This window comes from Panthera uncia, assembly GCF_023721935.1.
Source record: "Panthera uncia isolate 11264 chromosome B3 unlocalized genomic scaffold, Puncia_PCG_1.0 HiC_scaffold_1, whole genome shotgun sequence".
In the NCBI taxonomy this organism is placed as follows: Eukaryota; Metazoa; Chordata; class Mammalia; order Carnivora; family Felidae; genus Panthera; species Panthera uncia.
In genome coordinates this window covers 44,863,514-45,007,692 of record NW_026057582.1, presented here as the reverse complement: position 1 = coordinate 45,007,692, position 144,179 = coordinate 44,863,514, and the positions used below count along the sequence as shown (strand labels likewise).

Here is a 144,179-nt window from a genome sequence, read left to right as displayed (position 1 = left end):
TTTCTTTCAGTTATGAATTGAAAACAAAGAAATTTTTTTAAATGTATCCAGGAGTTGTTCAGAATCCTCAAGGATGAGCTTGGAAATTACAAATACAACTTGTTAAGGTTAAACCTTGCACTAATGATATAAAATCACTTAGGATATTAGCTAATAATGTTTAGAGGCACTGCTATCAGCAAGTCATTTATAAACTAAGAAACTAGAAGATATTAAAATAAATTTTGATGAGGGAACATATTTTTGTGCTATCAATTTTTCTAACGTTTATTTATTCTGGAGAGAGTGGAAGTGGAGGAGGGGTAGATAGGGACGGAGAGAATCCCAAGCAGGCTCCACACTGTCAGTGCAAAGCCCAATGTGGGGCTCAGACTCACACACCATGAGATCATGACCTGAACTGAAACCAAGAGTCAGACGTTCAACCAACTGAGCTACCCACTGTGCCCCACTGTGCTGTTAATTTTAAAATAATGTTAAAACATTACTTATTTCACCTTCATCTTACTCTTTTACAATTCCTTTTGTTTTTATCTCTTTTATAATGTACATATAAAAATGTGGGAAAAACTTCTAATATGGGTGAATCAATAAAGCTCAGAAACCATTCCTATGGTTGCAAATCAGGAATATATACAAACATATTTCACAGAGTGCTCTGAAGTCTTAACCTGCAAACGTGATTGAATCTTTCTCTAAAATTGGGCCTTAGATATTTAAAAAAAGGATTCTGAGATAAGAATAAAATTTTGCAACCACTGCATCCACTATAGGCAGTCTTATACCTTAATCTATAATGGGTAGAAAAAAATCTGCCTATTTTAGAAATATGCTCCCAATCATTTTTTATTCACTGGAAACATAGAAATCCTGTTGTTAGAACTTTAAGTCAACATAATTGCCAAGATACGACCAGTTCCTCCATGGAAGCTCAGGAGTGAAAGGTTCAACGAGATACACAAGGAGAACAGTTAGGTTTATTGTCCATAAGTGGCTTTGAGTTCTGATAACAATACAATTGCATGTACAGAAATATAGCATACATTTTACTAAACAATTGTTTTGATGTTTAGTCATTTTTGAGAGGCAGAGACAGAGCACAGGTCAGGGAGGGGCAGAGAGAGAGGGAGACACAGAATCTGATGCAGGCTCCAGGCTCTGAGCTGTTAGCACAGAGCCCAATGTAGGGCTTAAACCCACACACCTTGAGACCATGACATGAGCCAAAGTGGGACCCTTAACTGACTAAGCCCCCAGGGGCCCTTAAGCCATATTTAACTTAACTAGTTAAATTAGCCCTCAGCTAGACATAGTTTTAAAGCCAAGATAAAGATTAATCATACTTTTAGTATTTAAATCTCTTCCTTGGAGATGCAGAGATAAATCATTTGGAAACAAAAAGAAAACGTCTTTTTAAAATCTGAATTCTTCAAAGGCAAGGGAATTAAAAGCAAAAATGAACTATTGGGACCTCATCAAGATAAAAAGCTTCTGCACTATGAAGGAAACAATCAACAAAACTAAAAGGCAACCAATGGAATGGGAAACGATATTTGCAAATGATATATTGGATAAAGGGCTAGTATCCAAAATCTATAAAGAACTCACCAAACTCCACACCCGAAAAACAAATAATCCAGTGAAGAAATGGGCAGAAGACATGAATAGACACTTCTCTAAAGAAGGCATCCAGATGGCCAACAGGCACATGAAAAGATGCTCAATGTCACTCCTCATCAGGGAAATACAAATCAAAACCACACGGAGATACCACCTCACCCGGTCAGAGTGGCTAAAATGAACAAATCAGGAGACTATAGATTCTGGAGAGGATGTAGAGAAACGGGAACCCTCTTGCACTGTTGGTGGGAATGCAAACTGGTGCAGCCGCTCTGGAAAACAGTGTGGAGGTTCCTCAAAAAATTAAAAATAGATCTACCCTATGACCCAGCAATGGCACTGCTAGGAATTTACCCAAGGGATACAGGAGTGCTGATGCATAGGGGCACTTTTACCCCAATGTTTATAGCAGCACTTTCAACAATAGCCAAGTTATGGAAAGAGCCTAAATGTCCACAAACTAAATGTCCATAAAGAAGATGTGGTTTATATATACAATGGAATACTACTTGGCAATGAGAAAGAATGAAATCTGGCCATTTGTAGCAGTGTGGATGGAACTGGAGAGTGTTATGCCTAGTGAAATAAGTCAGGCAGAGAAAGACAGATACCATATGTTTTCACTCATACGTAGATCCTGAGAAAATTAATAGAAGACCAGGGGGAGGGGAAGGAGGAAAAAAAAAAGTTACAGAGAGGGAAGGAGGCAAACCACAAGAGACTCTTAAATACTGAGAACAAACTGAGGGTTTATGGGGGGGAGGAGAGGGGAAAGTGGGTGATGGGCATTGAGGAGGGCACCTGCTGGGATGTGCACTGGGTGTTGTATGGAAGCCAATCTGACAATAAATTACATATAAAAAAATCTGAATTCGTTTCAGTTCTCTGTATGCTTGCAAATGTTCATAATGCGACGTTGAAAAATTGGCATTTTTCTGGCTTAAATGTGGAGACGTAAATTAATGTTTAAATGTGTAGAAATTCCTATCCCAGAAGAGTATAAATTAGAAATGCAGACATTAATAATTATCCTTTATACTTGCTCGTCTATCTGTATTATAGCCTTGTGCATGTGAAAACTATAGATGGGATTTTGATTAGCAATAACCGCGCCTCGGATAAACCTCATTGGCTACGATACTGCCACTGAGCAAAGCTTCTAGATGGGATTTTAAAAGGACAAAATACATCAAGTGTGATGTCCACTCGCTATATATTAATATACTCTGTATACTAAGTTGTAGAAATTGTGATGGAAAACATTATTAGATTTTAACTAAACCTAGGTAGAAACATAGAATTTGAGAAATGAAATTCATCCTGCCTCTCATTTTATAGAAGAGGGAACAGAGTCCCTGCAGAAACTAAATGCCCCCCAAGGGCTGCATGGCTTACGTGGAGAGCCCAATGCAGTGGGCTTTCTATCACCTCACACTGCTTGTCACAAGATACATCTATATCTACATATGCATCTATCTACATCTACCTATATCTATGTATCTATATCTATAATATACATAGATATTTTTTAATGGCATTAAAAACAAAATTAAATCAAATAGTAATTTTTTCACTGGCATGCCCTTTCTCTCTTTGTATTTCCTCTTCATAAGGGTCAGTGACCTCCACAGACGATAAATCAAGATGGTATTTTTTTCTCGTAGGAGACTGTGACAGTTCATGATGGTTGCCATCTTGACTGCTTGACGCCTAGAGCTTCTCATTTCAGGTGCATACTGATTGGCTACACTTGCTCTTCTCTTTGTCCTGGTTTTATACCTTCCCTCTGAGTCAAGTCTCCACTCGCACGATTCCCATTTATTAAGCACCTAAATGGCACCTGATGCTAAGGATTTACAGGGGAAATGGACCCCATCTCCACCGTGAAGGCTCTCCATCCGGTGCACAGGGAACCAAGTATTTACCTCCTCCCCTCACACTTTTGTTCCTGCTGTGCTGAGGATATCAAAATGCAGAGCAATGAATCCTCTGGGGTTGCACCTGAGACACATGAGCGTTCAGGTGAGGTTAATAATTCGGCATGCCTCCAGGTGATCTTCTTCACATAGTCTCTAGACATTACCTAGAGGAGCAGCCAAGTGCAAGAGAAAGGAAGAAAAAAGAAACTGATATCCCTGTTCAGCATTGCTTCTGTGGTGCTGAGAGCATCAGGCAAACTTTCTATGTGGAGAAGCCCGGAATTAGGGTATGGGTGGAGCCACACCTAACATCTGTATTATATCTGGCCTTTACTTTGATGGACATTTTCTCTCTAAGGGTATGTCATGACCTTGTGGTGTGTCTAATTCTGTGATGGATGACATTGTAACAGAGTTCTATTCTATAGTCTCTCCCCTTCTCTCATGTTAATTCCTGCCCTGTTACACAGAATTCGATGTCTCTAGAAGTTAAATATCTTGAGATTTTTGGCTTCTCTGGCATGAAGCCACCCAAAACTGGCCTAGATCTTTGATTTCTTATAGAAATCTAGCATATGCTTATGACAAGCTATTTGATTGGCTCAAACAAGTAAACATGAATATGATTGATCTACAGGCTCTATTTAGACATTCAGATGCTTGGTTTGACTGGTCTACTTAGATCATTTTTGGCCCCATGAAATGATAGACATTTTTTTTTTGCTTTTCACCGTATTAAAAATAAGTTATCTTCAGATGATTCATGATTTCCTTATTCCTCCCCATGCTTCCCACACTACCCTTTTGCTTCCCAGAGGTGTAATTGTTCTTTGGGCTGTGCCCAATCCCTTCAATAATGCAAGGCAGAAGATGTCTCACAGCAATCAAACTAATGAAATATAAAAGGTTATTAAGAGAAGAAAATTTCATAAATATCTATAGGGCAATGGGACCATGAGCAATAAGCTTCATGAGAATATAATAACATGTCTTTGTATCTTTCATGAGGCTCTCTGAGTGCTTTATGTACTAGTCAGTATTATTAGTCTACAGATGAAGACATTGACACATAGAGAGATGTGCATTCCCAAGGTCATACAGAGTCGAGGGCAGAGCAGCAAAAGGAAGAGTGAGTACACATCCTACAAAGCTCTATTTATACCAAGTGTGTTTTCAGAAGAGAGGAACAAAGCTCGTGAGTGAAAACAAAGCACCACGTATTTCTCTTATTCCAGACAAAGGTCTGAGAGAGGAGAGAATGGAGAAAGAGAGAAAGAAAGCAGGGTTTGAGTTTATATGATGGGAAAGAAAGATATTTGTCTGACATTTGGTTTTAAAACATTTTCGGCAATAACTGTGTAAATAATTACATGAACCAAAGTAAAAATTATGTAGTTTAAAATCAACTTACCTTTTTTTTCCCCCATTTAAATCCTGCACAAGCCTGCTGCCTCCACCAAAGCTACCAAAGCTACCAAAGCACCATAGTTCACTTTCCTTCATAGTTCCTGGCACATCATAATCTCTTAAAGAGCTACTGAATGAATAAACGACAAATAGATAAATAGAAAGATAGATAGATAGATAGATAGATAGAAAGGTATTGATCCCTATCTTATTAATTACCATCCCAATGATGAGAATGCCGGCTAAGAACAAGTAATTTGGACAAAGTCACACAAGCAGCTCACGGTAGAGCTGGGATTTCTAACTCTCCCTCTGTGTCCTCAAGTTAAAAGGCTTATCAGAGTATTTCAACCACATACAGTGCTCTTCTTAGAAAAGATCCAGCAAATATAATGTTCTCCGTTTTGTTATATTTTCAGCAATGTTCGAGAATCTCATGAACTTTCACTATCCCACATTGTCTAGGTCTACCTTAAATTCCTCACCAATGGTTTATGTCATTAGTTTAGCAATGGAATATCATTTCACTGTGACCTCTCTAGTGCTATTGTTTCATCAAGTGTATTTTGTAACTTCAATTTTAGGTTCTTTGTGAAGGCATAGGTCTTGTGTTATTTACATTTTTGCATGACCCTCAGCATCTCGTGCTGTGTTATTCACATAGTAGTAGATACTTAGGACTTTTAGCAAATAGATTAAAATGAAAGGACATCATTAGTGCCTCTCTGTGATTGGACATTAATATACACCACGGAGGTTTCTATCATTCTCACAGCCAACATCTTATCATTATAAGGCCCACTGAAGCAATAATCAATGATCCAGACCTAGTCCATGAGACAGGTCCAAAAAATAAAGAAATCTGACGTATCAAGATACAGTAGTCTCTGTACTTTGTTCCTTTGTCCTCAATAAATGATGACACTCACTTGGATTAAAGTGATATAACTCAAAATTCAATATTTTTTAGGTCCTGCTAGGTATGAGAAATATTGAAGCTTTTAGGACCACATTATATCCAAATGGGGATATTTTTACAGTTCTTAGATGTTCCATAAACCATGTGTGTGACCATTTCCCACATTTATAACATGATTAGTAGTTTCTACTCTCATCAAAGTGAAAGGAAAGCACTGGTTGTACCAGAGGGAGGGAGGGCCACATAGCCAATGGGTTCCAATGACCTAAGCACAAAGTATGATCTACAAAAAAATATCCAATGGCTGCACTAATCCAAAGAAGTTGGTAGGCCATGTTTGTTAAGAATGGAACTTTCTTGCACAGGTACTGACAGCTGGTAATGAGATACAGAAACTGTTACCACATCAGTAGCCCCAATTCTTCCTGGCCTGGAGCTTTCCCAAGATTTGTGCCCTCTGCTACCGTGTTTATGATACACAACACAGCATGGGCTGCTGAACGTGCCCATTTTTCAGTTCAAGGGGTGCTCAACCATTTCTTCCACATCTTTACTCATGAGAAGTGATTTTCCAAATTCGTAGATGCTGGAAATGACCCAAACATAGCTCACTAAACTAATTTCCCTCAGAATTTTTAACTGCATGTGCATTTGAGCATAAACACTATCCATATGTTTCTGATTCATTTACACTGAACTCATCAAAGGACTGTGTTGTAAGAGTTGTTTGATGTCCAAGAATACTTGAGGTTTTTTTTTTTTTTTAATGGAATTTTATACTTTCTTTCACCATTTTTCTTAGGAAGCCAAATGCTGTTGAGAGTAAACAAACTTGGACCCCCAAGGATCTGGGGTTTACCCTTATATACAAAACTCAGGAAGATGATTTGACAGCTTGGCAGGAAAGGCATCCCTAGCCTTGGGTATATGTTGGCACTATGCCCCAAAGGATAGGAAGGCCTTAGGGTGAGCAAGGAAACTTCTTTCAGGAGACCTTCTTTCATTTGGTGGTTTATTCGTTTCAATTCCAAAAATTCATCCCAAACTCTTGGACGCTACTTGAGGTCTCTCCCTTGCCAGTTTGAAGAGAAAACTTAAAATGTTGCTACTGTAATTGTCCTTTATTTTTTGGAAGGGAACTGCATGAGGCTTTTTAGGAGAATAGTATTTGTCCACCTGAGCGCATCGTGTCGTCCTACACTTATATGCTAAAAAGACAAGACAAGCATCTCTGGCTACAGCTGAGAACTAATTAAAGTTGCTCTTTTACAAACATTATGTGGCTCATTCCATTCTCCCTTGATTAAGAACAAAAGAGAAGGGAGTCATTTATTGCCATGAGTCACTTGAGGTACAATGGAAGGAATTCCAAGACGCTGCTGAGACAAAACAAAACTGACATTATGAAAGCCATGTCTACGCACTAATTTAAACTGTCAACTTACTACCAAGGAAGACTCCTAACAGACAGAGAATTAAAGCTTTAAAGACCTCATAAATCACTGAGGAGATTAGCACCAGCATGAATGAGTTAAAATACATTTCTGCCTTCAGAGTGTTAGACTGGTTCAAAGCAGTCCTCTAGGATTTGACGGGAAAATTAGTTGTAATAACTAGGAAGAGAAAAATTCTCAAATATAGCTTCTTGGGGATTTGAGAGTGCAAGCTTCACCCACCACAGTTATTTCAGGTACTTGAGTTAGTGAAATATAATATAGACGTTTTCAGGACCTAGTATATAGCACAATAAAAATGACTTGAAAACTGTTAGAATTCAAAAACATTATTTACAAATACCAAACATTTTTCCAACCCCCAAACCACTAAAAATAGCTAAAATGTCAACCTAAACGTATGACTCAGCAGCGGTTTTAACACCACTGCGTCCATCTCCTATTTCTTATTTGTGCCTCTCTCCAAGAATCCTGCTGCATATGTGTTATTCTCCGGCAAGACCCATCACTGTGGCCCCCATTAGGTGGAGTTTCCAAGCTCTGTTGCCAACACCAAGAATTCTTCAGAAAAAACTTCGTGGGGATTTCCATTAATTTTTATATTTTAATATTGCCTCCTGAGGGCTTTGGGGTTGACAATAAAGGCACTTCTTACTCCAGTGTGAGCATCTTCACCTGCTGATGAAAGTGGGTGAATAAGGGTCTCTTGTTCCCAGGTGGTCTGTACCCAGAAAGGCTAAGAGACTGCTACAAGAGAGAAACCATTGGGGGTTATGCAACTTTTCAAGAGAGAAGAGGCAGAGAAATGCGAACTCTGAGAGTTAAATCATGCTGTGCTAACTCTTCTCTCCACTCCCAAGGTCTCAACTAATCATTTCCCTATGGGTTCTTTCCCAGAGACCCCATAAAATAAAACTGTGTTTCCTAAGTCACTGGTGCACTCTAGATGATCTCTGTGACTTCGATCTTATCACATCTCTGCCTGTCCAGGAATGGCTTTCTGAAGTACATGTTGATCTGGTCTCTTCCTTCCCCAAGTCGGAAACTTTTGCATGCAGTAATTTTATTCCATTCCTTGATTTTTTTTTTCTTTTGGCTTAAGTCAAAGTGATACAGAAATCCACATGGAAAAGAGTGGAACATAATTGCTACAGTCTTCAGACTGAATCCACCCTTATCCAGGATACAGCTGCTATGTTCTCCTTTCTTCTCAGGCATTCTGCTTCTCTCCCTCTGCCTCCCTTCCCCACTAGTAGCAATTGTCAGAAGCAGTCAGAAATGGCTTAAGGGCTAATACAGAACACTAACCAAACATTTATGGAAACATCTTTAGGTGGCGCCAGTTGATTCAACCCCACGCATCCAGCTATAGGGCATTCACCCCCAAGTTTCAAATCATAAAACTTAGACCCCAGCTTGGACACAGGGCTCAGGACCCCGTTAAAGATGTGGATTGCTCCAGAAGCTTTTTGTCCAGGGTCATATCTATGTCAGTCTTCTGCCCAATGGGAATCTTAGTTTAACTTTGTAGTGGTGCTACAGAGGTTGAATTACAGTCATGTTACTCTAAATTCAGTTCTTTAATGCCAAAACTATTGCACTTTATTCCTTTTTGGAAAGGAGACAGGAAGCATGCAATGTAATCGAGACCCCTCCTCAGGCTCCCCTTCCAGATTCTAAAATAAAACTCAGATCAGAAACTGCAGAAGTGGTCTCAATAAAACTGTTGTAAAGGGCATCCTGCTTCTTTGAGGATAGGTTTGATAGCATACCCATAAAGCCCCACAGAGCCACAGACTCATCCTCAAACTACTCTTTGGCCAATTATAAGATGAAAGACACTCAGTTCCATCCCTAACTCCCAACAAGACCACCACTCTGTCTCATGCCTTCTGAACTTGCTCCAATTGGCAAGTGGTAATTTCCACACAACTTCCACATAAGAATCGTAAGGGGTGCCTTGTCTGGAGACTAGAATAGGATCTCAACAGTGCAACCTACCTGAGTATGACACCCTCAGAAAGGAACCGAATGATCAAGATCTGTTATCTGCTTCTGAATAACATTGTCTGCTTTTTACTGATCCCTGGATCTCAAAGCTGAAGCTGTGTGAAAACCCTACTAGCCCAGTTCAATTGACTTGCAGTGCTTTCCAGGCTCTTAATTCATCATGAACTCATAGATGTTTTCAGGCTCCTGTGGTTCTTTTAGAAAAGTATACCATGTATTAGGCAGAAACCCTGGCATCAGGAAGGGGCCAGCTTGCCAGCACTTGAAGTGCCGATGAATGATTTGATTTGGTTACACTATTTAAAGCTCTGAGTGTAGGGAACACCTTGCATAGCCAGAAACCATGCTTTCTGTTTATAGGTCAAATGACTAGCCACTTAGAGAATCATAAAGATCATATTTGGATTTGGCCATCTCTTGCTGACATTCCTCCTATGTTTGTAAACATTGCTGACTTTGACCCCAATCTCTCACAAATCCATGACCAACACCAAACAGCCACAGAGGAGCTGCAGAACATAATGTGATTCTGTAATGCAAAACAGGATGGCTTGCTAAATGTGCAGATCTGGAGAGAATTCCTGACATAATCCTTCTTACGTCTTTTATGATAATCATTTCCATCTTCAGAACACACGCAAGCAGTGCTCCTTGGATATTGCTTCTGGAGGCTGGACTGCAATCCCTTCTGCTGAGGGAACTTCATATGATAGGGCACTGGGACAATGAGTATGCAAACAGGACACAATATTTCCTGCAGAAGTAGAAACAAGCAAAGAAAGCCCAGAGACTGATTAGCTGGAAGATGCTTCTGCAGAAGGAAAATATAAGATAACAACCACTCTCCCCAAAACGTGTAAATCAGCTCCAGTCATAACTTGAACATGACTCATCCATGTATTCAGTTAGTGGACATTTATTGAGTGCCTACTATGAGCCATGAGTACACTGTTTGGGAAAGGACCATTTATGACCAAGAGACTATGAGGTGAAATTTATTAGCAATCTCATAATAGTCATACCAAACAAAGTCAGTCTCACCTCACAGAGCATAGAAATGGAGTCTTAACGGTAGGCCAGGAATATTTGTTTAAAATACAGTTACCACTTTCAAATAGGTAAAAACTATAAAACACTGGGTAGACTGAAAATGGGAGGAGCTTGCGTTGATTACGTAAACAAAGGGAAAAAAGTTGGATCTTGATTTCCACCCCGCCAGAACCTTGTAGAAATGCCATCTGGAATCAACTCTTCTCAACTTCAATTGTCAGGACACACGGATGGCTTTCCTCTAAGAAGTCAGCTTTGTAAAGCAAATGTGTGAAGATCCCTGTATCTTTCATTAAAAACCCCAGTCCAGGGGCGCCTGGGTGGCTCAGTAGGTTAAGCGGCCGACTTCGGCTCAGATCATCATCTCGCGGTCCGTGAGTTCGAGCCCCGCGTCGGGCTCTGTGCTGACAGCTCAGAGCCTGGAGCCTGTTTCAGATCCTGTGTCTCCCTCTCTCTGACCCTCCCCTGTTCATGCTCTGTCTCTCCCTCTCTGTCTCTCCCATTTTTATGTCTCAAAAATAAATAAAACGTTAAAAAAAAATTTTGTTAAACCCCAGTCCAGTGCAGTTGTGAGGAAGTCTAGTAAAGTGGGCACAAGGCCGTGGTCCTGAGTTATATTCCTTGTATGCTATATCTGGTGGACTTCAAGGAGAAATGACACCCTTGGATCATTTTTACAGGCTTGCAAAAATACTATGAGGAAAACAAAGAAGTATGGATCCGATCTGGGACAATTTTACACTCATGGGAACATTTCATTCATACAATTGTCACTAACTATACGTCAGGGATGAGGTAATCTCAAATCTCAAAGAACTTATAATCAGTCTAATAGATCACTATTTCATGAATTTGTTTCTGAGTCATAATAGCAGTAAATCTAGTCCAAACCAGTAGAGAAGAAGAAAAGGAGGGGCTTTGAACCTAAGGAAGAGTATAATAATAAGATGATAATAAATGCCCATATCGGCAGAACATCCAAGTGTATGCAGCATTTTTTGTTTGTGTTTTACCATACATAATCTCATTGTTCCTTTTTTTCTTACAATAGTCTTGTGAGCTATACATTATTAAATCTTTCTGGTAGATAGGAAGAGAGACTGATAGGGATCAAACCTTGCCTAAAACTCTACAGTTTCCACACTTAAAGTCAAACTTCTGATTGTAAGACCTGTGGTCCTTACCTTGTAACGCATTGTTTTTTGGAGACTTTTCAAAGTCACATATTTATATCCGTTCAGAGGAATATGACATGCAATGCAGAAAAAGATTTTTTCAAAATTTTTACATACATAGTTTTACATAGTTTTTACACAGACAAAATAATGCTGCTGCCACCACCATCGTCACCATCATATCTAATCCTGACTTGTTTAGGGATTTTATTTATTATTTTTTTTAATGTTTATTTATTTTTGACAGAGAGAGAGAGACAGAACATGAGCAGGGGAGGGGCAGAGAGAGTGGGAGACACAGAATCCGAAGCAGGCTCCAGGCTCTGAGCTGTCAGCACGGAGCCCGACGCGGGGCTCGAACTCACAGATGGTGACATCATGACCCGAGCCGAAGTCGGACGCTCAACCGGCTGAGCCACCCAGGTGCCCCTGTTTAGCGATTTTAAAACACACAGTGCAAATTGCCCAAGGACAGCAGTACAACACCTGCAAACAAGTTTTATGCCACTTTATTGTAAGATGTTTTCTCAGGAAGGGAATCTTACATGAATATATCTGAGTGACTGTGCAAACGGCACCAGGTTCATATAAAACCCCACTCCCGAAGAGTCCAAAAACCTAATACAATGCAAAACTAGACTACAGACGATCCTCCCAAATTTTTATCTGTATCTTTTTTCTCTCTGGAAATGTTAAAAATTACCCTAGAAAGTCCATACACTTTCCTTTTTATGTGGTAACTACAATGTCTCAGATGCTAGAAAGAACAAAAGTGATGTTGTTGTTGTCTTAGTATGGAAATGCAATTCTAAGACCTTCGCAATATGAAACCTATCAAACAATGAGTCAGCAGGCTTTGCAGATGATATCTTTCCATTTCCTTCACTGGTGATTGAGCCCATTATACACAAGGAGAAAACAAAGGCCCAAGTAAGATAATGGTTTTAGGTAAGAAATTTACCAGAAATGCTAGTTGAATAAAACCCTACAGAAAATATTCCATTATCAACGTATCTTTTAAGAAAACTGGATTCAGAAAGTAATAATGCTTAAAGGAAAAAAGGACATGCACTTGAAAGTAGACAGTAATTTGATTTTTTTCTGCGTCCATCAGAGGAAATCCTAAAATTAAGTGTGATCGTTTTGTGGAAAAGAAAAAGCTAAGCATGAGATGAACCTGAAATAAGAAAGCTCTTGGGATGAGAAGCTTCCTTGCCATTCTTACAAACAGTATGTCCCACATCTGCTAAAATAAATAATTAAAATTCAGTTCAACTTAACAAATTCGTAGTAAGTAGGCCATGCCCAAGGAATTGTGTTAGGTGCTAAGCAAGTGGAAGAAAGAATGCAAAGAAGTTTAAGATTTATTTATTCTCCTCAAGGAACTTATAATCTGTAAGAGTAGTGACTACCTTCCTTCTGCTTTTCTTCTGTCTTCCAGTGAAGAAATGTAATTACACATAATCAAACCAATTCTGATCAGTTCACAAACCGGAGGTGAAACTTATTGGGTAAAGTCTGAATAAATTGTGTGCTGAACTGGGCGTACTAGATTTTTCTCTAGTTCTCAGATCAAAATCTTTTACAGAGGTCAAAACTTTTTAAGTCTTCTACAATTCTGCTTCCCAATTTCCATCTTTAAGGTGAGACAAATAACGGATGCACATCCTTCCTCACATAAAGAAACAGCTAAAAATTTTAAGCTTCCTTTTCAAGTAGAAACTTTAATCAATCTAATGTAACTTAATCATCAATCAAATTTTAATTGCACACACACACAAAAGAAAGCAAGGAAGACAGATCTAGGCATTCATCAAGTTAATGGATTGCTAAGTACGTCTAGATGGCCTAATAATAACTGAATAGCTCTTCTCAGCTTGTAATTCAGCTATTCACGATTAAGCCCTATTATATGAAATTATGTCATCACATATACTCTATTCAGATTTAGAATTTGTTTTAAGATACTTAGAATTTCACTCTGGTTAAAGAAATGAAAAATACATAACCAAAGCCATCTACTTTTTGAGATGAAATGTGGAATTAAAATTTGAATAAAATCCAACTATAACAGCAATCTTGGATCAGAAGTTAAGTTGTAATGACTACTAAGATAAGAAAGGTTAAAAATGTTCTGCGACAACTTATACCCACTTACAGAATTACAGACATCATTTAGGAAAAATTTAGCATGAGGCAGTGCAGGGGAGGGCACCAAGTTGGAAGCTATAAGGAATGCCAAAGACTTAAAAAAGACTTCCTCTCGAGGAGTTTAACCACATATTTGAGAATGAAAGATACACAAATGAGCTGACCAAGGGCATCTGTGCAGAATGAAGGTGAGGTGGAGAGGGGAAAAGAGTCAAGGAAGAGATAATCAGGGGATTCTGTCTTCTCTCCTCCAAGAATGCCAATAAACCTCAAAAACTGGGGACCAGTAGTGGAAGTTTCCTGGGAATTTGAAAAGAAAAGTGTTCTGAATGTATACGTAGATATGAATTTTCTTTGTGGAATCCTGAAAAAAATTATCATAATAGCAAGTACTCAATAAATGGGTATTTATTACTGTTATTATTGTTATTAGAAATTATTAGGTTTATACATAGAAGTTATAGAGAGTAACTTCATAAAGCCCCACTAATCTTAATTTGAATGGGTAGTTGCTAAAGGTAGAGGTAAGTCATAGGTAGGGTGACCACATGCCCAAGTTGACTAACACTGTGTTCACACCCATTGTCCCACCTTCATTATAATTGAGCCTTTTTCCATTCTAAGTATCCTATTTGGGATGATAAATACCATGGTAACTTACTTCTAGGACAGATTAAGAAATCACCAGTTGGGGGGCGCCTGGGTGGCGCAGTCGGTTAAGCGTCCGACTTCAGCCAGGTCATGATCTCGCGGTCCGTGAGTTCGAGCCCGGCGTCAGGCTCTGGGCTGATGGCTCGGAGCCTGGAGCCTGTTTCCGATTCTGTGTCTCCCTCTCTCTCTGCCCCTCCCCCGTTCATGCTCTGTCTCTCTCTGTCCCAAAAATAAAAATTAAAAAAAAAAAAAAAAATTTAAAAAAAAAAAAAAAGAAATCACCAGTTGGAACCACTTTTATCACTACCAGTCAATAGTCTTCCCAAAGCAGCACCATGAGAGAAAGGTCCAAGGGCAAAAGCACACATTCTACAACAGAAACTCAGAAGCAGAGTCTCTCCTCCTAGGCTCAACTTCTCCCCAGTCCAAGAGTATCCAGAAGAAGGGAAACCCGTAGTTGAAATGCAGGACAGGCAAAGTTAGATATCAAGAGCTGACCCTTGGCACAGCAGGTTTCACCAAGTACAGAGAAGAAACCACACATCTTGGGTCAATCTATGCCTCTGACTTTCTTCTCACTCCTTTAAATCTATTGAATCACTGAACTGAGATATAAACTTACATTTAGCAGAACCTCAGCTTAAGATACAAGACAAAAACTCAAGAAGCACACCAATTATTGTGAGGGAATCAAGAAGACCTTACCAGTTGGAGCAAATTGCAACTTTGGATAGCATCTGGTCCTAGAAATATTAACCTCAAAACAATTAACAGTAATATAAAAATAAGATATTCTGGACTAAGATTTGAAAATATGTGCAAATAACTCAAGTCAGCTTTAAATAGAATCTGCTTTAGGGGCGCCTGGGTGGCTCAGTCGGTTGAGCAGCCGACTTCGGCTCAGGTCACGATCTCGCGGTCCGTGAATTCAAGCCCCGCGTCGGGCTCTGTGCTGACAGCTCAGAGCCTGGAGCCTGTTTCAGATTCTGTGTCTCCCTCTCTCTGACCCTCCCCTGTTCATGCTCTGTCTCTCTCGGTCTCAAAAATAAATAAACGTTAAAAAAAGTTTTTAAATAGAATCCACTTTAGACTCTCAAGGAAAGCCAGGAACCTATGAAATCTGCAAAATGAGAGATAAGAGGAGATGACAACAGACCGAAATGAAAAAAGAAGAGGGTTAGGAGGCATGGGAAAATATTTGGAAACCTGCATGAGACATGTAAGACTTTAAATAAACAAAAACAAATTTAGTATTAGCTTTAAAATGAACAGACGTGGCGAAAATCATAATTAACCCTGTAAAAAGTAAAATCTGTGATGGAGTAAAAAGTAAAACCTCGGTGGCTCAGTCAGTTAAGCGACCAAGTCTGGATTTCAGCTCAGGTCACAATCTCATGGTTTGAGATCCGGCTCTGCTTCCAGCTCTGCACTGACAGCACAGAGCCGAATTGGGATTTTTTTCTCTCCTCTTTCTCTGCTCCCACCCCCTCCTCTCTAAATAAATAAATAAATACAAGTTTCTTTAAAAAAAATCTGTGATGGAGAATGCAGGACTAAGAAGCTCTCTCTGAATGGAAAGAAGAGGACGAGTTGTTAAATCAACAAGAGTGAAGATTATGGACAGAAAACTGACAAAGGAGATCTAACCAGCGCATAACAAGACAAATGGAACAGATTGAATAGCCAAAAAAATAGAAAGAAGAGGGGTGCCTGGGTGGCTCAGTTGGTTAAACATCTGCCTTTGGCTCAGGTCACGATCTCACAGTTCGTGGGTTTGAGCCCCGCATCAGGCTCTCAGCTGTCAGCACAGAGATGCTTCAGATCCTCTATCCCCTTTTCTCTCTCCCCTTTCCCCACTCCTACTCTCTGTCTCTCTCAAAAAATAAACATTAAAAAAAAATTTTAATAAAAAAATATAAAAGAAGAAAATTTTACTAGATGAGAAAGGTCTAATTGCCCAAATTACCTTACCATGAATCAGAAAAATTTAATAAAAAGAAAACAAACCTAGACTTTGGTAAAAATTATGTATTTTAAGGAAAAATAAATAATCCTAACATCATAAATATAGAAAAAAAACTTATCTATAAAAAATTAGGCCTTTTTGTCGACATTAAATGCTACAAGACCATGCAATAGCAACATTTGAAATAAGGGTTCTAACTCAAGATTTACATATAGCAACATAAAGATATTTTCAGGTTTCTTTTCAGATATATACAAACTTATAATTATACCATTCACATGGTATATTTTTCTTTTGAATTTATACCAAAAAATAAACCAGAGCATCAGAAAATATAAAAATAAGTATCAAATTGACTTCTGGTGACATAGAAAAAGCATTTAGGTATGAAACTAATTTAAGTGATATATGTCCTACTAAAAGCAATATTTTAACAATAATTAACATGATCAAATGATTTCAGCCATAAATTTAATCAAACCAAGAGATGGGATAGAGGAGGTTTAAAACAAATAAAAGATATTTTCCCCATCATATGTGTATATATGATATATACATATAAACAATCTTGTGTGTCATTTGATTCTTGGTTGTTAAAGTTCAATTCTAGATGAATCAAAATAGGACATAGAACTTTAAATGATGAAAAATAAATAAAGTTGGTATGGAAAATACTGAAAACAAAGGAAAATCAAGGGACAGAAAAAAGAAGTAGAAAATAAGGTTATATAAATAAGAACAACGATAGTTATGACAATATGGTTAAACTCTCTTTTAGAAAAGTAACACCCAAAATGGGACAAAATGCCAACTCATAGTTTATAAAGTCTAAAGAGAAAAATACATAGCAGTTTGAGAAATCTGTAGTTAGATGAATAAAGATATACATAGCTACTGCAAACTAAAATATAACAGATCTCAGTATTTATATCAGATGAAATGCAATTCAAATCAAAACACTTTTAAGAGGGCAAATTAGATCATTTTATATTAACAAGGAGTACATTTCTCAATAAGGATATGTCATTAGTATTAATACGCTAAATAACACATAAGGAAAAAATAAGAATAGGGGTGCCTGGGTGGCTCAGTTGATTAAGCAGCTGACTTCGGCTCAGGTCATGATCTCGTGGTTCATGGGTCCGAGCCCCGCATCAGGCTCTGTGCTGACCGTTCAGAGCCTGAAGCCTGCTTCAGATTCTGTGTCTCCCTCTCTCTCTGCCCCTCCCCCAGTCAAGCTTTGTCTCTATTTCTCTCTCTTTCCCCCTCTCTCAAAAATAAACAATAAAATTTAAGAAAAAAAAGAAAAAAGAATAATACATGTCTGTCTAATGAACATACTTCTTGATGGATCAAATAGTCAAAAATGAATAAAAATGCAAACAATATGAATTATATAATTAAAAAGTTTTCAATAATAAATATTTACCAAGCTCAATATCCCATTAACAGAAAATACACTTCATTTTCATGTGTCTAGATAGCAAATTTACAAAAAAATCAACCTTAGATTATGTAAAAAGAAAACCTTAATTCCTAAAAGGAGAAATTATATATTATATTCTCTGACCACAGTGAAATGGAACCAAAATTATTAACAGTGCATAAACAAATAAAAATGCCCGAACTCTTATTTCTAACCTAATATTCTATACCAAGTTTAACTATAGATTGTGAATGAGCGCAAAATAAAGATATTTTCAGATGTATGAGAATACAAGGAAGATCTAAGGGGTTACCCAAGAACACTGTCCAGAAAACTGAGGGTTAATAATAAGAAAAGAAATAGCTTGAAATCCAAGGAGACCAATAAAGAGAAATCTTTATGATTTGCCAGACAATGGGCCTTGAAAGCAATTATTCTAAATTAGAACAGTTGTTTCCAAATAAGCAGGAAATTATAAACCCCAAATATTTTTAGTCAGCCTTGCTTAAAATTACCAGGAAAATCATATGTCATGAGGCAAAATGGTATTTATTTATTTATTTTTAATGTTTATTTATTTATTTTTAAGAGAGAGAATTTGAGCAGGGGAGGGGTACAGAGAGAGAGAAAGAGAGAGAGAGAGAGAGAGAGAGAGAGAATCCAAAGCAGGCTCCCCACTGTCAGCACAGAGCCCAGTGCGGGGCTCAGACTCAGGAACCCTTGAGATCATGACCTGAGCCAGAAATCTGACCTTCAGCTGACTTGAGCCACCCAGGCGCCCCGAGGCAAAATGGTATTTTAACTAGAACCATGAAGGCAAAAAAGATTGTTGACGCAACCCTTTGTGTTAAAGATGAAGGAGAAGTTTAAAAAACTGAGATAGAGGAACAAAGAGCCATAGCCAAATGGGTGAAGTTTCTGTATAATTTAATTTATGCTTATTTGTATCTTGTCATCAAGGAATTTAGTTTTTATCTAGTCTGTTTACCAGGCAGGAATAAGAATTTCCAATAATTTTCAAATAGTCCTCTCCCATGCCCTAACCTATGACCTTAGGACTGTGTATGTTTGTTATTGGAAACAGCACTTAGTAGAATATTTTGTCCTTAAAAATTGAATTTGCTCACCAATTTTGTGATAATTAATCCACCAACTGTGTCCTGATGGATCTTGTTATAATTCATCTAATTAGTATGTAAACTGCTGATTTGCTTGCACATTAGGAAACATGTTTTAAGATTTTCTTGGAAGACATTGTGCCAATAAAATAATTTTATAGCAAATTCATTTCAAAATTACAAAACAAAATCTTTCACAGTTCCAAACAATTTGTTGTTAAGAAGAAAGGAGAAATGGATTCCAAGCAAAAGACAGAATAACTAAGGACCTGGATAATATTAATGCACAGTGAAGAAAGCATATGGTTCTTCTCCCACAAGAAAAAAGAATGACAAGTAGAAATTCTAGGAAAAATACAACTATAAAAGAAATTCCTGGTCCAATTATGAAACAAACTAAATTTTTTGAACTAATTGTGAACATTCAGTGGAATGCAAAAAAAAAAAAAAAAAAAAAAAAAAAAGGCCAAACTTTGGACTTGGGTATTTACTATTTGGTGAGATGGACATAACTTTGGATCCATAGAGAGGGAAATAAAATACTAGCTCACTCTCTGGCTCCGGGGTAAACAACATTTATGTGGTCATAACATTATGTATAAACAATATAAATCTTAGGTTCAAATTATAGAATGACTTGATAAAGAATTGTTCCTGAAATGGAGTTACAGATCAAATTTTAAAATGTAAGTGGGGCACCTAGGTGGCTCTGTCGGTTAAGTGTCTGACTCTCAGTTTCGGCTCAGGTCATGATCTCATGGTTTCATGAGTTTGAGTCCCATGTCAGGCTCTGTGCTGACGTGCAAAGCCTGTTTGGGATTCTCCCTCTCTCCCTCTCTTTGGCCCTTCCCTGCTCACGCAGTCTCTCTCTCAAAATAAATAAGTACACTTAAAAAAATTTTTTTAAACAATTGATAAGTATGGGGAATGGAAAGAAGAGTAAGGGCTATTACTGTTCCAAAATAAAAGCCAAGAAGCATACATTTAATTATAATGTTTAAAGGTATAATGCAAACCGATAAAACAAAAGGAATTATCAAAAATGGACAAAAAGTCCTCAGTCTCTCTTATAAGTTCTCCAGTGTCATGACCAGGGACCCTCATTTTCTCTAAGGTAAAGCCAACTGGTTGATGACCATCCATAGCCACAGAGCTTCCAGTTGTACATGGATAACCAAGCATCACCAAAAATGTGAGGACAATCTGTTACATCAAGAAGAAAAATTAGGTGAGAACTCTGGAGAAATGGAGGTATATAGATAAGTTAGAGAAATCCAAGTTTAATTAGCATGCTTAGAGTAAAATTAAAAAGTATGCAAGTAACAACGATCAGAGAAAATTGAAGACCTTTTAAAGTTTAACAAGGTGAATGCTGAAATAAAATAATTTGAAATTTAAAGATAAAGTTGAATATTATCTCCAGAAAGCAGAACTAAAAGATAAAAGTGGAGGAAATGTAGGAGGAGTAGGGAGATAAGATAACATTGAAGTCCAATCCAGATATACAGAAAAACAATCCTGAAAAAAAGAACGAGGAACTCAAAGAAGAAGAATTTATAAAACGAATAATATTCCTTAATTTCTAAGAGTTAAAGGGTGTGTCGTCAAAGTAAGATGATTCGCCAAGTTCTAAGTAAGATAAAACAAGAAAGATCTACACCTAGGTTTATCACTGGGCATTTTCAAAATACCAAGGTTAAAGACAATATCCAGGAAACTTCCAGAGAGAAATGAAAAGATTATGAAAGAAACGAAATGTCTGATGCTAGGAAATTCTCCTTTGAGAAGCACAGGTCGTGACACTGGAAAAAATCCAGCAAAAAAATATAACCATCCCATAATATTGGCTCTGTGGTGAACAAAACTTATACACAAATGATGTATCTGAAGTTCTAGGTTTTCAGTAAGGCATAGAAGACAATTATGCTTACAAAGCTGAGTGTAATTATTAGTCTGAACAATTCCAAAGTACAGTAGAGAGAAGTTGGAGGTAGAATGTGGAAGGGTTTGTGGGGAGGGGAAAGGGATGGATGATAATATCCCATTCCTAAAAATGCGGGAGCCAAACATTACTGTCAATAATTGATGGAACAATGGGAATGCAAGCTGGTGCAGCCACTCTGGAAAATAGTATGGAGGTTCCTCAAAAACCTAAAAATAGAACTACCCTACAACCCAGCAAGTTTACACTACTAGGAATTTATCCAAGGGATACAGGTGTGCTGTTTCGAAGGGACACATGCACCACCATGTTTAGAGCAACACTATCAACAATAGCCAAAGTATGGAAAGAGCCCAAATGTCCATCGATGGATGAATGGATAAAGAAGGTGTGGTATATATATACAATGGAGTATTACTAGGCAATCAAAAAGGATGCAATCTTGCCATTTGCAACTATGTGGATGGAACTGGAGGGTATTATGCTAAGTGAAATTAGCCAGTCAGAGAAGGACAAAAATCATATGACTTCAGTCATATGAGGACTTTAAGAGACAGAACAGATGAACATAAGGGGAGGGAAACAAAAATAACACAAAAACAGGGAGGGGGACAAAACAGAAGAGACTCATAAATATGGAGAACAAACTGAGGGTTACTGGAGGGGTGGTGGGAGGGGGGATGGGCTAGATGGGTAAGGGGCACTAAGGAATCTACTCCCGAAATCATTGTTGCACTATATGCTAACTAATTTGGATGTAAATTTAAAAATAAATAAATAAATAAATAAATAAAATAGACATCCAAAAAAAATAAATAATTGATGGATCAAGAAACACAGACTGAAGTAAAGTAAAGGAATTAAAACTTGTGACATAAGTCTATTATCAAGAGAGAGAAGGGGAGGATAGGGTTAGTATAAAAGGACTAAATCCATATCTATCATAGCAGGGAGTCAACAGCGAACATCTCATGTTGATAAGTCAAGAAACAGACATATATTGTTTACAGGAACAGAGGTAACCATTAAGGAAATTAAAATAATTAAAATAGTTACTTCTCCAGAGCATGAAAAAAAACAGGGAACTGTGGCTTATGTAGACATTTTTTTAACCAACAGATAATATCCCATCTTGATATATTAAGGGAAGGCAGTATGATAATTATTTAGGTTTAGGGAAATACTTAAAAGACTAGGCTGAGTGCTTATTTGCCAGGTGTTAAGACAGGAAAGAACTACTGAAAGGTAATAAGCAGCACAATTCCTGGGTTTCACACAGAAATGAGAATAATTCCAGTTCTACATGCTAGAAAGGATAGACCTTGTAACACAGGGGCATCAGGGGGGACTCTCAGAAGGCATAATGGGGCTCAATGAGCCCTACATTAAAGGCTTCTCTGGACCCAACCTAATAAATCCTTAAGTCTCATAATAATCCAATTCCAAGTAATTTAGCTATGTGCATAAACAAAATTAAACACTGTTAAAGAAATATCACAAATTTCAGCAACCAATAATGAAAATCATTATGTTTGGCATCCACTCAAAAAATTATCATGCATGCAAAAAGTAAGTAAAATATGACTCATAACCAGGAGAAAAATCAATCGGAAAAGACCCAAAAAAGGACGGAAGTTTTGTAACTAAGCTATAGGGATTGAAGAGCTGCTCCATTTGTTCAAGAAGGTAGAGGGAAGTTTGACATGATGTGAATAAAAATGGGAAATATGGAAAAAAGTAAGATAGAACTTCTAGAGATATAAACTACAGTAATCAAGACATTGTGGTATTGGCATGAGAATAAGCATACAGATACGAAGCAGAAGAGGGCCCAGATATATAGATGCTCATGTACCACGTCAATGGATTTTCAACAAAGATTTTAGACTATACAATGGGCAAGGGAGAATCATTTCATAAACAGCACTGAAACAATTATATGTAAAAACAACTTTGATGTTTACCACCCACCACACACAAAAACTAACTTAAATACTTAAATACCAGAAGAAAAAAAAAAAAGAAAGAAAATATTTGTGATGTTACAACAGGCAAAGATTTTTTTTGATACAACAGAAAAAAACACAATCCATAAAAGAAAAAATCAGTAAATGGTAATCAACGAGAGATTTCTGTTCTTGGGGCACCTGGGTGGCTCAGCAGGTTAAGCAGATGGCTCTTGATTGAGATCTCACGATCTCACTGTTACTGAGATCAAGCCCCTAGTCGGGTTCTGCACTGGCAGCACGGAGCCTGCTTGGGATTCGCCCTCTCCCTCTCTCTCTGCCCCTCCCCTGCTCACACTCGCTGTCTCTCAAAATAAATAAATAAACATTAAAAAAAAAAAAAAGAAAGATTTTTGTTCTTTGAAAAACAATGTTAAGGAAATGAAAAGATAAACCATGGACTAAGAAAAGATATTGGCAAGGGGCACCTGCGTGGCTCAGTTGGTTAAGTGTCTGATTTCAGCCTAGGTCATGATCTCGTCGTTCCCAGGTTCTAGCCCTGCTCTGAGCCTGGAGCCTGTTTCAGACTCTGTGTCTCCCTCTCTGCCCCTCCCCCACTCGCGCTCTGTCTCTATCTCTCAATAATAAAATAAAGCATAAAAAAATTAAACAAAAAGAAAAGATATTGGCAAAACATATGTTAAAATGTATATCAGATTTATATCCAGAATATATGAATAACTCCTATGATTCAGTAATAAGAAAACAACCTAATAAAAACCTGATAAAAAATTTGAATAACACTTCCTTTAAGAGGACATAAGGGTGACAAATAGGCACATGAAAAGATGTTCAAAATCATCGGCCATTAATAAAATGCAAATTAAACCATCAGGTACTACCACACACATTAGAATGCATAAAATCAAAGTCTACCAGGCCAAGTGTTAGCAAAGATGTTGAACACCTGACCTTCTTATGTATTTCTGGCTGGAGTGTCAAATGTATAGCCACTTTGGAAAAACATTGGCAGTTTCTTTTAAAGTTCAACACTCATTTACCATACAACCCAGAAATCTAATGGTGGGTATCTACTCAAGAGAAATGAGAACATATCTGCAAAAGGATTTGTGCAAGAATATTCATGGGAGGCTTATTCATAATAGCCAAACACTAGAAACAGTGCAAATGTCCGTCTAGAAACAATGCAAATTGTCCATCAACCACTGAATGGATAAATAAACTGTTGCATATCTACATGTTGGGATATTACTCAGCAATAAAAATCAGTAACTACTGATACACACAGCAGCACGGATGAATCTTGAAATCCTTATGCAGGGCAAAAGAAACCAGACGCACAAGACTACATACTATATAGTTCCTTCCATGTGAAATTTTGGAACAGAACAAAGAAGAGTGATAGCAGATGGGTGGTTGCCAGCGAAGGGGGCGGAGGAGGGAAATGATTGCAAAAGCGCACAAGGGAACTTGAGAATCGATTCTACAGAATAAAAGTGAATGCCTCTGGAAGCAAGCCTGAGAGTCGGTCATAGAACAGAGATTTTTGTTTTTCGTTTTTTGTCTTTCTTTTTTAAGTTTATTTTGAGAGAGAGCGATACAGAGAGAAAGAGCCAGGGAGAGAGAGACAGAGACAGAGGGAGAGAGAGAATCCCAAGCAGGCTTTGCGCTATCAGCCCAGAGCCCCACTTGGGGCTTGAACTCACAAGCCACAAGATCATGACCTGAGTTGAAATCAAGAGTCAGACACTTAACTGAGCCATCGGGCAATGCTAGAACTTAGTTTTTTTTTTTTTTTTTTTTTTTTATCACATGAACTTCTATGCTTTTATTTCCATGGGCATGTACAACATTGGTTTAAAAAACTTTTAAGGGGAAAAAAGACTGAACTTTTACCTGATTTGAACCACATCTTAATGTGGTTAATATTATTTCTGTTTTATTTCAGGGATCAGTTAAATAAACTTAAGCTGTTACCCAAAAACCCCACAAGAACATAATGTGAGAGTCCCATTCATGTGTCCATGTACACGTGCACATGTACAACCTACCTGCAAAACTCTTTCTGAGTACCCTGAGGTAAGACTGGACAAATGTCGACATGTGAGGTTACAATAAAATCACAATTTAAAAAAAAAGCATTTATAATATAATCTTAAAGTTCTAGAAAAAATAAGTATACAGGAATAGTCAAGAAATGCCTTGGTAAATGGTTTCTGCCTCCCAGGGAAAGGAGGCTACATACTTTTAAAATTATTCAACTCTCTGTGATTTCATTTGCCCTCATTTGCTGGATTTGTGTCTGTGTTATAGCAATCCCTACCTAAGTGATCTTCGTTTACAATAGATTCCTAGGAGGCTATACTGACTTGATGCTGAGCAAGAGCCTTCCTATTTTGTACTCTCACTACAACACGCAATGTAGATAAACTGCATTTACTTGATGGACTTGGAGTTTAAGTATATCGTTTGTGAACTAGATGCCCTCAGAAGGTTGACTTATATATTCTGGAGGATAGAGGTTGTTTGAACAAACCTAGACGTGCAAATTTGTTTGTCAATATACCCCAAATCTCTTCCAAATAATAGGAGTTTAAGAGCTTATGAATCAACCTGAACAGCTTGCTGATGATCATTTGACAGACTGTGTGGGAAATTGAGTTTACTTCAAATTTATGAACTGATGGAGCTATTCCTTATAATGATTAACAATGAGTCATAGAAGAAACCAAGGGTCACTCTAGGCACATGTGCCTAATGTCAGGTGTGGAGAGAGTGAGAACAGTTGTAGAAGAAGGAAAGGTCTCATGACAGTCTGTTAGCTAATTTTCATTTTTAAAGTGAAGACACAGACTGGAAAAATTTTAGGGCAAACTTAGTACCTAAAACATCTCCAAAATGGGTGCTTTGTGAAAAGCCTGGGTCACAATCCCCAGAAGATTATTATTAATATAAGAAAGCAATAACTCAGAGGAAGCTGTAATAATATCACAATATGTTTACTTAATTTGGGGACTCAGGATAGAATATAAGTGCGGGGAGCATAGTGTGCACACATTGCTCTGATAATTGATGTTTTTACCTGAAAAACACATCATATACACATTCCAAGGCCCAGATGTGAAACACTTCGAAAAGTATATAAAAAGGAACTGAAGCAAATGTAACGGTAGAGGGTTAAATAGAAAAAAGACACAGGACCAGTCTTCCAAAAGTGATTTTGTAATATAGTCAATGTTAATCCCACTTAAAAAGAGTAATTAATAAAATGAATGATATTTAATGGGACTTTTGTCAACAACCATTTGCCCAACAAATATCAAATAAGCAGAGGCTATACTGAGCTCCTTTCAAAGGATTATTTTGTTCCAACATCACAACAATCCTATGAAAGAGGTATTGTTATTTTCCATGCTTTATGGGTAAGGAGACCAAACATAGAGCATAAAAACCTGTCCAAGTGCACCTAACCTAATCAGTAGTAGACTTGGGAATCAAACCAAAGTATCTTGGTACTAAGAGCGGAAGTGTTGACTGCGGAAGTGTTGACTGCTAAAAAAAAAAAAAAAAAAAAAAAAAAAAAAAAAAAAAAAAAAAAAAAATTGGTAAAAATCAGGTAAAATCCAGCTTGTTCAATGATTAAATATTTTAAAAATCTGAATAACTAGAGTACAAATTTTTTACGTTTAAAATTCTATTTTTTCAAACAAAAAATAAATTTTTGTTTCAAAATTTTCTATTAGTAGACCCACTGGGTTAATTCGGCCTGTAGCACGCCAGAAAATGACCTAATGTTGCTTCCCCTCATTCTTATAACGATACTTAAGAAATATCAGTCTGACCATAATTATTAAGTTACTATTTCTGCACTCCTCTATCTATAAATGCATAGTGTTTAGCCCTAAAATCAGACACAACGGACAACATACATACACATTAGAGTAGATAATAATCAGAAGAAGATGAATACATACGAAATTAGAAATTACATTGGGAATAATTGTCTTAGTGATTCTGCCTGAACAAGTGGCGAATATAGCTGGATACTAATAGACCTTTGTACAAAACAATTCTCAAAATGTGCTCCAAGAAAACCTGGGGATCCACAGTACCATTTCAGGAGGTCCTCAAGATCAAAACCATGTTCCTAATGGTTCTTTACTCTCATTCTGTCCTGAGTGTACACAGGCATTTTTGCACTATTATGTGCTTAGAATGTAAACTCCTAACTTTTGCAACTCCAGCAAAGTGGGAAATCTCAGGGAAAGACCATATAGCTAGGTGGCCTGGAACTATGGGACAGGCTTTCAAAGTTCATGAAAATGGTCTGTGGTAGTAAGCACTCTTGTCTTCTACACCAGTGGTTGTCCAATCTGAGTCTGCAGCAGAATTACCTGGGGAGGCTTGTTACAACACAGATTGCTGGGTCCCACCTCCAGACATCCTAATTCAGTGTTCTGAATTCTGAATCACTGTTCTCAGCTGTCGACCAGCCAAACTGACTTCTGTCCAACTGGCGAGGCTTCAGATGGTAAAACCAAGTGTGTGACCTATTCTAAACTTCTCAACTTCCTGTGGTTTGTCCTCATACATGGCTCTTCACAAACTCACTACTTGGGTCCACTGCTCTCAGATAAGTATTCGTGGAAAAACTTTAGAAACATTTGACATTAAAGGTTCTTTCTAGACGTTCACGCGTTGGTTATGTTACTTGATGTTGGAAGTTTTAGTCCTGAAATGGTTCATTGGAATTGGAAATTATGCAGGTGAAAACCCTTGGAGCATAAGCAAATACCTGGGAGCCACCTTCAATACTGTTGCAGTCAGTAAAAGAAGTTAAGTGTTTAAATAAAAATATTATCTGTAATTGCTAAGAATATGCCTTTCGTGATGCGCTGAGGTGCGCACTGCACCCAACAGAATTCCATGAGGCTGAGAAGTCTTTGAGGGCCTGTTGTCCTAACAGAACATTTGCCAGTATCCTGAGGGAATTAGGAAGTCCTCCTTGAGCTGCCCTCCAGACATGAGCACACACAAAGGAAGGCTTCATCTGAAATCCTAAGCAAATAAAAGTCAAGTGAGGAAAGTGGAACATTAAATTTTAGAATTGGCAGGTAGCAACATTTTGCAACCTTGAAGATATTATTTAACTAAGAGTTGGAGTTCAACAAAACTGCAATTTTGACAACGAAATGCCGCCTAAAGGTGAAGACTGTACCTGGAAAAAGATCTAAAGTGCAGTTCTTTAACTCAGGGTAATAAGCACGAAAGGCATATATGCCAAAGTCCCGGGGGCAGAGAATAATCTGCAGATCACAGAGAAAGGAGAGAATCAACCTTGGTAGGGGAACCCTGGAACACTCCTTTAGATGGGCTGCGGCTATAGAGTCATTTTCCTTGCTTCTCTCTTAGATATTTAGCATTTCCACCGAGAGGTTTTTCCCTCCCTAACCAATTTCAGACTTCTGTAAAGCTGTTAGCATTGATGTGCTGACATTTTATGTGCTCTCTTTATAGGTATCCTTACTCAGATATAGAATTCTCAATCGTTTCTAAGCAAGAACTTCACAAGGATTCCAAAGCCACTCGCGCCTTGTCCATTCAATTTATCCAAGTTGATTCAACAGGAGACTGTAAGGTGCCCATTCCGAGTAACATACTGTATTCAATACCTTGGGGGAAGAGAAAGATGCATCTGACATGGAGTCTGCCCCAAAGGGTCTCATATATGGTCTGGCTGAACAAATAAGTTGACTACATTTATTCTGATGAAATAGAGGTGACAGTGATGATCGTGGCAAGCAAGACAAATGTAAGGTACAAGGAGAGTGAAGTGAAGGAGTGAGGGTCAGGAAAGGTTTGGAGGAAGAAGGGCTTTTTAAACTGAGCTTTGAGGAACAGGCAGAATTTGGACATGCAGAGATAAGGGAGAGCAGTGTGTCAAACTTGTCCGGATGACAGTTTGTATGTGCAAAGCAAACCCAGCTTGGTACCCCAGAATCAACCCCTCTGTGAGTTAGGCCATCTCATTCACATCACACATCCCCCAAATAACAATTGATTTGGAGTTCCAGTAACATTCTCGTCCAGAAATATTTTTATAGAGTCTTTTTTTTTGTTCCCTGGATATTCAATTTCCTAGTGTGAAATCCAGTGCTCCATAGCACAAATTCATGTCTCTGCTTTGTCTAGATTAAATTTTTTAAAACAGCTGTGCTGAGATTTATGTTATTTGTATACAAATGATGCATTTGACATGGGAAAGACCTCTACAAATCTAGCTGCCTCTAGACTCTTTGGGGAAAATAACAGAGAAATCATCCCCAGTATAAATTTCATAGCCTCAGGTCTGCCCCAGCGATACATTTCCAGTTGAATGGTTTCATCACAGAGAAAAAACACTCGGATTAAAAACAAGAGAGACACAGATAAGAAGGAGGAGAAAGAAGAGGAAGCCAGAGGAAAAAAAAAAAAGCCCAAATGCAACAAAACGAAGGAGGAAGTTGTCCAGAAATGAGGAAAGCATAGCAGGGACAAGGGAAGAGATGGAAAGGGAAGACAGGATGGGGTGACAAGAAGACTTTGTAAAGCAATGCAAACCCTTTTGCCTGTCCTTACTGTGAAAAGTGTCATGGACCCTCCTAGGGAGGTTGCTCCCCATGGACACACCCATTATTAGGACTTCAAACCATCTGTCTGGCCCAGCCTTTGGCATTCCTGTCCTTGTGGGATAGAGGAAAGACAGACAGAATGCATGGGCTGGAGGAGGCGATGCATGCCAGGGAAGCCTGTGAGGATTGGAGGAAAGAGACCACGCTGGCCCCAATAGCCAGACACCTGTGTAAACTGCAGGAAGCTGAGAGGAGCCCAGCTGAGCTGATGGAGACACCACATGCAAGCGGCTGTAGGAGGCAAAGTCAAACAGAGACAAAGGCAGGCGCACACATGCATGTGTGCACAAGCACACACACACATACACACATGGGGAAATGAAGCAGACTGATCCAGGAAAGGGCAGAGAAACATTGAGAGGGAAAAAGAAATATTAAGACAAGGAAAATTACCACTGCCCCCCCCCAAAGTGCTAAAGGAATATGGTTATTTATTTTTTTTTCAACGTTTTTTATTTATTTTTGGGACAGAGAGAGACAGAGCATGAACGGAGGAGGGGCAGAGAGAGAGGGAGACACAGAATCGGAAACAGGCTCCAGGCTCTGAGCCATCAGCCCAGAGCCCGACGCGGGGCTGGAACTCACGGACCGTGAGATCGTGACCTGGCTGAAGTCGGACGCTTAACCGACTGCGCCACCCAGGCGCCCAGGAATATGGTTATTTCTAAATAAATGCCCTCATATTGCATTTTCATAGAAATTTATTTGCTACATCAAAAAGGCATAAACAGTGCCTTTCACTGGGTGAAGAGCACCCAATTAATTAAACTTAATAACTTGTCAAATATCTAGACAGGTGGAAGCTCACTTTAAAAAAAAACAAACCTGTAGCTGTTTTGTATAATGCATATGCCCACCCCAAACCTCCTGAATCAGAATTTCTGGGCACAAGGGCTGAATCATGGGGGACACTGATGCCCACTCCTACTAAAGAGCTTCTGAGACATTGGGAGTGCCTTGCATTTCCTTTAGAGGAACATAGAGCCTATCTCTGGGAAATGAAACTGTTTACCTGCTCTGATTTTTAAAAGAAACATGTCCAATGCACACCCAAACATAACAGAGGGAAACAGGGATAAAGATCTCGAAATTTGAATTCTTAGAAAAACGGTATACAACATAAACAAGTTAACACCAAGGACTTTCATAAACGCTCTGATCTAATATCCTTAAGGTGTAGTGATTCTCCACTTAAGCATGTTTTTGGTACATGAGCAAAGTGCAAGATAGTGTTTCCCAAAGTCTGCTCCATGGCATGCTAATCCCCCAGAAGGCTCTTTGAAGAAAAATGTTAAAGGAGATTGAAAACTGCTACAGATTTTCCCCAGCATCCCCACACGTATACCAACCACCATGATCCAATGAATATTAGTATTTATGACATTTAAAAAAATCTAATCTGTTTCAAAAATTGTTTTCCAAACTTATGTTAGCCAATTTTCAATACAATGCCTATGAGTGTCATAAGGAACTAGTACTATAAGAAATTCATTTTTAAAAAGTCTTGAAACATGGGGGAGCCTGGGTGGCTCATTTGGTTCAGCATCCAACTCAGCTCAGGTCATGATCTTATGGTTCATGAGTCTGAGCCCCGCATTGGGCTCTGCACTGACAGTGTAGAGCCTGCTTGGGATTTTCTCTCTCTCTCCCCCACTCTCTCTCTCTCTCTCCCTCTCTCTCTCTGCCCATTCCCCAGTCGCTCTCACTCTCTCAAAATAAACAAACTTTAAAAAAAAATAATAAAATAAATAGTAAAAAGCCTTGGAAACTTGTGTAAAGAAAGTAACTGGTCACCAATCACATCTTCACATTTGTTTTTTTTTAAAAGGCAAAGCCAGTGATTTGCCAAATTATAAAGCACAGCAACAACACAGGCCTATGTTAAAAACACATATACTGGCATTCAGTATTTTCCACACTGTACGTTCCTAAACTACCTGAGATGAAGATCAAATGACATTATTTTTGATTTGTTAAAAAAAGAAAGAAAAAGAAAGAAAGAAAGAAAGTTTTCTGAGGAATTTGAGCTAAACACAGCTCATGGGCATATCAGACAGGAAAATACTACTTTGGCTAATCTTCAGGAATATATTTAATGCTAAGGACATTGTGAAAGAAAGCCATTGGTAGGGGATTAACTTGGAGGAGCCTCTTGTCAGATGATCAGGATGCCCTCCTGCCCATTGGGTTGCAGTATAGAGTTGGATCAGGTTCTGTAAGGTCCCTGTCCCTTCACTTAGCAGTTTGTCCTGGTCCCTTACATGGAGCCAGCACACAAGGGGGATGACTGGAAGTAGATCAGATCAGCTGTTGGTGAAAACACTGGGTTGATTCATAACTGCCTAATTCACCAGCTCACACACATATGTTATATAAGCAAAGCTAACTTGATAGAAAGGCCTTCCAAGAGCCCCTGAAGGTGAGGCAAATCTGGCTTTAGAAAGGAACACAGGATGAGAGACAAATGTCTCATGAGGGGAATTGGGAAGATGGAGAGCTAACAAGGTAAGAAAATGCAAACTTTCATTTCTAGACTAAATGGACCAAGTGAAGGAAAACCTCACGAGTCATTCATGAGTGGCTTACATAATTGGCACTCTGAAATGAGCGAATAAAACAATTGTTCAAAAGTTGGCCTTTTCATCATGGAGGTGGCTTTTACACATGGTTTTGGAGCAAACGGTTGCTAGGAAATATGACAGAATGAGGAAACAGACTGTAAGTGATATTTGGGGTGTGTGCAAGATAGGGTGGGGTGGGCAAGATGATCTAACATACCTAAATTTCTTGTCCGTGGTTGATTTGGTTTTAAGTCTTTATTTTGAAATTTCCAAAGCATACCTTTCTAACTTGGTTTTAGAATATGAAACCCGATATGCATTCTTTTAAAACCTAGTGTCTGCACGATGGATGATGGTGGTGAGAGAGAACAATTCAGCAAGAAAACAATGAAAAATTCCATTATGTTGTTCATCAGGTCAAGATTTTGTTAATTGTGTCTCAGTTTTCTCCTTAATAGAAACAGGTGTGGTTTTACTCAAAGTAAAAATGCCAAATAATCTTCTAATGGTCACAAAGCTATGTACTGTTGTTTGTTGATTTCCATTGCTCTCTTTCTTTCCCCAAACCTCTCCCTTGTCCCACCCATGAATAGTTCAGCACAGTACTAAGCCAGCAGCTAGGGCAATGGGAACACAGGAGCTGGCTCCTCTGGGTGCTAAGGAAAAAATAACCACCACCACATCAGTAATGGAAACGGGGTGATGTTTTTCGAAGCAGTCTGTTTGTGAAACGTGCTACAGACATAGACCTACTTGTGGTTCTCCTGTGTGGCTTCGTTGAGGCTCAGAAGAGTCCTTGCTAAAAAGAAAAAAAGTCTCTGTTACCTTTGAATTGACTGGGTTACTCAAACTGATGGTCTAGGAGAGTGAAAATATCTATTGATCTGTGGATAAAGAAGTATGTATAGATTTATATAATGTTAGGGGAGAAATATATAAATGTATAAAGCAGATCGTAAAGAAATATGCATAGGCTAATCCCATTTTGTTAAAATAAGTAATATCTGTTTCCATGAAAAATGTATTGTAGGTAACAGCCTGCTAAAATGGTAGTCTCCACGTGTTAGTTTTAATAAGATAGACTCAGAATGAGTTATGACACAGGCCTCCAGAATTTCTGACTTTAGAAACGAAACAATCAAATACCAGTTCTACAATTCTAGGTCACTTGCCAAAGGACCTCTCACTCACACTGAGAACATGAAAGGGTAGGAAAGAGAAGGGGGTTTTCGGTAAGATGCTGGAGAGAGCTATTCTAGGCTCCAAATTCCATTCCCCTAAAGCAGGAGATAAGAAGTGCCACCCTTTTCACCTCTAGTCTTGTGACAATGGACTTCCATGGGATTACTCAGAGAGCTTAGAGTACATTCTTTGTCTTTAGGAAACACAGAGGGCTAGTAACTAACACACGTTGAGAGTGTTAAAACCGTGTGGCAATGGGGTAGAGATAGCTGCCTTGGAACTAGTCTATTGTCCAAGAGTTTGCTGGGGAAAAAGATGCATGAGTATTTCTCATGGACAAGAGGTGAACCACATGTAAGAGCAGGCTAACAAAGGCTGGTATTAGGTCCTTAAAGTTTTTTTTTTTTTTAATGTTTATTTTTGAGAGAGAGAGACAGAGCATGAGCGGGGCAGGGGCAGAGAGAGAGGGAGACAGAATCCAAAGCAGGCTCCAGTCTCTGAGCTGTCAGCACAGAGCCCGACACGGGGCTCAAACTCACCAACGTGATCATGACCTGAGCCAAAGTCGGACGCTTAACCGACTGAGCCACCCAGGCACCCCTTGGGTCCTTTAAAATAAAAGTAACCAGAGGAACAAAGGGACTGAGCACCAAGAAGCTGAAGACAGACACCTGGACTCCTAGAAGCTGTGGAAGTAGTTGCGAATAACCATCCCAGAAAGAATTGCATGTAGCCCTAAGTGGTGGGAATCTCTGAGGACTAGCAAAAAGGGTCAAAAAAAGAAAAAGTAGTAACCTTTAGCTAGGGCCTTTTTGAAAGTGAAAATGGGAGCTACTAATAGTTATTCTGGGACAATAAACATAAACCAGCATTATCCCAAGTAAACTGGAAAGAATGGTTATCCTGTGGGGTGCCTGGGTGGCTCAGTCAGCTGAGCATCTGACTCTTGATTTCAGCTCAGGTCATGATCCCAGGGTCATGGGATTGAGCTCCACATTGGGTTCCACACTGAGTGTGGACCTTGCTTGAAATTCTCTCTCTCTCTCTCTCTCTCTTTCTCTCCCTCTCTCCTCTACTCCTAATTTTTACTATCTGTCACGCAGACAGCCTCATGCTGATTATGACAGCACTCACTATTTAAGATTGTGCCCATATCCCCTTGGCTAGACCATGAAGGGGCAAGAAAAAGATAAGCTATGAAAAAGAAGAGAGAAAAGGACCATATCCCCTATTCCCAAGAGTTACTCAGTTGTCTATTATTTAGTTTTGAAACTTAAAGAGGTTTTAAGCTAGTCTTTGGCTGCTAATTTCTAATTCTACTGCAGTACATTTAAAGAATACTGTCCGCATATTGATTTATTGAAGGTTTTCAATGGTTTAATACTTTTGTAAGAGCTGTACATGTTTGAAGCCAAGTAGTATTCTCTGTTTGCTGGGGTAGAGTTCTGCATATATTACCAACTTAAACCTCATACCTTACATGAAAAATAACTCAAAATGGACCATAGATGGGCACCTGGGTGGCTCAGTTGATTGGGCATCCAACTTCAGCTCAGGTCATGATCCTGAGGTTCGTGAGTTCAAGTCCCCCATCAAGCTCTGTGCTGACAGCTCAGAGCCTGGAGCCTGCTTTGGATTCTGTGTCTTCTTTCGTCCTGCCCCTCCCCTGCTCATGCTCTGTCTCTCTCTGTCTCTCTCTCTCTCAAAAATAAATAAACATTAAAACATTTTTTAAATGGACCATAGATTTAAATAAAATCATAAAACTATAAAACTTTTCAAAGATAACATTGGAGATCATCCAGACCGAGGACTTAATGAAGAGTTCTTAGACAAATTACCAAAAACATGATCCATTAAAGAAAAAAAAAAATCAGTAAATTAAACTATATCAAAATTAAAGTCTTTTGTTCTGCAAAGACACTGTTTATCCCCCCCCCCCCCCCCCGGCCATTAAGAGGATAAAAAGACAAGTTGAAGTTTAGGAAAAAATATTTGCAAGTGACATTTTTGACAAAGGACTAGAACATATAAAGAACTCCCAAACTCAACAATGTCAAAACAAACAATCCAAATAGAAAATGGGCAAAGACACAAAGGGAGACATTTCACTGAAAAGGATATATGAATGGTGAATACACACATGAAAACATGTTACTACTGGCCCTTAGGGAAATGTAAATTAAGGCCATGATGAGTTATCACTACACATTTAAAATTAAAAATAATGACAATGACAAATGCTGGTGAGGATGTGGAGAAGGTGGGGGGGGGGTAGAAAAAAGGATGTGGAGAAGGTAGATTTCTCATACATTCCTGGTGGGAAAGAGTTTGAAAGTTTCTTTAAAAACTAAACATAGGGGCACCAGGGTGGCTCAGTTGGTTAAGCGACCGACTTCAGCTCAGGTCATGATCTCACAGTCTGTGAGTTCAAGCCCTGCATCAGTCTCTGTGCTGACAGCTCAGAGCCAGGAGTCTGCTTCGGATTCTGTGTCTCCCTCTCTCTCTGCCCCTCCACTGCTCACGCTCTGTGTCTCTCTGTCTCTCAACAATAAATAAACGTTAAAAAAAAAAAATTTAATATAAAAAAAAACTAAACATATGCTTACCATATAAGCTCAAAATTGTACTCCTGAGCATCTATTCTAGAGAAATAAAAACATCTCTGTACAAAAATGTATATATGACTGTTCACAGCATGTATATTTGTAATGGTCAAAATATCCTTCAATGGATGGATAGTTAAACTATATATATCAATACCATGGAATACTAGTTAGCAATAAAAAGAAGCAAACTCTTGATACATACAACTTAGATGGAGCTTACAGTCAGCATGCTGAGTGAAAAAAGATAATTTCAAATAATTAAATATTATATGATTCTATTTATATAACATTTAAAATGATAAAATTATAGAGGCGGAAAAAATTGGGGGTACCCAAGGTTAGGGACGGTAGAGAGAAAGGAGAAAAGTGGATCTCATGAGGAAGTCTTTATCATGATGTAATAGTTCTGTATCTTAATTGTGGTGGTGATTACACAAATCTACACATGTGATAAAATACCCAGAACTACACTCACACATATCGATGCTAAGTTCCTGGGGTTTATATTGTACTATATTTACATATATATCCTCATGAGGAGGATAAACTCTAAAATAACAAGTTGTAAATCACCAGATCTAAGAAGACTAAGGAATGACCAAACCGCTCTGTGACCCACTATTTTTAATAGTTGAAGGTAACAGAATATTGAGATTTGCCCAAGTTATGTATCCTAATAAGATTATTTCTGAAAAGCAAGTTCTTGGGGATAAAGGGGTTTCGGTACTTCCCCTGTTCACAAAAAGGTTAGTAATATTATTAAAAGTGACACTTCTGTATATTTTTGTACAACAGCTTTAGGACAGGCAGACTGTACCAGAAGTCTTTTTTAAGTTTGACAGACCCAGAGATTAATGATGAATTCAACTCTGCTTCTGCTTTGCTTGACTGCCAAGAGATTTCTGGGTGTCACACAGCAAACTTAGTGAGTCTGATTAAAGAAATATTTATACAATGAAACAATCAGTTGAGAAGAAGAACACATAATTACCACTGACAATGGAACAAACATGGTGAAAGCCATGAGTGATTTAGGAAGGAACCCCAAGCGTACGAGGCCGTGTTCTCACCCTTTATTATTATATTTTTTAACTTTTATTTTTTGGTTGGAAGACAGTAAATCTAGTCCCTGATATTCCACCTTGGCTGGAAGAAGATGTCCCCAGATTTTTGCTTTTAAACATACTAATTCATGCAACAGAGACTCCAGTAGCATTTCAGGAATTATGACATGAAATTCAGAAATATGCTACGAAAATTGGTCCTTAAGGTGGAAGATATTTTTGGTTAGTACTTAAGAGTCTTTCTTTATGATTAACTTCTATATCTTTGTTCTCGACATTTAAGCCTAAAGACCATCCTAAACATTTGAAGTTTTCCTTTATAATGAATTCCATGGGGAAAGGCAGGGCAGCATAAACAGAAGCAGTTCTTTGGGAGTGTGTGAACTGTAAATCAGGAACAGGCTTTAATCTATGACATAAAATTGATGTTCTCTATGTCAGTGTTTTAAAGTGGGGCACATTTATTCAACCAGAATGGCTTAATGGGTAGAAGACTGGGAGGAGTTTCTACTTGCCTAGAGCCTAATGCAGCATCTACCCCTAAACCAGCCTTGTGACCATGCAAGCCATATCACTCCTTTACACCTCAGAGCTGTTTTTGTTTTTCACTGCAAAATGATGTGGCTACATAACATTAATGATCCTCATAAAACCACCAAAGATTTATTCAAACCCCTAAAAAAAAATATGGCGGGGGGGTGGGGGCGATGGGAATAGAAATTTTAACGAAAGTGATGGAAGTTTAGATTTAGCCACAGTGGAGAAAGGGACAGTGAGCTGACCAAGGATGTGTGAAAGGATCGACCTGGGTTGCTTAGGAACCAGCTGAGAGCAGGATTCTTTGGTCTCTGTTTGCAGGAAAAGGTGGCTTTTTTTGCAATAGTTCTCAGCAAATATTTTTCTTATATGTCATGTCTACTACGTTTTAGTGACCAGAGAGCCAGTATTAGATAAATGAATGAAGAGATCATTAGATGAAGGTTGATAGCTTAGACTCATTCATTATCTCTAAAGCACATTTCAACCCAGATATTCTGTATCCTTCACAAGAAGGACAGTGGAAAGGCTTAAGGGAACAGAGATAAAGGAAAAATTAATTTACATCTGAAGAACCAAGGATGCAAGAAGTCAAGAACTGAGCTTTGATGTGTGCCCGCCATTTAATGTTCGTTCTAGTCTGATTCTGTGTATCACAATCAAGAATCAAAAAATAATCTCGGAAGCACAATAAGCAACTCTTGAAGAATAGCATGTTGTTATTGTGGGCTTTCTTGGGTGGTGTGGCTGGAGGTTTCACACCTTCTTCACAGGTAACTTTCTGAAACTCTTGTTTAGACAGGTCATTTTCTCTTCTAAATCTTTCACTGACAACTGCTATGACTATTCTAGGCCATCATCAGCACACTCCTCTGTCCAGGCCTTCCTTCACCAGCCCTGCACCAGGAAGAGAGGACCAACATGACCTCCACCTTGCCCTGAGGCTGTAAGCGTCCCTCTAGGACCCAAAGGGACCCAGGGACCCAAAGACCTTGCATGGCCTTCCCTTTCCCCCGTAGAGATTGCACACAGATCTCTGAGACACGGATTCATTTCTCCCTCTGACCACTTTTCTCCTGAAATACTCTTGAGAAGAATTTCTGGTGTAAAAACTCTCTATTGCATCATAGTACAAGCCCTTTGAAGAGTCAAATAAATGTAGTTACTTAAAACTAAAATACATGTCATATACAAAATATACACCATCTATTGATAATTTGGCAGAGGGGATGGTTGGATAGAGACCCTGTAATTTTCCCCTTCACTCTTGGCTATGAGCCCTGTTTCCACTGACTTAGTTCAGCTAATGAATTGTCTTGCTGTTGTGAATATGTTTTATATGTCCTGTACCACGTCATTCCGGACATGAAAATGCCACCCATTGTCTTTCTCCCAAAACATTTGTGTATATAGCAGACTTCTCGAAACATTTAAGAATAACAAGAAGGGGCCACATCATGAAACATTTAAGAATAACAAGGGGCCACATCACAGGTAATTCAACATGTAATACTCATCTTCATTGTTCTCAAAAGTCCCCTGGCTATTTCCTACAATCAGCAAAATCCCCTTAGAAGGCAGAAGGACCCCAGAGTGAAACAAGACAGAAGGGAAAAGATTTAAAAGGACCAAGAATGTAGAGTCAAGTTAGCCTGAAAGACCCTAATAGCAAAAAGCAAAATGGACATTCAAACTGTAGAGAGAAAAATATGATATTTGTTTGAACTATATATATATATATATATATATATATATATATATATAGATCGATCCATTGTTTTCAGTAGTAGAATTACAGTGTGAAATTTAAGGTCATTGGCTTTCACACTGCTTTGGCAAATATGATGCAAAACATGGAGAAATAGAAACTATTTGTCTCACAAATGTTCATAAAATCTGAAAGTACTTTAACTTTAGATATGAATACATATTGGTCTAGTTTCTACTAGTTTTCTTTTTCTTTTCCAATCTAAGTAAGTATTTATACACACATCACACACACATATGATATTGTTACATTATATAACAATTGTATCCATCACTTACTATTTCAAATAAGCCTCACTGTATCCATGGAGTTTAGGAAGAAACAAGAGCTGTGGTTCCTATTTTGGGATCAGGGAAACTGATGCACAGAAGGGTTAAATGCCTTCCTTCCCACAAGGTCACAGAGAGAATCTACACCAGGAGAGAGAGAAGGGGTCTTTCCTTCACTGCGTACAGTTTTATATGTTAACCATCATGCACATGCTAAGTCAATGGATGCTGGCACTTTACATAAATATATGATGATGCAGTGCTATATGTAATAAAAATCTGAAGCATGAAATGTGGAAGCAATTCAAGAAAACAGATCTCACATTTTTGCCTTTGTCAGAGTCAGAATCTGACATGCTCTGATTAAAATTCAACATCTGCAGGCATTTAAAATTAAAATATACAGGTATTCGTGTTTTCCTCCTTCCACGATGTTTTATTGCTGCTTTTTTCATCTTAAATATTAAAAACATTACATTATTTTATTTCAAATGTCGAACTTCATGTCTCAGTATATTACGCATTGCCCTTTCACCTCTGAGCTCTGGTTCAAATCCAGCTCTTAGCCGAGGAAATAAAAAACATCTGAAAATATTTAGTAGACTCATCTCAAGGCCTAATGGACTACAGTTTACATTACCTTGACAAACACAACAAACAAACAGATTGGCCACAAATTACAATGTGTAGGTGAAAACATTCAGGAAGGAACAGTATAGAGAGGCATCTCAGGCAGACCTGAAACCTGTGTCTTTATTCCACAGAGAATGTGAAACAAAGAAAATTCTGGGCTGCACCTGTCCCACCAAAAACAGGTGAATGAAGGATCCAGGTCGTAGAAATCTACCTCCACCATTTTGTGGTAGGGAAAACTGCCATTTGGAAGGAGACAGGCGACAGGAGGAATAAGAGAAAGCATCCCCCGAATAAATCGTCAGCCGCATCACATTACTCTTCTGTTCATGCAAACATTATTTATCCAGGCATACACTGAAACCCAAACACTTTGCTAGGTACTTTTTCACGGGTATTTCCAGCAAGTCAGGAAAATAATAAAGGTAACCCTGGCCTAGAGACAAATCAAAGAAAAATGCCTATTTATTCTCTTAAGGACCAACTTTGATGAACAAGTTCATATTTCATGATTTAAAAACAAGGAAGCAATAAGCCGCTTCGTGTGAAATCTGCTACCCTCTCCGGCAGTGGGCGACCAAGTGCCTTCAGGTGCAAGGGATCCCGAGGACGGGCCTCATATAGAAACATTCTGATTTTTTTAGTGTTCAATGCCATGTAGTTCAAGAACTACGTATGTGCAGGCCACCAGTGTCTCTGCTGTACAGCTCTTCTCCAGGCCCCACATTTCCTGACCGACGGGTTTGTGCCCCCTCCTCCGGCCCTACCTCCTCCCTCCCCCACCATCTCATCTTCTAGGAGGCACTAGACAGCGACAACTACAAGGGGAGCGAGCAAATCCAACCCCTAAGTCAGAAGTTCAGCATATAAAACTATGTTAGGAAATCTATTGAAATGCATATTCCCAGGCCCAATATCAGAGATTCCGATTCTGAAGGTTTGACATGGGACCTGGAAGTGTGCATTTTAAAGGCTGTGAGTTGATGCTGACGCAGGTGGTCCGGGGTTCACATTTGGGGGAAAACTGCCTGGGCCCCAGCGCGGACCTGACTCCTGTTCTCAGTGGCTTCATTCAGGTGAGGGCAAAAAAGACCAACAGAGTGGAAACATCCACACCCATCCTTGCTTCCTTTCCTCTGCCTTTAGGGCTGGCCGTCTAGAAAGGTTTCACTGAGGACAGAGGCTCTGATAGGGCTGAGGAGCAGCAAACCAGGCATTTCAGGTGACAGGGACAAGTAACTAGGTATATCCCACCCCGAGTCTCCCTGAGCCGGCAGTGCACACGCTCCCTGACTCCATTCTTAGCAGCACATTCCACCGTTTAATGCCCTCCGCTGGCAGAAAGCTCTTTCTCCCAGCTCACCTGCATTCTTGAGATTTGGAGCCATTTTTGCTTTTAATTCTCCACTCAACAGCAATAGACAACATCAGGCGCCAGCCTGGGATAGAACAGAACCATTTATACGGTGTTAGGTGACACACTAAGAAAGGCCATGGTCAGGGAAATACTGAATTCGAGGGTGCTCTGAATCTAGCTTCTGTAGTAATTCTTCAGTGGTTTGAATTCTGATTTATGATAACAGTTTGAAAGGTCTTCCGTAGATTCTTTCAGCTTCTCAGTGGTGCAACTTGGAAATAGTTTATTCTCTCATACTTTGTATGTGAAGTTTCTGCCAAACCTCAAATGACCTTTCTCTTTTCTTTTTTCCCCCCTGACAAATACCTAAAGACAGAGCTGCACTCAAACATTCAAATTTGGTAGCATTAACTCCAGTTACATAACAGACATCCCACTTAAAGAAGGAGACAAAAATCATAAAAACCTTCTGTTTCACTTAATTTAATATTTGACGAATCCCTCAAAGAACAACTAGGATATTCTTACCAAGTATTTTCAGTCGTGTCTTTACCCCATCTGTGCCTGGAGTTTGTACGAGAACATCTTAAGAGGTTAATAAATCCTCCTTTCCTGACACCCAGCTCCCAACAGGGACTGTGTTGGACAGATGGTATGAATCCCTGGGTGCTGATCTGATTCCAAGGCAGGTATCTCAGTGATGGGAGACGGTAGGGTTCATTTTGAATTGTCCTTTGCACTGTCTTCACCGTAAGATGCCTTTCAGTCAAGGCTGGTCAGATGAAAAAACAAATTGAGAGTTGCTGGAGGGGAGGTGGGTGGAGGGATGGACTAAACGGGTGATGGGCATTAAGGACGGCACTTGTTGAGATGAGCACTGGTGTCTGTAAGAGATGAGTCACTGGGTTCTACTCCTGAAGCCAAGACTACACTGTATGTTAACTCGCTTGAATTTAAATTTTAAAAAATGGGAAAAAAGTGAAGAAAAACCATACTCCTCTCCATTTGGGAATTTAATGAGATCAACTCAGGTGATGAACTCACTTCCAGCACATGTGATTGTGACTAGACGATCAAGTGACAGAGGACAAATTTCCATAGTGGGGACTGAAGTGGACGATGATGGTGGTGTTCTCCCCTGTTATCTTTTTTTTTTCCCCCGCGAGGCACTTCAATATCAGAAAATTGGTATTTTTCTTATGTTGGACATTGCTCTTTAGGCCTGTCATAACATACAGATGCATTTCACACTTCCTGTGAAGTGTTTTGTTATTAGAAATACCACAAAGTGGGGTCAAGAGTATGCTCTCTCAAAGAGTATTTTTCAAGAATAAGATAAAGGAAATTTCATTGGTAAAAGTTAACTCACGTTTGCTTGCTTAACCAACCAGCAATCATTTGTCAAGTCTCCATTATTTCCACACTACTGTACCCTATATTGATACAAGTATAACACTATAGGGGCACCTAGGTGGCTCAGTCAGTTAAGCGTCCGACTCTTGATTTTGGCTCAGGTCATGGTCTCACGGTCCGTGGGATCCAGCTCCGCATTGTCAGTGTGGTGCCTGCTTGGGATTCTCTCTCTCCCTCCCTCCCTGTCTCTCTCTCTCTCTCTCTCCCCCCCCTCTCTCTCTGCCCCTCCCTCCCCCTCAAAATAAATAAATACACTTAAAAAAATCTAGGTAAACACTCAAGACTTACTTCTGATGAGGAACAATCATAACTCCAACTTCCAACACTGTGTATGACTGGTCCATGACAGTCATTTCTTACATACACAATAAATGAAACTTAAATATGGAGATACAGATTGAAAATTCTATAGATCTGATAATAGATAGTGTGTGGCATTTCTCAACCTCATTCGACCGTGGAACCCCACTCTCAGGAAGTTCCTCGAGGAATCATGTTCCACAGAGCTCCACAGAACTCACTTTGGGAATTCTAACTCCAATACAGTTCAGTGGGAGAGGAGGAATTCCTACTGGGTATTGCAAGAAGCAAAGAATTAAACGGATGGAAATGAGGGAAGAAACTCCAGAAGAACAGAAGAATAGGGTAGAGAAAAGAACAAAAGAATAAGGTAGAGGTCAAAATTAACCTAGAACATGGGAAATCAAGGAAATTTACCTAAAACTGGTTATAACCGAAATCACTAGAGAGTTACCTGGTTTTGTAATATTCTGCCTGGCCAAATAACACCTGTTGCCACCAAAATAGACAATGAAACCCGAGGTAAACTTGTGGCAGTACAATAAGCACGTGGATTTATAATCTCCTGGAAAACTAACAATCAGTTAAACCGTATGTGGGGGCCACAGCACAGACCAAGCCATTAGGCCAAGCCTAATGGTTTCATATTAGAAGCTTCTGTAGAAGTTTAGGGGGACAGCGGTAAAGAAATAGAGGGAAAGATCAGGGAAAGTCTTATGTTTATCCTTTTTATTTTTTTTTCCAAAGTAAGAGATACCAACCATTACAACAATTGAGGTTCTAGATGTTTTTGTTCCTTCACTGATTTTTCTACATCTCAAAATAGTCTTTTAAGGGCACAATCCTTTCTCACATCTCTTTTACTTCCATTTTTTCCCCCCGGCTGCTTTTATTTCCAAAAGAACCTTCAGAAAAAATTTTGGTTTGCGACAGGATCTTGATAGTCAGCTTTTTTTGTTTAGTCCTGAATCGGCAGTCGATGAGTTGTGTACCCTGAGTGAATCACCTATGTTCTTTACTTCAGTTTCCTCTTTTGCATTAAAGGGAGTGAACTAAAAGACAGTCTTTAAAAAATCGACATGTCCTTCCTTCTAAGAGAGCTATTTTCGATATTAAGACAAGTCCCATCAAGTGAACGAATTCCATATCCAGCGGAAGCCCTCTCCCACGGTGACCATACCTGGTGGCGCTTCTGTGTTTATGCCCTCTCCACACGGCACCATCAGCGTACTCAGCCACTCCATATACTTATGACGTTTTCACAGGTCTGCCTCTTCTACCAGAATGTGAAATGCTTGATTTAAGGGGCCGGATGTTTCTCATGTTTGCTTACCTGATCTTATATCAGGAGACAACACCCCCAGGCAGGACTGTCTAATGGTTAAGAACATGGGTTCTGGTCCTGAGTGGGTTGGAATCTTGGTGCAGCCACCTCACAGGTTGTATGACCTTTGGAAAATTGCTTATGCTCTCTATGCCTCTGTATCTTCACCTATTAAAAAGAGGCGAAAAGCAATGGCTTTGACTTCATGATGGGATTAAATAAGCATAGAGTACTTAGAGCAATGATTAAAAATATGAGCTCATTTTCGGGACCCAGCATAATAAATATTCAGTCAATGTTTCAGTGAAAGAGTAAGTCTACCAACCTAGGAGGTTACCTGGGAATAGATTGATTATAAAAATATACACATAGAATTTGTGAGAAAGACAAAGTCGAATAGGATACAGTCCATGCCAGTTAGAAAATTACAGTCTAGAAGGGAAAGTAAGACATGCACGTGGGTCATTACAATACTAGATAGAATCTGGTAAATTCACTGTAACAAGAAACAAAGTGTAGCAGGAGTTCAGAGAAGAGAGATGATTTCCAACAGAGCGGATCAGTAACTGCTGCGTGGGTTGATACATCTTTCAACAGAAGAGAACTGTGTTTACACAGCATCTGTTGCATCATCTCCCCCAGGCTTCTTCCCCCTGGAGATTAGTAGATTAAAAAAAAAAATCCTTCTTTACAACACATAGAAATTGAGACTTAGACAGTCAAATTTGCATCTTGTCTGGGGCCAATGACTTAAATTCCAAGTTATGTTTTTGAACAACAAGGACGGGGGATGGGTATCCCCAAGGGGTTGTCTGCTGTTTTGTGCAACCAGAAAACTTTTGCTGCCAAGCACCAGAGGCATATGCATGAGCGTAACACCAGGAGAGCAGCCAAGGCCCCACTCGGGATGCTTTTATTGTTTGTCTAAAGTGGATGTTTTTCCAAGCAAACTGCATTGTGTTCCAAAAGGAGATCCATCATACTTGTCTTTGTGGTTACAGAGCAAGGAATCAAAATGATGGGGTGATGGGTGCCTGGGCCAAAGGAAAAGATACTGCAGATCGGAGGCCCCTCCCTTTGCCTGGTCATTTTCAAGAACAAGAAAATCTTTGGAATGAACATGTAGTGAATGACCTTGAAGGAACCTGTCCCCACCGTTTGATTCTTAGGGAGTTTGAGACACTTGGGAAATCCAGTGAAGCCACTGGGAACTTTCACCTAGACTACAAAGAGTAGAGAACCAGTTTACATTTGTCCAGTGATGTAAAGTTTTCTCAACTTCTGAAGAGTTAAGTCACAGTTTGTGAGTTTGGGAGATTCTAGGCTACATAGTGCAGATTTCCAACCTCACCAAATATATGCACTCTTAAATGCATCAAGGTTATTATGTATTTTCTAAAAGTTAAAACCATAAATTCCATGAGATTTGAGCCAAAATACATACCTATTCTTAAAATCTCATGGGTTTTGTGTGTGTTTGTGCGTGTGTGTGTGTGTGTGTGTGACTTTTCAAATAGCCCTACATTTAAAATCATGGTCCTGTGTTTCAATGTCTTAACACACTAGATGGTTTCAAATGATCACATCTGAATCAGGTGTGGAATTTCAAGACACTAGCTTAGCACCACTCCCTGAAGAACATATCTAGGGTCTTTGGTGCACACAAGAAAATTGTGTCTTACCACATTGGAGAGAATTTTGAGACGGTGCTTTAGGCCCGAGTGACAGTTCAAACATCTTTGGTAAGAGCTGTATGGAGCATATAAACAACCCAATGGAGTCCGTATAGGAGGAAGGAGTCTATAAATAAACCTTGCATGGATTCCTAAATCAGTGATCAGAAAGAAATAGGTTATTAGAATGTGAAGTCCAAGGATCTGCAGGCATAAGAGGGTGTGGTTCCTCCACCGTTCCTCCTTCACTGAATCCTCATCCTATCCCACCCCAAGCTCGATCAGATTTATCTCAGGCATTGTCTCCCCAAGCTTCTCTTACTACCATTTCAACAGATTCCTTGTCCCACCTCTTTCTTCATCTTCCATGCAGTTCTAGAAAGGATGATGCTTCTATCTCCAGAAATACTGACCTCTATGAATACTGTAGTTGTGAATCTCCTCCCTTCTCCCTCCTCCCTTCTGCCTCATAGTCCTCTATCCTTTCCCTTGTAGCAACTTTCCGGCTCCTTTTCCTTGGCTCTTGAACGTGTACTCGTGTCTATTTCTTAAAAGCAACTGTAACTTTATCACCATCTTTATCCTCATTTTCCTCATCTATCATTTATTGATGACCATGTGCCAAGCACTGTGCTAAGAACCTTAGGTCTTATTTTGGTTAATCCTCACAATAATACTTTCAGGTCAGTATTTCTGTGTCTGCAAACTAACCTTCAAAACTCAACTCCTGGGATGGGTAAGTCTAATTCTACCATTTGTTTACTTTGTCCCATGCTTTTTGATTACCACAATCTGGTTTCTGTTTTCGTATCACCCTTCTAAAACCATTCCCACAGATCAAATTGACCCCCTCCCCCAACACACCCTCTTATGCCTGCAGATCCTTGGACTTCACATTCTAATAACCTATTTCTTTCTGATCACTGATTTAGGAATCCATGCAAGGTTTATTTATAGACTCCTTCCTCCTATACGGACTCCATTGGGTTGTTTATATGCTCCATACAGCTCTTACCAAAGATGTTTGAACTGTCACTCAGGCCTAAAGCACCGTCTCAAAATTCTCTCCAATGTGGTAAGACACAATTTCCAAAGGTTATACACAAATATCTTTAAAGTTCCCATGTTGATATCCATGAATTTTAGGAAAACATGTAAGTTGTCCGTCAAATTCAAAATTCCATGGATATTGCAGTTTAGGAAATATTTAGGAGTAGACAATGATTGATTAAAAAAATATTAAGCATGTAAGAGTACAGATGGTACATAGATATGGAACAAATTGTGAAAGTAATGTTCAAATTATGAAAATGTTATAGAACACCTTATTCTGTTGTCAAAAAGGAAATGGCCCCCCAAATTCCTAATTACCTTCCCCTCTTTCTCTGTCTCTACATTCTTTTACCTTACCTGTTACATTCAGTGACATCGTCTAACTGCTCAGTCCTTGAAATAACCATACACCCCCCTATTTTCTTCATTCTTTCTATCCAGTCTATCTCCAAGGTTGCCAGATCTTCTGCAATTGTATTTTCAGTCCCATAGCTAAGACCCCAGGAAATAAATGATTCAAACAACTCCCTCACCTGTCGTCTAGCAAAAATTCTTCAAGAGCCATTTTAAATCAAATGCTTAGTAAAAGCAAAAATTTCTAACAGCATAGACAACTATTGTTCCATCCCCCATTTCCCGCGCCATGGAAATTGGGAGAAGGCCATTTACAGAAAGTCTTAGAAGCTAGAAAGGTAAGTTTGCAGAATAAGGCTGTCTCAAACTTCTAACATCAGAACAAGTCACACTGTCCCTTTTCCCCAAACGCATGCCCTCGGCTAGTTTGCCAGTGCCTTCCTCTGTCACACCTGATTCATACCTGTCTCCTGGGTGACCTTTCACTGCCACCTGCTCTTCCACCACCAGTTCTCTGAAGCTTAGCTTGGTACTTCCCCTTGCCGGTTCTTCAGTATCCAACCCTCTACCAAACTCGGTCATTGCATCCTGCGGAGCTCCTCTTCCACTGGCCGTCCACTCTTCTAAAGTTGTTTCCACTCTCTCAGGCTGATTTGTTCAGCAGAATCATTTCTCCCACGGTTTCCAGATGAAGCTGCTTCTACCTGAAGTCTGTTCTAGCTTTCTCCACCTCCCTCTATAGAGCCTCAGATCTGGTTTCGCCATCACTCGGCAAACCCTACTGAAGTATAGCCACTTATATAACATCTTCTCCACAAATTTCAGATTTCTACCAATGTCCCAATACGATCTCATCCTCCAAAGTGCTGCTGGCACCTGGATGTGTTTTCCTTTTCATCTTACTCAAGGCCACTGGCCTCAATGACTTTAACATCCAGCACCCTGGACCTTTCCCGTTCTCCTCAACCCTTCTGCCACAAGACATTGCTGACTCAAATCTCCTTAAATCTAAGTCTTCCTTTGTTTTCATGGCACTCATTATTCTGATTCTTCCTTTTTCACTCTGACTACTTCTTCTCTTTCTCTAGCTCCCCTTTTTCTCCATTCCCTAAATTAATGTGTTCTGCAAGATTCTGTTCTTGTTTCCTTTTTTTTTTTAATCTTCATGCTATAGAGATCTCTTCTACTCCAGTAAATCTAACCCTTAATTCTACACTGATAAATCAGTAATTCTGACACTTTTACAAAGCTTATTGGTCATTTTCATCTGCTTGGTGAGCAGTTCCATCTATATTTTTGGTATCTCAGTGTGTCAATTTCTCCTTCCTGCCCTGACTTCTCTATATTTCAGTTAGTGGTACAAACATTTTCCCATTCATATGCATTCAAATCCTAAGAATCATTACTGCATGCTGCTTTTCCCTCCCTGGCCAAATCTATCAATTCCTGTCAATTGTTTTCTTATTTTACCTTTCATCTGGTCTCTTTTCTTTTACTGTAAGGTGAATATCATTATTGCTAAGGATTGAAACTCAAGTTCAGTCTTCAGCCAGAATCTAAGCTTCTTCCTCTCATCAAATGGATTGCCTGAAAATAGACAACATTGTTACATAAAATAAGAACAATGTAAAATAATTAGAGATAAATGTACTTTTATAATTCTTTCCTCTTCTGTATGGGGCACCTGAGTAGCTCAGTCGGTTAAGCACCCGACTTCAGCTCAGGTCATGATCTCACAGTTCATGGGTTCAAGCCCCGCATCAGGCTCTGTGCTGATAGCTCAGAGCCTCAAGCCTGCTTCGGATTCTGTGTCTCCATCTCTCTCTGCCCCGTCCCTGCTTATACTCTGTCTCTCTCTGTCTCAAGAATAAGTAAAAACATTAAAAATTTTTTAAAAAATATTTCTTTCCTCTTCTATAAAAGCTCGTTTTACTTAACTGAGTTCTTATTTTAAAAAGTCACCCTCTCTATATGAGTTATAATATATCTCTATAATATAAATTATAGAAGCAACTCAGAATGAGGTTGGAGAACATCAACTTTGGAATAAATTGGGTTGCACTTCCCAGTTTCACACACCAGGGGTTAAACTTTGGCAAGTTGTCCAACTTCTCTGCGCCCTGCTTTCCTTATCTGTAATAGGTATGGTTACAGATGAGGAAAATCCAAATGCAGGGAACAGGAAGTTACTCCAACACACTAATAAGCAATATCAATGTACCTGTAGATGATATTTGGGGCTATTTATTCATTGTATAGAGCCAGGCATACATTTAAAATTTAGCAAACATTTATTGAGTGTATCCTAAGTGCCTGATGACTAATAAAATGATTAATAAATGTCTGACAACATTCTATGACTTGAACATCTAATCTCCAAAGTACTTACAAAGAAATGGATCTAATTCAAATTAACCTAGTCTTACAAGTATGTGAAAGTACAATCTAATGTCATAACATAAATATCACTCATAGTCTTGCCTTCTACCCCTTTCCTCAGGTAAAAATCTTGGGGGATAATCTTAGCCTGAATCTTTGACATCCTATCTCATCATCTCTTTCTGAGTTGGATGGCTATTCTGTACTCTCTAGTGGCCTTCTGGACTCCGTAAGCACTCAGCTTCAGGCGACATCACATTCTGGTACAGTAGCCATCCTTCTTCTTACTCATCATTATAAATTAATTTTCCCTGCTTTTCTGAGCTAATAACTTTTCCACTTCCTTCTCTGTTAGTTCAATGTGCCTGCCAATTACCAGTTCCAACTTATCAGTTTTCTTTCTTCTCTCCACAGCCTCTGCTTTATTTAACCAACTCCTTTATTTGTTCATTTGAACTTTCCCCTATCCATTCACAAATACCACCTCCTACATGGTCTACTCTACAGTAAATTACCCAATCTGACTTCTCAAATCAAAGACCTAAAATTCCTTTTCCTTCACAATCCAGGGCTAAACCAAAAAGAAGATACTGCTTTTCTCCCACTCCAATAACCTCCTCAGACATTTTTCCATCTGAAACCAGAAACACTTCACTCAAAAATTCATCTAAATATTGAATTTTGAGATTAGGAGTCTTAGCACTTTATGCTCACTCCATTACTTATTTCCTGCACTGTCCATCTGTCTGTTATGGAGTTGTCTGCGGAGACTATAATCTATCTTAAGTTGTGAACATCTATAGCATTGCTTCTTCATGACTGCCTCCTAGCTCTGTGAGGCATGAAATCATCCTCAGGGCGTAACATTTCCTTCTGCCAATTTCTGAGTAGGGATTTGGGTGTGGACATGGCAGTAGACATGGCAGGAAGAAGAGGGAAGAGATGGCACAAGGTAAGGCAATATCTGAATATACCTGAATATGTCTCATTATTAGGCAGCTTCTCCCCAAATATCATCTCTTAAAAAAATGAGTCACTTCACATGGAGTACTTGCCAAATATCTTATATCACGGAAATACTTTCTCAATTACTTTATTCTGAGCAGCAAATAACACCGGATGGAGATTTATGAGGCTGAAACAGCCTCAGTCGGTACTAGTTTGGGAAGCTTGTAGATGTTATCTGATATAAGCAGCTTTTTAAAAAGAAAAAAAAAAACACAGATTTAGTCACTATTCCTGGATACTTGACAATTTCACACGTTGGATACCATGTTAAAGAAACTTTGGTTTTCAAAAAATCCTAATACCAGGCAAATGGCTGGGATAAAATTTGCAGCACAGTATTACGCACTCAGATTCAAAAAATGAAATAGAAATGATGGCAACAGAGTCCAGAAAACTGTATTGGGCTATTCAAAAAAGAGCTCTAGTGATGATGAAAGACCTGCTGCGTTTCAGCTGTCTCCAAGATGCACGTGAAGAATCCAAATAAATATTATTATGTCAGATGTGAACTCAGAAAATGGGTTCTAAACGAATATATCATTATACATAAGATGTGATTGTAAGTAAATATGTGAGATTAAATGAGTGAATCAAATACTGTAAGTAAACATTTAATTCATCAATATCCATTACACTTGCCATAATTAAGCTAGACAAAAAGCTTTTGGGGGGGGATTATATAATAAGGGAACTGGTGTCTCACCAAATATTGAGGTTGGCCTTACATTTGGGCGTTCATGGGGTGCATGAGTGCCTATGATGTGAGTGGAGCTAGGTTTGGATGGACAGACAGCTGGTCAAGCAATTGGCTCAAGAATAATAAAAGAACAGTGATATATTTTCTCATTGTTTCATAGCAGGGGCACAAGTCTGTCCTGTGCTAAGAGAGACTGGGACAGTCTGGTCTGAAGGACAAGAACGAATTCACTTTAGCTCACTTTGTTCTGTCCCCAGAACTGCGAGTGCTCACTGAATATCATCCATTGATGGTTAGGATGTGCCATGAGGTTGTTTACTGCGGCATTTACACAACACGAAGGAATGGAATCTGCGGACAAAAAAGGTGGAGAAATGTTCAGCTTAATCGAATCATGTGTGATCCATATTTAACCCTATCTGTAAGTTCCTCCCGCTATTTGTTTAAACTGACTCCCGGGCTTTTCCCTAGCTAAAAGGCCTCCTTTTGTTGAGCGATTTCAACGTATAGTCACATTTTGAACTGTTGCCAGCTAAAATTCTTGCATTAGGCTCCACGGCTGTCTGTTCCACCAAGACAAATAAGAACTGGCCCAGCCCCTCATCTGAGTGCATTGTTCATGGTGCTGAGCAGTGATTTTCCATGTCTGCCTGTCTTTGCGCTCACCCCAGGAGGGAGGGTGAGCCTGGTTTATTGAGCTTCTCATTTCTCACAAAGCAGCAACATCTGGAGGGCTGAGCAGTTTGTTGGCAGGTCCAGCCCGAAGGAATTTCGGCCATGGTTCCGATTGGCTCTTATCAGTAGGTGTCACTAAAGACAGCTTCAGAGACAGAAAAATAAATAGGCCAATTAAGCAATGCCAAGAACAGACTATTTTATAGCCATTTCTGCTCTTTTTATTGTTATTCTAACAGCAGAAGTTTCAAGATTCAAATTATCCTCTGGCTTTTTCTTCCCCCACCCCTCCTGCAAATGACCACTTTTCCATTTTCCAAGTGCCTTCCTTTAGAGAGTGGGACATTTAATAAATTTATTTTGTGGTGCCTCCTGATGTAGTGAAAACAAAATGAAAACAGATGAAGGAGATTAACTCGAACACTGTATTGCAACGAAGCTACAGCTGGGTGTTCATCTGCACACAGGCTAATGAACACTTCACCAGCCCCTTTCTCTGTGCAACGTGAGACACTCAGCAAATGCAGAGAGCAAGACAACTCACCCACCCCAGCCATGCTCACGTGTCCCCAGAGGATGCACGCATGGAAACTCGGGTGTGAGACCACGCATTTGTGAGGCAGTCAACAGGGGAGCTCCCAGGCCTCTTCCTGGAAAGGGGCCAGACTTGTTCACGGTGGCCACCATGCACACGGACTTCACTTTTTGGTGACTGAGGCTTTCCCGCCAGCAGATATAGGCCCAGTGGGGAACTCCAAATTTAACCTCCAAGTCCAAGCAACATCATATACATGTAGGAGAATTTACTGATATTCCTCGTTAGCAGATACCTCATATAAATCCACCTGTAGTTATCTGAGAAAACCAAGTTGGGAACAATTCAAATAGATGGATTTTGTTAGCAAAACAGGCTGTGAACAAAACCGAGGCGTGGATTCCAGCGTCAGCACAGCACATTCGGTACTCAGGCAGTGTTGGTTGAATGAATGAGGTACCTGCTCGCTCAGAGTATCAGTAACCTGTTCTATGCAGATCATATGTATGGTCTCTGTCGTCTGCTTATGTATGCCAAATTTGCATGCATTTTGGTGGGTGCTTTCATTCTTTCTGGCTTTAGGAACCTTGCACCTACATTAGGTAAGTAGACCCTTAGGTCTGAAGACCAAACCAATGACTTTTAGTTCCAAATCTCTCACAGTTATAAATGTAAAGATAACTGATCATCATCATAATAATAATAATAGCAATAATAATAATAGCAGCTGTCACTTATTGAGTACTTATTCTGTGCCAACGTAAGTACTATACATTATTTCCTATGATCCCACCAGAACCCTATGAGATAAATGTGATTATTACCCCATTTTACATAAAAGGAAACTGGGACCTAACCTCATCAAGTTATTTGCTCCAGGGGACACAGTTAGAAAATTTTAATTGTTTAATATATGCTGGGCTAAAAGAAAAAAAAAAGAAAAAAGAAAGAAAAATATTGCTTGTTATATGGCTGGAGATTATTTCTATACACAGCACTGTCATTTAGTCTCCAAGCTCAACAATGAATGACTAGTGCACCTAATTTTCCCCATGAACATTCTTCCTTGGCATCTTTCTGCAATTTTGGACTCCCTAATCCAAGTTACATGATGTCATTTTCATTTATTGGGTATAATTACTAAATTATACAGGCCCTAAATCCACATTCTTGTATTCTCGCCCACCGCCCCCCCCCAAAAAAAAAGAAAAGAAAGAGAGAGAGAAATGTTCTGTGAAATGAAAATTACACATCAGAACTCAGAACCTACTGTCCCAGGAAGCTCTCAAACCACAGTGCCTCCACATAGAACTCACAGATACCTCTAAGATAAGAATGCAAAAAGCCAACCTTATACCCCTCTTTCAGATTAAAATTTCCAAATCTAAAATAACATATGTTCAGGCTAAAAAACTGACAGAGGTATTACTTCTACATTTTAACAGATTTTATTATTTATAAAGCATTGGAATACTTCGTTTTTTTTATGAGATTTTTTTCAGATATATTTCACTGTCTGCCAAGGCATAACGTGTCCACCATAGACATACATACTCCAATCACATTTCAGATAATATTGCTTATCTCTCATCCCAGCAGAGGAACATTCTTGTGGGATCTTATTTGTAACAAACTTATGCTCAGAAAACTAGCTCTGGAAGCTAATCCTCCCTAGCTTTCAGTCCCCTTGATGGCAAGTGAGAGAAGAACATTTAGGGGGTATTTGTCATCCTTTTTGTCAAGATCAGTAATGTGTTTTATCCAGATGAATCAAAATATAGGGAAGGGTTCAGTAAGAGCATACCATGTGGGTCACAATACAATTTAGAACCAGCTTTGCTAGGACACCTGATCCTAAAGGAATTTATAAAATCTCAATCTGCAAACACTGAAGGCCCATTATGAATAGGACACTGTCTTGTACTGCCCAAATAGATACACAGAAATAACACTATTCTTACCTTCATGATTGGCACACAATTAAAATAAAAGCTGGGATGGGTCTCATGAGAGATTTGTCTTTGAAGGAATAGAAGATGACCTCTGTTTGGGAGAATGAAGAAAAGGTTTTTGTTTTTTTTTTAATGATTATTTATTTATTTTGAGAGAGAGAGAGAGAGAGAGAGAGAGAGAGCTCAAGAAGGATGGGGAGGAAGGGAAGAGAGAGAGGGAGAGAGAGAATCCCAAACAGGCTCTGTGCTGTCCGTGCAGCCTGAATCAGGCCTTGATCTCAGGAACCATGAGATCATGGCCTGAACCGAAACCAAGAGTCAGATGCTTATCTGACTGAGCAACTCAAGTGCCCCAAGAAAAGCTTTTTTAAAGAAGCCTCTTTAAAGGCTTTGGGATGAGCCTTCATGGAGACATAGAATCCATTGTTGAAAAGTAAATACAAGGGAACAACATTGAGGAAGCGCCAAGCAGAAACTGCAGATTAGAGGAGGAAATGCAAAGGGTTTAATAAGAATGTGGCTGAAGATTAGGCTGAAAAAACCGACAAGCATCATTACGGTGAACCTTGAAGGCCGACTGAAAGATTTGTGCGTAAATCAAAAAGCAGAGGGGAGCTACTAAAGCCTGTGGGGTGGAGGTACAGTGAGATCAGCCCCAAACTTCTGGATGCTTCTGGCAGCAGTGTCTAACATGACATGCAGAGAAGGCAGAAGGGATGATGGGAGTGGACTCTTAGGGTGCTATAGCAGCACTACAGATAGTAGCATCTGAAAAAAATGAGAAACTTTTGTGAGCCCCAGCAGAAGGGAACAGAGAGGTAGGAAGGAAAGAAACAGGATTTGATTGGTGACAGAAAGATGGCAGTTCTGTTACCAGCAATAAGAATGTCAAGAGGAGAGATGGCTTTTTACATCAGTGGAAATCACAGTTTGATCTGGGACATAGTCACTTGCCATTGGCACATGCACAGGCATTTTGAATAGGTCTAGAATTTGGCCCTGGGTTGTGAATTGGGGATTCCCCACTCCAGTGATAGCAACAGAAGCCATGGGAGCTGGTCAGTCACCAAGCAACGGGGCATGGAGAAGTTTACCTTCTACCAGCAAGTAAGCAAGATACTGGAGGATAAGAGAGTGTGGATGAAAAATAATGTGTGTGCTTTTGAGCCACACAGACCTGGATTCAAACCCGAGTCCATCTCCTAATAACTCTGTGACCTTCAGACATCTGTTTTGAGAATTAAATGTGTATGTAAAGCAACCAACACAAATGCCTGCTACAAAGTTAAGTAGAGTAAAACCTTGGATTGCGAGTAACTTGTCCTGTGAGTGTTCCACAAGATGAGCAAACATTTCTAATACATTTTAACTTGGTAGAGCAATGTCTTACAAGTTGTACATGATGCTGAATGTCACATGATCACAACTGAGCCAATGGTTCTTCTCTCTCTCTCTCTCTTTCTCTCTCTCTCTCTCTCTGAGGGATTGTGGGTGATCATCTCCCAGATTTAGATGCTCAGTTTCAGACCATGGTATTTGGCAGAAATTAGTGATTTTTCAGAACGTTGGCACTAGTGTATTTTTTGTCACTTCCAAGCACCTATGGACAGTCCTTTGCTTTTCCATACAAGAGTAGGCTTAGGAATGCTTTGCTTCATTCTAAGTCAGGCTTCCTGCAAATAGAGACCCTTTCATCTGCTGCTTTATTGCCAGTTTCATTAAATACAGTATATGACAAGAATTTACTAATACTGTACTGCAGTCAACATCTGTATGAGTGTATACAATGGCCCCCATGCAGAAAAAGATTCCATTGAGCCAATAGATAGCAGTGATTCCATTAGTTATAGTGAAAGGCACTCTACACAATAACCCTCCTCTCTCTTGTCTCCCTCACACCAGCCATGAAGGTTTTCAAAGGTAAGTACAGGTTAATTTGTTTATTTGTCTTTATATTTTGTATTTTCTTTATTATTTTGTATTATATTACAGTACTGTAATCATTTTTATATGAATATTTTTGGGTTGTGGAACAAATCATCTGAGTTTCCATTTTTTCTTATGGGGAAATTTGTTTTTGATATACAAATGCTTTGGATTACAAGCATGTTTCCAGAACAAATTATGCTCACAAATCAAGGTTTTACTGTATTATGAATGTGAGTTAATTCTTTTTTGTTCAATGTTTATTTATTTGTTTTGAGAGAATAAGAGAGCATGAGCAAGGGAGAGGGCAGATGGGGAAAGAGACAGAGAGAGAGAGAGAGAGAGAGAGAGAGAGAGAGAATCCCAAGCAGGTTCCTTGCTGAGCATGGGGCCTGACATGGAACTGGATCCCATGACCCTGGGGTCATGACCTGGGCCGAAATCACGAGTGGAGTGCTCAATGGACTGAGCCACCCAGGTGTCCCTAGATGTGAGTTAATTCTTAAAACCATTTCTGGTACTATTACCCATTCCTTTTGATTATCTTTCTATTATATTTGAAAGTTCATATTTCCAGAAATTCAATTTCCAAAATGATAGGTAAATATACTTTAGTATCTACAGGAAGGAAATATCTCATTTTAAAAGAAAATGATAAAAATCAATGATTTTTCAGAAAGGCCTTTGATTTACAATCCACTATAATCATCTGAGAAGGCATAGACTCACACAGTTCACATGAGCAATGGTGGGGCTCAGGGTTCCACTTTCCAGTTGACCACCCTCTGTCATAATTCTCTATATTTCATAATAAAAATAAAACACATTCTTGAGCAGTCATACAAAAAGTATGAATCTACATGAAGCTGCAAAGTTGTACCAGTTACATCATCTGAACAACATGGATTATTACTGTCTATCCACCACAAATGTTACTGGTCCTAAGCAGGTGGGCAAGCTTCTTTAGCCACTGAGACTTCCATTAATGAGACCCAGTGGTTTGTATAAGGACTCATTAGTGTGTCAGAAGTCAAGACATTCTCAGACAAAAGAAAACCAAGAGAACCTGTCACTAGCACACCTAACCTAAACCCAAGGACTGAAGAAAGTTCTCTAAGAAGAAAGGAAATGATAAAAATAGGAACCTTGGAACATTAAGAGCGAAGAAAGAACACAGAAAGCAAATATATTCATAAATATAACAGACATCTTTTCCTCTTGAGCTTTTTAAATTATGTTTCATCATGAAAGCAAAAATTATAACACTGGCGGATGTGGTTTTAAATTAACAAAGAGGATGGGGCACCTGGCTGGCTCAGTCAGAAGAGCAGGCAACTCTTGACCTCAGGGTTGTAAGTTTGAGTCTCATGTTGGACATAGAGGTTACTTATAATATTTTTAAAAATAAAGTAAAATAAAATAACAAAAAGGAAATATGTAAGGCAGTTAGTTATATTGTAAATGGGGTAGGGTGAGCGATGAAATAGGAGGTGATGTGTCTACACTTTATTCAAACTTGTAAAATGTTGACAGCCATAGACTGTGATGATAAGTTATAGAAGATACACAGAGACAAGATACACATATCAAATTACGTATATAAAAAGCTACAGAAACTATAACTTTATAAACTCTAACTTTTAGGAAAAAATTTAAAGAAAAAAATCTTCAGAACATAGGGCTAACAAAAGAGCTCTTACATTTCCCACTAAAAGTCTTAGCTATGAAAGGAAAAATCAATCAATGGAACCTCATCGAAAAGAATAACGCTCTGCTTGACACCCTGTTAAGAGAATGAAAAGACAAGCTACAAACTGGGGAAAAAATATTTGCAAACCACGTATCCAACAAAGGATTTGTATCTAGAAACTGTAAAGAACTCTGAAAACTCAGCAGTTAAATCCGATGACAAAATGGGCCAAAAAAAGCACTAACAGACATTTCATTGAAGAGAATGCGCTCACAACAGATAAGCCCATGAAAGAGGTACAACTTCGTTAACCATTAGGGAAATGCAAGTTAAAACCACAATGAGGTATTACTTCACACCTATCAGAATGGCTAAGTAAGAGACAGTGAGAACACCAAATGCAGACAAACTGCATAACTTACAGGTTACTGCTGACGGGAATGGACAATGGTACATCCACTCTGGAAAACACGTTGGTAGTTTCTTTTTTCTTTCTTTCTTCTTCTTCTTCTTTTTTTTTTTTTTTTTTTTTTTTTGAATTCTTCTCCAGGCCTGCTTGGTCTTTTTACATACTCTATCTGGCCTCACGTTTTCAAGTCTTCTGTGTCTTTGATAATTTAAGACACACTTCCTCTAAGTCATTATCAGCCAATGCTTTTTCTTTTTCTTAATGTTTATTTATTTTTGAGACAGAGAGAGACAGAACATTAGCATGGGAGGGGCAGAGAGAGGGAGACACAGAATCTGAAGCAGGCTCCAGGCTCTGAGCGGTTAGCACAGAGCCCGATGCGGGGCTTGAACTCATGAACCTCGAGATCATGACATGAGCCAAAGTCGGACACTTGCTCAACTGAGCCACCCAGGAGCCCCAGCAGTTTCTTAAAAAACAAAACATCCAACTACCAGATGACTTGGCAATTGCATTCATAGGCATTTATCCCAGAGAAATGCAAACTTATGTTCACACAACAACCTATGTAGGAACGCTCATAGCAGCTTTAGCCACAATAGCCAAAAACTGGAAACGGCCCAGATGTCCTTCACTGGGTGAATGTTGAGACAAACTAGGGTACATCCATGCCATGGAATATCACTCAGCCATTAAAGGAACAGACATCTAATCCGTGAAAGGAGTTGGATCACCATTCAGAGAACAATGCTGAATGGGGGGGGGGGGAAGCTAACCCCAAAAGTTACATATTTTATGATTCTATCTACATAATATTTCCCAAAGGACAAAATTTTAAAAATCAGTTAGTGTTGCCAGTGGTGAAGGACAGACCTGAAGTGGGATATAAATAGTGGTTCGGAGCTCTAGAAAAGCAAAATGCAAGATTCTTATGGTGATGGAAATGGTTTGTATCTCGAATGTATTAATGTCAAAATCCTGACCATGATATCCTACTAGAGTTTCGCAAGATGTTTTCATTGGAGACACTGGGTAAAGTGTACAGGGCTTCTCGGTGCATTGTTTCTCCTGACTGCATATGAATCTACAATTATTTCTAAATAAAAAGGTTAATTTAAAAAAAAACTCATGTCAGTTCTTTCTTGCTCCTTATTCAGATGGCATTCAGTAAGGCATAAGGCATCAAGATGATATATTAACAGACTCCTTTGGAAGGGGGAGGGAAGGAGGGGAGAAGCAACAGAGAGAGGGACGTGAGGGAGGTTGGGACATGGGAGGGAGGGAGGTAGAAAAGAGAAGAAAGAGATATAGACCCCACAAACGCTCACCTGACCATTCTTTGGAATCATCTGGGAGAAATGGAGGTGGGAAGAACAGCTAGGAGGTTCCAATAGAAGGTGAAAGATGGCATCTTTGATTACAGAGAGAAAACTGCTTCCTTCTCAGTAAAGAGCATGAACTTACTCAATGTGAGTAAGAATTCCTCTTGGCATGAAGTCGCTGGAGTGTCCGAGAAAAATTGATGGCCCACAGGGCATAATTTTGCAAATTTTAAAGTTAAAAAGATATCTCTCTATCTGTTCCAGCACATGTGTGTCCTTGCAACATGATATTTATGATGTGAATTGGGCTGATTAAATCCATTTTAGGGTTCAGGGATTTGCACAACCTAAATATCCTGGTTCTCAGGGAATGAAGAGCTTCATATTTCCTTTGCAAATTTAGTCTCACTGACATCAATAGGAAGCTGTTAGTGATAAGGAGAACTTGGCACGGGGGTGGGGGTGGGGGGGCAGGGGGTGGGGATTTAGCTGTGCACAGTTGAATGTCAATCTGAGTAAGGGACTCCTCAGCCAAGATTTCATGGAAACTCTTTACGAGCCCCCACCTGGGACTTTCATACACAGATGGTATATATGAGAAAGTATGACATGAGAGGTTCTCGAGGTTAGTAAACACAGAAGTGATGGATGCTAGAGATAGGGTAAACCTCATCATGGAATCTGGAGGCAGGCAAATTCCTGCTAGAGACTGAAAAAGAAATGGTAAATGAACCAGGGAATTAGAGCTGATGCTGAAACGTAAGATCATTACAGATGCCAAGTGCAAACTCACATCTAAGCTTCACAGAGCAAAACATAAGAGGGGAAGTTACTATCCTCCTGCAAATTCAGCTCTGGTACCCCGATATCACATAATGCCAAGAACCTAGCACCCAAAAACCAAAAGCAATTTTAAAAGGAGACGAAGAAAGTTCTGTGCAGTATATTATCTTTACTCTGAGCAACTCCCATTGGACTAGATTTTGAATACTATACAACCTAGCAAATCTTCGGGTGAGAAGTCTCCAACGAAGCTGGACTTGTCAGGCTTACTTACCCTTTATTAATATCAGACTGGAAGTACAGTATCAGGCCAAGTAATGATGTAAAAGCCAGATAGAGGAATGTTGCTAATTGCCAAATTTGTTATGGAATTATCACATTTTCTGTTTCAGTGCTGAGCTCTGGGAGATTCGCTGAACGAAAGCCCCAACAAAACCACACATCACAAAGATTGAGGTAAATAAAATTCAGAAAACAAGCCTGCGCATTTGGGCTCTAGACCCTCCAAAATAGATATCTTTGAGGAGAACAATCAATACAAAGAGCCTTGCTGTTGGGCATAATAAATAACTAATTTCTGCGTATAAACTCAAAGGCATGGTGGATGTGGAGACGGCAAAAATCTGGTTCCCCGCTGAAGATTTGTACGAGTATTTTATTAAGATTCATTTCCATCATGACCTTCAACCTGTCACTGCTTCCTTTCTGCCTTTCATGTTCTCTCACCTTGATGCAAGTCAAAATACTGTCTTGCTATATTGCTGACGTTTTATTTTAGGTAACTGTATAGTTTAACTTTGCTCCCACCATTCCTAACATATGGAAGCAATTAATTCATTTTCTTTGCCATCATTAGGATAGGAATCCCAGATATTCCAAATGTAACTTCATCAGAGATTTCCCTTAACTAATTACATAATATCTAACCCATTTTCTTAAAAGTAAGACTTGCTGGTTAAGAGATAAAAAAACGGCATTGCTTATAATAAACTCTGCATGCTACACTGTAATTTAAACTGTACTGTTATGTACGGTGAAGGACTGAAAGTTTAGAGTTACTCCCCTTGGCAAACATTTTTTTTAAGGATTGCTTAAATAAGCAGTACAGAAACCAGATGTCATTTGGTAAGAGTATCTGAATGACCAAAAATTTGCTGTCTGGGTATTTTTTTTCCTTTATAAAAACAAGAAAAATTCTTTGGATTTATGTCATATTTAGCAGCTGTGAAACAGTGCAAACATCTGTTTGTACCTATGGGGAGCTGACCCGCGGGTTCCTCATCTCTTAATCACCAAGCATCAAGCCAGTCTCACATGCACTGTTTATTGTTTTCTTTGCCGTTGCCTCCCGCACTTCAAAGTTTTTAGACGCTCATGTTCTATTGGCAGAATGGAGGAACTAATCCATTCATTATAAGACCAGATGATTAGGATTTTTTGAGACATGATCACAGCACTCTCTCCACCCAGCCTGTGCCCAGAAACCCATCCACATTTGCCTCTAAATTCATTTTGGAGTGTCTACACTTCATCCAAATAATGCAAGATTTATGAGCCTCAAGCAAGATTATAGCAGCACATATACTAACACAAGGCCTGCCGTCACCATTTGAGGCCACACTCTTTAAAAAGTCATTTTAAAATAATTTGTTCCTTTTTAAACTATGCATACAGATATTACATTAGCTCTTATTTGGAGTTTTTCTATTAGGGTTTTGCTACAATTGTTTTTTTAAAGAGCAGTAACAACGACAACAACAAAAGCCTTACCACCCTTGCACACCCAGGGAATATCAGTTTCTAAAGGCCAACATTTTTACTGCACTTTATAAATAGGGAAAGTACGCTGAATTGGAATCGAAGCTTGCCAGGTCAAATCAGCTGCTTTATTTTTACATTCTTTTTTTATATATAAAGTCTGCCAAACAAAGCATTCCTATTGCAAAAAAAAAAAAAAAAAAAAAAAAGAATCAGCTTCATTTTTATATATTAAAAATTACTAATTAAAATAAAGTTTCATTACCATGACGTCCATTACAAAGAAGATACACCCTGTATAACGATGTTTCTTATGAGGATGACCCATCATAAAAACACTCTATTAATTAGAGCGATAATAAGTTCTTTGTAACAATTGATTCTTGATCAATGAATGCCTTTGGTGGCCCTAATTCATGTAACAGACATTCTGTACACTCTGTGCTATTTGCATTGTACTCTGGAAACAAAGAGAGGGCCATGTTATAGCTGTACTCTCACCATGTGGAAATTGTACTTGGCTGATTTCTCTATTTCAAACATTCCAACTGCCCCCACAGGGTGGGATGGGAGAAGGATGTACCCAACAAATTAAAGCCATAGGAATGTCCAGGAACTTGAAGAAATCTAAGGTAAAAACCACATGCACAACACCTCCCTTAATGTCCTGCTGGGTTCAAAGAACTTCTTGTAACTCGATGACATGCTAAAGAAAGACTAGACCTTGGATTTGTCTCATCTTTATAAGCAGTATGGGTGAATGTACATATTCTGAATCTGGGATCCATAAAACAGACCAATTCCCAAGGTACCAATAGGTGTTCCTGGGAAAGAAGGTTCCATGGTCAATTAAATTTGGGAAATACTTATAGAAGATCCCCTCTTTGGAACAAAGACAAGGCCTATTAACAAATTAAAGGCTCTGAGAACTACTGCAGTAAAGGCATCTTATATTGTTTTTTATTAGAAAAAAAACTTACAGATAAAAACATGAAGAATAATCACAAAAACCCAAGTACTTACCCAGCAGCTTAAGAAAGAAATGTTACAAATACAGCTGAAGCCTCTGTGTGCCCTTCCCCCATCACAGCCCTTCCATCTCTCAGAAATAACAAAACACTAAATGTAGATTGTGTCCATGCATTTATTAATATTTTTATTATCTTTACATATATTCGTAAACAATAAGTAATTCTGTTTTTTATGTGTTTAGATTTTCTAAAAATCATATAATACTCTAGGTATTATCCTGATAATTCTTTTGGAGAGGACTCAAGATCATATTTATGAGACCGTAATATACGTAGCTATAGTTCATTTATTTCACTGATAAATAATTTTCAGTATATGAATTTTAAAATATTATGAGGATGACTCATCATAAAAATGCTGAATATAAAAATGAAAAATGTATGAATATATCCCAGTTTATGTATCTATTGAACATTTTGATTTTTTTTTTTACAATTGCAAACAGCATTAGCGTTGGTATGTGAATAGAGAGAGTAACCAAACAGAACAGAATAGAGACCAGAAACAGATTCATACATGTGTGGATATTTCACACATGATGGAGGTGACCCTTGAAACTTGGTTATCAGATGGTACACTTATTTATCAAAGTGAAAAAAATTAGATTACATCTTTACCTCACACCATATAGCCAAATCATTTCCAGGTATATTATATGATCAGTTGAGACATAAATGTAAAAAATAAAACATCAAATTCCTGGTAGAAAATATATGAGAATACATTAAAGAATAATTCCAAAACCAAACCTCAAAAGCTTAAACAATGAAAAAATATTAATAACTTAGGCTATAGTTTAATTTAAAACTTATATTCATCAAGAAATACTATTTAGGGGCGCCTGGGTGGCTCAGTTGGTTAAGCGGCGGACTTCGGCTCAGGTCATGATCTCGCGGTCAGTGGGTTTGAGCCCCGTGTCGGGCTCTATACTGACAGCTCAGAGCCTGGAGCCTGTTTCAGATTCTGTGTCTCCCTCTCTCTGACCCTCCCCTGTTCATGCTCTGTCTCTCCCTGTCTCAAAAATAAATAAAACGTTAAAAAAAATTAAAAAAAAAAAAAGAAATACTATTTAAAAAAAGCAAAGGGGCACCTGGGTGGCTCAATTGGTTAAGCATCCGACTTCAGCTCAGGTCATGATCTCATGGTTTGTGGGTTCAAGCTCCATGTTGGGCTCTGTGCTGACACCTCAGAGCCTGGGGCCTGCTTCTGATTCTGTGTATCCCTCTCTCTCTGCTCCTCCCCCACTCATTCCCTCTCTCTCTCTCTCTCTCTCTCTCTCTCTCTCTCTCAAAAATAAATAAAGCTTTAAAAAAAATTTTTTTAAAAAGCAGAAAGACAAAGCCTAGAATAAGGAAAAAATATTAGTAAAACATAACTAGTAAAGGATTAGGATCCAAAATACATGAAAAAATACTCTAAATTTTATTTAAACCAGCACTTTCTCAAGATTTGATTCTAATTTAAAGAAATGCTTATTGACATCTCATGAAAAGAACCAGTGTCCATGGGTACAATTTGGGAAATTTTTATATCATGTCAAAACTCGGAAAAGACTTTAGCTTAGGTCTCTACCCAGATACCCACATTTATTCTTAGCAATGTGACACTAAAACAGTTTACTGCTCTGAACTTTGATGTTTAACCTATACGTGAAAATTGGCCCTATTCTTTTATCATTAAGCTAAATAGTATGAAAATCTGGAAACTGGACTAAGAGTTACAGCCTGAGTGATCTTGCACCTTGCAATGACCTCTTAGAAATCCTTTCACCTCACCAACAGTGGCAAGACATACTTTCAGAAGTTAGGTAGAAGAAAAGCAATTCTGACAAGTTCTGTCTGAAAGATTTTCTATTATTATATAAATGTCCTCTCATGGTACACGTTCTATCTCTCACTCCCAGTAACCATCGACATAAAGAGCAAAATACAAAGGGCAAACTATGCCCATGTCTTGACATCTACATGAAGGCTACATACAAATGGTCATAACAAAAAGTTCAAGAGAAATAAGCTGCATGAGAATTTGAAACACACATAAAAGAAGTAAAAATACATTTTTTACCAATATTTGCAACTCCAAAGTCGCAATCAACTCAGGAAAACCATTTCAAATGAGAGACTAATCTAATACAGTTCTATTTTTGAAGATTAACTCCAACATCCATGGAGATGCCATTCTTCACTGGGACTTACAGAGTTTTTCTTCTGTCCTGAGAGCAAGAAAGCTTATGTGGGAAACCATTTTTGTATACAACACAAGAGCAGAATCTTCCTTTGCATGTTAAATTCTTCTTTTTTTTTTTAAGTGGAAAGCTCTATTTCATAATAAGAAAGTAAAAAAAAAAGAAACTGCTTATAGTTCAGATGTTGAAGACAATTAAAAAATTACAGTAAGAAATAAGCTTAGGATAAGTAGTTGGCTTATGTAAGTCCTGTAAATTAACTTTTCAACTTTAATTTCCAGAAATATCACAGACTAGAAATCTGAAAAAATGTTTTTGTTTTTTAAAAAAATGGTAAATAAAATATATTAAACATTTTATTAGCAAAAAAGTAAGGAAGCTGCAAAGGTTAAATTGAAATAAGAAATCTCTGAGGTCACCTAGCACTAATAACTTTTATTCTAAGAATATCTGCTGAAACTTGACCTTCCATTTTGATGACTTTGGGGAGATAATTCTCCACAGGTCTCTTTTGTTTCTGCATGTCTTATAAGAAAGGCACTAGCTGCCCTTTGTTGTAAACTATCTTTTCAAGAATGTTTGTTTACTGAGCAGCCTTGGAAGACAGATACAATGTCTCCCTCTGGAGCATAAACCAGGCATGTTTTACTTCCTATTATAAAAGATTTAGGTTCCCTAAGCTCAAGATTGCTGATAATACAGTCCACTGGATGTATAGATGTCATCTGACACCTTTTCCTGTCACCTTGCAGAAAATGAGCCTTGGGGAACCAGTGCAAAATGTTGATACTCTAGCTACCTCTATTGAAAGAAAAATAAACTCTCCTTCACCTTTCATTCAAGAGTCTCAACTCTTGAACCAGAATCCAAGAAGCAATTGCTTGAAGGTAGGGTAAAAGCAGGATAAGAAAAAAAAAATCTCAGGCCCTTCACAGTTCTTGACAATGGCTACATGGGAATGGAACATGGAGCAAAAGCCTAGGGAGTGTTGAAGATGGAGAGGCTGAGACTCCAAAGGACTACAACCTTCTAGAAATAAGCTCATCATGTAGAAGATAACAAGGAAGAAGATAGCAAGGAAATTTGGTACTAGCTGAAAGGGACAAATCACCCAGGATAATTCATAACCATAAACTCTCCTCACCTGGGTTCCCAGACCAATTTTACCTACTTATGTAGTTCAAAATATTCTTAAATGAGGAATTTAATTTAGAGGTTACACATCAGCAAAAACACCTATGAAACTAACAGACACCATAAAAAATCAACATTAATCCAGACCTTAAAAAGTCCCAATGTTTCAAAAAACACAAAACACAGAAGGAAACAAAGTATCATGAGAAAGAATAAACAGGTACAACAGACAACAAAATCAGACCTACAGATTCTCACAAAATAGCAAATCAGTGTGTTCAATATGTTTAAAGAAATAAAAGAGAGGCATTAAGATGAGATGGAATGAAGAAAAATTTTTATTTTTTTGAAAACAAAAGAAGAATTTTTATTTTATTTTTTGTGAGGTGAGTCATATAACAGAAAAACTGTTATCTGAGCTCAGTAAAATGATCTCATTTAAAATTTACTTCTCTAGGAAGCAAAAGAACTGTGTTTGCCTCTTATCTACTCAGTCTTAGTATTTATTACTGGTGTTGCTACTGTTGGTTGTAGATCAATTTGAGCCTAATATCACTCTAAGTATGTCATGTGAATCATCTCTAATCCTAAAAACAACCCTGCAAGATATTGTCCACATTTTTAAAATATTAAAATAAGGCCTTACTCTTACATGCTCAAAGGTAGCATGCTCAAGATAAACCTTCTATGGCAGAACTTGCAGGACCAGAAGAGATGACTCCAGCACTGACACTCTGAATTTGAAGAAATAACTTTTAAAGTTTTAAGAGAGTTTGAAAAGGAAACAAATGGAACAAATAAAAATTAGAAAAACAGAAGTAAAAACTCTATTGAAAATTGAAACAGCATGTTACACAACACTGGACATAGCTACTAAATTGGAAGATAAATATAAAGAAATACAAAAATGAGAAACCAAGAGAAGGAAAATGTAAAAGAAAGTTTAAGGGAAAATGGAAAATAACATGAGAAAATCTAACGTGTCTCTTGTCTCCAGAAAATAACAGAGAGAACGGGGGAGAAACAGCTTAAAAGAAACAATAGCTGAGAATTTTCCAAAACTGTTGAACCTTATGAACTCTTAGACTCAGAAAGTCCAACAAATCGCAAGGAAGAAAAATAAAAAGAAGTATACTCCTAGACCCATGACAGTGATACTTAATACAAAAGATGAAAATTTTCTTCAAGTGAGCCAGAGAAAAAAGTTATGTTATCTAAAAATGAATAATAATTAGAGTGACAGCTCTTTCTTCTCAACAGCCACAAAGTCACCAAACAGTGGAATGATTTATCCAATGTACTAAAAGAAAATAACTCTCTAACAAGAATTCTATGCCTAATAAATTATCTTTTTAGAACAATGAAAAAAATAGTCTTCTCTCAGATTTACAAAAAAAAAACAAAAAAACAAAAAAACAAAAAAAAAACAGATTTGTTACCTTTTACCCTACAGACTTCACTAAAAAAATTCTACATTATATATCTTAGGCAGAAGAAAAATAATGGAAGATGCGGGATGCCATAGAATGTTGGAAAAAAGCTATTGTTACTAAGTGGGTAGATTTAAATCAGCAGTTCTTAACCAAAAGCAATTTTCCCCTGAGGGGACAGTTGACAATATTTGAAGATTTTCTTTGTCCATGACAACTAGGGGAGAGGTAATGCTCCCGGTACCTAGCATATAGACACCAAGCATGCTGATACATCCCACAATATACAAGACAGCTCCTCACAACAAAGATTGATCCAGCCCAAAATGTCAATGGAGCCAAGGTTGAGAAATACTGACCTGAATTAACACTGTGTAGAGTAGTAATAATAATTTGTCTTGTGGGGGGTTGGATCAAAAATAGACTACAGGGGCACCTGGGTAGCTCAGTCAGTTAAGCATCCAACTCTTGTTCTACGCTCAGGTCATGATCTCACAGTCCCTGGGATGGAGCCCCTTTTCAGGCTCTGTGCTGACGTGTGGAGCCTGCTTGGGGTTCTCTCTTTTTCCCTCTCTCTCTACCCCTCCCCTGCTCACGTTCTCGCTCTCTTTCTCTCTCTCTCACTCTCAAAATAAATAAACATTTAAAAAAATAAAATAGACTACAAAAATAGAGTATAAAGAGAGAGGATGGCGACTAAAATGTTCTATGGTCTTTGTGTCATTTGAGAGGAGTGATAAAAACTGAGTCACTGCAGGCTTTAATAAGTTAAGTGACTATTAAAATATTAAAGGTAACTACTAAATGTATCTATACACTTTAGAAGTATATTCTCTAAACTAGTAGAAGGATATGGAATGAGAATAAAGGGAAAAATAAAGAGGAAGCTTGAAAAGAGAAAAGAAATGTGGGAAGAAAAGGCGAGAAAAAAAAAGGAATATCGCAGAAATAAATACAAATGCATCAGCAATCAAAATAACTGTAAATACAGTAAAACACTTCAGTTCATAGTAAAACCTTGTCAGTCTAGATAAAATAAAAATTCCAGATAAGTACTGTTTATAAAAGATACTTGCAGGGGCACCTGGGTGGCTCAGTCTGTTAAGCATCTGACTTCGGCTCAGGTCATGATCTCACAGTTCATGAGTTTGAGCCCCAGGTCGGACTCTGTGCTGACAGCTCGGAGCCTGGAGCCTGCTTCCGATTCTGTGTCTCCCTCTCTCTCTGCCCCTCCCCCACTCATGCTCTGTCTCTCTCTGCCTCTCAAAAATAAAGAAACGTAATCAAAAAATTTAAAAAGAGATTTGAACTAGATAATATTTAAAGTTCTGGAAATCCCTAATACAAACAATAATCTTTTACTCTCCATTATTTATTATGCACATTTACTGTCACTACAATGGTAGACATGGAAGGCAGACATTTTATCTTATTTTTATTTATGATTTTTTTCAGTTTTATTCAGGTATAATGAACAAAGTTGTAAGATAACTTACAGTGTACAATGTGATGATCTGATATAAGCATACATTATTGAGAGACTAAGAGAAAAATTACCAGGTGTACTCACAACTGCAAAGAAAAGACCCCCCCCCCCCCCCCCCCCCCCCCCCCCCCCCCCCCCCGCCGTTCCCGGAACCAGCCAGGGCGTGCCCGGTTGTGGTCTGACCTAAAGGCGGGAACCAATCAAGTTCTGCTGAGTGGTTTGGAAAAAAAGGCGGGAACCAATCAAGTTCTGCTGAGTGTTCAAATTTAAATGTCAACCAATAACAGCTCTGTAACTGCAAAAAAATCCCTAACTTGTTTGTGCCTGTCTATAAAAGAAGCTGTAAGATCCTCGCTTGGGACCTCTTAGCGTCACCGGTAACGAGTGCGCGGACATCCGGGTTCGAACATGCAATAAACGACCCTTGCCGCTTGGCTTTGACTCTGGACTCTGGTGGTTTGTTTTCGGGGGGGTCTCTTGAATCGGGGCATATCATTATGAAACGATTCCCCCCCCCATCAAATGAAGCAACACATTCATCACCTCACATATTTACTTTTTCTTTTTTTGTAAGAACATTTAAGTTCTACTCTCTTAGCAAATTTTAATTATATAATACAGTGTTATCACTATAGTCACCGTGTTGTACTTCAGGCATTCTATTTTATAGTATTCTGTCTCTAACTCCTGGTGCAACCACTAAACTTTGGGTATCTCAACAATGATCTCTGATGAGGAATTTGATACCAAAGGACAAACCATTTATTTGATCAGATCCAAGCTTCAGAAAACACTTGAGATCCTACAAAGAAATTGAAGTAGAGACATAATCCACAAGCAGTTGCATTTTGAGGTAAATCCTGCCTGCAGATCTGTATGCTACACATTTGTTTTTAAAAGCTTGGCATCTGACTGTAACCTGAGGAATTTTGGTTAAACATTTCTTTATGCAAAACAAAGAATGTTGAGCAGTTAAATATTTTACCTCTGAGGCTAAAATTGGGTTATTTTTTTTCCTCCCTTCTGAATGTTTAAGGTGGAAAACCAAGTGTAAATTGTTCAAAAGATTTCCAGTCATTAAAATCTTATCATCTACGAATGAATAGTGGTAACCAACTCCTTTGAATGGTTAATTAACTCAACAAAGATGTATTACGCATCTTCTCTTATAACTGAATGAGTCAGCAGTCTTTGCTGAGCATCTAGGAGATGTGGAGAGAGCTCTGGTAAGACAGAGAAAACGGGAGAACAGTACCTTCTAAGCATCTCACAACCTGATTGAGGAAAAGTGAATATGTAAATTGAAAAGGACCAAATGGTAATTGACACAATGCAAAAGTAATCAGTCAATAAACATTTTTTTCAGCAGATACTCATATGAACAAGATTAATCCATGCACTCCCAACCTAAATTCAAGTGCTAACAGCTCAAAGGGGGATCAAATTAGCTTGGGTGCTCAAAGGGTTAAGGAATGGTTTTAAAAAGCAGGAAGCCAGGAGAGGGCAACCGTGCGCCTGACAGCAGGACACGTGCCGAAGCTTCAGGTAGCAATGCAGTTCCCTCCTTCTACCAGAGAAGGTGGGTGAGGTGAGACTCCACAGGAAGGGAACACAGTCATCTCTAAGTTCACCTGTAGATGTGGTTTGTGGACCACCTGTGGGAGAATCATCTGGAGATGGTGTTATAAATGCATATTTCTCCAATCTGCTACAGAATCAACACATCAGAACCTTTGAGAATGAGCTTCGGAAATCTGCACTTTGAATAAACTGCAGGTAATTCTCCCCACTGAAATTTCAGAACTGCTCACTAGATGAGAACAAGGGTGTCAGATTAGCCTGTCTCCACAGCTTTGTGATAAGTTGCCCCCTTCTACTGCTCAGCCTCTCTAAGCCTCATTTCCCCATTTGTCAAATGCAAACAATAAATACTATCCGCCTATAGTTTTGTCACGATCACATGATTCACCATCTAAGATGCTTAGGCAAACAGTGAGCACTCGATAAATGCAATATAAATTATAATAATCTCATGAAGAATTCACCAACTATAGTCAATGATAATATATTAAACACTTAAAAATTTGTTAAGAAGGTAAATCTTATGATAAGTGTTCTTTCCACAAGAAAAGATTCTAAAGAAAGGGAAAAAACTCACCAAATGTGAACATGTGGAGCAGACACAATGAGGGTATGAGACAGGAAAATTCTAAAAGGGCAAGGCCAGAGGTCTGAGCAGGAAGTTGGTCCATTGAGGACATGTTTCCAGTGATAACCTTTACTTTCTAACCACTGCCTACATGCCAGGCTACTTTCACATTGACTCAAAAGCTCCTTAGGATCACTTTATGAAGTATAAATTTAGTAGGGCTTTAGCTGAAGGTCAGGGAGGTTAAGTGTCCAGTGCAAAGTCACACAGCTAGTAAATCACATGACACACATTAGGCAACAAATTGTGTCACAGTCAAATACCCTAAATCTAACCTGAGAGGCACCCAGCATGACCTACATGGGACAGAGATGAGCCAGGTCAGTTTCAGGCATGCCCTGGAGTGGAGCCAAGTTCTGAGACCAAAGGGTACACACAGGTGTCAGGCTCAGGAATGTGGGGTCAGCAATAGAGTCCTACCACCTATTCTGCCAAGAACCTTCCTTATTGCCCTATGTTGTTATTAGTGACCATAAAGATAGAGAAACAGCAGATATTTATTTCCTGCCACATGTTTTAAAATGTGGAACTCTAAACCATTGTTCAATTACCCTGCAGTCAAGATTTGTTATCAGTATTAAATGAATTTTAAGTCTTGTATTCTACAGTATTCTTGATAGAGGTAGGTAAGGTTAAAAAATCTGAGTACAGAAACCAGAGCTCTAAAAGGATCACAGTTTGCCTGGGAAAACCACCACAATGGATACCTATTGTGTTTGGCCAGCATCTATTCCCCCTTCTGAACTAGCACCCTGATTTTCATTTTGGTACCACTCCTCCTCATTTAAGTCCTTGTGGTTCTGATTAAGTTGACCTCTACTCCCAGATTCCAGCAATGGACACATGACCCAGGCTTGCCCGATTAGCATATTCCATGCCTCTGGTGACTCATTGGCTCAGGAATGGCAAGCGATCTAATTAATCCAATCAAAAGTTGATGTCAGACTTTGAATTAGAATATCAGGAAAGAAAAGCTCTTCTACTGGGATTGGATTTGCCAGGAACTAGCTACATTTTCCAGGGCACACTTTATGGAGTACATTGGCTACATTATTTGCACTTCTGGATCCTGCCATGTGAAAATTTTCACTCCTAGCCTTTTCAGGTGTGCAAGCCAATGATTCTTTTTTTTTTTGTTTTTCCTAAACCTATTTAAATTAAGATTTTCTTTTTATCACTTAGGAAAAAATGCTAATTGAGAGCTACATGCATCTCAAAGACTTGTCACCAACAAGACTCTTGTCACCAACTCACACTTAACATGAACTGATTTTGTGGGCGGGGCACATGAATAGTAAGAGAATTGGGATGAGAGAAAAAAAGATTGGTCCTTAACCCATGGACAGGGCTAATGATACTAGGGCATGACCTGCAAAAATAATAATTTTTTAAAAAGTGAAGATAGAAATAATAAAGGTGAGACTCATGAGGAGAGAATCAAACTGGATCATGCACCCCTGCTTTCTGGGGAAAAAAAGGCAAAAACTTAAATATGAAAATAGACACTTAGCAAACATGTCCCTAATCTACAAAGGTGTAGGTGAGAGAGAGGTAGGAGGGGATGCATTTTTAAAAGAGGTAAGGAGACTAGAATAGAACCAGCAAATGACAAAGCATTTCAATGCAGGGCATACTGGGGACAATTTTCAGCAGAAGGAAGCATTACAGTCAAGAATTTTGACTCAAATTTTAACTTGGGCAGTTAATCCAGTCTGTTGTTTAGGGGACAAATTTAGAAAATATACCTGAAAATATCATTACTAGCAAACATCCTATTTTCACATACATTATAAGAAAGTTGGAAAAATAGCCAGCACACAATTCATAATGCTTGCATTCATTCATAATCAAGACTATCACCTGCCTGACAAAAGTGAAAGCAATTTAAGTATGTAATGCCTTTTTAATACAAAAAGAAACCTCAACCCCCTAAGTAATCTCAGGCAAAGAAATAGTCTCTGTCCCCATAGGTGGATTTTATAATCCCATCTGAATCAATAGCATCTGCTTTTAACTGACGTAATTAATAGATTATATAATTCCACGCATCTCTGCAGGTGCCACACGATCAAATAAAAACAGATTAAGTATGGGAAGAGAAGAAAGCCACTTATTTGGTTAATCCTTTCCAACCAGGAGTCTAATTCAAGGCCCACCTGTAGCTAGATGACATAGAATATCTTATTTAGATCTAAAGGACATGAACTTAATTACAACAGAAAATATTTTTTTTTAAGTTGAAATCAAAGAGACAATATAAATAAAGAGGCCCAGTAACTGGCATGAAAAAATGGAAGAACACATTAGCACGGTGGTGAAATTTTATTATACCTCATTCAAATCCTTAAACTTCAGGTATATTTGCGTTATAAACTTGGGAGTGACTTGAAGATTTAGCCAGAGTTAATGTATAATCATTCTAAGTGACTGTATTAACCACTGCAGTACTATTTTCTGCAAATTAAGAATTGAGCATCAGTGTGGGGATTCCTAATGTCATATATAGGGATAGACTACATGTATTTTCCTCTGTATTTTCCAGTATACTTTGTCTGTGCTTCTTAGAGCCCTGTACACATTACATTACGGTCAGTTGTTTCTATGACCCATGCTTCCCTGGACCATAAGCTTCCAGAACCAGGAAGCTTTCTTTCATTTTCTGTTCATTTTCTGTTTCATTTTCTTTTCATTTCTGTTCATTTTCTTTCACTTTGTTTCTAGTACAATGCTACACCAAAAGGAACTTTGGCAAACTAATGTCTTCCTTTTAATTTGTAATAAAGTTCGGTATTTTTTGCCAATGAGTTAAGCAAGAATTGTAAAACGAATGATGTTTTGATATACTAACCTCTGAAATATACCTGTGAGCCATTTTTAAATACAATATCCAAATCCAGGAGAAGGAGAGAGGAGGATTATCTTCACAAATGAATAAAACCATATTTACATAAAGAAGTCTTGATATTATATATGGATTTGTTCAGAAATTACAGTGTATCAATTTTTAAAATAATGTATACACTCTATTTTATATATGCTTTTTAAAAATGGTGAACAGTAATAGTAGTATTTTAATACAATATTATTATCATCATTATTATAGTAATTAGTACTATATAAATAGTAGGGTTTTTTAATTTAAAACATGGGGTTTTAGGGGTGCCTGGGTGACACAGTCAATTGAGAGTCCGACTCTTGATTTCAGCTCAGGTCATGATGTGAGAGTCATGGTTGAGCCCCACATCAGGGTCTGTACTGAGCATGGATGCTGCTTGGGATTCTCTCTCTCTCTCTCTCTCTCTCTCTCTCTCTCTCTCTCTCTCTTTCTCTGCCCTTCTCCCCTGTGTGCTCCCTATCTCTCTCTAAAATTAAAATTAAACTTAAAAAAATCAAAAAAAAAATTGTTAAGATGTTTTTAAATAAAGGATTGAAAAGCTGTTGTGATTTCAATACATCTAGTCCCAAGGAAATCCATGGAAGACCATGAGGACTCAAAACCAAGCACAGCATGCAGACGTTTATCCAATTGAGAACATAACCATCAAGGAGCAGCATCGCCCTTAAATCTGCTGGTGCAAAACAGATCAATAAAAGTGTTGGAAGGTCACTGATTGCAGCCTATGGGGCTAATAAAATCTGTATCTTCAATCCCAATCCCAACCCTATGTTTCAGGCTTTGTATCCAACCAGAGACTTCCCACTTGGAGGTTCCATAATATACTGACTTCACCCACCCTTCCACAGAGGAACAGACTCAGGACCCAGACAGCCTGAGTTTAAGTCAGCAAGCTGCTCAACCTCAGCTTTACCATCTGAACAAATGTGATTAATAAAAATCTCTACCTCACAGAATTGATGGGAGGGTTAAAAAGTGTCTAGAACATATGAAATGCTATGTAAGGGTCTAGTAACATATAAAATCATATGTGCAGCCTTTAGTAACTTGTTCCTACTCACCTCCCAGTGGCTCACCACCAGCCTCCTGATTTCTTTTATTTTCTTCCAAATCCCAAGGTCTTTCTTGCTTCAGAGCCTTCACCACCTTCTTGCTTTTCTGCCATTTCCTTCTGGTTTTATCCCCAGAGGCCACCAGAGACTTCCTAAAGTGATAATATTTTGTACAACATTCATGTTTTTTTCCAAAATGGTTCCATCTTGGTAGAGTTTAAGAGGATAATAGGGAGCTATCAACACGGCAGGTATTGCCCTTGAATATCATTAGTATAACACCATAAAAATTCTGGAGTCAAAGAGTTCATATTATCCTAGACCTTGGCTTCTCCATTCATTGGCCAAGATACCCTGTATCAGTCTCTTAATTCCCCATGCAGCATTGTACTCTTCAAAATTAGAATAAAGTTTATACCTACCTTCCAAAATTGTTACAAGGATTTCATGAAGTGATGAACGCGGAAGGGCTCTACCTCCCAAAAAGGTTTTACAACATGGTACTAGTATTATTTTTATTAGTTGCTATTATTTTATCCACAGAAGAAGGATCGAGTTCAAGTGTTATCACCTCACAGCTAAACATAAGTCTTCATCTTTTTTTTAAATTTGTAAAGATTTTTTTAAACTTTATTTATTTTGAGAGAGAGAGAGAAGGGCACCAAGGAAGGGCAGAGAGGGGGAAGAGAGAGAATCCCAAGCATGTTCTGTGCTGTCAGCACAGAGCCCAATGTGGGGCTCGATCCCACAAACCGTGAGATCGTGACCTGAGCCAAAATCCAGAGTCAGACACTTAACTGACTGAGCCACCCAGGTGCCCCAAGTCTTCATCTTGATAAATGCATTTCATTGTAATTTGTGGCAGCTGATTAGTTAGTTGCAGTCTTGTGTGAAACAATGAAAAAATTTTCCAGTGTAAAGACAGTTCCTAAGTGCTATGTTGTCATAGACCTGGACTCTGTCACACTAGACAGCTTAATAAAGGTAGTCACTTGGTAATACAATTGGAATGTGTTAGGTACGTTTTCTTTTTATAAAACTTTCCCCATACCTGACAGACCAAAAAACAAAACAAAACAAAACAAAAAGCAAAACAGTATCTCATGAAAAAAAAAAAAAAGAAGAAGAGGAAAAAAGCTAATATCTGAGGGCCTATTATGTGCCAGACATGAAGGAAAAGACTCAAGTTCAGCACAGCTCTCGTGGCCCAAGGACAGAGGCCAGCAGTGTGGCAGAACCCTCCCAAGGTCAAGGCAAAGTTACAGAAACTGTGGCCTATTCTAAAGGTTTTACATTTAATAAATCAATACCTTTAACTGGACTTTAACTGGAAAGAAAAAATCCAATGCACTATAATTGTACCAGCCATACAGAATTATTTCTTAAAACAGCAGTTCAAAGTGCACCCCAGAGCATGTGGCCTGATAATAGGTCAAACACATAAAAGGTGTGCAAAGAATAACTTCTACTTTTAGTTCTGCATGTCCTGGTGACTGTAGGTATAACCTCACTTGGAGACCAGTGCACCAGCCTCCCCCCGGGGATGGGCATCGTTCAAAGCAGGGTGTTTTGACCTAACACTCTGATGCGGCCATTTGATGTTAAACCACCTTGTCAACACGTGAAAGCACCATCTTTTCAAAAATATAAAAGAGATACTCCCTACCAGAACTGGAATCAGGTCTTACGAGGCCTAGGTCATATCCGAAGGGAAAAGAAGAAATTTGATATGAAAATAAGCATTTATTCAGAATGAAGGGGAAAAAAAAAAACCCAAAACAAATTACAAATTTTAATGAGCTGCAAAAAGCCCAGAAAAATAACAATTTTTTATTAACTACCTGGCAGACCTTCAAAGAACTTTTCCTATATTTTTTGACTATATTCTTCTTAATCATCCCTTCATATACCAATGATTTTGTGATATCAGTTCTTAGAGAGAAGAGGAAGATAATTCTATTTGCCATCTAGCAACATTGATCAAAATTGATTTTTAATTATTAATAGTTTTAGAAAAGCTGTTGATAGCTACTGATAGTTTAGCATCACAATTTGTTACTGGCAGATACACAACATTCTTAGGATTTTTGTCAAATTTTGGAAGACTTCTGTCAGGTTTCTTTCATATATGACCTGTAGGATTTCAGGGCCTTGAGTTTTCTTGTTCACCGACCAATCTTAAATACTCTGATTTTTTTGTTTGTTTTTTATTTATTTCTTTTAATTTTTAAATTTTATTTAAATCCAAGTTAATTAAAATATAGTGTAATAATGATTTCAGGGGTAGAATTTAGTGATTCATCACTTACATATAACACGCAGTGCTCATCCCAATGAGTGTCTTCCTTAATGCCCATCACCCATTTAACCCATCTCCCCCTCCAGCAATCCTCAGTTTGTTCTCTGTATTTAAGAGTCTCTTATGGTTTGCTTCCCTCTATGTTTTTAAAAATTTTTTTAATGTTTACTTATCTTTGAGAGAGAGAGAACGCGCACACAAGCGGGTTAAGGGCAGAGAGAGGGAGACACAGAATCTGAAGCAGGCTCCAGGGTCTGAAACGTCAGCACAGAGCCCGACACGGGGCTGGAACTCAAACCCATGAGATCATGACCTGAGCCAAAGCCGTATGCTTACCCAACTGGGCCACCCAGGCGCCCTCTCTGTTTTTATCTTATTTTTTCTTCCCTTCCCCTGAATACTCTTTGAACGAACACAATCTAATAACTAGTCCATGAACTTGTAATAATTATACATTGTAAGTTTTATGTTATCAACGTCGATGTCAGGATTTCATTTTAAATCCAGTAGAAATGCAAAACATCCATGTAATTCAGTGATATGTCTGGTTGCATAAAACACACAATGTCATAAAGGTAAAAAGTACTGCAAAGTCTGTAGCACTGCTATATATGTGTGGCCTACAAACACAGTATTTCTGATAAATTCCCTTTTGAAAGATTTCCAAAATATTTCTAAGTGTATCAACTACATTATCGAGTATATTCCTGGAAGCAAAGAACTTTCGTTTTAATGAGAACTTGAGGGGAATTGAAAGATTCTATTACAATTTTATCTGCCTGATTGGAAGAATTTTTCACAGATGGACATCTGGCTCCATAGAATTTGAACCATGTTTCTCCTCCAGCACCCACTGACTTTCAGTGGTAGGAGCTATAGCTCACTCCATGTTACCATGCAAGCTCTGGCCTTACACTTCCAGGTCATAATGTTGGTGAGTGATAGCAATGGATGGCAGGCGTGAGCCTAGAAGTCATTTCTATACCAAAACAGAAAGCTAAATAGTTGTATGTGCAAACAATGGCCTAAACGTCAAAGAATCCTAACTCCACTTTTCTGTAGCCTGTTCTCCAAAAAGTCTGGGGCAACCCCAATGGCACTCAACAAGAAGGGGGATGTGACAGGAAGAAGTGAGCCTGGAAAGCGAAAGCAGCCTTCATTAACGGAAGTTAAATTATTTTTCTTTTATACATTTTATAAAAGCAAGTGGGGGCACCTGGGTGGCTCAGTCAGTTAAGCGACCAACTCTTGATTTCGGCTCAGGTCATGATCTTACAGTTGGTGAGTTCAAGCCCCACATTGGGCTCTGTGTTGATGGTGTGGGGCCTGGTGGGGAATCTTTCTCTCTCCCTCTCTCTCTACCCCTTCAGAGCTCTCTATCTCTCCCTCTTTAAAAATAAATAAACATTTAAAAAAATAAAAATAAAAATAAATTAAAGCAAATGACTGCATCTACATATTACTAGGGCCCGGCCAGGGCTTTTGAAGGGACCCAAGCAAATGAGGGGCCTTGACATTATGCTTCAACATTTTGCAGTGGAGCTGCCTTGATCCCTAACTTTTACTCCGTCCCTCACCACAAACTTGATCATGTATTTCTGTATATTTGTATACAGAATATGCTGTTTTGTATGAATGAGCTTCAATTTTAAAATCAGAAAACACAGCACAAATTTTTAAAATCTGTTGGGGTTGATCAAGTTAGGCTCCAAGGCTAATGTGTTCCCCAACCTCCATTTTGAAGGACCTTAGTAATTAGTGAAATGCCTATATAGAATAGACCACTAAGAAAACTGTTAGAAATTTAACTGAGTGAGTGGGATGCTTGGGTGGCTCAGTCGGTTAAGCACCCTACTTTGACTCAGGTCATGATCTCATGGTTCATGAATTTGAGCCCCACATCAGGCTCTTTGCTGACAGCTCAGAGCCTGAAGCCTGCTTCAGATTCTGTGTCTCCCTCTCTCTCTGCCCCTCCCCTGCTTGCACTCTGTCTCTCTCTCAAAAGTAAATGAATAAACATTTTTAAAAAAATTAACTGACTTATGTGGATCCTGAGAAACTTAACAGGAACCTATGGGGGAGGGGAAGGAAAAAAAAAAAAGAGAGAGAGAGAGGTTAGAGTGGGAGAGAGCCAAAGAATAAGAGACTATTAAAAAATGAGAACAAACTGAGGGCTGATGGGGGGTGGGAGGGAGGGGAGGGTAGGTGATGGGTATTGAAGAAGGCATCTTTTGGGACAAACACTGGGTGTTGTATGGAAACCAATTTGACAATAAATTTCATATAAAAAATTAAAAAATTAACTGAGTGTTTTCTGTGAACTCTGACGAATATGAGATCCTATTATGCTACAAACATTCTCTTCGGATCCCCACTTTCACCTTGCCCAATAGATGATATGTACCCACCCAAATAGGGTTATAGAATCAAGAAGTCATCCTAAAGGTATTCATCCTATTGGTTTTCAAATGAAAAAATGGAATGAATACCTCAGTTAAGAGAGCACATCTATTTATTGATTAAAAGCAAATGATAATGACAACCGTAATTTCATAGATAAATCCATCCACAACACTGAGATACAGATGATGCATGTGAATTCTCAGAAAATAAGCAGCCTCCTAACTTAGGATGAGGGGAGCCCCTTTTTGAGGTTGGAAAACGTAGTAAGACTCTGTCTTCTCTTTCCATGTAGTTTGCCACCCATTTGGGACCATGTTTCCATACCATCCTTCTCCCAACTTTGACATTAACCCATCCTTGATTTCATCTCATCCTTAATCCTTACCCAGGAAGTACAGGTTGGAGATGAAGTGAAGTTCAAAGATGGGTAACTTTGATTCACATATTATTCATAATTGAAATAGATACACTTTAGGGTTTACTCTTTAGATTATGTCAAAATATTTCCATCTCAATATCACTGAATCAAATGGCTGGCTTCATCCAAACATCAAGAACGCTAGTGAGTTACATTATGAACCAAAAATCAGAGAGAATTATATACATGTTGGTAAAATTCCTAAAGAATAAGTTTATCCTATCCCCATATTGCACAATACTTCCAGGTGACACATTTCTCTAATTCTACCCCCTCTCCCATCATTCCTTGGCAATTTACTTTGTGGAAGTGTCTCAAAAGCTATTTTCAATAGAACTGAACTTTAAGGAGCTTAAAAAGCATACTCTCCCCTTTTATTCTGATGTCAGATTATAAAAATAAAGCAGCCCATCATAATTCTCCCATTCTGGAATTCTTTGGGACAGAAATTTTACTTTATGGGGGAAGAGAAGCCTAAAAATGCCAGAGGATCATCTCTTTGTGAAAGAATGCTAAGGAAATGGTGTTCCAAGGTGAGTGGCATTCACATATTCAACATACTTCCATTTGAGGACCCCTTTGCTGAGTCAGCACAGTGAAATTTAGTAAAATGGATCTATAAACTTTACATTTGATACCTTTTTCCTTAACCTGACCTTTACTTCAGGACATGTTCCCGAGACTAGGCATTCATTCATTCATTCATTCATTCATCTATCCATCCATCCATCCATTAAGGAATGATAACTTTCTGTGTGCCAGGGAATGAAGACACAGCATTAAATGAAAATGACATGGCTACTGCCCTCATGGAGCTAACAGTTGAGCAGGAAAGACAAGACAGTAAAGAAAACATTACTCAAATGATTAATTAATCATAGGATTTCCCTCTGTTGCCAGGAGTACTGGACTGACACTGTGAGTTAGGGAATAAAGATGTTTGCCAAAACCTCCAAATCCATACCTCTTCACCACAAACCCAAGGCAAGGGGTTCTTCTCTAGCCCCAAAATTGTAAGGAAGGAGGACCCTTATTGTAGGCTTAGATCTCTGAGCCCACCCCTGAAACACCTGATCATGTGCCTACCCTGTGTGCTGGTGGTCAAGAAGACATGTTATCAGGGTGCACTTGGGTAGCTCAGTCAGTAAGCATCCATCAGCTCAGGTCATGATCTCATGGTTCTTGAGTTCGAGCCCCACATCAGGCTCTCTGCTGTCAGTGCACAGCCCACTTCAGATCCTCTGTCCCCTTTCATTCTGCCCCTCCCCCACTTGTGTCCTCTCTCTCTCTCTCTCTCTCTTTCTCTCAAAAATAAATAAAAAAAGAAACTTAAAAGTTTTTTTAAAAAAGACATGTTATCAGAAGAGCAGAGATGGGTAAGTTTGTTGATCAGACCAAAACAAAAAGACTATAGTCCTATATCCCCATCTTTACAGGTCATAAGAACATGGAGCTTATTCTAAGAGCCAACAGAAAACCAGTGCAATGTTTTAAGCAGGCAATGAGTTACCCTGCTCACACTGTGAATAATGGTATAAACGGGGACAAGAATGAAGGCAAGGAGAACAGCTAGAAGGTTATTTCAGGCGAAAGAGGGTGATATCTTAGTTTAGGGTGGTGGCTGTGATGATGGAAAATGGTAGATAAAGTCAGAGCTGTTTATGTAGACAAAATAGCAGGTGACTTACCATGAAAGGATAAGGAAAAGAGAGGTCAAGATAATTCATAGACTTCCAACTTGAGCAACAGCTCAGTGATCCTTAACCTGGCTTATTCAGTAAAGTCACCTGAAGACCTTACCCCCAACAGTCCCATTTCATTGGTTAAGCACAGGTATATTTTCAACACTGCTCAGATGTTTCAAATATGAAGTCAGGTTAGAGAACCCCTGAACTAGGTGGACAAGAGTTCCCAAGTAGGAAACACCTGACAGGAAGGGAGTTTGTGGGCAAATTCCATGAGTTTCCATACTATGTGGGTTTTGTCAGAGGAGTCCAAGCAATATGTCAAGTTCAGAACTGGACATACATGTCTGGACGATACAGGAAAGATCTAAATTGGAGACAGGTGTGAACATGACTGACATTTACATTGCAATGGAAGTCATGGCAGAATATGCAATTACCTAGGGAGAGAGTATGGTGAGAACACAAGAGGACCCTGAAAAACCCCTTCATTAAAGATAGAAGATGACGCGTCAGCAACGGAGGCGAAGAAAGAGTGCTGGTAATTTAGAAGGAAACCAGGAAAAATGGAGTTTGCCAAAGTCAATGCAAGGCAATGTTTCCAGAAGACAGTGTCTAAGTGGCTTGAAAGCTGTGTTTAATTTTGGCAGGGCCTGGAGCTCCACCCTCCTTCCAACCGTCAAACCTCCACCTTGATTTTTGAGTCCTCCCCTTGGTAAGTCTCTATTTTGGCAAGATAGCTATTAGCAAGGAATTATTATTTAAAGGCCAAATTGTAGGAAACTTGAAAGCCTAGTGTTTCAGGATTTGGAAAATAAAGACAATCTCAGTTCAGATACTAAACATAAAAGATAACATTCCTTGTATACATGCTCTCCTGACTTCTAGCACTTAGACGTATATTACGTTCGCCTACGCGTGGGTTTAAATTTGGCAAGCACTGCAAGTCTTTTAGGGTTCGGTAGCATTCTTTCTGTTGCCAAGCCTACCCAGGACAAAACAAACAGAGTGATCTCTCAGGACTTGCCCCCTCTTCGAGCCTCAACCGTGACACGTACGGATTTTGTCACTATCATGAGGTCCTTACCATTTTATTTTATTTCTTTATGTGTGTCTCCTTCTGATTCCCCTGGGGGCCAGTAATGCTCTTATGTGAGCTTACATCCCCAGCAGCTATCACAATGCCTACCATTTGGTATGTACTGAATAAATGTTTGCTGAATGAATGGAAAGTTGCATAATATTTCTGTGAGTTCAGGAACAGCCAATCTGGAAATTCCATCTCTAAGTATTCTTTCATCATAGACTGTAAAATATTGTTTAAATAAAGGATGTGGTTTATCCATGTTTAAGTTTTAGGTCAATTTTCTATGGAGTTAGTAAAATCTCGTTCCAATACAAATTACTTAATCCCTTGGTGTCTTGGGTTTTCTGCCTATAAAATAAGAATGGCAATATTGATTTCCCTTGAAGCTGCAGTGAGCATTGTCTTAGAACTCTATTTGCCCAGAAGAGGTACTACTTGGGTTTGAAGACCAATTGATAATCATTTCTGGTTTTGCTCTGAGTATATGTTGTGGGTTCAAATGCTAGGGGGCAACAGGTAAATTCTCTGGTCTGTTCACAATAGCTTCTGGAGCGGTTGCTAAAGGCTGAGTCTTTCGACCAGTAAAGGATTTCCCATACTAGGAACTGGGTCTATCATGTCATTCTTTGCCATAGGGGGGATTTTTCTGGAGGGATCCAGCCCCTTCCAGGCTGGACACTGAGTAAATGAAGCATTGGTGGCCTTAGGGAAGAGCCAGACTAGCTGCAGCAAATGTAGTCAAAGCTGCCTTTAAGGTCATATCAGATTTGGATTACTTTGTTCAGAGCTAATCTCCTCCCTAGTTCAAGCCTGCTGTTCAGTTGATTTAAGGGTATCTTGGTGAAAAAAAATCTATCAGAGAAGAAAGAATTTACCTTAACCAAGGGTAATCTCTCTGACTGCAATTTAAATAATAAAACGCATTTTTATTTGTTAGAGGTCCACTTGACACATAATTCCCCACTGACTGAATGCCGATTATATGCCAGGTTTTTGAAATGCCTTACGGCCTTAAATGTTCATGTGGCTATTGTACTATTTCCATTTTATACATGCAGAAAATGAGGCAGAGACCAGATGAAACGCTAATCTCCCTGACTCAGAGCTCAGCCTCGTTCCTGCTATTCAGTATTGCCTCATAGACATTCATCTTCTTTCTATATGCTATTATGTTAAAGCTAAAGTTCACCCTCAATCAGTTGACTATTTGCAATCCCACCTTGAATGACATGCATATGGGCTTTCTTGTCATTTAAGATTATTTTGAGGCAAGAAAAAAAAAAGTGAAATGAAAGCAAGTATAATATTTAGTTATCTGACCTTGCTGAATAATCTTGACAGATTTTCACTGAAACCTAAATTTTCATTTTTGTCCAGGAATTTTTATTATTGTGTTCATTTCAGTACAGAAGTAACATTCACATCTGTGATCACTGTTGTTCATTTACTTTTCTTCATTTAATTTTAAAAAGTCCAACTGTCTTCTATAGCTTTTCAAATTCTTTTTCCCGTTTCTCACACCATATGCACATTTTCTCATGAAATTGCTCAGTAGTGTAACCCTTTGGGTTTAATGTGAATAGCCAGCACACTGACTATTTAGAGATGTACTCTCCTCAAGAGCTGATGCCAGCAGCCCCTTTCCTGATAACTACAAATAAGTCTGTGTATCGTATACCTGGGAGGATTTTTATAGATTCATCCACACGGATGGATTCACCCCTCATAGCTTCATGGGAACAAGATAAAAAGTAATAAAAATCATGTTGTGGTCCCTGGGGAAAGATAGTTCCATTTTCCCCAAGAGATACTAGGTTGACTGTACAGTCAACATAAGAAAACAGGTCAAATTAACCCTGTGAACTGAAGGTAGTAAATAGTTTTCCTCGAAGGTCAACTCCAAATGATTGGTAGTAGCTCCCTGAAATACCGGGTTAAGCAAGATCCTGAGGCTGTGTCCAGGTACAGAGTGCTGTAATCCGTCTGTGATGTCTTCCGTGGGCAGTGGAAAGCTGTGGCAAGGCTGTGTGCTGGCAGGATTTGCTGCCCTGGGAGAAAGCAATGGCCCAGGTAATGACTCAAATAAAAACTGAGCTCCAAACGAAGTGTATATCACTTTGCAATGGCAAGAGCTCCACTTCACAAATGACCCCAAAGAAAACTTATGAATGACGTACTTCCAGGTGTTTAAAGCCAAAACAAAACTGATGTGCAATGAAATAGAGAGAAGGGTGGAGGAGAGGATCTTGTTCAGGGAGGAGACAAACAGACTGTGTTCCTGTGATGTCTCTGTGCGTGCAGGGACAAGGGAACTATGCCCAGTTAGTAAGGAGGAACACCAGATCTGGCCAAACTTGCCCTGCTACAAACTTAGAGGAGAGCATAGCTGAGGAGGTGAGTGGGAAGCCTAAGTTAGTACATTCCAGTAGAGAAATACAGAGGGACCATGCTGATGGTGTTGACCTTCAAGCTGATCACACTAGCAAAATAGGTGTCTAAATGTCGGGGATTCCCATATGGAAAGCTTTTCTTCTGATGTCCTTGGGCAGGACTCCTGTCCAGACTTAGCATACAGTAAGATGCTTGTTATTGGTATTCCTTGTGGTGTGGACAGCTCCTCCTAATGCACTATGTCTATGCATAGTGGTTACATATGCATAATAGGTTACATTTCTCTGCCTTGAAACATTCATTACGTAGTGGGGAAAAACATGCGTTAAATTGCATGTATTAAATTGCATTAAATTTAAATTAAATTGTATTAAATTTAAATGTATTAAAGTGTAGCTTAATGCTGTGCCTGTTAACACAGGGACACTGATGAGGTACAATGGGAGGCAGGTAGCCACCTCTGTCTGCGGGGGTAGGGCAGGCTTCTCAGAGGAGACGTTAGGGCCAGTTTATTGGGCAGAAAACCACGAGGAGGTCCTTCTGGCCATAGAGAAAAGTATAGGCAGAGGTACAGAAGCTACAGCACAGTCAGCCAACTGCAGTTCGAGGGCCCTGGAACACACAGTGAAAGGAAGGAGTTGGTAGAAGGTCTAGATCATGAGGGGTCTGAAAGCCACTGAGAGTTTTTAGGCAGAGATGTGGCACGAACGTCTTTGTTGTTGGATGTTGTTGGCAGCACTGTTGGCACCAACTCAGGGCGGAGTTGGAAGGGAGAGAGAGGTGCTGGCTGGGAAATCACTGCAGCTGTCCAGGTTAAAAAAAAAAAAAACATGATGAATACAGGCAGGTTCAAGAAATACTTAGAATTAAAATCACCAGGACTTAAATACTGATGGGTGAGGGGAAAGGGGAAGAGAGGAAGAGTTCAAGGTAGCTCCCACGTTTCAGACTTGGGATGATCACAGGGTCATGACTAGGCCAGAGAAACAGGAGGAGCGGTGGGTTTTGGTTTCTCTGCATGGCTCCCACGATACCAGAGCTACATCAATAATGACCAGTCCAGGTCCGAGCTTTGAAGTCCGAGATTAGGATTCAATGACTTCTCTCCCATTCAATAGCCACATGACCTTGAACAAGTTAGTTTAGCCTCTCTGATTCTCAATTCTCTAATGGTAGAGGTGAGATAATAGCAGCATGCTATTAAGGCTGATGTTGAAGATTAAATTAGGCTATGTATATCGTACAGCTCCTGGTACACGGTAAGAAGCCAATAATGTTAGCTATATTTGATTCAGTGAATACATTGCTTTTTCCTTTTTACAAAGAAAGCAAAAGAATAACAATGTTTTTTATTCTTCTGGCCACATAACATTCACTTGCTGCCTTATTTCACTGGCTTGAACTGAATTTCTGCTAAGGCATTTATGGTATAACACATAAAACCTGCTCTTGAATGGCCCTCCAATCTGAGGACTTACCATTGGCTTCTTGACCAAAAAGTCTATACAGCCTCCTGGGAACCTGACTCCAGAAGCTCACATATAGGACAGGATTAGATTGTCCCCCTTGGATTGTGTGGGATCAATCCCAACCCAATTAGTACTATGACTTGCCTTCATGCTTCCCTTCACCCAGGGCTTGTACATTCTCCTTAACAATCACAAGAAATGGACAAAATTGTTTAGTCCATGAGGTAGATGGTGCTGTCCAGAGTGTCTAGCACAGGACTTGGCACATAGCCGGCGTTTAGTAAATTTTGGTTGAGTGAACACATTACATTCCTTATACTACACTGCAATGCCTAGCCTCAGGAAGAAACCCTTGCACCATTCTTGTCCCTAAACATTGCTTCTTTCTACCCAAGCCATGTGCCCTAAGCAGGAACATCTTTAGCATGAAATGTTCTTTATAGAACTTTCACAGTATGTAAATGGAGCATTTAATCTGTCAATCATACAGTGAAGACTATAAAATAAATATGGATTAAAAACCAATGTTGATATGGGTACATTTCTTCAAGTATACATTGATAAACTAAAATGTTTTTGCCATGTAGTGAATAAGTAGATTGGCCAAGTTTCCCTGAATGTGAATATGTCCACCCAGACAACTCAGGACAGTATGAATTAGTAGAACCTAACAGGTGCTTGTGTTTTTCAAACTCATTGAAAAGAGCCTAATTTAAAGATCTGTGATTTAATGAGCCTTTCAAAGCTGAAAATATATCCCACTGAGATTTAAAACAGAAAATAGATTTAAAATAGAAAAAAAAAATAAAACAAAGCTAGTTTTGTGTTTCACAGACACAGGAAGGTGCCAGAATTATTTACTGCTTTCTGGACTTTGCATTATGACCAAATTGATATTTTCCAGGTTTTTCATTAACTTAAAATGTTCTGAGGTAAACACATCATTTGCCATGATTAAATCCAAGGTGTTTCTGCAGCTTCCTCTGAACAGCTAAAAATTAGGCCAAGAGGTAAGAGTTCTGGTCGACCTCTTTGTGAAAGCAGCACTTGAGAAAATGCACAGATTTCACTCACCAGCTTCCCTGAGATTCTTAGAGCCACAGCAAGCAGAGGGTCTATAGGCAGAATCACATGGTAAAATCTTTCAGTCCAGAACTTTCTCACCTCCAAAACCAAAAATCATTCCACCTTGTTTTAAAAATTCTTGTAGATTTCCCAAAGTGTAAAAGAACATAGACTTGACCTGCCCACGCTCACACCTACTGCATCGGCCCTCTATAATAGGCTCTACAAGGGTAAAATCCTCTACTACTTCTCTGGATGGTTCTAGACAGAGCCAAGTTAATAGATACACAGTTGTCAGAAGTCACTAGGATTTTAAATTTCCTTCCCAACTTGAATTAGACCGATTAAATAAGCTTCTGTTAAAAGCTAGTCTGTTAAAACAGATGGAAGATTAAGGATGAACAGAAAAGCTAATTCAATATAGCCTTTTCTTCCCCCTCTCTGAATTCTACCTCTCAGTCTTGGAAACAGGAACCTCTCTAGGATGGGACTCCACTGGGTTCATAAAGTCCATCTGATGGACAAAGAGAGAATGTCATAAAACTGGTCCTCGCTTGCCACCAATGTTGGATACCCCATTGGTCACCCAGCAGAGCCCTGAGAAATGATCTGGGGAAGGTAGTAGAGAACATTCAACAGGAATGCCCAGAACAATTTTTCAAAAAACCTTTTTGTGGATCCTGGCTCTCTGATTCAGCATACAGCTAAATTTTGAATGCCCACTTCTTGACTCTTTCAAGATTGAGTCACAAGCAGAGGTAGAGCACAATTCCTTATCTTATATCCACATGCTCCACACCTCACATTCACCCAGGACAAGACGAGGCTTTCGCAATGCTTGTCCAGAATGGGACTCTGCTCTGACATTCTAAGACTCAGCATATAGTGACTGGTTAATGTTCACTAACATTATCTGGTTCCTAAACACAGATGAAACTTATGAATTCAATGAATAAAACAATAACATCAACAGAAGATACAACATAAGTGGAGAGGCATTCAGAGAAAGTCAGTATTTTAAGATCAGTTCCTCTTCTAATAGACCCCACAAGAATAACCACTGTAGGTCAATTTTAATCATTAAACAGTTCTTAAAATTGAATTGAAATTACTTTCCCTAGGATTTGCAACTCTGTCCCTAATTCTATTCTGTGGAAGCAATCATAGTGCCCTTTTCATATGTGAAGATTTTTTTAAAAGAAAGGTTTAATTCTTTGCTTGGCATCTGCAGCTGCTCCTTTCACAATAAAGCTTGAAATTTTAAATTAACGCATTTGGCATACAATCAATCGGTTAATCAAAAACCTTGAGCCCCTACCAAATGAGAGCTACCGCACTCAACCTTCGGAATAATCAGCAGTAATTTGTCAACATATTCCTAAGGGACTATTTTCCACTGGTTCTTTTGTTGTTTTGTAATGCCTCCTTTAAAGAGAAAATCAATTAAAAAATAAATAATGGTGTTGGGGGGGGAGACATCAGAATAATGTAGTGTGTGTTAGTTGTGAATGTAGTCTGGAGGAAGAGGGAGTACATACAAGGTAGGTAGTAATAATGTTCATTGGCTCATAGGAACTCCTGGTGCTTTATATTTATTATTTCATTTCGTTTTTATCACAGCTCTGTAAGGTGGGTTTTACTCTCAATTTACCAAAAAGGAAACTGAGATTTTAAGAGTTTATTTAGATTGCCTAAAATGATACACTTGCTGTGGCCGAGCCAGGATCCACGCCCAAATCTAATCCCAAAGTGTATCCTCCTTTAACTGTGTGATAACTCACTACTTGCAAAGAAATCAATACAAGAGCGTTACCACTTATCTTCAGATTTGATACCATATGCAGATGGCTAACAATATACCTCTCCTGCTGTTCGTTTTATATATAGACCAGCCAAAGAAAATACAATTTTTTTTTATCTCCTGAACACTCTTAAGTCATTGATTTTCAAAGTAATTGTGTATAATTTGCAGTGCCGTAAACCTGTTTGGTGTCTCCAAATTGCCAGGTCACTGAACTCTTATAGAATGACAATGATCAAAAAATTTAAGAGAGAACATGCCATAGAGAGGTTTGGGGAGAGAAAATCATTTGATCATCCATTTTTCAGGGTATTTTAAAGCTGTTAAAATCAATGAGTGTGGGCAGACTGAAACTAAGTTTGGAAGGGACCAAGTTTCCTCTGCACACCCCGTTAGACATGGCGGGACTCTCTCACGATGCAATTGCAAGTAAGGGCATCTGTGTGGCTCTCATCTGGGTCGTTCAGTTTAACTCTGGCCAGGCTTCTGCTTCGCCTTCCAGTTCCCTTGCTAGCTGGCCACCTCTCATCAGGAGATGGCTTAAGTCCAGTCACTATGCCACTCATTTTTCCGTCAGGTCCCTTTCTCCACATTCTAAAAACAATCACAGTGCTGGTGTTCAAGACCCTGCTTGCATTTTCCAGTGACGGGAGACAGATCCAGCTCAGCTCCTAAGCAAGGCACTTGAGTTTTAACAAAAGAATAGATGACAGGGTAATGTGGTTTCGCTCAGAGTACCATGCCATGTGTGACATTTGCCATGCAAAGCTGCACATTCCTCGTGGAGGGCAAGGTTGCTCACCATTGTCCTGACTCCAAAATTATTTCCGACACGAGTGCCTGTAATTAACCTCATTTATTGACTTTACACGTGGGAGGTGTGGAGGAAGGCACATGGTGCTCCTGACTGCGTCGTCGTCTATAGCAAACAGCCAAGACGCTTGCATATGCATGTTTCTCAACTTCCCTACCAAGGTTTTCCAAGTAGAGAATTTGAATGGCTCCTTTGTGTTAGAATCCTTTTTAAAGTCTTTAAAAGTTCAACGTGAAGTTAAAGGAAAAGAGTTCAACTTACAGATCCTTGCATCCGACCCTGCAGCACGTCTGCTGCAGACCTCTTGGCTCTTAGAGGTCATGTTATGAAGCGGCACGAGCAAAACCAAAAACGTCGCATAGGAGTGTTAAGTGGGAGGCATGACCCAGAATCCCTGCAAGTTCTGGTTCCTGAAAGCAGGCTATGAAATAGTATCGCCCCGCATCACCGGTCTCCAGCCCACCAGTGCCTGTCCCCCTTGCCCCCTCCCTCCACCCACCTCCCACAGAAATTGTTGCTCTAGGAGGCTTTTTGTTGAACTGGTCATTCTCAGGATCTGCGCATTCTTACTTCCTTGACTCAGTCTTAGCTCGGTACCCCAAAAGGCCCAATTCCTTTCTTGCCCACAGAACAGCTGTATCAGCTTGGTTTAAGGCAAAGGAAATGATATTTGGTGATGCTGGTGATGATAGGCAAAGGAAATGATATTGGTGATGGTAACAAAAGATGGCTCAGTGCATGCTGGGGATGGAAGCAAGAGGTTTAAGGTGTGGGTTCACGTCAAAACCTTAACACATTTCTGCTGCCATTCAGGACCCAAGCATAAAAAGAGCATGAGGATCATAGTGAAAAAGTTCTCAGTGATAATCTATTACATCTGATTTACAAATCATTTTCACATATAATGCATTAGCCAGCATACTTTTGGTTGTAACAGAAACCAGTGCAAGCTAAATAAAGCAAATAATAATAATAATAGTAATTGATTATGTGGATACCAGGGTTTCTCACTGACCTCAGGGCAGGAATGCCACTGGGCCTCAAGAACGAGGAAGTAGAATGCTCTAGTCCAGGAAACCCCCCAAATTCTCTATTTTATTTTCTTTTTTAAAAAATTTTGTAATGTTTATTTATTCTTGAAAGAGAGAGCACGAGTGGGGTAGGGGCAGAGAGAGAGGGAGACACAGAATCTGAAGCAGGCTCCAGGCTCTGAGTTGTCAGCACAGAGCCTATCGCAGGGCTTGAACCCACCAACCTTGAGATCATGACCTGAGCTGAAGTTGGATGCTTAACCAACTGAGCCACCCAGGAGCCCCACTCTCTTTTTTAATTTTTATTTTATTCTCTTTAACTGTAGACCTGCTTTCTCTCTGATCTAACTAAATGGTGGGAAAAAATGTCATCCGCCAAAACTTTCTGAGTTTGCTCCTTCTCTGTTTAAAAAGGGTGGCCAGATGAGACTGGAATTTCTTGGTCTTAATTCCCAGTGTTTACAGAGCCTCCTTGATCAAATTTCTAGGCACCCTTGTCAATCAGCTGAGGTAGGGAGGCTGTGTCACACTGCTCAAGAGCCCAGCGATTGTAACCATGCAGATGGGAGGGAGCTGGGAAGTGGAGGGGGGCAGTTACCTCAAAAGTAGGGGTCCAGGACAGGCCACCCAATGGATACTAATATGTACATTATTTATTCAATCCTCTGCCCTACCCACTTAAGTTTTCATTGCTATTATCATTCTCATTCTACGAATGAGGAAACTAAACTACAGAGAGATTATGTAGGTAGTAAAAGTAAAACTGAAAGTGAAATCAAGTTCTTCTCATTCTCTTCTTGGCCCTTATATGATAAATAGCCCTATTGAAGGGAAACTTAAAAAAAAAAAAAAAAAAAAAAGGTGCATGGTTGCCCCTCCTCTTCCTTCAGAAGATTTTAAATTTAACTAGAGACCCAAGACAGATGCTTATGAAAGTAGTTTAATAACACTTTAAGAGCAACATATGACATACAAAGCAACATGTAAATATTTCAAACTATTGAAAATAGCTAAACTTTGGATCCTTATTTGGAAGGAACTTAGCAAAGAGTGTGGGGAGGACATTTTAGACATAAGAAATGGAAGAAATCACACATTACCAGCAGCAATTCACATATTAGTACTGAAAATTCGACTCACTCATCACCCTACTATTTGCAGGAAGGCAAGATTTATGTTTTCAAAGAAATACAGGATGAAAAGTAGAGCCGCTGAGATTTCTAGATTTCCAAGCATTTGTTGAGCTCAGCCTCCAGTCTACCATTTTCCTCTATAAACACAGTCAACGTCCTACGACTATTCTGTTTTCCGAGGCGGTCACCATGAAAAGTGCTATTTTAAATCTCCAGTTCAATAGGATTGAAGCAGAAATCCTTCTCAGATCATCCTCTGAATAGGATTTCATTGATTTTCACGTCACTCCTCTTAAAGTTGAGAATTATTCCTGCGAAGAATTAGTTCTTCATGATTTTTTCTGATCTGTTTCTAATGTCATGTTCAGTACACAGACTTCAGAAATGACATCCAGATCCGAGCCAGATTAAGTGCCCAGTTATAACTGAGTTCAGCTGAGCAGTCAGAGGTTTGGTCTGTTACCTTACTGCATGTCGTGGTCCTATAGTCTCAATCAAAGCCCTTGAGATGGGCAGGTAGAGACTCCAGCTCCAGATTTAGACTTTCTATAAACTCATCTAGGGATTGAAGGAGGCTCTTTAACCTTCTGAGGCTTTTGGGGGCACTTGGGTGGCTCAGTTGGTTGAGCATCCACCTCTTGACTTTGGCTCAGGTCATGATCCCAGGGTTGTGGGATAAAGCCCGGTGTGGGGCTCTGCACTGAATGTGCAGCCTGCTTGAGATTCTCTCTCTCTCTCTCTCTCTCTCTCTCTCTCTCTCTTTCTCCCCCTCTGCCCCTATCTCCCACTCATGCTCTCTCTCTCTCTTAAAATAAAATAAAATAAAATGAAATAAAATAAAATAAAATACTTCTAAGGCTTTTGGCTTCTTCACTCAGTTATCAACAAATATTTTTTGATCTCCAATTACATGCCAGGGTGTGTTCTAGGCTCAGGAGGTACAGCAGAAACCAAGCAAAAAAAAAAAAAAAAAAAAAAAAAAATCCCCTGTCGAAATGGAGCTTATGGTCTATTGGCCACAAAACAGAAAATAAATGTAAGTAAATTATGTAAAATATTAGAGGGGTATATGAAAAAATTAAAGCAAAGGGGAATGGGAGTAAAAGGAGGTGGTTATAATTGAAAATAACATGGTAAGGGGGTGCCTAGATGGCTTAGTCGGTTAAGCACTTGACTCTTGATTTCGGCTCAGGTTGTGATCTCCGGGTCATGGGATCAGGCTCTGCATCAGGCTCTGTGCTGACAGTGAGAAGCCTGTTTGGAATTCTTTCTCTCCCTCCCTCTCTCTCTCTCTCAAAATAAATAAACGTAAAAAAAAAATTTAATTAATTAAAATAACATGGTAATGATAGGCCTCAATAACAAGTGGCCTGTGAAGGAAATCGGGATGTAGCCATGTAAATCTCTAGGGGAAGGGCAGAGAAACAGCCTATAAAGGTCCTGAGCTGGGAACATGCCTGGTACAATCGAAAAAAAGCAAAGAAGCTGCTGGAGAGAAAGGCAGAGAAGGAGAATAATAGGAAATGAAGTCGGAGGGCAGCAAGATGGTATAGAACCTCAGGAGGACTTTAGCTTTTACTCTAAGGGAAATGAAGTCCATTAAAGGGGTTAGAACAGTGTGAAATGATCTAAAGCTAGAGTCGAACAGGGTTACATTGGCTGATATATTGGGACTAGACTTCAAGGTAGCAAGAGCAGAGACAGGAAGATGAGTTAAGAATAGGATGACCATACCTCTCGTTTACCCAAAACAATCCTGGGCAATGTGTCTCAGTACAATTATTGATGCCCCTCCCTTCTGAGTCTTCAGAGTGACCCAGTTCAGATGATCAATTATATTATCACTCTAATTAAGAGGCCAGAATATTGCAAAATCCAGATGAGAGATAATGACGGTATGAGACTGATTCATAGTAATGAAGGAGAAGTGATCTGATTCCAAACATATTTTGAAGGTGGAGACCACAGAATTCCCTGATGGTTTCGATATGGACCATGAGAGAAAGAGAGGAGGCAAGAACTACTCTTGAAGATTTTGGGGATGGACCACCTGGAAGGACAGAACTGTGTTAAATAAAATAGAGCAGGCTTTCCAAGAGAAGGCCAGGAGTCCCATTTGGGACATGTTGTTTTGGGCCTATTAGATATCCAGGAAAGGTGTCAATTAGGCCGTTGGAAATACATCTGGAGTTCAGAAGAGAGGTCTCGGGTGAAGTTAAAAATTTGGGAATCAACAGCATACAGACAGAATTGAAAGCCACAAGATTGGAAATAACCATCAAAATGTAACTGCAAGAAAAGGAGAAGTCCAAGAACAGGGCCCTGAGAAACCCCAGTGGTAGAAAAAGAGGAGGACCCAGCAAAGGACATTGAAAAGTAGCCAGTGAAGTAGGAGGAAAATCAGGCATCTCTTCATCTTTACAATGAAATTGTTAGACTACACCAGTGGTATTTTTTAGCCATGAACAAGAGATACATCAGGGACAGCTATAGTAAAATGTGGACTGCAAGGAGAAGAGGGGGCAGATTTCAGCCTCCTCATCCCCACTTCAACCAGAGCTGCTCTGTTTTCTTGCTCCAAATGATGGGCTGCTGTGCATGATTTCATGTATTAAGAAGGTGGCAGAGGGGGGCACCCGGGTGGCTCAGTCGGTTAAGCATCCAACTCTTGATTTGGGCTCAGGTCATGATCATGAGGTTCCTGAGATCAAGCCCTGTGTTGGGCTCTGTGCTGACAGCATGGAGCCTGCTCGGGATTCTGTCTCTCTTTCTCTGCCCCTCCCCTTCTCACCTGTTCTCTCTCTCTCCTCTCTCTCAAAATAAATGAACTAAAAACATTAAAAATTTTAATTTTTTAAGTGGTAGGGGGTGGCAAGAGGTAGATTCCCACCACTTAAAAGAAAAAAGAAAAGAAAGAAAACCATTAGCCTGGATAATCTTTAAAGTCTACGATCCATTCTAGCTCTAAAATTTATTTAATTCTACTCGATCCTAGCAAGGAAATAATTTTCTAATGTCTAAAGCTACTTACCATAGTGACTTTATAGAGTCAAGGTAGAGATGGGCATTTGAATCGTTTCTCTTGCCTGAGATTACCCATTCATTATAGGAACTGGGTCCTACAAAAATAGGAAGAGAAAAATAACCATTGGCCTTGAGGAGTGAGAAGTCAATTGAGTTTTAAACACGAAGCCAGGAAATGTTTTATTAAATGGCTAAGGCACTTAGAGACTTAGACTAGAGAATAAGTCTGTTCTAAATCCCACTAACCTCATGAGTATTCCATTTATCTAAGAAAGCCACAGAAGCACATTCCAAGAAAGTTTCTTGCTGTACGACACAGACAGAGCGAAAGAAACACAGGCTTTTACCCACAAGTATTATTTTTTTTTAATTTTTTTTAATGTTTATTTATTTTTGACAGAGAAAGAGAGACAGAGCAGAGTGGGGGAGGGGCAGGGAGAGAGGGAGACACAGAATCTGAAACAGGCTCCAGGCTCCGAGCTATCAGCACAGAGCCCGATGCAGGGCTTAAACTCACAGACAGCGAGATCATGACCTGAGCTGAAGTCAGACGCTCAACCAACTGAGCCACCCAGGCATCCCCCGACAAGTATTATTAATAACAATAAATAATAGTTACTGTTCATCAAGCATTAAACATGGGCCAGGAGCTGTGTTAAACTGAGTATGCATTCACTCACCCCCCACAACAATCCCAAGGAAGGTGCTCTCAGATACTCAATTATTTGTTGAAAGAATATCATGACTGAGAGTAACAAGAGTTACCTTGCCCAAGGTTACCTAGGTGGATAAGTAGTGGGTCTGGGAATCAATTCTGGGCTCTCTGACTCTTAATCATGATACTTTCATTGATTCACTGAATCTTAGTAGTGGATGAGGTGGATGCTATGGTGCCCCACCCAGTGCCCTCCCTGTTCCCCGGGCTGCCAGGAGCGTAGGCTACTGATGGCTCACAGCTGAATTTCTCCTTGAACAAAGTCTCCTTGGACAGTCTCTCTGCCAAAGGGACCTGCCCCACCAAAGGTTACTCCCCTACAGGGGAGGCCTGTAACCAGGAACTGGTGGATGTAAGGACGCAAAGGCCCAGCCTCTTTGCCTCAGTTCAGGACTCCTGTGAAGGGCCATCCTGCTCTAGAGTTCCCAAATCAACTTCTCACTCTGCCCAGTGCTGCTTTCCTCATTTCCCCCTGGGACCAAGCCTCATCAAACTTCCCCCACACAAATTTCCATCTCGGAGTCTGTGTCCCAGGGACCCAGTGAAGACACTGACACCTGCCAAGATCTGCTTTGGCCACTAATTCTATTCTATTCATGTCATAACCAGCAAATGTTTACTGAGTTCCAGGATGATGTGAGACTTTTTCTTTTGAGTAGCGCCTGTTTATAGCATTTGTGCATTTTCTACAGAGTCGTCATTTTAAAATTCACAGGAGTCTTGGGCGCCTGGGTGGCTCAGTTGGTTAAGTGCCCGACTTCAGCTCAGGTCATGATCTCACGGTTCATGAGTTCAAGACCCATGTCGGGTTCTGGGCTGACAGCTCAGAGCCTGAAGCCTGCTTCAGACTCTACGTCTCCCTCCCTCTCAGCCCCTCTCCCACTGGCACTCTGTGTCTCTCTCTCTCTCTCTAGCTCTCAAAAAAAAAAGAAAACATTAAAATTCACAGGAGTTTTTCACACATTCTGGATGCTAATCTTGTGTACCAGTGGGATGGTACACATGTCTATTCCAGTCTGTGTCCTGTCTTTTACTTCTGTGGCATCTTTCTTCTTGCACTGCACAATGTATGACTCTTTCACAGATACTCCGTGCTTGTGCTTCATGTGTCTTGTCTACAAAACCTCCTCTAGGGGCGCCTGGGTGGCTCAGTCGGTTAAGCATCCGACTTTGGCTCAGGTCATGATCTCACAGTTCATGAGTTCAAGCCCCATGTCGGGCTCTGTGCTGACAGCTCAGAGCCTGGAGCCTGCTTCATGTTCTGTGTCTCCCTCTCTCTCTGCCCCTTCCCTGCTCATGCTCTGTCTCTCTCTGTCTCAAAAATAAATAAACATTAAAAACTTTTTTTTAATAAAAAAATTAAAAAATAAAAAAAACCCTCCTCTACTGAAAATCAGACAAATGCAAATGAAAACAATGATGAGATCCAATTTCACACTGACCCTATGCACAAAATTCTACAAGTCTGATGATCACAAGTGCAGGTGAGAGTGTGCAGGAGCAGGGACCCTCCTATCCTGCCAGCAGGAGCATAAACCGGTGCCAAGTGCAGAGTTCTTTAGCAAGCTGAAGACGGTCACACCGGGAAACCTGAAATTCCATGTTTATTTTTATTTTTTATTTCTTTCTGAAATTCCTCTTCTAAACCCTCGAGAAACCCCTGTACTTAGATATGATGAAGCACATGCAACAAGACACATACCAACTGTGTGTAAAGAGCCAAGGATTGGACACAGCATAAACATCCATCAAAGGGAAATGGAGAAATAAATTTGGAGTATTCACATAGCGGAATAACTTGGAGTCATTACATGAAACATATATGGATAAGGCTGCAAAACAATATGTAGAGCAAAGTCGTTGCTCAATTATTTATCACTTTCATATTAAGTTTACAAACCTGAAAAGTAGTAAGATATATTTTTGGAGACGTAAGTATGTAGTGTAAACATAGTATGATAATAATAATGGTTGTCTTGGAAGAGAAAGAGGAACAGAGGAGGATGGAATTGGGGTACCCTGAAGCCTTTACAATACCAGTGAAGCCTTATTTCTTAAACTTAAAAGAAGTCAGAAACAAATACGACATGATGTTAGGATTTGGTAAAACCAAATGGTAAGTACCTGCTGTTCATCATGTTATTCCCAATTCTCATCTGTTCTGAAGTATTATACAATAAAAAGTACAGTTGAAAAAGAAAAAGAAAAAAACATTCACTACAGTTGAGAACACAAGATAGGTTTCTCAGTATTATTTTAGGTCTTAATGGATCATAATGGCTTGATGAAAGACATAGAATACATACGACATGGAAACGAAATAATTAAATAACTGGTTGAGAAGTTTTTGCTAAATTTGATCAGGAAATGAGACTCCCTTCAGCACAGGAGTGATAGGAGCGCTTCCGATTTCCTCTGGGAAGACGAGCCTAGCCAGCTGGTGCAGGGGGTTAAAGTCAAGCAGGGGAAGGTGGGGCCTGAGAGGTCCTTCCCCACAAAAGGTCCTTCGGTGGGCAGCCAGAAACCCCCAGCAGTCAGCAGCCATGAGGAAGGAGGTGGGAGGTGAGCTAGAGGTTGGGTGCTGTGGTACCCCACCTCATATCCAGAGTTAACTAATTAATTTTGAATCTATTAGGTGACAGCAATAGAAGAGAGCAAGAAGCCAAAATTGGTTCTGAATACAAGTGACTGGCAAATTGTTGAGGCGGTGTGATTAGCCAGAGCAGAGATCTCAAAAATAGAAACTGGTCATGGGAGATTCTGATTTTCTTTCTGGTTTTAAACATTGCATTGGAGGTGCTGATGGGGCCTCCAGGGAGAGAAGACAAGAAGGCAGTTGAAGGTGGGAGTCTGGAATTTGGTGAAGAAAGGTTGAAAGGAAGGTTTGAGAAGCCAACTGCAGAGCAGGGAGAAGTGACAATGTAAGAATTCCATTAAGAACCTCAAAGAAGGTGAAAGAGTAGAGGAAAGAAACGTGGAGAGCACCAGCCACCTCTCAGGAGAATGAGTGAGGAACAAGGCCTTCATAGACCTGGAAGACACTGGAAACACTGGGCAGGAATTCTCTGCTTCTGGGGACCCAGATTATGGAGGGATTGGGCATAGGCTCTGGGTGGATACTGCCTAGCCCCCTAAGATGTCTTGCCCCACTGGTTAGGTGGAAAGCAGAGAAGGGTCTTAACAGCAGGGGTTAACCAGCTGTCCACCTCTAAGGGTAGTACTTACTGCTCCATGGCCAATGCCGGGCCAAATTTGTAGACTGCTCCTAAGTAACACCTCATATCATTCTCAACCTTTCCATTGCCACTTGGGTCCCCAGGAACATGGGGTGGAGCTCTGGTGAAAGAGTAGAAAAAGGGTAGAGATTCCAGGGCACCAGTAACTCATTAACTCTCTACACTTTTCTATCAGCAAAGGAGAATAAATATTTGTTGATCATTCACTCAGTAACAGTCTGGACTTAGAAGGCAAAGAGAGTCACCTCCTTCTGGGGCCTGTGCTAGGACCAGAGCCGGTGCCTGCCAGGTGCCTTACCTTTGGTGGGAAGTCCCAACCTATCCTAGGTCAGCAACTTCCTGAACTTCCTGAACATGAACCCGCAGCCCACACAACACAAGCCAGGGGTCTCCGTGCTGGCCAAGCTAACATGAGCAAAAAAAGCAACGGGAGCATTTTGCAAATTAAAAGCCTGAGATGAGTAATAACAGCAACGATTCTTATTATTAGCTGAATACGCTGTTTGGACTTTACCAAGAAAAATTACACCTCAAAGAAAAACAGAAAAGCACCTTCCATCCTATCACGTGACTTCCTAAAACATAAAACTGCTGACCTCAAATATATATATAAGAAAATAAAATGAAAATACACTAACTTCTTTCCAAGAGTTATTTGAGGTTCAAGGCACTAAAATCCAATTTTTCTGTGTTGATGAAATGGAATACTTTCTCCTATCATTCTTCCAGTTTGTACTTCAGTAGGAAGATACAGTATCTTAACATTTTGAAGCTATGAGAAAATGTGTTGGCAATGACTCTTCCGTGCAGATTATACCACAACATAAATCAGGGCTGATTAAACACACAAGAAACAGAGAAGGCGATACAAGTAATTTTACAATTTGCTATACACAGTAGTAAGAAAAACAGGAAGTAGGTGTTTATTAGCAGTTCCAAATATACCAGCCAAAATACAACTCCCCATGGAGTCAAAGTTATTCAAAATATAGCAAAGAACAGAATTCCTAAGATTATAAAAGGGTAATTAATCACAAGCAGTGTTCACAGACCAGTGATTTGGAAACTACCTTCTTATTGAAGATCTGGATCAAGAACAAACTTCAAAGCAAAATTAATTGATCTCAGATTCACTGCATCTGGTCAATAAACCCTCCCCAAAACTGTCACTTTAAGCCTACTCAAAAGTCTGTCTTCTTTTGTTTAACAATTCTATATACAATGCATTAAATAGTCATTTTTCACTTGGTTAGAATATTATTGCTTCCCCACGTAAGCTGCTTGTACTAAGAATGTCACCTCTTACTGACATTCTGTAAATTGCATTCAAAGTTCAGACGTGTTGTTTAGGCTTGTTTCATAGGAACACAGACTCCCCAGGAAACCAAATTCACAAACCAAAAGGACCCCCTTACTTGGACACCTAATGTGACCTTGTGGCTTTCAAAATCTTGTCTTTGAGTGAACTTTTTAAATCTATGTCCCAACGACTTCTAAATTAGGGCAAAGGACCCAATTTTAGTGATTATGATTCCAAAATGCATATTTAAAATCCATAAAATGTAAATATGCTTTAATTTTTGCAAGAGGGTTTTAATAAGGGTTTTAAATGTAAATTCTGATCTGATTTGGGAAACTAGATGATTACAAGTCTTAGGAACTTTGGAAACTTAGGAAATAATGGTTACTTTTGAGAATGATCATGAGCAAATCCTTTAACTATTCTATGACTCAGTTTCTCTCCTGTAAACCAAGGAAGTTTGACGCTTGGCTCAGCTACCTCAAAAACTCCTTTGTATGAACATTAATGACTTAAATATTTGTGAAGTGCTCTTAGGTCCTCTAATGGGAGTCACTTTGAACGTGCCAAGAATCAATAAATTAAAGGTTTGTCTCCATCATGGAAATATAAGAAATTAAGTAAGGGATCCCATGTGTATATTAAGTTGGAAAGGTCTACATACATCTTAGTCTAAGTGCTCTTATAAGTTTATAGACTTACCAAAGAGGAGAAGAAAGTAGAGTTCTATGAAAACAGTTATATTGACTGGGAAATTAGCAATAAGCTAATTAGAGACAAATTAACTATTGTGCTATCTGAAGCTTCTTCCCTGATTTTTAAAGTCCAGTCTCATAGAAAGCCAGCCTAACTTATTATCACTTGGGCTTCACTGCTTTTGTGGCTGGCCAGTCATTATCAGCATGAGGGGGAGAAAAAAGATAAGGGGAAAGAGTTGAAAGGAAAAAGAGGGAGAAATGAAGGAACGAAGCAAAGAACATATTGGCACGACCCTCCCTACTTGTCTCAGACGGTCAACAGGCAATGTTTCAGGACGACGATATTTTCACACACGTTTCCTTCTCCAGGGTAAAAAGAAGGGTAAACAGCTTCCCACGTGACTAAATTGTAGACAATGAAATATTACAGAAGCAAAGATTGCTACTCCCAGGCTTGGCTATAAAATAGGTCAATCATTTCTCTCATTGCTTATCCCAGGAGAAGAGCTCAAGGCCACCTTGGAGGACAGCAGAGGCCCTAAAGGGAAGGATCTGGATCCCAGAATCTATGCTTGGAAGAGAGTCCCAAAAAAACCACCCTCTGAGAACCCAGTAGACTTTGCCTATGTATAAAATAATCTTTTATTGTGGTAAGCCATTGAGGTTTGGAGGCTTATTTGTTATAGCATCAGGTAGCCTACCATATCTAATACAGACTAGTAAAGATAAATTCATTAAAATCCGTTCTCTTGGGTCAATCAATTCTAGGCTCTGAGGCATCTGGACAAACTGAGGTGGGGGTAGGGAAAGGGTTTTCTTGTTCCCTCTCTTTTTGCTGGCAGGTCAAGCTTCCTGCTAACCGGTTCAACCAGTGGTTGTAGCTAGAGCTATAGCCTCCTGCTGGAATTTCTGAAGTAAAGAAGGTCACAGACATTCTCTGCAGGTCACACCCTGGAAATTTGCTTTGTGCTGACTGTGGTAAAAAGTCCATTTTCTCAATCCAGTGAAGAAATGGGCAGAAAACATGAATAGACACTTCTCTAAAGAAGACATCCAGATGGCCAACAGACACATGAAAAGATGCTCAACATCGCTCCTTATCAGGGAAATACAAATCAAAACCACACTCAGATATCACCTCACACCAGTCAGAGTGGCCAAAATGAACAAATCAGGAGCCTACAGATGCTGGCGAGGATGTGGAGAAAAGGGAACCCTCTTGCACTGTTGGTGGGAATGCAAACTGGTACAGCTGCTCTGGAAAACAGTGTGGAGGTTCTTCAAAAAATTAAAAATAGACCTACCCTATGACCCAGCAATAGCACTGCTAGGAATTTATCCAAGGGATACAGGAGTACTGATGCATAGGGGCACTTGTACCCCAATGTTTATAGCAGCACTCTCAACAATGGCCAAATTATGGAAAGAACCTAAATGTCCATCAGCTGATGAATGGATAAAGAAATTGTGGTTTATATACATAATGGAGTACTACGTGGCAATGAGAAAGAATGGAATATGGCCCTTTGGAGCAACATGGGTGGAACTGGAGAGTGTGATGCTAAGTGAAATAAGCCATACAGAGAAAGACAGGTACCATATGGTTTCACTCTTATGTGGATCCTGAGAAACTTAACAGGAATCCATGGGGGAGGGGAAGGAAAAAAAAAAAAGAGGTTAGAGTGGAAGAGAGCCAAAGCATAAGAGACTCTTAAAAACTGAGAACAAACTGAGGGTTGATGGGTGGTGGGAGGGAGGGGAGGGTAGGTGATGGGCATTGAAGAGGGCATCTTTTGGGATGAGCACTGGGTGTTGTATGGAAACCAATTTGACAATAGATTTCATATATTAAAAAAAAAAAAAGTCCATTTTCTCTTGTTCCCAGAAGGATATGAGGCCTCAGTTCTCTATCCCTCCCCAAAACTTAGGATTAAATATATTTGGGTCAGGTACTGTTGTTCGTTGTGATCATTTGGAGAGCGGGGCCTAGGTGGTATCTCCATTGATCACCAGGTAGAAAGACCCACACAAAGGTTTTTTAAGCTCATTGTGTTGATTCAGATATATTAAGTGCAAGCAGTGGCCCTGAGGAGAGTTTTGGCACCTTGGAGCTAACAAAAGGACTCCAGGTACCTGCCCTGAGAAGACAGCAGAGGCCAAAGAGAGTCCTGACAAGTTTGCCTGGAACCTCACAGTCTCTAGCACATATTCTAAGTGATATAAACCAAAAGAGTTCATAAATATGGACTGAAAACAAATTTTTTCAAACTTACTGTTTTCATGGAGTTGTTTCTTCTGACAGGATCCCCTTTGTTTTTATCTCTGCTAGAACTATCAACTAGCAGACATGGACTGCAGCTGGCCAACAGATAGGTTTGTTTGGTCCTCACAGTGTTTTAAAAATAGTGATAGCAACATTTTTAAATCATATTTTTTTAAATAAGATTTCACGCAAAAATCTAGATTTCAGGCTCCTCTTGAAAAGTCAGAAGATTGAGCAACACTGGACCCATGTTCCTCCCATAGCAAGAATCCGTTAGAACTAAGCTGCTGGTACCATGGAGTGGGACCCGTGTTGCCTGTGTGGTCCCTGGCTTGCATACGGCTCACCACACTGGCCATTCTGCTCTTTGCAGTTCCCACCTGCCTTGTAAGGCACTTGACCTACTCTTCGGACAATATTTTTATTAATTTATGCAACACACTTTTTTCATGGCTTGCTATGTCCTGGGCACTGCTTGTAGATGCATCTGGAAGAACCAGGACATGAGCAGGAAAGGACATTCTGCCATCATATGTGGCCTCTCGCCTCCCTTCTGCTGGGTGCAGACCAAGGAAAGGGAGGAAAGCAGGAAGTCCCTCATCATGGCACTAGGTAACTAAGATAAATAGGCTTATCATCGCCAGTGGAGGAATCTTATCAAGGGAAGGAATACTGAACATGTGACCTGAACTTGCCTTGCAAGATGAATGGGACTTCCCTTCTGTGCTTTCTCTGTGGCTACCACAATTCCAAGTTACCTCAGCAGGTGGTTGTGTCAGGAGGAAACTCCCGGAAGAATAGCAAACATCTGCAGACTGACCCAAGCTTTGGCTCTCTTACTGATCCCCACTCCATAGTGTCCGTTGAACAAATAATGTGTGATAGGACTTCTAAAGGTGGATTCATACATCTGGGCTGACCTGTCTGCTACTGATTAACACAGGATGTCTTTTTGATTTGTTCTTGGTTTTTGCCTTATGCTTTATTTTCTTGAATTTTCTTCTCTTCCTCCTCTTTATTTTCTCCTCCTTCTCTTCCTCATTACTATTGTTAGGTGGTCTTCAGCTTTTGAATATAATATTTCGCTCAAAGCATGAGTAGAATATTTGTTCATTGATAACTGTTTCAATGTTAAACATAGGTACTCCAGGAAGGCAGGAGGCGTGTCTGTCTGACTCCAGGCTGACCCGTAACAGGTGCTAAATAGGTACCTGCTGTATAGATAAATAAAAAACATGAAGACCTTGTAGCACACTATCTTGAGAAGGGTACACTTCGCATCAATACTGGGGATGTGTAAGAACACTTCCTTTTCTCACCATAAATACTAAAATATACAAACATGGAAATTTCACCAATCCTAGGACACTTTCACAAAGCTCAACATTTATGGTCTCTGCCCCTACCATTACCAAAATGTCCGGATAAACTCACCTAGACTCTGTTGCTTTGTCTGAGCACTTACCAGGAGATAGAAATCACCTTGTGCAAGTGAGGACAGGCCTTCCCTCCCGACAACAACCTGGACGTCCAAAATCCTTTTCTTGTTAACTTCATCAAAGAAAAAAAGGAATTTGTAGGAGACTGGGTCTGTGTCTCTTACTCCCTTGGAGGAAATCGAACAATGTGCTCTCTCTACTCTCTCACTTCAAATTGTGTTTTTATTAAGTGCATACCTCCAAAGAAATATTAAGACTCTGTTGCCTTTATTTCAGTGGTTTACATAATGTCAGGCTAGAGGCAACTGAGAGGAACTTGACCTCAGGCATCATGTGACAGATACTGCTTTGGTTCAATTGTTGTCTGGGAGGGATTGGGGGTTGGGTGTGACATTATATTAGAGAAAACAATGGCCATTTGGTTTATATAGAGTCTTTCTTCCTGTGATTTCAAAGCAAATTTTAGGCCTAATATGCATGACATCAAAAAGGAACAAGCCAAGGATCTGGCAACTGCAGCTTGCAGGGTAACTCATTCATCCATCCTGCAAGCATGCACCATGCACCCACCACCTGGGTGGTGGTGGTGGTGGTCAGGACAGTCAGCCCCAGCCTTCTCAGAGCTTCCCGTTCTGGGTTCTTTCTGGTTATGTTAACTTCCCTTACGTTGGGATTTTTCCCCAAATATTATGCGTTGAGTACACATGAAACAGCCATTGACATTCTTCAGTCAAGCATTTCCGGCTTCCTCTTCAACGAGGTTTCTCAGAGAAGTCTGGGTCTCAATTCAATGAAGTCATAGTATTTTAGTCTTCTTTTTTTTCTTTTTAGTTAGTTTCCAAAAAAGGAAAAAAAATAAATAAAAGAAGCTTCCAGGAGCAAAGAGTTGATTCATCAATAATACTGGGGATGAGAGGTGTTCACTGAGAGAGGGGTTAAATATTTACAATGCCCTTTCCATCACAAGGCACCCAGCCAGGAACTGGGAGATTCATGCTTGGTAACACTGAAGCCCACTCTGAGTGGGACCTTCTGGAACTTCCCTGTGCCCAGAGTGATTACCTCACTTCCCTAGAATGTCTGTTCATTTTCTTTTCCCAGCATCCTTTGTATGTGAGCACCTTCCAGCCAAGTCAATTAAAAAAAAAAAAAAAAAAAAACTCATTTCCCATCTTTGAATGAATCCTGAGAACCATCCAATGCTAATGTTAAACACAGTGAAGCAGCAAATGTTTCAAGGGGGCAGATTGGGAAACAAGGAAGGAAGGGTTATCCATTAAGAGTGGATTCAGAAGTGGGAGGGACATGGCTATTTGAGATGAAGCTCATTTACACGAACAAAAACAAAAATCTGTTAAATGCATCTGGGAAGAAAATAAGATGCAAAAGGCAGAGAGCGACACACAGAACAACAAAAGGGGCCTTTGGGGAGTGTTTTAGCCTTTTCTGTTTGCTGGAAAGGGTGCAAAGATGTAAAAGTGTAGAACTCAAAGACCCCAAGAATTTGCTACCTTTAAGTTCAAGGGATCATGCAGCCAATTTTGCAAAGATTGTCTATGGACTTATGCCTGTACTCCACAGGGAACAAAAATTTTAATCCTGCTATACGAACAAATTATATATTCGTTCAGTATTTTCCTCCTTGGACGACGTGTGCACACCTCTCGTACTCTCAATTCCCCACCCCACCCCTCACCTCCATGTTTCTGTTTCTTTGGAATTCCACACCCAAATATTAAGAGTCTCATCTTAAATCTCAGGTAGGAGCCTCCCCTCTGGTCTCTAAGTGATCAGAGAGAGTAACCATTTGGGAGACTGTAATCACTTTTCAGTGTTTCTCCAAGTTTTTAACCTATTATATTTGGAAACCAGGTAAAAGAAAACCATTTCTGATAGCTCATGAGATCCACAGACTTTTTTTTTCTTCACTCCTAAAGATTTTTTTAACCTGTTTTACTCAAGGAAGAGTACTAAGAATCACAAAATCCCATCACTTCCTTAAATGCCAAAAATTCTTTTTCAATCCCCAGGCTTCATTGTGACATAACCTATGTAAAAGGCAGGCAAGCCCAAGACATTCCAGAGGGAAAGTTAGCCCTGCACTTTTAATTATCTTCCGGTATTTCCTCTTTTCCTTAAAAGGCTTAAATAAACTCACCGACGTTTAATATTTCTAGTCTTTCCCAAAATTATTGCTACAGCTTTTTTAAATTGGGTAAGACAATTTCTGTTCCCAGTTAACTAATGTTCTTCTCTGTGTCATCCAAATTCAACAAGGAATAAATAGCGTTGCTCTGAACAAAACCTTTTACAATGGATTGGATTTCATCTAAAAGCATGTAATTCTGCATAGCCAAAAGCAGTTTCTAATCTTTATATATAGGAACTTACAAGGCAAGGAATTCAAAGACATCGGATTAAGTGAAAAATGTGAACGAAGAGCTCCAAGCCTCTGCTCAGCTGACATAGAAAAGCCCTGTGATGTTTTCAGAGTTAATCATGGCTGTGGGTGGGAAAATTTGTGGAATATGCCTAAGAAGTCCTGGAGGTCATTATTTACTGAAATGCTACACTGAATGGTTATTTCTTTTTAAATACTAATAACCTAGAAAACCTGGTCTCATTCAGCAAGAGGGTCAGCACAGAGGCATCTGATTAGTGTCAAAAATGAGTGCCTCTCTTTAGTAAAGGAATTTCCTAAAGGAAACATAATTCACAATGACAAATGTCGGCATTTTTAGAATTACAAACATTACCTACAACTTGAATTCGGGTTATGAAACCACTGGACAAAGTTCAGTGCTTGCTTAGTAGCTAGTGGGTGAATCCCAGTTTAAAAAAATGTAAGTCTGTAGGTAAGTATGTCAATAAAGAGCAATATAATAAAGGCTCTGACGCTTGGAAGACTGACATACTAGTCCTAATAAGAAGGCTGCTTCCTGACCACAGTCTGTGGTTTGGTGTTGTCCACCATTATGTTTCTGAACTGGCTCCTTCACTAAAATTCTCAAGTTTAATGAAAACTGTTAGGAGAAATGTCTGTTAGAGAAACGTCTGATGTCAGCAAGTAAGATTTTTCCCATCCTAATTACTCATTTATTCAGCATGTGAAATCAATTTCTTGGCTGCTTTTATTTTGAGGAACATAAAAGTGTCAGTGTCCATCTCAAAATGATAGATTGGCCATTAATATAGGCATATGGCTGAATCCGGATTACTGCTTAACATTTGCTGCTGAAACAAAGATACAAAAGCCAAGAAAATATCCTTCAACTCCACACTTACATGTTTATAATTAACTTATTAGTAGGTCTTCTTGGAGAAAGAAACCCTTTGAAGTTCACCTCAAGCATCTTTAGAAGTATCTGAGTGTCAAAGCACTCTGTTTATGACATCCTCAATTTTAGCGGTATATTTTACACAAGTACCTCCAATGTAGAGGGTGTCTGTTAGCTTAAATACATTCTTCCGATACGGAGTACATTCCCTGAAACTGTAAATACAGTGAACTATATGATTCAGAAAATTGTATGTACCTTTTCTTTCCTTAAAGCAAGAAAAATTTAAGTCGGGAAATACAATATATTATTTGCAAACAAAATAGTTATGACTGCTATTTTTATTATGCACTTGGCATTTCTAATTATCATTTAGGCTAAAAAACACCTGACTATGATATATTTTGTGTTGGGTGTATTAATTATTCTTGTACTCACTGTAAAGCTTCAAAACTATTTTAATGTAATTTTTGAGCCAGAAAAGGAATTTGGAATCCAAAAGATGGCTTTAAATTTTTATGTCTGCAGCCATGCAAAGGAGAATATTTTCATTCATAAAACGCAAGAAACTATTGTAAATGAAATGAGAAACAGATACATACTGTACATCAAACTTGTTCTCACAGGTGTGCTTTCTTAACGTTAAAATACCCGTGTGAATTTTTAGTTTCCCATAATGTAATGGGAGACAATAAATTCTGAAGTTACTCCATTTGCCTTCAGAAGAAGTAACCTCTTGTCTATTTAGATTTTCTGAGTATACCCATGTCCTTCTGTGTGTCATACCAAAGCGAAGGTTTGTGTTGCAAGCCAGAGCTCACTGCAAGATCAAAGCTCTGGGCCACTCACAATAAAATAAGAGGGTAAAGCCCAAAGAATCAAAGAAACAAAGGAAACGTTTAGGAGATAAGGATCAGTCTCAGATATGACATTTCATCCAGATCAGATCCTGTGCAGAAGTTCAATTCAAAGTTCATAAGACAAAAATACAAAGCAATAAGCTTTAAGACTAGGTCGATTCTCTTCATCTGTGTGTCACTAGTTTTCTTACTATTTTTTAGAATCAGAGAATGTCCTTTGCTGGATAATTGAACTCATCTAATCTTTAAAAATTCTATGTGCATTTAAGGTTGTGTGTGGATAGGCAAGGTTATCTTTTCACTGTAGTACCTCCAACCTAAACTTTATATACAGGTATGATATAGCGTTCCTATGAAAGGTAAGAAGCAAGAATTTAATTAGAATACCATTCTCTGGAATTAACCTATTGGGTTAATACTAATGGAAGTCTTTACAAAATGTTTAAATACCATTTTTCAAGATAATGCAAAAATGACATATAGGTATTTAAATAAAATTCAAATTTTCATGGGAAATAAAAAACAGATAAATATGCTTGAGAGAGCCATTTCAAATACAGTATTATGTAAACTGATTAAATGGCTTACTGAATGTGCTACTCAAACACGATCCAAAGCATATGTCAGTTCTGTTATAGAAGCTCAACATGTTTTTAGAACATATAATTTTGATTATTTTAGTGTATACATGTAACAGTAGAAGTCATTTCACAAAATTTGGGAAGAGTTTTCTAAAGTATTTCATCTTTTTTTCAAGATTTAATATAGCTTTATGAAACAGATTACCTCAGTTATCATCTTATACAATCAAATCAATTTGCAAAGCCCAAAATGTTTCAAAAGATGCACTTGGATTCTTTTGAATGTATTTAAATAATGTTGAATTTCATAATTAAATTTCTTATTTAAAAATCTTGGGCTGATAATACAGTAACATTTATAAACATTCAGACACAATTGTATAGTGAAATATACAATGTCTAATGGTTACAGGTATGTAAATTGTTTTGCTACCTGGTATTAGTACAGGATTTCCATACCCACTGATGTTAAAAAAAAAAAAAAAAAATCAAGGAATTCTTACCTAAAATCAACATATATTGGTCCCAAAACCGTAGGCGTAAAATTACATGTTCAGCTTGTGGCCTTAGAAATTCTGATACACATTTTACAAATTCCTCTTTGGTAGCTCCGACATTTTATCAGTTTCAACATGAAATCTTTTCTGTAAAAAGTTTGCCTCTGAATCACCAACTGGCAACAGTCATCGCTATTGCTTCCTGAGTAGCCCAGACATGCGGTGCACTGTGATGAACACTTTGCACTGGTAAACTCTAGTCCAAACACAAACCTGAAGAGTGGTAGCATTGTACCCAGTCTACAGATGAGGTAAACGAAGCCCCTGAGAAGTTAGGGGATTTCTGAGAGTCACATACTGGTCACTGACAGAGCCCCAGCCTCTCTGATTCAAAAGTTGGTTCTACTTTTCTGTATCTTCATTACTCATTGGTAAAAGAGTCTGTGTCACTCTATGAGCATAAAGAATATAAGTGTTTCTCTCAAAATATTCTTGTTTCCTCTTAGATTAACAATAATTTTAAAAATAAAATAAAAAATAAAAAGAGCTATGGTGGAGACTGGCAGTAAAGATAAGGGCCCGTGTTCAAATTTATGTCCAAAACATTTAGTGTAACTATTTGCAAGGCTATTTTATATGTAATTAGAAGGTTAACTAAACTCTCAGGAAGCCCATAACTGTATTAAGATAACCTCTTACAAAGTCTCCCCAAGTAAAACAGGCACATACAGAAAGTTGCCAAAAAAAAAAAAAAAAAATACAAAAACCAAACAGAGTTCAAACACTTCATTTGATTAAAAGTTTTCTTAACTAACTGGAATGTTTCCTTCGATTTTCTCTTTGGATTCCGAAGCTATATTATGAAATTGCTTTTCAATTCCCCATACGGTGATTATTTAATCATGCCTTTACCAGCTGTGAACATAGCTTCTCTCCTGATAACAGTTTATTTTTAAAGGAAATTGTCTTTGAAGAAAATATTTTGATATTATGCAGCAAAATAAGAGTTCATTGGAAGAAATCAAAGGCGGGGGGGGGGGGGGGGGAGCCAAAACGAATATCACAGAAAGAATGAGTTCTAGTTGGTCTGTGGGGAAAAAAAGGGCCTAGTGGCTACATAAAGATAAAACAAAACCAGCCACTCACATAGGAGGAAACAATTGGCTTGTTCCACATAAACAAAACTGACTGGCAGCCCCTTTTTCCCGTGTTCTACCGGGTGTTTTGATTTCCTCTGGACACAGTCAAATATCTAGACTCTCAGTGTCTCTCTGTTTTTCAGGCGTTCTCTCTCGGACCCCAAACAGCACCTTGAGTATGTCAGGTAGTACACATAAACTTCAAAGCTTACATATTGCTCAAAAACCTTCGCTTGAGTCATGTAAATAAGGGAGGGGCCTCAACCTTGGAGGGATGCAGGCAGAGAGAAGGTATAGAGGGACCTCCTTGACAGCAAAAGTAGAGAGGAAAAAAAAAAAAAGAAATTACAATTTACTTCTGTTCCTAGGTACAGACTCACTAGAGCATGAAGGTAGGGAGACAAGGTCACTAACCAACGAGAGGATGAGATCCCAATGTCAGACCCCAGTACGGAGGAAAGGAACTTTTTGCGAAGACTACAATACAGGAGCTCAACCTCAGCACTGTTGATTGACATTTCGGACCAGATGAGGCTGTGTTGTGGAGGCTGTCCTGCACCTTATAGGGTATTCAGCAGGACCCTTGCCTGTACTCACCAGATGTCACTGGCACCCCCCACCCTCACCCCCCACTCCCACAGTCATGACAACTGAAACTCCAGATGGTGTCTCCAGACATGGTTAAATGTCACATCTGGGAGCCAATTCACCCCAGATAAGAACCACCACTGTAAAAGAAGGGAGGTTCAGAGCCAATCAGAAATCAGTCCACATCATTTCTGCAACACCCCACCCTGCCCCAGGAGACAGCCTCTTTTCTACTAAGCACCTATTTTGCACCTACTTTGTTTCAGTTTCTGAGCTGGATGTCAGGGATTCTGGGCTGGGAAAGACTGTATCCCTACCCTCGGAGAAGCTACAAATTAGAAGGGAACGTGGAAGAACTAGGAAATGCAACAGTCAATGCCAAAAAGGGTGGGACCGATGAAATCAAGGGGGAGTTGAAAAAAATTAACTACTGAACCCAAATGGATAGTGTCAAAGTGCTGAGCAGGGTCCAGGAGGCCCTCTCCTATTGCAGGCAGTAACCCTTTAATTGCTAGGTCACTAGGAGGTCCTGGGGGGGGGGGGCAGGCCCTGTGGAAGAATTTAATTATTTAGCAACCTGTCTGGTCATACTGGAGCACACAGCCTGGAGGTCCTACTGGGCTAGGACAGAGGCAAAACCAAGGTGAAAGCAGAAAGAATGGCTTGGTGACTAGAGATAATGCTTGGGCCGCATCTCAAAAGGTAAACACTTACCTGGTGGACACAAAGATGAAGGGGAGAGACACTTACAGAAGCATGGACCTAAGAATCACCATACAAAGCCGACAGAACTATGAGGCCTGATGTGGCAAGGGCGTCCACTGTAGGATATGGAACCAGCAGAGATAGGGTTGGAGAGGCAGACAAGGCAAGAACACCTCGAATGGGCTTTATCCTGTGGGTGCCGGAAGGCTGCTGAACCCTTTTAAGGAGTAACAAGACTATTATGGCAGGAGTTTGGCAAAGAGATTAAAGAAGTTTGAATCTTTAATGGTTTTGAATCTTCAATGGTTTAAATAAGAGCAGAGAAGGACGATCAATATGCAGCTCTAAAGGAAGTACAAAAAAGATATTAGAAGGTGAAATCAACAGGAATAATTGTTCCGTTTGATGTAGGAAGTAGGAGGCATCACTGTAGAAAGAGAACAAACCCTGTTAATACATAATTCCTTACACAAGTCCTCACTGTGCTACTTCTGAAAGCTATGGATTTATAACTGACAAATTGTGGCACCTAGGGAAAAAAAATAATCATAGCTATATCAAATGTGCTACGATTATAAATGTAGCAGTTCAAAATAGTGACTGTCATTATAAAACTTTTTTGGGGGGTGCGGAAGGAAAACCTTGTGGAACACATGCCTACTGATACTAAGGAAACTAAGTACCTAGAGGACATAGGGACCATTCCAACTTGAGCTGGTGTGGAGTACCCATGACCAGATTTTGCTTCATTTCTTCCATTTAACTTTTCATCACTATATCAACAATCTTCAAAAAAATGAGAGGGAGACCTTTCAAAGTCTTTGTTATAGTCAAATTTATCTAAAAGGCCTAACTTTTCATCGAGGGAACTGAAGACAAGCAAGGCTTCTTTCAGACACTTGAATTAAACTTTTCCCCCTTTTCTTTGCAAGTATCAATAGCTTAAGACAGAAACAGCATATGGGAAACCTAGAAAACCATTTACACTCAGCAGATATGTCCGGCTGAATTACTGGAGCCCACCTCAGCAGAGGTTAAACATTAACAGGTGCAAGGAGAGACTTGGTTAAAACACTGCTTCCTATGACTTCATCTCACAAAGAGTGAAGGTTCATGTATATTCTATATCCCCCTACCGTGCACCAATTCCTTTTCCCTCCCCTATTCATTTCAGCAGCTCTGTCTTCTCCACTCCCTTCCCCACCCCATTCCCCACCCTCACCCCGAGAGAAGAATACTCGGCTCTCTCCCTGTCAGCACGCCGCACTATCCACTATCCTCCGGGGTAAACTTAGGCTATTTTGCTCCCCGGTTGAGATGAGGATGTCATCATTGAGCATCTTAATCTAGAACTGGCAGGTGCATAATCCATCTGTACCTGTCACCCTTGTCTTGCCCTTGCAGATGTTGACAGGAAATTGTAGTAGTGCCTCCCTCCTCAAAACACAGCATTCTGGGTGAGCACATTGGTAGGGGTAGGCACTCAAGGTGAAACCTACTTACTGTCACTGTATGTGGGATCCTGGTCATGTGCTTCCCCTCCCATCTGTAGGTGTAGTTCTACCTTTACAGCTTCTTAAGCACTAGGGGTTCAGGATGTATTAGGCAGGTTTAGAAAAAAACAACAAACTTTCCTAAAACTCAACTACCAACTCACCAAACTAACTCCAAAATATGCCAGGCACCTACCTTTACAAACTGTTAGTTTGTCCTTCCTTTCCCCTTTTTCTCTTCCATCCCCCTCACCCCACCTTTACCTCCCCATCTTTCCCTCAGTAAGGGTGGTGGTTGTCAAACGTCCAAAAAAAAGAGACTTTGCTAAGAACCTAATGAACCTAGGAGGCGGTGGATGTTTTAAGAAACTTCCGGAACTAAGGTGAGGTCAGTGCTTCATCTCAGAATGACTTTTTAAGAGCCTGAGTGTACTTGCATCCATTTCAAGGAAATGCAAACCAAGCACTTCTTACCGGTTCTATGCAGCTCCATGCCCTTGGGTGTCCCCTGTGCTACCTGCTGGTGCCATGGACTCAAGGCCTCTGGGCTTGCCTCCTGGGCCATGATGGAAGGTACAAGAAGTAAGAGTGGGACCTGAAATATTCCCACCCAATATCCGGCTGCTGGCCCCTTTAGATTCTGCTTTATATGTGCTGTATAATGCAGTCTGCGAGGAAGTGGAAGAAATGAGGAAAGAAGGGGGAAAGGAGGGTGATAGGCAGAGTAGGAGAAACGGCTATGAAGGTGGAGGAGGAAGGAAGGGAGAGAAAAGGAATGCGGGTAAGAAAGAAAGGACATGAAGTGCTGTCCAGATTTTGTGACCCAATCCTCACAACACACCTGGGAAACATGCATAATAATTATTACGGTTGTACCATCCTTTCCTCTGTTGAGGGAACAGAGGCTAAGAAAGTTTAAGGGAACCTTAAACAAAGTTTAAGGAACTTGCTTAAGATCATAGCTAGCATATTAGGAAGCAAGGATTTGAACCCAGGTAGTATGACTCCCGAACCTGCTCTTCCTACAAAGAGTGAAGGAAGAAAAGACATTCGAGAGATGATAAAATGAACATTCTAAAGAAGTTTGAGCATCTTTGGAAGCCGGGAAACAGAGTTAGCACTATTAAAAAAATCAGAGGAAGGACTTTGGAGATCCTCTAGTCTAAATGGATTATTTTCAGAGGATGGAACTGATGCTTATAGAGGCTAAAATATTCCTCTGTAGTAAGAATAAGAGGGGAACCCCTTTTCCTCCCTACCCTAAGTACTGTCTTCATAAACAGACCTCTAAATAGTTGGGATGGGGGGGGACGGGATGGGGGAGTGGGCATCTGGGGAACAGAAAGAGGGCTGGGACTAGCTATTGCAGTCGTTGCCCTCGAAGAGTTAATTTCGAGTGTCAAGGTACCAGGAGCTTTCTCCTCTGCCTCCTGGGTGGGGGTCCAGGGAGGCCCTGGAGCGAATGCATGGGGTTCATTCAGTGACAGTGGATCAGCCAACATTGCCGGTCTGGCCACATGGACTGCTTGTGTTGGAGAGAGCGTGCCAGGACAGGCATTCCATACAAGCAGTCATAGCATTCTGCATTCTTGGAAGGGACCATCACTTAACAGGAACGTGGATGGCTTTGTTATGTCTTATCTCCTAATCTGCAGTTGGAGGTTTTCCTTCCTTCTGCAGGTGCTCTCATTTCCTTCATTATTTGTTTATTAGAAAATCTTGTGGCCTTCCAAAGTCATTCTTATGCTAAGGAAGGTCGAATGTGATAACATATTTGTGTTGGCCAAGAGTGAGGACATAGCAAATACCGAAAGTCACATAATCATGAGTATAACTGAAAGTGGTGCTTCACGGGTAAACAAAAGCTCCCTGCCCCCCACCGAAGGGGGCCCACAAAAGCTTCAAAAGCACAGAGAAAAGGCTGCTGCTACAAATCTGGTTGCTTGAACGCTGTGGAAATTGTGGCTGGAACTATTTTTAAGGTTTAATTCAGAGATGTTATTGGTCAGACAGCACTTCTCATGTGAAATGAATGCCTGAGAAGGTCCAGTCTGGACCAAGCTTTGGGCGTGGGAAAGGAGTTCTCCATTCATTGACATCCCCGAAGCCTAGAGGAAAAACAAAGCAACACTGAGTGGTGGGCCAGAGGAGAACCTACTTTATCCATAGCTCCAATAACTAAAGGAATGTAAAAGCAGATCAACAGAGACACCAAGCCATCATTTCTAGCCAGGCACTATTCAGATGACTTTCTTATTTCTCGTACATCTTCTAAACATCAAGTTGAGAGTATAAGTCCACATTTCTGTGCAATTATAAGGATCTTATACCCCTAGACTCCATGAACCTCAGTGTAAACATCGATTTTTATCATTGCTTTACCATGAAATTTTTTTAAAAATTGAAATAAATTATTGTCATATGAAAATATCTTTCTTGAAATTCTAACTTTTTATCTATGACCCCAGTACCTTAAGTGCCATTCAGATGAGTACTATTTTTTATAATCTGACTTACTGCTAAATATACTTAAGATAACAGCAAAGGTCACATAAAATATGCATTATTAATAAGCAAAAGGATGGTAAAGAAAGGTAAGGAAAAAGGGAAATAAGGAAGAGGGCATAAATTATAAGCAGAAAGATGTCCAGTGCACAAAGTATATACCGTGAAGTCCTACACACCTGCTAAGGGTCAGCCACAATTTATTTCAACACTTCCCAGCTGCCAGCAAGAACGGGAACGAGTACTCAGCTGGGAGTGTCCGTGCACTAAGAACAAAACAACTGTTTCAGAGAAGCAATGTTGTTTGCAGTAGTAAGACCGCAAGGAAACTCCTCTAGGGAAGTCTCAAAGAAGTAGTCCCCGTGTAGTGTAACAAGCACTGTCTTGAACTCATTTGTTCATCCATCAAATCTCTGTTGAGCTCCCACTAAGTGCCAGGCAGTGGGTGGGGAGCTGCGGATACAGAAGGGAGCAAACAGAATGGTCCTGCCCTCTCAGAAGTTAAAGTCTCCTGGAAAAGAAAGACATTTGACCAAGTCATCACAGAAATTAATACACATATCCAATTGTGACAAGGGGCCAAAAGGAAGGGGTGGTGAAGAGAATCGGACCTCACAGTGCTCTTAAGGTAAATCTAGCATGGGTATCATGGGCCTGTTGGGAGTCACCAATGTCTCACCCTCCACATTATTTTGAGAGAAAGACACAGAAAGTTTACATTCTGCAAGCCTCCAATTAAGTAGTGTCGATGAGAGGCTTTGAAAATTACAACACACTATTTAAATACAATAAAACCTTAGACTGCGAGTAACTTGTGCTGTGAGTATTCCACAAGACAAGCAAACCTTTCTAATAAATTTTAACTTGATAAGAGAGCTATGTCTTGCAATACAAGTAGTACATGACGCTGAACGTCACCTGATCACAACTGAGCCGATGGTTCTTGAAATTTGCTTTGATATACAAGCGGTTTGGATAACAAGCATGTTTCTGGAGCAAACTATGCTCGTAAAGCAAGGTTTTACTGTATAAGGTATCTGGTGTTGGTTTTTTTTTTTTTAATTTTTAAAATATTTGACTGGAATGTAATTTATATAACGTAATACTAGTATGTTTCAAGTAAAACTCTCAAGTAGCATTTGTGTGTGTGCGTGTTTATTTGAGTACAGTTGACACACAATGTTATATTACTTTCAGATGTACAACATAGTGATTTGAAAAGTCTACACGTTATGCCGTGCTCAACACAAGTGTAGCTACCATTTGTCACCATACAACACTGTTACAATGCTATTGACTATATTCCCTATGCTGTGCCTTTTATTACCATGAGTTATCCATCCATAACCCGAAGCCTGTACCTCCCACTCCCCTTTAAATATAAGATATTTGAATTAGGGGGAAAAGTGTTCTTTATAGCTAAAGAAAAAAGAAGTAGTCTGAATAAGTAGAATGTTATACAATTCTGATTAACTATAATTAATCAAAATACTTTAGCCATTATAATTTAGCAATTCAAAATAAGTAATATAACTGTATAAATGTTACCTAAGCAGTGCAAAGCAACCATCATTCAGCTTTTTAATTACTTTGACCACATATTTAAAAGTATGCCAATAAGGGCGCATGGGTGGCTCAGTCAGTTAAGTGTCCACCAGGTCACAATATCATGGTTCACGGGTTCGAGCCCCACATTGGGCTCCTGCTTACAGCTCAGAGCCTGGAGCCTGCTTTGGATTCTGTGTCTCCCTCTCTCTCTGACCCTCCCCAGCTTACACTCTGTCACTCTCTCTCTCTCTCTCTCAAAAATAAATAAACATTAAAAAAAATTTTAATAAAAATAAAAGTATGCCAGTAATATTTGCTACAATGTGATTACAAAATAAATTGGCTTCTAATTTTTAAATTGTATACTGATATATCAGTTTAATCTATTTCTATTTTGTTACACTAATGAATCCTACGTAATAAGAAATGGTTCATGCAATAGCAAAGAGCTCCAATTTATATGATTTTACCAAAAACATTATTTGAACAAAGTAAAAACTATTTTTTTCTCTATCCCATCTTCCACTTACAATGACTTTCCTTTTCTAAACGTATAAAGTGCCTGAAATTTACATAGTGCTTTACAGTTTTTGGAGTCTTTTCATAGATGCTACTGAATTTATGCCATTCTGCAAAGTAGGCTAACCAGAAAAGTGAGGCTCAGAAAGGTTAAGTGTCAAGGTCAAATAGCTGGTAAGGAGCAAAGAGAAGGTGGATGCAGCCACCTGAACTTCAAATGAGGATCCTTCCACTGTAACACTCTGTAAATGACCTACCAAACTACCTAGAAGGGATATTGTACACAAGACATGTACATTTGCTCCAATGACAGAAGTAAAGATGGAAGGACAGTCTCTCCTAAGTTCAGACCTCACTGACATGTATGTAGCCTGAAGTACTTGGATCAGAGTCCTTTCACAGAAAAGCAGGATTAGGGATTTTGTTTTGTGGATTATGTGCTTTCTGAAGTGCTTTGTGCCTCATCTCTTTGGCCATGGGAGCTTCACCAAAGTCTCACCCAGATCTTGCTCAACACTGGGAGACAGTAAGCACCAGTCATACAATCCGGGGCTCATCTTCCCAGGGATAATGCTTGCTTTTACCTCCACACCAGATAAAATAGACTCTCTGCATCCTGGCTTCCTTCTGTCTTTCCCTTTCCACTAAAAATCCTTGGGGATGCCTTCATGATGATCCACATGTATGTGGAGTTGGTCACAGAATGGAAAAAATGAAGAGAGACTTGGCACAGTGAAACTATTAGGCATGTATAAATCAGTCTCTGTTAGATAAGCAGTCTCTAGCCATTTTGTTGAGGTTTTCACATTTGTTTACTTTGTTGGTAAACACAAATAGAGACGAACAAAATCACAGAGAACCAAAAGTCTTGAATGAAAAGCCAAATAGTTCCAGTCCCCTCTGGTTGCATCTGTTCCTTCCTCTAGATATGCAGGAACGTCAGCAGACATTTCAAATCTGAAGGTGGACAGAAGTAAAGCTTCCACACTGACAGAGGGAGGACCAGGCAGGGCCTCACCTGCCCAGCAGAAGCAATACAGAGATGGCTTTCAGAGCTCCGCTATAGAAATGCTCAAAGTCACCCATTTCAGGGCTGGTTTTTATAGAAGTGACAAAGGGACAGGGTCTAGAGGGAAGATTCTATTTGTCACCAAAGATTTCCTTTTTAATGTTGTATGAGCCACTGAGCTAGATGCTGAAAGGAATCCTTAGAAACCAAAACCATAGTGTCTATCCTCACAGAAGGCAGGGTCTTGCCCTTTAACTACTGTCCTGAAATCTCAGAAGGGAAAGTCCAGAGGTCCTCTTGAGAACTCACCATTCTCAGAGGTGACCCTGCTTCTAGCTAGTCATAAGCAACAGGAATTGCAGCCGTGTGGCACAATCTCCTCCTCCCTTTCTATTTTTGCTTTTCTAGGGGATTCTGGGGTTACTCCTCATAGAATTTCTAGAGGAAAAGAGAGTTTCTACATCGGTACCTTCAGGGACGGAGGGGTGGCGGGGAGCCTTGTTATATTTCTTTCCCTTTAGCAGTGGTTAAGGGTATGGCTTGAGACTGAGTCACACCTGAGTTTGAATCCCTGCTCTGCTACTTTCTAGCTGTGTAAATTGGGACAAGCATCTCAACCTATCCAGGAATTCTCTGTAAAATGAAAGAACTAAAGTAGGGTCAGTGGTTGCAGAGAAGGCACGAGGTGATCCAAGTGAGCGCCCGGCAGGGTCTGACCAGAGAGGGTGAAGTCGTCAGCACTGTCACCCTCACCTGCCCCAGGCGGTCTCCACTAGCTCACCTTAAGCTGCCAAAAACACAAAGACAGCCTAGGGCCCTACTAACTATGCATTGACTCCTTCCTGTAAGCAACCTTTTCTCAAGCACCAGTCATGCACTTTTGGAAAAGGTCTGGGAAGTCAGTATCTTCCTTCAAAGAATCTCAATAGGCTACATATTCTCTAGTCTCTCTCTGCTACCTTTTTTCCAGCTGAAGACATGCGTTCTTCTGATCAGTGTTAAGAATGGTATTTTAGAATGCATTGTGATATCGGATTATAGACGAGAAGGCACCTCCACATCTGCTGTCTCGTGCGATTCTTAACAACGATCCTCCGAAGTAGGGCAGTCTCCCTAGGAGGTGCAGAGAGACTTCTGACTTGCCCAGAGTCACATGGCGGGGCAAATAGCAGACCAGGAATTGAACCCAGGTGACCCCAAACAGAGGTCTTCCATAACAGCCTGAGGGGTCAGAGATGGGCTTCTCGGGTTCTTCATCTGCAGGAGGGCCCGCTGCACACAAATGCTCAAGTAAACCCCTGGGTCCCTCACGAATCCATTAGAATGCAGGTGTTGTAGGCCCTGCTTACAAAACAGACCTATTCCTCTTGAGTGAGGGAGTAAGGCATCTCAGCAGAAATACATTTCACTGTCCCCTCCAACCCAGGCCCCATCCACATGGAATGCCGGGAAGAGCTAAATAAACAGATTTAACTGACTTGCATGTTTTCCTTGCCAAACATTATAAAATGAAGTAATGGGCAACCTGCATTAATTCTGCTGGATTCTCAGACTTTCCTTTCTCCCCCTGAGGAATGGAAAATTATTTGAACGAGATGGGAAACCAGCTTTTCCTCTCTCTCTTTCAAAACTTCTCAAAACACATTACTATGCAACTGGAAGCCATTCAGTTCTACTAAGTCATTAAGTTAAATCATCTGCACACATTTTCTCAGAAGGATGAGTTTGCATGGTGGACTGATTTCATAGAACAGTTGCATGTAAACATCTCCAGGGAAAACCAGATGTTGGTGACGCACCAGTACCTAGTTAGTCCTCCAAAGAGTATGGCACTGGTTCTGGACATCATCTTTCCAGGAATCCTGCATCCCAGGGTGGAACTTCACTCCAGAAACCAGCTGGTGGGCAGTTTTGTTCCCCCTCCCCTCACTAATGCTCTTTGCTCACAGCTCTGTAGCACTTAGGGCAAAGAAGGCAGCCAGGCCACCCAGTGTTGCCCAGCTAAGATCTCTGGAAATCCCAGGCCTGAAATTCCACAGAACCACAAGGCCCCTAAAGGGATGGGAGAATAAAACCCCTGGACCCACTGGTTATTCCTATACATCACTCAGGGAGGTGGGCCCCAAGAACAGAGGGTCCACTGGGAACAAAGGCCTAGTAATTACGGGTCCCTGAAGGCACAGGCCTGGAGAGCCTTCAAAACAAAGGGAAGAAGGGAAGGGAGGGAGATGTGGCTAAAATGACCCCGGCCAAGAACTCAATAATGAAGTTACTAAATTACTTATTACGTGTTTTACTGTAGTAAAGGCTTTATGTATAGATCACAATAAACATACAACACAAAGGAGGGGCGAACTGTAAGGACTTAGTCTAATTAGTGAAAAGAACATTAAGCAGCTGACCTTGTAAATACTTGCTTTAAAATCTAAAACTTAAAAAACATGTTACAAATGTCTTCCAGGGTCTGCCCAGCTAGAACAATAGGCCACCAATATAGCATTCCTTTACCACTGTTTGCAATTGAGTAGGGGAGCACAGCATGTCCAACAGGGGATGGCCTCAGTCTGGAAGCAATAAGCAATGTGTTAAGGTTTAAAGGTACGTTAAAAACTCAGATGCCCTGGGAACCAAAACAGGGTCCCAGAAAATTGAGTGATGTCAAGATTTTTCAGTGGCGGCAATTTCCACCCTTACATTAAAGACATGGTAACACCATGTTTTAAAGGCTGGATATCCATGGTTATGCGTAAAAAAGGAACCAATAAAGTTAACAAATCTATAGGTCTAGTGCTGTGGGTGAAACAGAAGTAGAAGCCACCAGCTCTCCCCTGAAAGAGCTTCCAATAATACTAAAGCAAACCTAGGAAAATAACGTACTGCCTCTGGTGATGGTACCTCCCCACCCCCAACTCCCCAGTTCTCAGTTCCTGACCTGTGTGTGTGAAGAACACCAAAAGCCTTCCTCTCTCTAACTGTAATTGACAGCAATAACTTCTGCTTGGTGAGGCAATATGCTTTCTCCATCCTTCTCACTGATTGGACAAAGAAGCCCAAAAGTATCTAAAGCAGCAAGGATGCTCTTCCTTATAAAAAACTAAAGTTTTCAGACATTTCTCAACAGAAGACTCAGCCCAGTATGCTTGGCCACACACAGTATGATTTCAGATCCTTGTAACTTGCCGAGATGTGGAGATTCAGATGAATGGAGCTACACAGGAAAGGAAGGTATTTGTATCTGCAAAATTTAAGGTGGGGGGGAGAGTGTGTACCCAGAGAAAGTTATAATTTTAACTCAAGGTCAAAGCCCCTGACAACTAAAATAATAATTGCTTACCTTTATTGCAAAGTCCAGAGTCCATTACAAGATTTCAAAGAGACAAAGAGGAAGAAGAGGAGGAAGGGAGGATTGTTGAGTTTGACTTTGTGCCAAGCCATGTTTTATATGTTTGGCCATTATGAAGGCAAATAGTTAAACTTTATAACTATCTTATCTTCATTGTACAGACGAGGACACCGAGATTTAGAAAATGGAGCTAACTTGCCGTATAAAAGTCACACTAGGATGTACCTTCCTTTCCCTTTAAGTGGGGCTTGCTCACTTTCCCTCAGCCCTGTTATCTGGCAACTTCCTCCACCACCCACTGGTACTGCCATAAATTGCCCTTCCTCAGAGGGTACACATTCTCTTCCACCTGTCTGCAGATATCCATACCAATGCCTCCCTCCCTAAGTTGTTCTCCTCACTTCTTAAATAGCAATCATTCCATTCTCTCCCTCACCACCCCTCAGGCCCTTGCCCTCTGGTGTGCCATGCACCACAACCCCAAGCTAGGCTTTTTCCCAGGTGACATCTTCAGCCCTCCTCTCTCTCTATTTTAGTCTTGTTGCCAAGCCTTGGTTGAGACACAAATGAGAAGGGCCAAGACCAGGGGATGGGCTAGCTGCTAGGAATGCCTGGGCAAGACATCAGAGCGTGGTTCCATGAGGCCAAAGAGAAGCCAGGGGGCATGGCCGGAGGAGCCCAGTAAACCTCAGAGAGAATTCACAAACATCACTGCTGCCCCGTTCTTCCTAAGTGGGCTGCAGAAAACAGCTGAGAAAACTTGTTTTTTAAAGGAAGGAAGAGGAAGAGGAAAGGAAAACAAAGGAAAAAAAGAAAAGAAGGAAGGAATGAAGGACAGAAGGATAGGAGATAAAAAAAGAGGGAGGGAAAGTTTTCCAGGACCAACCGCTGGACATTAATCACCAGGTTTGAGGTAAGGCCTGGGAATCTGAACTGCTACCAGCTAAGTTCGCAACCCAACACAAATGGACCCATTGCATGGTGTTCCAGAAGCCTCAGACAAATCCGAGATCAAAGCTCAAGGAAATTACCAAGGAGACAAAGCGTGAGAACCACAACAGGCCTGTGGTCTTTCGGGACACTGATTTCTTAGTCCACTCCTTCTAAAGGCCCAAGGGCCCCCCGGGTCCTTCCATTACTCGATTCGCAATCCCACCCACCTTGACAGTTGTCAGTTTGGGTAGCGCAGAAGCTCCGAGAGGAGGCTGCGGTAGGAGGCTGCCTCTCGTGAGGACAAGGATGTCACAACACTTTTCCAAGCTTCAGGCCAACGCCCCTCCCAAGCCACCAGATGTTGCAATTGGACTTATGCCTGCAGGCATCCAGCACGGCTCAAACGGGGTTCTCAGCCTCCCCATTCATCTTGTGGGGCAGAGGAAGATGGAACATGGGATCCTGTTGGCAGTGGCCGGGAGGGTTTGCAGAGCAGACAGATGCTAACCTTCCTAGGTGGGGTTCAAGTGGTTCGTAGTAAAAGGCGAGTGAGCAGACAAAAGCACTCTGTACTCTCCCTTCAGCATGATTTCTTTAAGGCAGGTTTTCTGCTTGCATATTCCCCAGTTCTTTGTCCTAACTAGGAAGTGTCTGAGCCCCATCTTTGAGAGTAACCTTACATCAGTTCTGGTCCTCACTGAGTGAAGCAAAACACCACAGTCTGTGTGGGGCATGTGAATTGTGCATTTGGGTGTTTCTCCTGGCCTGGGTCACCACGGATGTGCTGGAGTTCTTGGGAAGGTTTTGTCATTCTCCCAACAGCTAAGGTTCATTATCAAATAAATCCAGTTCATTACATCAGCCAGGCACGAAACACCTGGGGAAAGTGCTACTATGTACGTGCGGCAATTATCCGGCATTTTCTGGGGCTCTTCAGCCCTCTGTTGGCCTCTCTACTTTTGTTCCACGTCAGGTGAAGCCTAATATCAGACATCTGGAGCAAGTTTAAAATGTAGGGAGGCACCTTCAGTGACACAAAATAACTATACTTTATTTCTTGCTAACTTAGGTAGCAGAGGGACTCAGGTCACAAGTCCAACTTCTGGAACTCCTGAACTTGCCAATTCAAGTTCTCTAAGTGGGCTCAGGGCTCAGTGAGGCTGTCCTCACCTTTACTGATCTACTCCTCAGGTTCTGCTCCAGTATGGATCTTCAAGTCGCCCCATGCTAAACCCTGGGAGACGGATAATTGTCCTTTCTGCTCTGGGACTGCCTCTGGGGCCAAAGCCCTGGCATAGACAGTGTGCGAGGACCCCTTCTTAAGCACCCACCAGGACCTCACCCCCCATTGTGTCTCCAATCCTTCCTTCCTCACTGTTAGATGAAGTCATATTTCCTTTAGAGCTGGAAACCAGCCATCATTTCCAATTCTGTGGCTCGTAGTATACGCTCTGTGTTCTCAGTCCACAGGGCTTCTGATGCTAAAAGCAGAATGTTTAGAATTCAAAATCCTTATTTTCTCTTCTAAGGCCCCAGTTCTGAATTTAAAGCTGTACAGCTTGGGTATGAAATATCGAACTGATTTTTTTCCCCAGCAGCCAGTTATTGAGGGCCTGCTCTATTCCATTCACAGGATTAGACACGCACACACGAATCAAACAGATCCCTGACTCTCTGCTCAGTGTGTGGTCCGTGGATCAGCAACATGGGCATCATCTGGGAAGTAGCCAGAGATAGAGCATCTCTCAGATCTCACCCCAAACTTACTGCATTTTAGCAAGATGCCAAGCAGATTCATGTGCACGTGGACATTTGAGGAGCACCGGCCTCTTGTCCACAGTATATACCTGTAGTTGACAAATGTGAAAAAGAAGTACCGAAATAAGTAAGAACTCCACCTGGAAGCACCAGGTTCTGACTAGAAACCAAGACTTCCCCAGCACACCTCTCCCTGTACCATGCCTTGCTGCATTATTCTCCAGAGGGTCTACACATTTCAGGGTCAGGTCCCAGACCCCCATTCTTGCTCCCTCCCTGCCCAGTCCTATTAAACACAGGGCTGTGTGCAGAACAGAGAGCTCTGGAAGGCTTTGTTGGCGCCAGCTGAGACCCGATGTAGCATCTGTAAAGGAAGTGCTTTCCAAAGCCTATTTTAAATGTGTTTATTTATTTCTAATCCATAAACATTTTTGAGTGCTCACCACATGCAAAGCCCTAGGCTGGATGAATCAGGGAACACAGAATGGAATAAAACAACCTCGGGACATACCCTAAGCTTGCAATCTGGGTTGGGAAACAGATACTATTAATGTATAATTTGGGGTGGCTTTACTGAAGATTATATTGGCTTTTATTTACATTACTATGGAGTAAACACTTACAACATTTATCCCTAAAGGTACTAGTAGGTCGATCAGTCAGTCACACTGGACTGTCAATACAAATATTGAGAATCAGTTTTGAGGTTAAACCAAGCAGTATAACATTTAGAAAGGATTCACCATGATCAAAATATTTGTTAGGAATAGTTCAGTAAGTCGATGCATTCTGAATGGAAGGAAGACTATTTATTACTAAAGCTAGTGGGTTCTGGTATTGTTTTTGTTGTTCTTGGGGTTGGAAATGGGATATTCTGGCTAATTTAATATTCTGATAAACTGAAAGTTACTGTATAGGAAGTGTGAAAACAAAGTCAATGAGATTGAGTCCACAAAGAAAATGAAATCTAGGTTCAGAACATTTTATTCATAGTTTATATATCATATTAAGAAGCAAAAATCCATAATCCTAAACCTATCTTGACTATCATTCTCTTGTAATACATTTCTTAAAGCATTTTGACATATTATAATATTTCAGGATCTTTTTAAAAATATTAAACAAAGCTAAAATGATATTTTAAAAAAATGTTTTTAATGTTTATTTTTGAGAGGGGGAGGGGCAGAGAGAGAAAGAGACACAGAATCTGAAGCAGGCCCCAGGCTCCAAGTTGTCAGCACAGAGCCTGATGCGGGGTTTGAACTCACAAACTATGAGCTCATGACCTAAGCCAAAGTTGGATTCTTAACCAACTGAGCCACCCAGGCGCCCGTAAAATGATCTTATTTTTTATTTATTATTTTTTTTAACGTTTATTTATTTTTTGAGAGACAGAGAGAGAGACAGAGCATGAGTAGGGGAGGGGCAGAGAGAGAGAGAGAGAGAGAGAGAGAGTCACAGAATCTGAAGCAGGCTCCAGGCTCTGAGCTGTCAGCACAGAGCCCAATATGGGGCTCAGACTCACAAACTGTGAGATCATGACCTAAGCCAAAGTTGGATTCTTAACCAACTGAGCCACCCAGGCATCCCTAAAATGATCTTGTTTTTTAAATGATTTATCTTTCTCATTATTTGGAGTTTAGAAACTGAGAGCTTACTATATTTAAATGCAACTTACCAATAAGAAACCAATATTCTGGTTACCAATAATTATACAAGTGCCAGAAAACAAACTATATTCCAAATGAAGAATTATTCATCCTCTTTAATTTACAAGGAAATAAACTTTTCAAAAACAAACAGGAATAAAATCAGTGATTAACTTTTGCAGTTAAATTGCATCCAGAAAATGGGAGAAATTATTTTCAAGACTATAATAGAAACAAGCAGTAAGTCCAGAGTTAGAAATCTCTATGCAAAGAAAAAATCCCCAATCCTAAATTATTAGCAAAAATTCCAAAGAAACAACACTAATTATCTAGAGATTACTGAATGCAAATCATCAGTGGCAGGAATACACCAAAGAGAAAGGTAGGGAAATTTGTTATTAACTATTTAAGGGAACTGATCTCAAATCCATAGCAATAAAAATAAATTTTCCATACATATATGCCTATTTCCTTAAAGTTGGAAAAATGATGTTAAATTGGGGAGGGGGAGAGAAAAATCTTTAAGATCAAAATGAGAAAATTTTAAATTAAATAAAGATTGTGGACTTGAATGTTGCTAAAACAATAGATTTTAAATGTTCTCACCACAAAAAAGACACGGTAAACAGTTGCTACATGGCTAAATGGAAGCAGTGGCATATAAGGCTGTAATCATTTTGCAACTTATAAATGTATCAAATCATCAGGTTGTATACCTTAAACTAGCACAATTCTATGCATCCATTATATCTCAATAAAGTTGGAAGGGAAAAGATAAAGCTCACAGCAGTCCTCCAAAAGTCCTGCCCTCAAGAAGGCTATATTTTTAAATATGTTTTTTAGTAAATGAGTTTATCACCTTACAATTTTTTTAATGTTGATTACACACACACACACACGCACACACACACACACCAATTCCCACAAGTTGGATCAACTTTCTGATGCAATTGCCTACAATTGACTATTTGATTCATAAATACAAAATGTGATAGCTTTCCTGATAACACAAAAGTAGCAAAAATCCTGTTTTATACGATTTTTTTAAGTTTCTCTCTTCATTTAACTTTTTAAAATATAATAATATTAATTTTATATTTTTCAAAAATTTTTTTTATTTTTTTTACATTTATTTATTTTTGAGAAACAGAGTGAGACAAAGCGTGAGCGCGGAGGGGCAGAGAGAGAAGGAGACACAGAATCCGAAGCAGGCTCCAGGCTCTAAGCTGCCAGCACAGAGCGGATGTGGGGCTCCAACCCAAGAACTGTGAGATCATGACCTCAGCTGAAGTCCGACGCTCAACCGACTGAGCCACCCAGGCTCCCCTAATTTTATATTTTTAGTGAGGAGCATGGATTCACACTTAGGAGGTTGAAGAATACTTTTGAAACCCTTAACACAAAATGATAAAGGGGATTTTGTTATAAACTGAAATCAGCAAAGATTGTGATAGGCATATTGCTTTCCCACAATGAACCTCAGAGAGGGGGAAAAAGGTAAAATTTTGAAAACTCAGGAATATCTCAATTATGGTGACAGGATCAGAGAAAAGTGACCTTTCTAACTGCCCCTGCCCACAACCATACATCAACCACGATGTTCTGCCAACCCAGAAGGGGAGGTGAAACCAGGAACATGTAGCTCTGACCAAGACTTATTTTCACCCAAAGAGGAGGGGTATTTTTCTGATTGGCCCGCCCAGAGGGAGTGGCTCTTGCTGATTGGCCCGCACAGACCAATGGGTCCCCATAACCTTGGACAAGTGCTTACTCTCCCTAGACTTGATGGGCTTTTTGTCTCCACTGCATCTCCTCTTTCCCCCTGCATTTCACCCCCCTCCCCCCCACCCCTGCTTTATAAAATGAACTCTCTGTAGCCTGTTATCGCCAAGATTTGTTCTTGCCCCAAATTCTATGACCCTATGGTCTTGTCTCTTTGTGTAATCTTTCCCTTGCTTATCTGATTCATCGCAGAGGATGGTTCATATGAAAATACTGGCAGTGTAATGCTGACTCTGCATTTTCAGCCTCATAAGAAATGACTAGGTGTTAAGTGTCTTATTAGCATGTTTCTCTCCCCACTGAAATTGTAAGCTCCTTTATACTTAGCAAAGCGTCAGTCATACCATCGGTTTTAAATAAATATTCAATTGTTCGGATGAGAGAAATATCTTGAATCAGTGAGTATCTTGCCTGTTACTCAGACTTCTTTCTACATGTCTATCTTAAAAATATAGAGTAGTGCCACCCATAGAAATATAACGTGAGCCAAGTTATATAATTTCAAAACTCTAGTAGCTATGTTAATAAAAGCAAAAAGATACAGCTGAATTAATTTTCTTATGTAACCCAATGTGTCCAAAATATTATTTCAACATGTAATCACTATAAATGTTATTCATAAAATAGTTTGCATTTTTTTACATTAAATCTTTAAAATCGAGAGTGTATTGAACAATCGAGTGTACATTTCAGTATGGACTAGCCATATTTTAAGTGCCCAAGAGCCCCAAATAACTAGTGGCTACTATACTAGACAGCACAGATCCAGGGTATAAGATTAGTAAGATGTATAAAGAAAGACGCATGTTCTCTTGCAATTTCACAAATACTCTCTAAAAACTCACACACACACACACACACACACACACACACACCTCATTTTAAAAGTCAAGTTTAGTGTTTACAGAGAAAGGTTGAATGCCCGGGGCCATGTAGCTCTAACCTATAAAGAACTCTGCAGAAGTTGTAACCAGTGCCCTGTTGTTGTTTACTGTCTGTGTGCAAAGTGCATCCGTGCGTGTGGTGTCTGTGATGCTAAGACTGTGTCCCAACTGGGATAGACAGCTTCTTAGGGCGCCATCCCATAAAGCCTAATCATCAATATGGGCTATTATTTTCAAGGTAACTACCCAAAGCCCCACATATTGGTGATGGCATTTATAGAGGCCGGCTAATTTTCTGAGAGGTAATTTTGACATCTGGTAACTGAGAAGTTTTGAGGCTCTCATAATACAAAATCAGTTTTTAAATCTTCTCCATTGTCATCGAACACGACCTCCTTATCCACAGAGTATAAATTGTGTGTTGTTCTCATGACCCTCTTGCGGTTCAAACATGCCTTCACTGTTCTTTTCAACTTAACTCTACCCCCATAAAAATCTGCAGTGGAGAGGCAGACGTGGCCTTCCCAGAACTCTATACTTCCCAAGCTAATGTTCTTCATTCTGTGCCCTCAAATAGCCTATGGGTCAGCTTCACAGTGACTTTTACAGTGAGTCTGCCCTCTCTTCTCCCCTGGTCTCACTTTTCTCCCACCATTCTTTTTGGAATCCAACCTCCTGAGGGCTGTTAGTAAAATATGGACATAGTTCTGGAAACCGACAAGCCATTGGGAGTGTGGGACCGTGATGGAAACAATCTGAAAGCGAGGGGCAAAGTGGGAACAACTCCCAGCACTTTGCACTATAGAGAGGTCAAAATGTGGGCTACAAATCAAATTTGTCCTTGGCTGGATCCACAATTATAAGATACCTGAGCCCAAGGGCTTTAGAGCATCTGTCTGCCATTTGAGCCCAGAACAAGCTGCTTGGATATTGAGACTGGTCCTCCAATTAGCAACAATTGAGCCGGGATGAGAGCTGTGCTATCCTTTTTCCTTTCCTCAATTTTGTTATTCTAGCCGCTGTCATCGCCATTCACATCCACTCACAGACTGTACATAGTAAAGGAGCTCCATTCAAGTGTTGTATCCAATCTACTTTGCAGCCCAGCTAATGTGAATTTATGGAAACCAATGGTAAATACAAATGTGCTGCGTTCCCCCTCGCCATGGGATGTTAGTGGATATTTACATTTAGAAGTTTAACACATCCTGGCCTTCATCCAATATTCTCTAACATTCTCTAAACAGCCCCGGTTTACTAAAACCTATGGTTAGCATGTCTAAAGAGAGGACCAAAGCAGGACGTTAGGAAGCAGTTATAAATATAAACCACCTTTGAAGATTTACACAGGGCTTTTGTTAGTAAATTTAGAGAGTTGTGTATGCTAGAGCTCGAGTTTTGCCTATATGCTTAGAAACTAACAGAAGCATGCAGGGAAATCATCTGTTTTGTTGGCTTCCACCTCCACCCCTACCCTTTCCAACTTTTGAATTAAGAAAGAAAGGCGGCCAACCAAGAACCAAATGCAGTTATAACGGAATGAGTTTTCAGTATTACCTATCAGTAAAATACACACAGAAAGCAAAAAAAAAAAAAAAAAAATTACATTAAAATCCCTGGGTTTATCAGTTCGTATTTTACATTTTTCCCCCAAGGAGCTTAAATCATTAAACTGAGTAACAGCACTTGAGCCATCAATACTTAAGGTATATGAAATACTTCCTCTTCCAGGTTGTTTGCCTACTCCAGGACCTTTGCTTTTCTGTATAAATTTTAGAATTTATATGTCAGTTTTTATCCCCCAAAAATCCAGTTAGAATTGTGATCGGGCTCACACTGACTCTAGAGACCAATCTGCAGAGGACTGACAATGAAAAAATATTGGATTTTTAACCCACGGGCATATAAATATATATATTCTACATTTATCTGAGGCTTCGTTAATTTTATTTCCGCAGTGGTTTATAGTTTGCGGGGTAGAAGTCTTCTGTGTCTTTTGTGAAATTTATCCCTAAGTATTTTATGCTTTTAGAAGTTATCACATCATCACATCATCAAATGTGATGTGGAATTTTTTTTTATTTCCACTCTTCAAATATTTTTTATTTCCACTCATCAAATGTGATGTGGAATTTTTTTTATTTCACTCTTCAAATATTTGCCTGAGAAAGATAAATCCATACCCTGAACCCTCTTCCAATCCTCGAGCTAGGCACCTTTTCCACGATGACCTCCTCGCCCTCCTGGTTGCTTCAGGACCTCTCGCTGCCTAGATTCTCTGCCCTTACTTCTCTACTCCATCTCTAGCTAAGTCTCTCCTGGGTACGTTTTGCTAATCCAATGTCCTTCCTCCAGTTTGCTGCCAGCTGCTTGAGTTTTTGTCTTGTTTTGTTTTTGTTTGGTGGGAGGGCATACACAGGAATCCTTGAGTCAGATGAAAAAGATTCAAAAAGTACTGCTGTAAGAAAACAGACAGAGTGCTCGTGTAAACATAGTCCACTGCCTTCAACGGATGCATGCTGGGAATGTATCATCAAATTAGCAAATGTCCTCTCTTGGGCGTATGCACACTGCGGAAAGAGTCCATTCCCTGTGGCATGTCTCCCCTTAATTGTCCCTTTGCTGCCTCTATTTTCTGGCGAAGTGATGATGTGATAATGCATTTGTGTATGAATCACTAACCAGGTAGAACAGAGCAAAACATGAAAGGTAAACAAATCCCTCAGGGTCTGGAGTTGACATTTCAAAAATCAAAACAAGGCTGATTAACTTCTTCCTAGCAGCTAAGTTTCTCCAGGGTCGAAGTGATGATCCACAGGAGAACTGAGGCAGAGCCCCTTTGTTAGTGGTAGTGCATTTTCAATGGCATTTATTAATATAACCTCTGCTTAGCTCACTGAGCATTGGTGAAGAAAAGACCCCCCTACCCGCTCCCCATCCCAATCTACACACACACACACACACACACACACACACACACACAAACTGGACAGGACAGGCAGCTTTCTGGGCTCCCGATCTTTACCAAAGAGACTGCCGTGTCTGGAGCAGTTGCTTGAAGTTTTTAATCCTTTGAGAGCACCCTACTGCCTTCTCAATACTCAGCCACCTTTACTGCTAGTTCTCACTGATGTCACAGAGACTCCTTGTCTGGGAACTGTTTCATTCCCCAACTTAATGTTTGACATTTGTAGTTAATGCTTACTTCTGCCATCATCTTCATGGCCCACAGAAGTGAAATTATCCCACAATGAGAAGAGTTAGCGTTTGTGGGGCACTCACAATGTGCCAGGCACTCCTCAAATGGTTTTAATAAAACCAATTCCGTCCTCACAGCAACACCACGAGATAGATACCATTAGAGTCCCCATTTGATAGATATGAAAAATCAAGGCACAGAACAGTTAAGGTCCCACAGCTGGAAAGTGGCACCACAGAGATTCAAATCGAAGTAATTTGGCCCCAGAGTGCTCACTCCTAACCACAACACATACTGTCTCTTCCTATGTACAAAAAAGATACTACAAAGTTAATCCAAATAACATTCTTTTACAATCTTCACTCTTGACAATTTCTATTCATAAGCAATATTTGCCCAGATATTTGGTGCCAGCTGTAGAAATCATTACAAATACCTTGGCTGTGCGGGGTTTTTTCAATAATTTTTTTTATGTTTATTTTTGAGAGAGAGATACAGAGCATGAGCAGGGGAGGGGCAGAGAGAGAGATGGAGACACAGAATCTGAAACAGGCTCCAGGCTCTGAGCTGTCAGCACAGAGGGCTCCAACTCGGGAACGGCGAGATCATGACGTGAGCCGAAGTCAGACGCTTAACCAACTGAGCCACCCAGACACCCCATATGCAGGATTTTGAGTGACGGCTGATTCCCAGACCTCTCTGTGGAATACCAAAGCCCCAAACGGGAGAGAGAAAACAGGAAACAAGAGAAGGAGGGGACAGGAAGAGAACAAAAGACATGCACTCAGAAACAGAGACCGAGACGGAGAGTAATGACCCAGAGACACCGAGAGGATTGCGAGAAATGGATCAGCCAGAGGCCAGAGAGAACAGCAGCTAGAACAATCAAGGAGATGCCCAAAGGAAACTTGATAAACCTTGGGAAAAGTTTAGCATACACACAATTGCCGTGGAGCAGGGAGACCTAAAAGAATGTGCTATTTGGGCTTGAGGTAAAAGGGGGAACTAGGAAGGAACTCTAAATACAAGAGAGGGCCAGGAAGGAAGCTAGCTTTGAGGACAAATGTAAGTGTGCTAGTTCTTAGAGATGTGTCTAAGCAAGGTACCTCCCGTGTTGGAAATCAAGCTCCTGGAGATATACCTGCCTATGTGCAGGCATTCACGTGAATGCCCTGGCAGGTGCCTACGCAGGTAGTAACCAGCTTTACATTAAAGGCATCAACCAAGTGGCAGCTCACAAGCTTCTCAAAGGGGAGAAGACTGCTTCGCTCATCTTTGCAAGGTCTCCAGGCATTGGGTTGTGGTGGCAAAAGTGAAACAGATGTCCGTTGTTTTTATTAACAACATTAATAAACGTGTAAGTATGTATGCTTTTCAAAGTTAAGATAAAAAGTACAGGTTTAAAGAAAGACAGAAACAAATTTAAGTGATTTGGAACAATGTGTAGACATTATATAGAAAGAAAAGATTGGCGTGAAATAGATAAAACTGTGATTGCCAAAAGGTGGGTTGGACCACGGTATATTTTTCACACATTCTACTTTTTTGTCTTTTCCAAATATTCCACAATGAGCATATATTAACTTTTCTCTTATTTTTGTTTTGAAAGTTATTTTTTATTGAAGAAACATTAAAGGTACCTATGAAAAAGAAAAATTGAAATTATGCTATGTCCTACCACTGAAGAGATACTTTTTTAAGCTATTGTATATATTTTTACAGACTAATATTTCTTACTCTTTTTATTTGTACATGATAAAGTTCCCTCTCTGTTGATGTCAGTTCTTTGAGTTTTGACAAACACCATCAACACAGTGAAGATACAGAAAAGTCTCATTACCCCCCAAATTCTCCCCTCCTGCTCCTTTGTTCAATCTTTCCCTCCACCCTCAACCTCTGTCAATCACTGGTCTCTTTTGTTTCTATAATTTTGCCTTTTCCAGAATGTCATATAAATGGAACTACCTGGTATGTAGGCTTCTGAGTCAGTCACCTTTCACTAAGCCTAATGCATTTATGTTTTTGCATGTATCATCCATTTGTCATTTTCATTGCTGAGTAGTAGTCCATTGTATGGATATACCACAGTTTATCTATCTACCAGCATTAACTTTTAGGTTAAAATGTCCATTAGGACATTTGGATTGTTTCCAGGTTTGGGTGAGTATGGATAAAGCAGTGATGAACATTTGCGTGCACTTTTCATTTTTCTCAGGGGTTGCTAACTCATAGGGTAAATATACATTTGACTTTGTAAGAGACTGCTAAACATTTTTTAGCGGGGCTGTGCCAATTTGCCTTTCCACCAACAATGTATGAGTTTCAGTGGCTACACATCCTTGTGAGCATTTGGTATTAATGGCGGTGGGGTTTTTTGTTTTATTTTAGTTGTTCTAATACCTGTGAAATGATATCCTATTGTTCTAATTTGTATTTCTCTAGTAACAAAAGATGTTCACTACATTCTCATGTGCTTATTTGCCATCTGACTTTCTTCTTTGGTGAAGTGTCTGCTCAAATCCTTTGCCCATTTTCTTATTAGATTCTTATATACTTACAACTGAGTATTAGAAGTTATTTACACAAGCAGGACACAAGTCTTTGCTCCCATATGTGTTTTATCTATACTTTCCTCAGTGTGTGGCTCATCCTTTTACTTTATTAACAGTTTCAAAGATCAGAAGTTTAAAATAAACTCTACTTTATCAGCATTTTTATTTTATGAGAGAGCTTTCAGTATTGTATCTAAAAGATCTGTGCCTAATCCAAGGTCATAAAAATTTTCTTCTGTTTTATTCCAGAAGTTATATAGCTTTATATTTCACATTTAAATATACAATTTAGGGGTGCCTGGCTGGCTCAGTCAAAAGAGCATGTGACTCTGGATCTCATGGCCATGAGTTTGAGCCCTATGCTGGGTGTAGAGATTACTTACATAAATAACACTTTAAAAAATAAATAAATAAAATAAATGAATCTACAATTTTTATATGATGTGTGAGGTATAGGTCGAGATTCATACTTTTCCATGGATGTCTAGTTGTTTCAGCATCATTCATTGAAAATATTATCCTTTCTCCATTGAATGGACTTTGCATCTTTGTCAAAAATCATTTGACATCTTTGCAACAAGTGATGCTAGAGCAACTGAACACCCATAGACAAAAAAAAAAAAAAAAAAACATTAACCTTATTCCTTATAAAATTTTAAATCAAAATGAATCACAAACTAAAGTATAAAACTTAAAAACTATAAAATTTTATGAAAAAAAAAATAGGAAAAAAACCTTTGGGATTTGGGGGTAAACAAAAAGCTCTTAGACTGGACAGCCAAACGTTAATTTTTGAAATGAAAAACTCGAACTTTATCAAAACATACCTTTGCTATGCAAAAGAGGATGAAAGATAATCCCACAGGTTGAGAGTACATATTTGTAAATCATGTACCTGAAAAAGGACTAGTATTCAGAATAAATAAAGAACTCTCAAAACAACGATAAGAAGAAAAATCCCATTAGAAAATAGACAACAGACATGAAGCGATATTTACCAAAGAGGAGAAACAGATGGTAAATTAAGCACATGAAAACATGTTCAAAATCATTGTCCATTAGGGAAATGCACATTAAAACTGCAATGAGATATCACTACACCCCTATCAGAATGGCCAAAATAAAAAATAGTGGCACTACCAAATGCTGGTGAGGATGTAGAGAAACCAAATTACTCAAACACTGCCGGTGAGAATGTAACTAGGACTAGAAAACAGGTTAGTAGTTTCTTTAAAAACTAAATATGCAATTATCATATCACCCAGTAATTACACTTTTGGCATTTATCCCAGAGAAGTGGAAATTTATATTCACATAAAAACCTGCATTGGAGTGTTTATTTCAGCTTCATTGGTAATAGTCAAAACTGGAAACAATCCAGATGTCCTTCACTGGGTGAAGGGGTAAACAAACCATGGCACATCCATACCATGGATTAGTACTCAGCAACAAAGAGGAACAAACTATTGATACACAAAGCAACTTGAGTGAATCTCCAGAGAATTATGCTGAGTAAAAAAAGCCAATCCCAAAGTGTTAAATATCATGTGATACCATTTATACAACATTTTTTAAATGACAAAATTATAAAGAGGGTGAACAGATTAGTGGTTGTCAGGAGTTAAGTACAAGCGTGAGGGGAAGAAATTGGTGTGTTTACAAGAGGGAAGCATAAGAGATCCTTGTAGTGATGGGTCTGTATTTTCTAAGTCCTCTGACTGTGGAGGTAGAATCACAAACCTATACGTGTGATAAAATTGCATAGAACTAAACACACACACACACACACACACACACACACACATAGAGTCAGTAAAATTAGTGAAATCTGAACAAGATTGATGGATTGATCCAGTGTAATTGAATCAGTGATATTAGACTATAGCTTTGCAAAATGTATTATTGAGGGAAACTGAGCAAAGAGTAGGTGGAATTTCTCTGTATACTTTCTCAAAACTGCATGTGGATCTATAATTTTCTCAAAAAAAAACTTTTTTGAAAAATCAATTGGCCATATATGAATCTATTCTGGTGCACCTATTTCTGAAACCTCTATTTTGCCCCCTTTATGTATATGTCTGTCCTTTTGCCAACACCACACTGTATGATTACCACAGCTTTATAATAAATCTTGAATTCAGGTAGTAGGAGTCCCCTATCTAACTCTGTTCTTTTTTTGAACAGTAGGGTTTTTTTCCTCAAAATTCCAGCTCTTGACTTTGTATATAAAACTTAAATCAGTGTGTATACTTGTCAAAAACATCTGCTGGGATTTTAAATGATATTGTTTTACTTTTTATTTATTTATTTTGAGAGAGAGAGAGAGAGCACACTAGTGGGAGAGGGGCAGAGAGAGAGAGGGAGAGAGAGAATCCCAAGCAGGCTCCGTGTCACCAGCACAGAGCCTGACTCGGGGCTCGATCTCACAAACCATGAGATCCTGGTTTGGCACCTGAGCCAAAATCAAGAGCTGGACATTCAACCAACTGAGCCATCCAGGTGCCCCAAGTGATATCGTATTCAACCTATAAGTCAGCTTGGGGACAACTGACATTTTCACAGTATGAAGTTTTCAGTTCATGAACATTTTACCTTTCTGTTTATTTAGGTTATCCTTCTTTCAGTTTTATAGCTTCATCTACAGATCCTGCACTATTTTGATAGATTTATACTAAGTATGCTATTTCACGTTTCTAGTGCTATTTTAAATGACACTCATCTTGGGGCACCTGGGTGGCTCAGCTGTTTAAGCATCCGATTTTGGCCTCACAATTTGTGAATTCAAGCCCCACGTTGGGCTCTGTGCTGACAGCTCAGAGCCCGGAGCCTGCTTCAGGTTCCTGTCTCCTTCCCTCTTTGCCCCTCCCCCACTTGTGCTCTGTCTCTGTCTCTCTCTGTCTCTCTCAAAAATAAACATAAAAAAAATTTAAATGGCATTCATTTTAAAAATCCTGATTTCCAATTGTTTATTGCTACTATATAGAAACACAGTTATTTTTTGTAAATTCATATTGTTCACGTGAATTTTAGCAGATTCCTTTGAACTGGCTGCATAGGTAATCATGTCATCTGCCAAACAGGGAGTTCTTTACAGTTTTATCTAACATAAAAATTACTTCAATGAACATCATTTTACATACTTCTTTTGCTCACTTAACTGATTATATCCTTAACAGATACATACATTTTAAATCCTGATGCAGTCCCTCCACTAATGCTATTGTATCCTCCACACTTGTAACTGCTCTTGGAGCCAGAGCCTGGGAAGATAGCTCTTTTCTCTAGAAGGGGCACACCTCCTCAACTGCAAGGTGGAGTTTGACTATCTTGCCTACTTACAGATACAACTTTTAATGTCTCGAAGAGGATCGGCTTGAACAGATCATCCCCATTTTGTACAAAATCCCTTGTTCTTCCTTTCTTCACCCAAAGATTTCCACAACTCCCAGATTGTTGCAAGAAGTGGAGTGATGAGTGGGAGAGATGGTTAGAGAGGTTCAAGGACGGGCCCCCTGGGTGGCTCAGTCAGTAAGCTTTGAACTCTTGATTTCAACTCGGGTCATGATCTCACAGTTAGTGGGTTTGAGCCCCCCCATTGGGCTCCACACTGATGGTGTGGAGCCCGCTTGGGATTCTCTCTCTCTTGTCTCTGCCCCTTTCTCTCTCACACTCTCTTTCTCTCCAAATAAATAAATAAACTTTAAAAAGAGAGAATTTCGTGGACTACATTCTTGGGGTAATCTCTGACTTCTAGTTCTAATTAATTCAATCTATGAATCATTTAGATAGCATACATATGCTCTCTCTCCTCTACAAAACATTGACTCAGACAACTCAGACTCTATCCTGAATTTCCAACAGAAGAATAATAACTTTTGAGAGAGAGAGAGAGTCAGAGAGAGAGGAGGAGAGAGAGGAGGAGAGAGAGGAGAAAAGAGAGAATTCCAAGCAGGCTCTGCACTGTCAGCATGGAGCCCGGCACAGGGCTTAATTTCACGAACCATGAGATCATGACCTGAGCAGAAATCAAGCGTAGGAAGCTCAGCCGACTGAGCCACGCAGGAGCCCAAGAACAATAACTTTTAAAATAAGCACACTTACACAAAGTCTTTGTGTGAAGGCGGATTTCAATAAAGTTTTAATGAAATGAGGGGGATTTCAATCACAGGTTTGCAAAGAATATATGATTAAGAACAAGCTACCTCTGCTCCTAGAAGTCCTCATGGCCACCACGATTTTTCATGGCTAAACCATCCCCACGCAGCACATCAGGTTTCCCCAACTGAGCTGGCCTTTTTTCGTTTCCTGTTGTCCCAAATCTGTCTTCCACCATCATCTCTGCCACGAAATGACCCTAATCAAAAATGACCTAAGTGATAATTTGGGGTTAGCTTCATTGTCATGTCTTTAAGTACTAAATATTCTTGTTCTGATTATGAAAGAGAGCTTTAACTAGACCTTTCTTCAAAACAGGATTTGAAATACTGATTGGAGTACTATAAACCCTTAGTTGAAAGAAAGACACTACCTGTGATGCTACGGCGACAATGTTTTGGTTCTTCCAAGAGACATAAATTCTCCTCCTATCTGTACTTCTACTTAATCCCACATTCATGGGGTTTACCAAATAGTGACCCATGTTTGAGAAACTACACTATGCTTACAAGAAGCTAACAAGAAAAAAAAAAAGAAAACCTTAAAAACTTTTTAATTGCAATCTTTTTTTTTGTAGGTTAAAAAGAGTTTGCTTTTATGTTTTGGTCTGTTTTCTCTCTTTCTCTCTTTTGATTAAACAAGGTAAGATCTGAAAAATGCTTCTTACAATGATAAGGAAGAAGTAGAATTGACTGATAGGGAGAGAATGGAGAAAGAGTGAAGGAGAGGAGGGAAGGAAGGGGAAAGAGAGAGAGAGACTTCCAGGGAAAGCCTTAAAGGCAGGCTTCTTATCAGATTTAATATTGTACAGAGATGATTCTTTTTTTCAACAACAACACACACTTTAAGGGTCATTTTCTTTGAAAGACTACAGGCCAAATATTTGTGGGCTGTTCAAACCATGAATTAAAGTGATTTAGCCCATAACTACTACTAACTGTAACAATCCAAATGTCATGGCAACGAATGATTCTCCAGCTGAAAGTCAGAATGCAGGGATATAAAACTATTCCCCTTAAAATCTTAGTCTCATGTTCCTTGACATTAAGTTCTTTCTTAGCCTTTGTTTAAAAGCATTTTCACCAATTCCATTCCTAGAACCAATAATGCTTGTCTAATACTGAGAAGTCTTTTTTTTTTAATTAATTAATTTATTTTGAGAAGGAGACAGAGCATGTGAGCAGAGGAGGGGCAGAATGAGAGGGAGAGAGAGAAACCCAAGCAGGCTCAGCACTGCCGGCACAGAGCCCGACCGTGAGGCTCAAACCCAGGAACTGTGAGATCATGACCTGAGCTGAAGTCAAGAGCCGGATGCTTAACAAACTGAGCCACGCAGGTGCCCCTAATAATCAGAAGTCTTAATAAAGTTGAACACAACACAGGAACTGCTTTTTCAGTTTTTTCCAATATGTTGGGAACGGAGAAGTCAGGTTATCATACTGCAAATTACTATAACCATTATAACAAAGGAGAATATCAAGGAAGCTCTCAGTCTCAGGGGTGGATTAAGTTGCATGCCTGATTCTTATCCCTTCCCAATCAGCCAGAAACAAAATTGTTGGTCTAGTACACATGTAAAATCTGCTTATTAAGCTCATCCACAATTAAAAGAACACAAATAAGAACATCACTGAGATACTTTTTTTTCATCCAATAGATTAAATAAGTGAGAACATTTGGTAATACCCAGTATAAGCAGCCGTGTCAGGATAGGAGCACTCTGACAAAGTGTTCATGAGAACACAAAGTGTTGGAGTACAAATTCAGGCTCTATGAAATTAAAAATACAGATACCTAGTCATTCCACTTGTAGACCTACATACATAATAGGACTATATAAACACATACTATAAAGATGTTCCTTGCAAGATCATTTGTTTAAAAAAAATGAGAAAAAAGAAGAATGAATGCATGAGTGAGTGAATGAATGAATGAATGAATGAGCAAGCAAGCTATGAAAAATCTAGGTAGTGACATCATGCAAATATCAAGAAAAGAAGAGAGCTCTATGTAAACTGCCTTGGAACTTCCTTGAACTTGTCTGTGCTACCTAAGTTAAAATTCTCAGCGTACAATCATTCATTTCTTTGGAAAATTTACCAGAGAGAACTTGCCCACGGTCCCTCAGTATTAATTAACAAAATTTGCAGCGTAACCTGGAGACACCTGTCTCCAAAACTCTTGTTCTTCCAGGGGTCCTGCCCACCTTCCAACTCTGAAGTGGTCTCACTGCTGCATTTTGTGACCCGTTCTCAGAAAGGCTCCGCTTTTAAAAACTCACTTATTTGAAAAGCCAGATCTGCACAGGAGATTAATTCAGAAGCAACTGTCTCCATCACAATAGTTTAGTTCACGTGCAAATGGATTCAAAACAAGGACCCTTTAAAAGGCAAAATGTCCTGGTGCTTTAAAAATATGACCCATTTACAGAAACTTGAGGGGATATATCTGTTATGTAAATTGAGGAATGCAAACAATCTAAGACCTCTGACAGTCCCTTTTCAAAGAGCATTTGGAACAACCTGTCTAACCTGTCATCCTCAGTTTGCAGGTACAAAGGAATTACCCCATCATCTCTGCCCTCTGGAAGTTTACAATTCATCACCTTGTACCAGGTAGGGTAAGTGCACTCACAGTTAACATGTAACACTAAATGCTTGAATTTCCTCACTGGAAGTTACACAGGCCATCAGTTACTCTCACTCACATGTTAGAGCAGAATGTATTTCCTGGTATATCGTGTTTTCATTTATTCCCTTGGGCACCTTGTGTTCTAAAAATCATCCCTAAAAAAATAATACGGTTCCACAAACTCAGCTTTCCTGGAGAC

At 39.6% G+C, this 144,179-nt stretch overlaps 1 pseudogene; it reads right to left on the bottom strand.

Moving 5' to 3' along the window:
- Window positions 1–2,629: 2,629 nt before the first annotated feature.
- Window positions 2,630–2,778, bottom strand: LOC125910426 (uncharacterized; annotated as a pseudogene).
- Window positions 2,779–144,179: the final 141,401 nt, after the last annotated feature.